The sequence below is a fragment of the Trachurus trachurus genome (genome assembly GCF_905171665.1).
Source record: "Trachurus trachurus genome assembly, chromosome: 21".
NCBI classification, from domain to species: Eukaryota; Metazoa; Chordata; class Actinopteri; order Carangiformes; family Carangidae; genus Trachurus; species Trachurus trachurus.
Window position 1 is genome coordinate 17,718,749 of NC_139899.1, and position 144,179 is coordinate 17,862,927.

At 41.1% G+C, this 144,179-nt stretch overlaps 7 protein-coding genes across 9 annotated transcripts; 2 read left to right on the forward strand and 5 right to left on the reverse strand.

Annotated features, from left to right (window-relative positions):
- Positions 1–2,384: 2,384 nt before the first annotated feature.
- On the reverse strand, positions 2,385–13,847 carry LOC311004662 (protocadherin-17-like; the record flags this gene model as incomplete). Its single annotated transcript, XM_083996832.1, has 4 exons — positions 2,385–2,962; positions 9,823–9,992; positions 10,143–10,201; positions 11,379–13,847. 4 exons carry the CDS (start codon positions 13,845–13,847, stop codon positions 2,385–2,387), a joined length of 3,276 nt encoding a protein of 1,091 aa, XP_083852958.1.
- Positions 13,848–28,870: 15,023 nt separating this feature from the next.
- On the reverse strand, positions 28,871–32,371 carry LOC311004808 (protocadherin 8; the record flags this gene model as incomplete). The annotated part of the gene is made up of 4 exons (XM_083996977.1): positions 28,871–29,250; positions 29,419–29,552; positions 29,807–29,877; positions 30,008–32,371. 4 exons carry the CDS (start codon positions 32,369–32,371, stop codon positions 28,871–28,873), a joined length of 2,949 nt encoding a protein of 982 aa, XP_083853103.1.
- Positions 32,372–64,033: 31,662 nt separating this feature from the next.
- On the forward strand, positions 64,034–67,451 carry LOC311005108 (protocadherin 8; the record flags this gene model as incomplete). Its single annotated transcript, XM_083997437.1, has 3 exons — positions 64,034–66,555; positions 66,647–66,845; positions 67,138–67,451. Exons 1-3 carry the CDS (start codon positions 64,087–64,089, stop codon positions 67,449–67,451), a joined length of 2,982 nt encoding a protein of 993 aa, XP_083853563.1. The 5' UTR covers positions 64,034–64,086.
- A 1,448-nt stretch (positions 67,452–68,899) lies between these two features.
- Positions 68,900–71,933, forward strand: LOC311004809 (leukocyte cell-derived chemotaxin 1-like; the record flags this gene model as incomplete). The annotated part of the gene is made up of 7 exons (XM_083996978.1): positions 68,900–68,971; positions 69,126–69,269; positions 69,819–69,959; positions 70,084–70,197; positions 70,352–70,505; positions 70,930–71,117; positions 71,700–71,933. 7 exons carry the CDS (start codon positions 68,900–68,902, stop codon positions 71,931–71,933), a joined length of 1,047 nt encoding a protein of 348 aa, XP_083853104.1.
- A 7,016-nt stretch (positions 71,934–78,949) lies between these two features.
- On the reverse strand, positions 78,950–81,829 carry LOC311004318 (endothelin receptor type B-like; the record flags this gene model as incomplete). Its single annotated transcript, XM_083996315.1, has 7 exons — positions 78,950–79,123; positions 79,913–80,021; positions 80,129–80,262; positions 80,388–80,522; positions 80,728–80,932; positions 81,127–81,239; positions 81,413–81,829. 7 exons carry the CDS (start codon positions 81,827–81,829, stop codon positions 78,950–78,952), a joined length of 1,287 nt encoding a protein of 428 aa, XP_083852441.1.
- Positions 81,830–96,221: 14,392 nt separating this feature from the next.
- cog3 (component of oligomeric golgi complex 3) lies at positions 96,222–109,087 on the reverse strand. Its single transcript, XM_083996196.1, has 23 exons — positions 108,914–109,087; positions 108,491–108,637; positions 108,338–108,399; positions 107,079–107,244; positions 106,425–106,499; positions 105,936–106,028; positions 105,542–105,667; positions 105,369–105,449; positions 105,234–105,277; positions 104,380–104,506; positions 103,606–103,697; positions 103,161–103,300; positions 102,108–102,268; positions 100,870–100,978; positions 100,649–100,767; positions 100,422–100,511; positions 99,669–99,789; positions 99,290–99,378; positions 99,017–99,151; positions 98,450–98,525; positions 98,202–98,329; positions 97,442–97,540; positions 96,222–97,282 (listed from the first exon to the last, which is right to left on the reverse strand). The coding sequence occupies exons 1-23, from the start codon at positions 109,079–109,081 to the stop codon at positions 97,253–97,255; spliced, it is 2,478 nt and encodes an 825-aa protein (XP_083852322.1). The 5' UTR covers positions 109,082–109,087; the 3' UTR covers positions 96,222–97,252.
- A 1,963-nt stretch (positions 109,088–111,050) lies between these two features.
- Positions 111,051–131,076, reverse strand: mid1 (midline 1). Of its 3 annotated transcripts, none has more exons than XM_083996635.1 (10): positions 130,936–131,076; positions 122,538–123,259; positions 116,717–116,812; positions 115,934–116,041; positions 114,285–114,433; positions 114,071–114,198; positions 113,352–113,495; positions 112,585–112,746; positions 112,285–112,492; positions 111,051–112,074 (listed from the first exon to the last, which is right to left on the reverse strand). In XM_083996635.1, the coding sequence occupies exons 2-10, from the start codon at positions 123,201–123,203 to the stop codon at positions 111,726–111,728; spliced, it is 2,010 nt and encodes a 669-aa protein (XP_083852761.1). In that variant the 5' UTR covers positions 123,204–123,259; positions 130,936–131,076; the 3' UTR covers positions 111,051–111,725. The 3 variants fall into 3 exon arrangements, with proteins under 3 accessions (XP_083852761.1, XP_083852759.1, XP_083852760.1); XM_083996633.1 differs by lacking the exon at positions 130,936–131,076 and adding an exon at positions 129,137–129,354; XM_083996634.1 differs by lacking the exon at positions 130,936–131,076 and adding an exon at positions 124,984–125,161.
- Positions 131,077–144,179: the final 13,103 nt, after the last annotated feature.

Genomic DNA, 144,179 nt, shown 5'->3' on the forward strand with positions numbered 1-144,179 from the left:
AGATAAAATGATGTGATGTTTCTGTCTGTATTTCAATGGGATGAGTTGCTGTGACCCACGCAATCTCCCTCTCAAAGAGTATTTCAACTTATGCAGATGAGCTCATCAGAGCTGCCTGCTGAGATGAGACATCTAGGTCTGGAATTGTGTCAATACCAGCACCAAAACAAATGCAAATCAAAATCCAAATTAATGTGTTTTCCCTGAGGAGAAACTGAGTCGTACTTATAGTCAGCTCTCAGTAGATGACAGGATTCTGTTATCCAGAGCTCATGAAAAACAAGGCATTCTCAAACCGCTCACCGAGCTGGGGTACAGAAGTCAGCGTCTCCAGATGGAGAAACTAAACTTAACCAACTAAAAAGGAAAAGGGCTTTTGTGTGATTGTTTTACAGATGAAATACACAAAACATTTCTACATCGCCAGGATTCCTAAATTTAGTGATCTGTCTTGGCGAACATACGTCCATGTTTATAACACTTAATTGCTCAATGTTGAATACATCAAGCAGATGCAGGTGATATACGGTAGGTTTTCTAAATAGCATTACATAGGCCACAGCAACATTTCTGTCAGTATCTTCTGCTGGAATAAAGGAGCAGAAAACAGGCTTTATGAGGAAAGAAATGACACAGTGGATGGATTTCAGAAATTTAGACTCCTGTAATATGGCTGTGGACCACGGCCTTGTCACTTTACCTTTGCTTTCTCCATTTGATTCAATGGTAAATAGTATAAAATGCACATAAACAAGAATTTTGCACATGCCCTTTTCCAAATACAGCGAAGAAAAGTACATTTTGTACACTCAATTACATGGGTATGAAATTTCAGACATTTCCAATATAACCTTGAAAACTTTTCAGTGAAAGATGCTGTATTTTTTTCATTTGTTGTACAGTATAATTCTCTCTCTCTCTCTCTTTAATATATTTACTTGTGATAACCTTTAATGCACTATGTGTTCAATCTTTTGCTGCTGCAATGACCCACTTTCCCCCACAGGGATCATTAAAATTTCATTTTTATCTAATCAAAGAATTCGTAGCAAAACGTCTTTGCTTGTAACTGCTAGTTGCAGCTGAATGTTGAAGTTTTTTTTTTCCTTTTTTTTTTTATTCATGTCTTGTCATTTTGTCAGACACATTCATATTTAAAGAAAGATGTAATCACAAGTAGACATTAACTGGTAGCAGCACTGAAGACTTTGAATAGTCTGCAGCGCAAGAGAGCAAGAGCACGAGTGTGATTCCTATCTTGACCTAATGCAGTACTTACAGCAGTATAGAACAATATAGGCATTGAGCAGAGGGAGTCAACTCATCTTCTGTTGGGTGCACTAAAAGACAGTGCCTGTTTTTATTTGAGCTTTTTTAAAATAAATAGCTGTGCAAAAATGTTGATTGTGTTTTTTCCTTTGAAGTTCCCCTAACTAGGATCTAGACTACTGCTAGATAACATGTGCTGGTATACAGTATAGAGCTGAAGTTGGCAGATTGGAGGAGTGATTTTTTTTTTTGTCACACATTTAAGCACCTCGTAGACATATATACACCTCTTGCACATAAGAAAAAAAAGAAACAAACAAACAAAAAACAAACAGAAACACGACAGCTTTAGAAGTTGTCACTGTTCAAAAATAACTACCTTCCATGCACACAGTGTATAGAAATTTAATAAAATACACAACAAGTACAGTAGCCCACATTCACGTGTAAGCTCAGCTTATTTTCACATAAACTGCAGAGGACGACAATAAAATTACAAATACATTCTTAAAAAAATGTTTTTTTTTGTAGGAACCTCAAATGGTTTTATGAAAAGGGACATTCCCTGTTGCACCACCATTAACAGTTCATAAGACACTTCACTTTTGTATTTAACGTCACTGATATGTATTTCAGTTGCCTGTGATATTCAAAGAGATGTTCCTTATACACTAAATGGAGACAGAAAGCTTCACTGTACAAAAGCAGACAGGACTCAATAGCTTAACAGTAGCAATTTGTTCAATAGCCTCACAAAATTGGAGCTTGAAATGTGTAAAATACAGACATCTAAATTGACAGGTACAGTACACCATGAAAACACTTGAAGTCAGGTAAGCGCTGATTCCCCCCGCCCCCCACCCCAAAACCTTCACAGCAGTCAAGGACACACATATCACCTTAACACAACAAGTCACAAACTCAAAAAACATACAAAGCAGATGGTTTTTGGTTATACAATGCGTGTCTGGACACCTCTGTAGGTCAAAAAAGAAAAAGAAAAAAGAAAACAAACAAACAAACAATTAAAAAAAATCACCTCTTGCTCATTAATCTGCGGTTTCATCATCCCTCCTCTGGCAGGTGAGAGTGAGAGAGCGAGATCATCTGACCTGTCAGTTGCCAGATTCCCGCGGGTCGAGGACATAATCTGACCCCCCGCATTCCTGGCTGATGACAGAGCTGTGAATGAGACCGCTTGACAGGGACTTAGGCCTGAGCTCACAGGTCAGGTAGGAGGGCTCCTCCAATTCGGTGTGCAGTGGGGAGCACTGGCCATCTGGAGGGCCATAGGCACTGCTGTCTGAACCCCCCTCCCTCTCCTCTTTGGACTCATGGTTGGCCAAGTCCAGGGGCATACTGCTCTTGCTGGGACTACTGGACGCGGATGGACTCTCCTGTAGCGGTGGGCTTAGTGCACGCTGCGATTTTAAGTAAGGTTTGACATTGGCCACAAGGATTGTACTGTCTCGCTGTTCCTTTCCAAACGTGCTGAGGGTTTTTCTGCTGCTGCAGCTGATGGTGCCATAAATCTCTGTCTCCACCATGGCATCCATTCCCACAGGGATGAAAAGGTTGGTGCGATTATCGGCGCTGTCTGCTTGGCTTCCTACCCGTAACTTTGGCATCCAGCATCTGTCAGAATGTCCCAGTGCACGACATTCATCCGTGCAGTGGACTGATTTGTCTTGCTCTGCAAAAACAGTTAAACATTTGTTATTGGACCCTGCTGGGGTAAGAATAAACAACCAAGAAGAAAATGTTGATGGCATTTTGAAGGATGAGCAGCGACAATGAACACTGCAACAAACACAAATTCCAGTAGTATTCTTGAAATCCTACGATATTTACTATGCATCACTAGAATATTGCAGAATAAACATGAACCTGCAGCACATTGCTACAGATACGGTTTAGTTAGATTCAGCAACGTAAACACAATCTTCTTCTTCCTAGACATGACTCACAACGTAATGACACACAACAATATACTACAAAAAAAAGTTAGTTCCTTTGCTTTTCCGCCGGCCAGTGCAGCAAATGAGTCAACCGATTCATGAAACATCTTCCTCATGCTACTCTTAACAACAACATCATGTGTGGGTGTTTCCTGGAGAATATCATCTGGCGCAGATGAAGAGATGTGCTTTTCATGTTTCATTTGCAGCAGAAGGTTTGTGTAAAATAAACACACAACTGTGACATTTGCATGAGCAGCCATATTCACCACTTTGAAAAAAAAAATCTGTTGTCAGGATGTTTTTAGTAAGCATATTGTCAGGGCTCATTATTGTCACTTATAGGTGTTAATTTTATTCCAGAGGACGGGTGAAACTCAGTCAATCAAATCTGGAATAAAGCACCCAAAATGAGACTGGATTTTTTGGAAATGCCATTACATTAGGAGCATAAACACTCATTAGTTTGACCTGTAGTCATTTTTCTAATTACTTTGAGAGACTCTGCTGCATAATCAGCAGCTCATTTGCATTTCCTGCCCATTTTTCATTTCACTCCTTGTTAGTAGAAATGTATTGTGACCTGTCCTTGTCTCCAGAGCACATCGGTGATCTTCTCGATGCATATAACTACTGTTGAATGTGCAACAACAAAGAAGTCAAACCAAAATAATTTTCTATGTAGCTTGGTCTAAGGATAGCAGTGTAGCAGTACACTGCCAGTGCACTTTCTGTATAATTTGAGGCAAAGAAAACACACAGTCTCTCCCACTCTTGACCTTACGTATCGGTGATTGAAGTGGAGCTCTGATTAGACCATGACTATAGGAGCTTCAGCTGCTATCATTGATGCTGTGCACCAAGCCAAACACCTCAGGAATATACCATTTATACGTGAACCTTGGTGTAGTGGTTGGGGGAAAAAAAGAGAGAGAAAAGGCTGTATCGCTGTGCCCTGACTCGGCCTTTTACATTTCATACTACATCTAACCCTGGCAGGCATAAAAGAGCGACACACAGAATGAACCAATTTCCACGGTCTTATGATGTAGAAGGTGTCATTTCTTTCTTTTTTTCCACTCTGTAGCCACTACACTTCGCTATTAAAATTAATTTGACATTGATGCATCGAGGTATTTTGCATGTAGAGGCATGAAGCAAAAATGTCAAACGTGTCTTTGTAAATTGGTGGAAAATGATTGTTTTCCTTCATTTGTTATACATGAAAGCGAAACAGCAATTTCATTCGAAAAAGTATGAAATTAATCTCCAAGTTGTTCTGTTAACTGATTTAACTTTAATAAACGTGTTATCTTTGCTCTGATTGGCATCCCTTTTTGCTAGAGAGGCATGTGTAAGTTGAAAAGATGATCGCTGATTTGATCAGAGTTATGGCTATTTACTTGGGTTTGGCGCGTGTCCCACTATAAGTAATGGATGAGTGATCATGTAACACACATAGAGACAAAATGTACAATCCAAAACAACACCGCCACATCTGTAATATCTAATTTCTTGAGGTTGATGTCTCTCCCGAGTGGTAGATTATGACAGGAAATGCTAATGTCCTCAAGTCTGCCACACACTAACACTTACATCCTTTCTCTTGTCTAATGGAAACCAAAAATTCCAACCAAAGCTTCAAACCTGTTTCTTATTTAACCACAAAATTAGATCCAGTCAAAACCTTACACTACACTGATCCCATCTCATAGCTTTGGTCTATAAATAAGGCTTCTCTATCTCGCTCTTATCCTATTCCATGAAATCAAAGACCACGAGCAAGTGTTTAACTGTGAATGAGAGACTTGATCTCATTGTGAAAACCGGCTCTGGCGAGGATGGTGCCTGGAACAAGGGGAAGCTCTACATGTTGAGGCTCTTCCTTAGAAGAGGTGGGGAGATCCTCGCGTTCAAAGGCAACAGCACCTTCCTTGCACACTAGCCTTGCCCAGTTGGCTGCAGGCTACATCAGAAATCCGAGGAGGAAGTTCAAACAAACAAAAAAAATAAAAGAAAGAAGAAACCATCTTTGTGACACTACCCTCAAGAGATGTGAACACCAGCGCACATACAATGCAAAAGCTCATTCACAAGTCCATGAACACCTACACAAACACACCCACTCATGCACTTGAAGCCATAGGACAAAATTGATCTGTTAATTATGCTGTGACTGGACTGAGATGGAGCAAACTGATTGAGGCTCTTAATCTAACAGGTTCAGAATGTTTTTAAGAATTTATTGAGGAAATAAATGTTGTGTGTGTGTTTTGATGTGTGCAGTAAAATGTTTTTGAATAATGGCTATCATTTTGTGTCATGTGATCTACCCTAATTGTAATTGGAGCTGTCACTTTTTGTCTGTATACAGCTTTTTTGTTCACACAGATGCTTGCCTGACAGAGATGCTGCAGAAATGCTGAATTATCTTTTGTCTTTCTTTTTTGGGGGGGGTATGCGTGTGTGTGTGTGGAGGGGAGCAGCGCAAATTCCGTCATGTGGGAAAACCTCCTTCTCCTTTTTTTTTGTTCTTCTGCAGCTGTAAACAGCTGGGTGAGCACACTATCCACCTTATTTGCTTTACATAAACACCGTTTGCATGAAAACAAATGCAGTTTGCAGTTTGTCCCTCAACAAAATCAATTTAATCCATTCTAGCCAGAAAGACACACAGAGCTGATGCTAATTCTGTATAATACTGACACGTTTTCATTTGTATCCTGTTTCAAAATACAGTGCAAAAATTGATAGGTGGATTGTGTTTATTTTTTCAAATGACAGATGTAAAATATCAACTACACGAGGAAGATAAATAATACATTTCAGCAATCAACTCTAAAATTGTCTGCGCTGATTACTGTGGGGGATTTAGGTCAATTTTAGAATGAACGATTATGGAAAATCATACCTGTTTACGTATCTTAATGGGAAATTGACTGAAGTCTTTTGCTGCATCTAAACTGATGTTTGTTTTTCTCATTGCAGCAAGATTTGTGCACAGCTCTCTTGGACAGTTGTGTCTCGAATAGAAGTTTAAATGAGACATTTAGAGAAATTATATAAATGATAAGAATCTCTTCTATGGATATATGACATGAAGATGGTTTAAAGTTGCAAAACAAGTTAGATTACAGTAGTTATAATAAGGTCTTTTGTATAAAAACTCATACTTGGTGGTAAGATGCTAGCTAAGAAGCAGGTAAAGCCATTAAAGTATGTAATTAGTAAAGTGCATTAATAATTGATCAGTTTTAAGTTAGCAGTGCACCAAGCTGTGACTACATCTTTTACTGTCAGATTTCAGGCTGCACACTGTCATCTTTTTTTCCTGTCATGTTATGTGAACTTAAACATGCACCATTCTTTGCATAAACCATTATTATGCCATCTTTGTCAGGACTAAGATCAAGAGAAAATACTCATTTGAGTTCAAAATGCATTGTACATCAAAAGGGGGGAAACTAAATGATGGCTTTGATTTGGCAAAACCGCAACACAGGTTCTGCATATTACAAGTGCTGCACTTTGAAGCATCCACGTTTCAGATCACAGTTTGCGTCCAGCAACCCCCCACCCCCAACCCCCACCACCACCACCACCCCCATCCACTCGTGCACTGGTGGTTCTTTGGTCTGCGTATCTAGCGCCACAGAGCAAAGTATTTTCTGTGGCACAAACATCCGAGGCTAGGACAATAAGCATAAGCGAGGAGAAGCGGGGAGATGCTGAATTCATTTTCATGGTACCTCTCACTGCAGCAGAGGAGCTAGCAGACGATGCTGATGCAAAGGGATGTATGTGCTTATAAGGTTTGGGTTGTAAGTGTTATTGTATCTCCCTTTATAACCACAAGCATTGAAGGATTGTGTCTGCATGTTTTTATAAAATGCGATACCTAATGCGATGACAGTTTACATCCCCCGTTTAGCATTTATTAGCAGCCTGTGCATACTCAATAAATGGTGAATTTACTACACACTGTAATGCAGCTGTAAAAAGATAACAACATATGCGGCCTATTATTATTGTTTATGATTAATAGTTGACATTAATTATCTGTTTATTGCCTCCACTTATGGGGCCCCACAAGAGGAGTTATAGCTGTTAACAAAAACATAACTTAACACTTATATCTGCTTAACTCCACCAGAGTTAGAAGCCATTTATTTTGTATATATATCAACTGCTACTATTAGTGCTTGCAGGGGATAAAGATTTGTATGCTTTTCTTGTTATGATAACACTTTCATGATCACACACTATAGTTTTTCAAACACACACTGAATGAACAAGCAATTAACTACAAGTTATTCACATAGTAGATGCATAATCTACATTATTTATAACAAAAAAAATGTTAAAGGAATTGAGAATGAAGAAATAACGAGGCTTTCATCTTATGTGTCTGCCATTGGCTTTCCATTTCCATTTTTCCATTTCTTCAGTGAATGGAAATTTGTTAAATAACAGCCTTAAAATGGCAGACTTGTACAGTGTCTTTATGCGGTATAGTCCACTGCATATGGATAAAGGATACGTAAAAAAAAAAAAAAAAAAAAAGTCAAAGTCGCTATGATCCTATGGCTGACTGTGAACAAAACAATGACATGCTCAAAAACAAAGAAAACTGACTGCCCATTATAAATAGAATCAGAGAAAGCCTAGCAACATACCCACTGTGCATCTGGCGTCTGTGAGAGCGAATAAATATTCAGAGTGCATGATAGTGGAAGCTGCACAGGTGCATATATTACCTGTATCAAAGCAGCCAGGAGACTAGAGGGATGGTAAAGGTAAAGACATAAAAGCAATACTACTTAACCCACAAGCCTTTGTGTTGGTGCATTTGGAACTAAAATTCTGTGGTGTCTCCATTTTGGATAATGGCTCTATCTTGTCAAAATCTACAAAACAGTGGCTTTGTTGTTCAATAAATGCACCTGTATGTTTGTGTGAGTGTGAGTGTGTGTGATACAGACAGAAGGAGTGCGTGGGTTGGAGGGTGATGTTTTTGTGTGATCGGGTCTAAGGTGCGATGCATAATGTAGATCTTCCATCTCTCAGTCAGCAGATAGTGACACCATTTAATGTTCAACTGTCCAGTCCCACAAGAGAGAGAGGGCACAATTTAAATCAAGCCATTTGTTTTGCTCTTTAACTAAATTTCTCACATACAGGGACGGCATTAGCAAAATCCATTAATATTAAAAGCACTACCTCACTTCTTTGCATTTCTCTAGTTCTCTTATCTTACAAATGCAGCTCTATAAATTAACTGACATTCCTGTCTGGCAGGCATCAGCGCCGCACATGTAAATATTCAGTCTCGCATGTACAAAACATCTCTTTCAATATCTCTGCATGTGATTGGCCTCAGAACTTGGACTGAATCAGACTCCGAAATGTGCTGCAAAAAAAAAAAAATGTGATTGAATTTACACCTCCCACAGAGTCAAGTTTGGTCCGCCATAATTCCTCATGGCACATGCATATACACACAGACACACACTCACCCGTACACACACGTACGCAAGCACTCTCACACATACACAAAAGTGAGATTGAGAGAGAGACGGGGGAGAGAGAGACTTACACATCTCTCTGGCAGCGGCAAGAGTGTTTCCATCTCTGCCCTCTTGAGCGAGCCACAAACAAACAGTTCATAGCAATGTAAATGGTGTGGAAAGTGCTGCTGCATAAGGACCTGATGACCACAGCCATCCTCCTCTAAGGCTCGCACAAGGAAATGAGAAACATCACCACTTCACACAAGTCCCCACATTATCTTTTATCTCGCCAGTGAGACTTGCTCTCACATTTTCAGTTAATATTCACAATAGCTAAATATATCAGTCACAATCGGGTCAACCAAGGTTGCAACGGACTGACAATCATCTATGATTATACTCCTGGAAATCGGGATCATTTCAGATTTGTAAAATAACATTCAACATTTCTATTTTCAGATAGAAAGTAAAGCTCTTTTCAAAACAGTGTAACCATGGCAAAACTGATAATGACTGAGAAAATCTTCTCAAGCAAAAGGTGGAAACACTCTGTCATGTTGCACCAGAAATACCTGTCATTTTGCACTGCAAGTGTCTATCATACTTTCTCGTCTCTGTCGTGTTGTTCAAGACATGCATGCGGTGAAGCTGTGCTCAAATAATGACATGATCAAAAAAGATACAGACGGAGGCACACTTTACCATGCATATGAGTTTGTTTGATGGCTAAATCAAACACAAGATGTTTGAACATTCTACCTTCAGCCAATGGACTCTTTTATCCTTTTGAACTGCCATCTACCTTCCACTCGGGTGCCTTCATGTCATCTTTGCAACACAGCTCAGGCTGTCTGCAATGTAAAGCGTTACAAACTAACACTACCTGCATCTAATAACAGTCTCGATTTACAGCTTCCACGTTAAACGTTAAATGTCTCCGTCAGCTGTACGCAGGTGCTGGTGGACTCCCATTTAAACACCAGCGAGCTGCGTGCCTGTTCTCCGAGCATATAGTATAATTAATGTCTAGTACAAGAGTCAGTTAGGCATCTTCCAGATGTCAGGAACAGAGTGCGTCCACTCACCCTGCTCAAAAGGCTGGCCATTAACTGCTGTTGCTTTCATCTTGAGGGCCTCCCTGGCAGACGTGTCGCAGTGTGAGCCTTTATTAGTATCCTGGTCACTATCAGCCTGGTCACTATCACCATGGCCACTGTCTCGGAGGCTTGCTCGTTCTGCATCCTTAAATGTTGAGCTGCAGCAGAATGGAAGGAGAGAAAAAAAAACATTACTTGCCATTACCTCTCAATGAGTGTTCCTATTTGATAGCCATAGTCAGCTGCCTTGATACAAAGATGAAGAAGCTAAATGCGATGGCAAGGAAGCCTCTGGATAGACCTCTTACCTTTGAACAAATGGTTGCCTGCTGCCAGCGTAATTGGACTCTGAGGGAAAATTTTCGGTCTAGAAGGGAGAGAAGAATGATATTTTGCATTGATCATGTTAAAAATGTCATGCAATTTTCAACAATAGCCCGAGAAACAGGAGTTTCAGACAGGAAAAGCAACATTCTTGCCTGTTTTTAAAATATTTCCATAGTCTTTTATTATTTATTATGGCACCTGGAAGATGTCAATAAAAGCCAGAGAGCACCTGCCTGTGATGACGGCACGATAAGAGCACATCTCCATTGTGACCATATGTGCTTCCTTGGCAAGGCAAAGAAGTAAAGCATTAGCCACTGTCATCAGCATCCTTTTTTTCCCCTATCTTGAGAATAATGTGTTTGTGTTGATCACACCCACGTACCCTAGTGACTGGTGACAGTGCCAGGCCTTGTCATCTGTGTTATCATCTCCAAATGAGACTGTCTGTGAGACTGTCCTAGATATTTACATCGTTTACAACAGATAATTCTGGTGTGCTACACAGGACTACAAGCCCATGCTGTCAAATTAGCATGTTAGCTGGCTTGTGTGTTCAACCCTGCCATCTCTACAAGGCAAGGCTGCACCCTATTAATGGCCTTATCGTGCCAACTTTGGATGCGGATGGGTGGATCTGGCCCATATTTGTGGGGAGCGAAAAATGCGATTGTAAGGTTATGCTGTGTGCATCTAGCTGCCTGGTGCACATTGGTTCAGTAATGTGATCGGACAAGCTGCTCAAACACCTGTCCAATTCCACATTTCAGGCAGGGTTTTGTTTTCACTCTATACCAGTGGATCTGGCAGGGTCACAGCAGCCTTGTTCAAGACTCACACTGTTTGCATGTCTAACTGAGAAGACTTTCTGATTATGCGGACCACCTGTACCATTTTGCAAAAGAAGACTTGAGATGGAGCTTTTTTTTTTTTTTTTTTTTTTTTTTTCAGAGTGCCCTCTTTACAAAAATGCCATTTTCAACACACAAATATATTCTGACACCAAGGTGCCATATCATGCTTTATATACAGAGAAAGCTTCATACTGTCATAACAGAGGAAGAAAAAAAAGATAATAATGATGTCTGTTCACAGTGACAGAGTTTCTCTTTTTCAGTCGATTACTTTTCTTTTGTCAGATTTGTGTGGTAAAGCAGCAGGTGCAGATAAGCGAGAATAAAGGGCAGATAAAGAGTACGGTGCAGCATCCTCCTTACCTGTATCACTGACATCCTATTCGCTGGAGTGTCTGTGCTAAGCCCGGCAAAGCTGGAGTGGCAACCTGCCCTGGGGACTGTCAGGCTGTTTGGGGTGGTTTTCAGGTACATGACTTCTGACCTGGGCAGTGTGAGCGGCAAAGGACTCTGGTAGTCAAAACATATTGGAGAAGTGATGAGAGACGGGCTGCTCACCACATTCATCCGGCTCGCAGAATCTCTCTCCTCCATCTCACTCTGCACCAGCATGATGTCACTCTTGTTGATCCTTTTCTTTTTGCCCTTCCCCACTGGAGGATTGGAGTACTCAGCCATGCGGCAGTTATAATTCCCAGTCTCCTTATCTTGATGCTTGGACTTGACAGCGATGGCGGTCATGACTGCTAAGAGCATGACAGAGATAATGCAGAGGGTAACTATGAGGGGCAGGGATACGTCCCAGTGCTGCTGTTCCCCACTCGCACTGGAACCCCCACCCGGTGCTGTTTCTGTGTTCGCCCTAATGATCAGCTTAGCCACGGCAGATAAAGGGGGCTTGCCATGGTCAGTTACCTTCACCACCAGCTCAACCACTGGGGCAACCTCTTCCCAAAGAGCATGAGCAGTTCTGACCTCCCCTCCCATCGGATCCATCTCAAACAGGTGGTCCTCATTTCCCTCCGTGATCTCATAGGTCAAATGTCCACTTTCTCCGTGGTCGTGGTCCACAGCTTTCACCGTGGCCACGATGTATCCGATACCTACGTTTCTAGGCACTGGGATTTCAGCAGTATCATTCAGCAGGAGGGGCAGAATAATAACTGGGAGATTGTCGTTGACGTCCAGAACATTGACCCTGACTGTGGAGGTGCTCTCCATGTGAGGAGATCCTCCATCTTTAGCCTGGACCTTGAACTCAAAGGATTTTGTTTGCTCATAGTTGAAAGAGCGTGAGGCATATATGGCTCCATTTGTGGGATTAACAGACACATAGGTGTACACAGAAACATCTCCTATATGTGACGGCAGGATTGAGTACGACACTGTTCCATTGCGACCCACATCTGGGTCGTGGGCCAGAACAGAGCCCAAGTACTCCCCTGGGATGTTGTTCTCAGGCACCTGTAGCAGATACATAGTCTTTGTAAAGCGTGGCGCATTGTCATTCTCATCCAAGATTTTCACAGTAAACGACTTAGTGTAGTTCAAAGAAGGGATCCCATTGTCTCTCGCCACTATTGTTACATTGTATTCATCTTTCATTTCCCTGTCCAGAGGTCTGTCTGTAAGCAGCGTGTAAAAATTGTCATTGTTTTCCTGCAGTCTGAAGGGTACATTTCCCAGCACCCGGCACTGAAGTTGACCATTACGGCCAGAATCTTTATCTGTCACTCTGACCAGCGCTATGACAGATTCTGGAGGTGCTGCCTCGCTGATGGCTCCCTGCCGGACAGAAACAAAACTTATTATTGGCGAGTTGTCGTTCTTGTCAAGCACTTTCACAGTAATTTTACAGTGGCCCGGTATTGGGTTGGGCCCCAGATCCTTGGCCTGGACGTCAAACTCTATGATTGGATTCTCTTCATAGTCAATTTCTCCCTGGACCTTGATGACGCCAGTATTGGGGTCAATGGAGAACAAATCTTGGATTCTCTCAGATGCATATCCAGTGAAGGAATAAACCACCTGTCCGTTGCTGCCCTCATCTTGGTCAGTGGCGTTCAAATCTATGAGCACCTTCCCCTGAGGTGAATTCTCAGGAATCTCAATCACATAGGAGGATTTTTCAAAAACCGGGCTATTGTCATTGGAATCAGTCACTCTGACGTTAATCTGCATGGAGCCTGATCTTGGATACTCCCCACCGTCAATTGCAGTGAGGAGAAGGGTGTGATGACTCTGATCCTCTCTATCCAGAGGTCTCTGGACCACAAGCTCTGGATATATAGTCCCATCTCCCCTCACTTTTAAATCCAAAGAAAATGTATTGTAATCATCTCTCGTGACCTGATAGGTCTTTATTCCATTCTCCCCGGAATCTGAGTCATGTGCAATAGTCAGTGGGAAGCGCGTGCCAGCAGCTGCGTTTTCTGAAATATCAATATTAACGTGGTCTGAGGGAAAACTGGGCGAGTTGTCATTGATGTCCTGTATATCAATCTTGATCATACATATTTCCTTATCGTTGGCAAACACCTCCATGGAGAGCTGGCACTTCGGGTTGCGCCTGCATAACGTTTCCCTGTCAATCCTTTGTTTAGTGAAGATAAGTCCACTCTCCGGGTCAACATCCACCAGATGTGGTGCAGAATTCTCCAGCACTCTGAAGTTAGATTTTTTCCCTCTCTCCATGGTCCCATATCCGGCATCTTTTGCTATATTGCCTATAACAGTGCCAGGTCCTTGCTCCTCTGGGACAGAATAATTGAGATTTTTCAATGTCAGGGCTTTAACCCACAGCAGAAAGAAAATGGGTACAGAGAGACGCATCCCTTCAACTGGATATGCGGTAGTGGCAGACAGAAAGAAAAAAAAATCCTCGTTGACTTTCAACCTGTTGATTACGGCAAACCTAGAGGACTAAACCCAAACCCAGCGTGTGCTTGACGCCGATCTCACACTAATTAGGTATAAAACCAATCTATGAATCGTTATCTCCTTTCAATCGCTATTTTAACCTCTTTCACATGCCGTTCGGCTAGGATGAACTCTTTCTGTAAACAAAGATGACCGCCCGACGACACATAATGCATGAATTAAAGATCAAATCCAACATAGTGTACGATAAATGCTTTGTTTTCCCTCACAGGGGGGACACTAAATGAATAATCGATGACTATAAAGTATTAATATTCCCCACTGCATCCAAGGTTAAAGGGTTTGAATCTCTGTGGTGAAGGTTAGACCATGGCTTACAAAAGCGCATTGCCCTCATGCGACATTTACACCTAGGCTACAGCAAATACTGACATGCCCGTTCAAAATGCAGCATTGCCCGATGTTACCATTCACAATGCATTTACTTTTTTCCTGTGCGGCACACTGTTGCATATGGGTTCTGCTGCCTAGCGTATAGAGCCTGCCCATGACACAAAGTGGAATAAAAGCAGGATATAGAGCTGTCACTCCTGTCCAACCTTTTGTGTTCCCGTCATTCAAGAGCATCTATAGCAGGGCTGCGACTTTTGCCCGATGAATGTCCTATAATCAGTCCAATAATCCCATAATCCAGTCCAATTGGACCCGGTGTTCCTGCATCCTTCATTCGGACAATGCTCATCTGCACTGCCCCCGCGAACGTTGCCAGAGAAGATGGGAGGAAGAGAAGAAAAAAAAAACGTGAAAAGGGTGCTGGAAGATTTCAGATAATCAAAATTAATCGCTTTCCTTGCGCTCAGTTCTCTCCGCGTCAACTGTTGAAACCCGCTCCCTGCACAGTGAGATCTGACCGGAATCCTCTCGACGCCTTCTTTAAAGCAGACTCCACTGTATTTCGTGCTGCATTTAACATAGTTTCTGATCGTCTTCCAGCAAATGAGTGAACAGTGACAGATCTTTGCCTTCGGGGGGGTTCTCCAATAGGTCTGGCAAGATCGCATGAAGAAGGGCTGTTCTAGTGCTACGTGATTCATTTACTGATGTGCGCGCACAGAGTATAGCAGCATCAGAGGGAAAACGTGGCTGGAGGATGTTGCTCCTAATACATGTGGATGTGAAGCAGGGATTATGAATAGATCGATGAAATGTGTTTGGCAGGGATGTAGTAAAGAGCACACAAGTGGTCAGAGAAGTGGATCAGATGGGCACTGTGGTGTGGAGGAAAAAAAAGCTGTTACATTAAAGCTGGCAAAATGTTTCAAGAATTGCCGGGGATCTTCCTCTCAGAGTGATATGCTCTGAGTACCAATGGACCTCTTTGGATATTCAGAACCAAAGATTCTTATCAATAATGAAAACAACACCACCTGTCTTCTGTGTTGTACCTCGTTATCATTAGTCTTGAGAAAGCCATGAGATAAAAGAAAAAGACAGACTGTGGGTGTTTCCGTGATAATCTCTGCACAGGACATAAGAGAATTGCTTATTCTTCTTGAAAAAAAAAAAACAGGCTTATTTCACAGCTCAAATATCACAGCTGTTGGTATAACCTGCCTTCTGTAGCTTTTCACACCTGCCTTCAATAGCCTATTCACGTCAATCTCATATCTCATATTGAAAAGATGGACTGACATTTAGTTCACTCGCTATTTCAACAATATATTTGGCATTTGCATTTTTATTCTCACTTGACCAGATCTCAGAGACGCGTGAGGCTCCTCCTAGCGATGCCAGCACACCCTAGGAGAGAGGAAGCTGTGTCAACATTAGGCCAAGATCAGTGTGGCCTAGTTCCTCATTTAATTTCATGTTGCTCAGGATCTAAATCAACCTTGAGATGTCCCTGAGTTCATTCCCATTGTCTGAAACATGGCTGCTTTCCTCCTCTGGGGAGCATCAACTTTGCCTGGCCAGAGTGCAGCCTGCATAAATTGGCCATTTCTGCAGGTAAGAGATAAGGACAACAAAGGGAAACTAATTATCATTCAGTCTATGTTAAAACCTCAGGAAAGGACTGCTATTGACAATTGTGTCTGTATTGTCACAGTCGTACCATTTAATATGATCTGAACTCTCAATGAGAGGGTGGTTCATATCCATAATAAATAGGCCACGGCATAATGTGTGGCTTTGGCTCCCTTGTTTTTTGTACAAACTGACCACTTTGTCATGGATAACTTTCTCTAATGAGGCCACTGCACCTGCCCCGGAATGAACTGCAATTTCTGCTGCTTTGTTGGCAGCAAAAACACACGGATGCATCAGTTGTTTCATGACGAATTGATTTTTACTTGAAAGCGCATTACTCTGACGGTGTAAAATCATACCTGTTGTAATTCTGCAGAGGCTGAAATGACAAACAGTATCTATGCTCATTTAAGCATACGCACAATATCTTGGCATCTCTTTCATGTGATTCACTTACCACTCTGCACAAGCATGATTAGAAGTGAGATTAAGTTGTTTATCATTCTGTTTTTGCGCCCGTTGCTGGTTGCACCACACCTCAAGCTGCACACTGGAATACTGATGGTGGTGAGTGGGAATGATGATCAACACAAGCGACTGAATTTTGCCGCAGAGTAAAATGCATGAGAGAACACGGTCTGTTTGGAAGAAAGTTCTCCACGACACATTGTGCAGACATGTTAATTACATAGATTAAAAAATGTGTACAGCCAGGGTTGCTACAGGAGTTTATGAACATCTCCCTCATTCGTCACGGTGAAAAAAAAACTTCAAATGAATCACTCAATGCACACAACAATAACCAAACTTTGGATTGACAAAGTAAACACAGATAAGACACTTAATTAAATACCAAACCCACTACTACCATCGCTACTGCAGTAAATCAATATTTCTATACAGTTTCTTAAAGCTTATATTACATGTTTTCCACCCCTTAATAATGATCCATAACTCTGAACAATCCATACATCATGACTCCTCAGCAGAGTTAATCTGTCAGTTCACTCAATTAACACACTCACACATAAAGCCCTGTTTCTATAAAACCATAGTGAGTTTTAGTTTTATGTGTCATGGTTCTGAGAAATTCACCCTTGAAACTGCTGCTGTACAATAGACGTAAATGGAATTTCAGTTTTTTCTGCACAGAGACTTGAAGAAAACACTTCTGAAATCTCATCAACAGTTTTTTTTTTTGTTTTTTTTTCAGAAACAGTTTCCCAGTTGCGGTTACAATCTCTCCCTGCAATCCAGAGAACATCTTGTCCACACTTTTCACGAGGAATATTTCATCAGTAAAAAGTAGTTCGGATGGAAACTGACCACAGAGGTCTATGAATTATCCAGAGCCCCAAGGACATTAGTTTCTAGAAAAAAACATGTTGCTATTATTGTTGTTGTCCTTGCACTTAATGTTCCAATAGTTTAACCATCTCAAAAAAAAAGGAAAAAAAAAACAGTTTTCTTCCATTCTGTTTGGGCAATGCCAGAGAGGGACTTCTTGAAAATGCAGCAGATAAAACTGACACTATCTGCATGACTCAATATCACTCAGGGCAAATGGGAAAGTGGTTATTTTGTGAACTGATCGGTAATGTGTCCGGTAATATCTTATTCTCATTTAGCCAGTATATGCGGTGCAAATTGTGTTTTTTACTTAGATTAAAGGATAAATAGGGTGCTATTTCAAATGTTTCTTAACATCAACAACTTCCTCAAAAAGAGGAAAATCAACAATGAATTGAATATCGACAACATGGTTTATTCCTCTGGGCCTAGACAGAGCTGATGGCTAAAAACTTCTAAAAAAAATAATTGATGAGTTACACTGCCATCTCTCCTAGACAATACATTCATATAGTTGTATAAATTTTCCTCGATGACCTTATTTTGATAAATGGATGGGAGTTACTGAGACAGCAGGAAAGTGATACCAGAGACCGGTTTGCCTCCAGTCTGGGGGTGGCTTAAGTTTTGGCAACAAAAGGTCGGGAGGGAAAAAAACTGCAAATGAACACATTGTCTTTCAAACTGGTGCATTGTGTTAATAGAAAATGAAATAAGGCATTACATTATCGAAGTTGTATATAAACATACATCTAGCAGACAGGGCTGACAGGGTTACATTGTGTGACACTGTCCTTGACTCACACACCAATTATGATTTCATCCACAGATAAAAATATTCCACAACAATTAGTCTATTAAATACTATTTGACATTCTCTAAAAAAGTACAGACTTTTTTTGTTATGGAAGTAATAGGTAAACTGTTCCTTATCAGTATGCTAACATTAAGTGAATAATAATGACTATGAGTACAAAAACAATACAATAACACATCACAGTATCACCTATATTGCTTCATTCGTGTCATTGCCATTTATCATTGGTCACTAATGGTTACCACCTCTCCATTTCAGTGCGTCATTCATATACACATTTCACCTTTACAAGCAGAGCTGCTTGCCAGACTGCAGATGCAACAAAAGGAGCCTCAGACATCTCACAAGCCTTGTTATCATGTTACATGTCGAATAAATTATTTTTGTTGCACAACAGCTGTGGTTGTGCATGTAAATGCAAATCCTAAGGGTCAATGTGCCAATTCTCCAACATTTCTATTCTGAATCGAAACTCACCCAGGCCTTGCTCTCCTCAGTGTACGCTTTACAGAGTTGGTGTTTTTGCATTAGATTTTTTTTTTTTGAGGAACTCTCTGATACACCAGGAGCGGAGACGACCCTCTGCCAAATTTGAAAAAAAAAACTGAAAGTCCAACTTGAAAGCATTTTGGATTCTTTATAGCATCCAGTGGAGTTTCAGTTGGTGGTCGGTAAGATGGGTTTAATAAATTCTGAACCTAATCTGCATTTTGAGGGGAAGGAGCTAAGAGTGTGACTGTCTGCTGAGAATGTGCCTTTTAAAGGGTTTATGCAAATGTGCACCTAAAAACTCACAAATTACCTGCTCATCAATCAGTCTGGAAAACAACCGTGTAATACACTGCTCTGATCCAAACACAAAATACATTAGGATTGTAAAACTAACGGGTATTTGCAGGAGCAGAATTCACATTCACTTCGCATCAAACATTTGAGACTGGAATCATGAATATAATTACGGGAAACAAGAAAACAAACCACATAACTTGCCATGCATTAACAATCCCCTGAGTTTCTGCGCAGGCAAGGATTGAAAGGCAGAGTCTGAGCATATAGTGATGATCAAGGGTCAGAATTACATTAAATCATTTCTGACAAGTTACTAATTGCTTTTAAATGAGCCCAAACGCAAGGCCAAATGTGTTAAATAATTATTATTGGGATGCAAAGTAAGGCTTCAGTTTGTCACGGTTGCTGGTTTCATCTCCTGTTCAACAACAGCACAAACTGCAACCTTTGTTCTTAAGTAGATGTTTAAGTCGGACCCGTGCACACAATACTAAAACACCATCTGTAAATAAATAAAACACACACGCATTATAAATATTTCAGCAAATCCAAGCTACTTACCATTTAATCAAGTACGTTTTATTAAGGAATCTGGAATTTGTATTACAAATTAGTCATGTAATTGTAAACAGCCTGAGCTACTAAGACCTGAGTATTGCAGCCGTAAGGAAGAATCATACCCCTCCTGGAGATGCATTGATTATTCATCTCAGTAATGACCTCATGTCCTAACTGGTTAGACTTCAGAACTCTAAAACTTAGCGTGCAGCTCCAGAGACTCAAGCAACAATTTACTGCTGAAATATCACAAGCTTACAAAACATGTCCACGACTGCTAAAGGCATATTTGTCTGATGATAATAGGAATACTGTCTAATACTTTTAACTCTGGATTTTTGGTTCAGGTTTCCAGCCATTCAGCTGAGGGCATTTTTTTGTGATTTTTTTCCATCTCACACAAGCCTATTATAACATCAGAGCATCTAGCCTCACTCACAAGGAGTCAGCGCTTACCAACCAGCCATTCAACACCTTACCATCTGTGCTGGTTCACCCTAAAGATAGCACCCACCCCGGGGTGAAAAACTGGAATGGTGTATGACATCCCATGTGACAACTGTGGCGGCCATTACTTTGATGAAATGGAAAATACCCTGGGCTGACGACTGGAGCAAAAAGCCCAAAACAGACAATATTGGTTGCTGGTGAACAACAGACCAAAACGAGAGACACAGCATGGACCGGGAAAAGGTCAAAGGTCATCCATCCGAAGGCTGCGGAAAGGTCAAAATCGCCAACTGTATCCTAGACCAGAGAACCTCCAGGATGAAAATACTGCTAATGATAAATACTGTATGTTCTCAAGTATAACACTTTGATGGAGGCAACAAGTTATGAACCTCTTTTAATTTTGGCACCCCACATTTTATGAGTCATCCTGCTTTCCTGCCTTGTCATTGTCTAAGATTGAAAAGAAATAGTCTGACATTTATTCCCTTTCTTTCCTGGAGGTGGCAAAAATGATTGGCTGCACTCTCGAGCCTATGCATTGCGAATGAGGTGATAAGCTTGGCATAAAGACTTTGTAAAATAAACCTTTAAAGCTCACTGGGTCTCTCGTTTGTTTAATTTCACCACAAACAGTCGTGTGTAAAAAATTGCAAACAAATGTGGTCTTATGGAGTTACATGTTTGTTCATCCGTTCGCCCAGCGTTTCTGTGCAGTATCTTCTCGGATTGCCTGGCAACCTCGATGTGACAATAAAGTAGCCAAGAAAAAGTTACAACAAGTAATTCCCTATAATTCCACAAATAGCCATTTTTAATTTGTGTTTGTGTTCAGATCAGAAGGATGTGGATGTATATGCATACTTCTGGACAGACTTACATGTTTATTTATCTCCTGGCGTCAGCTCCATACATGAAGCAAATATCAAACTTGTAAGAAAGGCCCAAAGAAGTTGATCTAGTAAAATCTGATCTGTTTATAACAGGACTGAGGGAGTTGACACATTCACAGTAAACTTAACAAACATTATGAATGATTAAATCAGTTTTCATTTCATTTCATGATCCGCGTATTATCAAGATAAATATAACATGTGTGCCACTTTAATTTTGGGGCCTCTGTCTAAATTTCACTGATCCGAATCCAGAGGAGGTTGTGCCAGATGCCTCGTCTCACTCTCAGCTCAAGTGTCCCACATACAGTGTGAAAGAATTGCTGGTTACACTGCTCTTAGGACTGGCAGAGAAGCAGCAGGTTAGAAAAAACCACCTCCCAGGAGAAATGATTCAGGGTATTGGAGAACCGGAGAGGCGAATAAAGTGAATGCAATTTCAAAGGGGAAATAATGGAGGTCATGGCGTTTGATGTTCCTGTGCTGGCCACGAAAATAACTTGGTTGATGATGGAATCAATCACACCTCCATGGCACTGAATGTTAATGAAGATATGTTTAGTTGTTTTTTATGCATTTTTAATAGCAGTGTTAACATCAAATCTAGCCATCCATTACTCCGAAGAGAGTGAAGTGTGGTTATCTGTGGCGTGCCGTCTGATATCAGCTGACTGAAGCAATAACATTTGAAATGTGACGGCTGCCGTTTTTTTTTCTCTCTTCTCTTTTTGCCGTGCTGTTCTTATGTCTTCGTTGTGATGAGTGAACACAAGGTCAAAATGGAGTTTATCCTCTGATATCACCTGCCAGTCCAGACAAGAGAAATGCTCACTCAAGGTGACATTACTTTGGTGTCTGTACTCAGCATGCCACTACAGCTTTCATTTCCTGTGAGCTAAAATTTACAACTTATCCTCTGACAGGAGGAGTAAACATCTCTAAAATGACCCAGGCTGTGATCTTCAGCTGTAAACAAAAGAAAACCTGCCTCAGCCTCAGCGATCCTTGACAATCCCAGAGAAAACAACAAACAAAGCACTCTCTTTTTGGTTTTTCATACGCGTTATTACACATTAGTCTAAAGCCCTTCAAAAAACGACTTGACAATTTCAGGGTATTAATTGAATAAAACAGCAAAGTGAATTTATTGTAATATTTGTGATGCTGACTAAATTTCTGTCATCTTTGTCGGATTTTCTGAAAGGTGAGAGCCATTCAAAGAACAGCGCTTACATAATCAGATGGAAACAGCGATAACAGATGGTTACAATAGCAGAGTGATTTGGGAGAGCTCGTGAAATTTCCTTATTCATTCTCCAGTGGCACTTTATCACAGGCCCGGAAAGTTATTTAGTATGCAATGGATCAATCACCATGCTCAAAAAGTCATTTGAATTAACTTCTCAGGCAGATATCTATCCGGGAAAATGGCCGTCAGAGGAAAGGGACTATCAGAAAATTAAAAAGAACATAACGGTTTTCTGTGTGAAATTGAAATAGAACAAAACTGAGCAAAGCATCAGCCATGCAAACATTCCAAGATGTTCCCTAACAGACTGGCGTTTTTTTTTGTTGTTGTTTTTTTTTGTCTTTGGATGTTTTTCTTTTCACAGACTCAAAGCATGAGGAGCAGACATTTTCTCACATGCGGGACTCATCAATTCTGCTCTGACAACACATTCAGCCTTTCCAGTGACAATCAGACCAGCAGCCTGCTGGTGATTGTGTCCTATAGCATGCCACAGATACAGCAGTCATCACGACCATGACAGTTAAATTTGTTTTTCAGTGCAACACTGTCTTATGATGCTTAATAAGAACTGAGGCTGAAACCTCTACACCAAGTGCAGCTCAGTCTCTCTTTTTAAATTAGTCCAAAGTGAATGTTTGATTCTCACTAAATAAAAATATCCCAGTGGCCATGCAGTGCATGTCTAATTGCAGATGAAGCATCAAATTAAAATGTCAGGGACTAGTTGCAGAGGCAGTGGCTGCAGAGCTCTGGTGTTTAAATTTATGTTAGAGATTATGCCATTTTCAAGGAAGGTGTAATTTGTGCAGCAGTATTACCGGAGCAACACCATGTTATTAGTTTCGACAATTCTCAGTCATGCTAATGTCGGGAAGGAAGGAAAACAGCATGCCACCTAGTGGGATGTGAATAACCCATATATCTCACCACCAATTAGTATTAGGCTGTACTGTAAAGTGACAGGAAACTAATTCATAAATACTGTAGCAACATGAAAGAGGAGGGAAGCCATCCACAGAAGAAAAATAAACTGTCAGTCCCATACAGATAGGGGAATGACAACCAAGCCTTTCCAATTACTTCAAGGTTAACTGTGAACCACTAATAACTTCAGGGAACCCGAGAAACAAAACATTGTTAGCTAATTACATAAGCAAGTCATTTAGACTGATTGATGCAACATATTATTCACTGCTCCCTCTCTCTCTCTCTCTCCCACTCCCTCTCCCTAATTTTCTCTTCCATATAGCAGAGAGCAGCATAAAGGCTCTGTTTCCTTTGGCAGCTGTCTCCATGACGGCCCGCACTGACACAATGAGACACTCTTCCTGCTCAGCAGTAAACCACAATCAACTGGTGAACAACTGGCAGAGATTTATCATCATCAGCTCAGGACCAAGGCTCTATGTGTGAGCTGACACACTCAGCGGATAGACAACAGCAGGCAGTGCCATTGCTGTTTAAGACAGAGGTCGACCAGGCTGTTAGTGAGGTGGAAAAGCTACACTGACTCCGCGCCTACATTTATTCAGTGATAAACCAAATTAATATTCCTCTGCTTGTCACCCAGATGAGATGAAGCGTTCTGTTTTTTTGAATTTGGTTTATATAGAGGCCATATTGCAAAGAGGCTTAGAAGAAGATCATTTATGTTTATTGTTATTTTTTTGCACCGCCTCTTCTGTCACTGAGGTAACATTAAGAATACTCTGTTCAGTCGTGCATGCAATGATATTTGTTATTTATGAAGATGCATATTAACAAATAAACAGCTCATCCTGAGCAAGCCCAATCAGGATTTGAGGCTTGTTGTACAATATTGCAAATATGCTCAATAGGATCGTGAATAAGTTGTCCCGAGCCTTTTTGATAGAATCGTGTATATGGCAGTAAGATAAAAAAAAAAAAAAGAGTAGAATATTAATTTCTTTCTTCATACTGTGTGGGTCGGGCTTTTGGTTCTATGTAAGATAAAGATAAAAGAGCGAGAGTATAGGATTTATGGCACTGAATTACTCGTAGATGTGCTTCAGATGAAAATAAGCACTTGATGTTCCGATTGTCGGAGCCCATTAGAGTGCACTCATATTTTGTTTGTTCGCCAGACATGAATGCAACATATCCTTTACCCTGCAGATGATGCCACCCTTGACTCAGATGAAATTATGTAAACAGGGACAATGGTGCTGTCTGGTGAACCTGGCCCAGAACGCACTGACCACACAAAGAGGCGACGCGTCTGGAACAGAAGCGAGTATGTAAAAGTACTGAAACATTCCTCCTGTGTTACCTGATGTTTTTTATTGAACACAGGCCTCCCCTGACACCCTGCAGAACTCCATTAAAAAACTGATGTTTTGTAATGGTGTTGGCAAGAGCTCATGAATCACACGTCCTTGCTTTGAAAGAGAAGATTTTCTACTTCTAATGAACCACTCCCAATAGCAATAAACTGAATGTGCCATTTAGTTTGTTAAACCAAACTGTTCAGGCCACATTCTAGTCATCTTGACACGACTGTGTCCCATACGTGTAAATTATGTTTGGATAGCCTGTAATTTTTTTTTTGAGGTTGCATAGAATAATGTTTCCCCCTAGTGGTATGAGAACCAAAATAGAACAGGCATTTTGTGCTGCCATGGGCTGCATACAGTACAGCCCTCTATGATTAATCTGGCTGTAATATTTTCTCAAATACCGGTGTGGTTCTCGGCAGGTTTTCTCCACCTGTATGAAGCTTTGATCGCTGCAGTTTGCAGGCTATTCTGCACAAAAGTATGTATGAATGTTTAAAGGGCCACAGTCATACTGTAACTTTCAACAGGACCAGTTTCTCTATAACTTACTTTGTGTCTAGAGTGTCACTGCACAACCTACCATTTTTCCTCTGCATAGAACATTAACAAATCTGGTAAGAGCCTGTAAAAAAAAAAGAAAAGAAAAAAAACTGTAAAAACAAAACAAAACAAAAAAGTTTTGATAGTTGATAGTTATGTGACCTTTGCATCATATCATCTGTCAACATTTGCTTTGAAACAAACCTTTAGATTCTTTTTTGTTTGTTTTTACCATCCTTGATGTTAGTATCTTAAAATGTAACTATCTGACAGCAGATTACTGAAATATGAAAGAAATCTAACATGTCATTTTTAAAGCACCTCATTTGTTATCTTTACTTAATTTTGTTTGTATGCTTAAAGGCATAATGTTGTTTTTCACTAAGTGGAGAAATTTGTCTCTTACATTTACATTTATATTCATGTTTGTTTGAAAGTGTTGTAATCCATTTTTCTGTTTCTGTATTGTCAAATTGATGTTTTTCTTGAGCTGCTGTGCATTAAGCTCTTGGGGTCACTGTAATTTAAACCTAAAATTGTTTTCACATTTCGTGGGCAGACGTGTTCAATCTTGAAAAGTTGAATTCCACTTGTCTTGCTATAATGGAGTATCAATTAGGCTAACACATTACAGTGTTTGAAAAACCCACCACAGTGGCTAACTAAAAACAAAACACTGAGTTTTGTACTGAAATTAGCACCATGTGACTGCAGACTGAGGCTCTGACAGGTCTAACACAGTGGGCGGCTTGGTGGTTGCAGTCCAAACCCTGGACTTAGATTCCCACTTGAAAATCCTGATAGCTACTTTCCAAGGCAGAAGCATATGGCATCATTTGGCAAAAAGAGAGATTGATGCTCTCAGATCAGATTAGCCTCATTTGAGCGGAAAGAAAAACAGAATAAAGTGTGTCCTTAATAGGTGAATATTAGGTTAATGCAATTGTCCCACATTTTGGGAAAATAAAGTAAACGTATTCTCTAGGACAACTCACCACCTATGCACTTGTCTGGTGAAAGATTGATTAAAGTGAGGTTTCAAAACCCAAATTATAAACCTGTGTTTGTTATTTTTCTCCACATTGTCAAAAAGACTAAAGCACAAATCCAGGCATCTAACAGGGGATTGATTCTTTCCAGAGCACTAAAAATTGTTGCTTTTTTTCTCTTCCACATCTCATGTTTTAACTAAGTATGAGGAATCAATATGGCTGTGAACTTGGTTTCATATAACCTGTAAATGATGCAAACAGCAGCTTAATGGTAAATGAAAAGATTCAACGTCTCCTTCTAGAAAAACTGTCAAGTGGAAACATTGTGTTTTTTGTTGTTGTTGTTGTTGTTCTTTTCTTCTCTGCATCAGCCCCACAATTCAAAGCCTGAAGAAGTCAATATCTACACTTGGCACTTGAGACAAAGATGAAGATGAGGTGCAAGTAGAACAAAACACAGCATTGTGGGATGGGCCTGAAGCGTCAAACGATATCGATTCAGAAAGGCTCCATCTTTTACATGCTGCGTACAATAGGGAATTGTGCCCCAAAGTTGTGATGCTAAGAGGCCATAAAAACATAATCACAGTCATCCAGTTAGCCATTTATCACAAATAAACCCAACACCAACAGGTGCGGAGGATAGAAATGGTGTGTGCTGTTCTGACTCATTTGTCAGTGGACTGCTGAAGAGCTGAAAAAGCTAGCTCTAAAACACTCGCCTGTATTACCTGGGGAGATTTCAAATGTGCTGTGAGAGCTGCTGCAGGACATTAATGTGAAGTCCATTTGGATATGAATGAGCACGGTGTCTATCAGCAATGGCTTCTCAAACAGAAACACAGAGACGGGGCAAATGAATATACCTCGTGGCACAAATTGTCAGGTCATTGCACAACTATTTGACCTACAAGGAGCATATAAAGCAATGATGAAGAGAGCTATATTGTATTGATTGATAAATGTATTTTCCCTCTGTGTACAATTGGCTATCTGTCAGACCAGTGCACATCACTGGGGGGCACGAATATGACCTTCATTCTTATTGCTTGCTTTTTGTACTGCATGGCCCTGAATCCTCAGTGGACCGTCCCTCAAATCAAGTTAATAACTTTACAATTTCGAAACTGCAGTGACTTTGCGAAATAGAAGTATTAAATAAAACTGCTGGTCAGGTCAGAGTAAATATGGAATCAGTTTTGAACATCGTCCTCTGTTCCTGAGGCATATTGTGGCAACGTGTGAGGACTCTATTTAATGCTTTATAGTTATGTAAAAGGAATCTAATCCTCTCAATTTCCTCTTTTATCACTGCTATCAAAAACCACAAAAGCAGGTATTTATGCTTATGCAAATGAGCACAGCTCTTAGCCCCATTCCTGCAGATGAACCAAAAAAACAAAAAAACAAAACAATAATGGCTCATGCTGCCATCAGCTTCCACTGATGGCTCTTCCTTGGCAGCAGATTTGGAAAGTATTTATTTTCTCTTCAGGACTGGCCCTTAGATGACTATTATGTAATTTGTAACAGCCCTTTACTCTTGTCTCATTTACTCGCAACACATCACAGACTCATTTGAATTGACCTTAAAAATAATGAGGACAGGATACTGTGACAAACTTGTATGCAAGCTGATGAAAACCGGCAGATATTGAATATTGTTTAAAACAAGTATTTTTGCTGGCCTTTCAGTCACTGAGCCTGGGAGAAAATTCTAAAATGTTGATGAAACGCAATATTAAAGCAGGCCTGTACATTTGAAGTTGTTGATGAAAACCCCTGCTCTTCCCTATGGACATTGTCCCTTGATTGAGAGATGTATTTAATTGATTTTTTCTTGCATAATTTAGTAACAGACTTTCTGGTTTTCTCACAACTGTGTGTCCTGGATTTACTTTCATCCGGCCCTGTTGCTGGTCTATTTTGGGAGATGTAAGCAAAAAACATGTGTTTTAGGTTTGAAAATAGTGCAGGCGCTGTATAATTTGTATGCCACAACTACACACAAAAGATAAAGAACTGATAACCAGTATTTAGGCTGGTGTTGGGGATGGTTTTAAAACTCATCAATGTCTCATCAATAAATCATTCGCGACTAGAGACAGTTTGCACTTGCCCTACATATTCATGCTTGAATTAAACTCAATAATAATGACCAGCTGTACAAATATGACACGGCTTGGCAAACAAGTTCCTTATCAATGTCAGAGTATTCAGAGGAAGATTTAAACAGTACTTCACCTTGCATATATTTGGTCTCATTTTCTCAGGGTAAGATAGATGGATTTTTATACAAAAGCAGAACATTTCCCCCCTAATAGCAACAAATGACAGTTGGGAATTTGCAAAGCAACATAATATGTGTTGCGTTGTGTTGTGTTGTGTACAGTGTTGTAAATTATGCAGAAGACCTGAAGCAGGTGTGACAGCAGCCAGCATGATTTTGTAGAAATAATGGTTTATACTTTATTTTCCACTTGAGTACCAGCTCTACTCTCTCATTTACATGCAAGAAACTCGACTGAGCAACCAAGGAGTCTTCAAAGCCAGTCTCCCAGGTAACCGTGCAGCTTGAGATTTTACATCTGATCATCACTGACTAGAGTCTTGATCATGTAGACTCAAACTGGGTGAAGAGTTCTACATGTTTACATATTCAGCTCGGGATTTCTGATGGCAAGGGAATAATATTTTATCTTCAAAATCAGATGTTTCTAAATTGAAATGATTCGTTATCTTGTTTCGTTATATTGGCCACGTTATCATATTTGGGAACATCTTGGAATAAATGGCAGTTTGTTTATTTCAATCACCCTTTTTAATGTGAAAAAAGAATCAAAAGAGTGCATCATAACATACATTACACTGAAAGTCAAATAACATAACATGAATAAACATACTCTGCTCATCAGAAAATATATACACCTGTTAATCATATAATGAGAATCAGCTTTACAAATATTTACATCTCTCTAGAACGTTGTAATCAGCTCAATCAACACATTTTTAAAAGATAGTTGCGACCTCTGATGCTGTCGCCACAGTTACAAAATTTGGGGTCTGCTTGAGGATTTCTGGACCACCAACATCAGAGTCGTGCTGCTGCTGCTGCTGCTGCTGCTGCTGCTGCTGCTGCTGAGGAAAGTAGGAAGGGAGGGTCCCGGTCCTGGAGAACGCCTGCATGCTGCTTCTAGACTTTGGCCTGTTTGTGCCATAAGCAGAGTCCTTCCATGAGTGGGGAAAGCCATGAGGATTGTTGAAGACGGGCACGGGGGAGAAGCCTATAGAGTAGGCGTTGTCTCTGGGGGATCTGAAGCTCTGTGATGGTATTGCACAGTAGGTGCCTTGGCAATCCCCAGATAAGCTGTTGGCAGCACTGGATGAACCTGAGATAACAATGAGATAGAGGGAAAATAAGGATGAGAAATTGTTGGCATAGATATTACATGACCACCATTTATCATTGATGTCATTCTGGCGAGTGTTTTGAATGTTTATGCTTTATTCAGCCGTGTGTGACGTCAAAACGTCAAAACACAGAATGGAGAACTCACTTTTTAGTCTCGGTTGGAAGGTGCTGAAGTTTTTCTTTCCTCCGTCGCCACTGATGTCAGAGTCGCTGTCGTTGAAGTCACTGTCCCCTTTGCCGCTGTCCTTCACGCTCAGCTGGTCAGTGTTGCCAATGACACTGCAAATACAATCAACAGATACAGCATGAGCCACCACTGCACCACATTAGCTTGATTATTGATGTTTTCTTTTTTTTTAAAATAGAAAAGCCTGCCAGTCTCTCTGTTACCCATCTAACCTCATTCCACTAGAGTGCCACAAGCAGCAAATTGTATGCATGGCACATGTTAACTACCCTCTCTGTTAAGTGAGATTTGACTGTGAATAAAACATATCCTATCTGAGAAAAGAAATTACATTTAGTTGTCTTACCTCACTTGCAAGCAGTATTTGTCACCTTGCCACACAGACGTTGGTTGGAAATGTTTGGAGGGCAGGAACATCTAAGAGAACGAACAAAATGACAGCAGAGAGCTTAGTTTCCATTTCTGGCACAAAGATCAAGGCAGCACTTGGGAACATCATGTGCATATGAAAATAAAAGATGAAAGAATATTCCTGTAGTTGACTCACCTTTGTCTCCGAGTCCCCACTCCTCTGCTCATACAGGGAGGATTCATCCAAAGATGATGAGGTCCTTTCATGGAAGAAGCCCCGTTGACCCGTGTATATGTTTGGCTCTGTGGAGCCGAGCATGGGCAGGGGCCTGCTGTCAAACAGGCTGTGACACACTTCCCTCTTGGTGCCGCGGCCTCTCCCCCCACGGCTGAGTTTGCATGTGACAACAACAGCCACTATTGCAATCAGCAACAATGCACAACCCCCGCTGAGCATAATAATGATAATTAGTGAGCCATCCAAACCGGAGCCTTCTTCATCACCACTTGACCGCAACACAATGACGACCTGGTCTTCAGAGGGCTCTGTGTCTGAGACAACAAACCTAATAGTGGCACTGCTAGACAGCGGGGACCTGCCATTGTCACTCACTGCGATTTTCATTTCCAGCACGTCTCCCATTTCAGCCGTCAGCCATTGTTTCAAAGCAATCTCTCCGGTGTCTTTGTTCATTGTAAAAAGCTTTGAATCACCTTGTACGATTTGGTAGGAGAGCTCACCGTTCATCCCCTCATCCCCATCTTCAGCTGATACTCGAAGGGCAAGATAGCCAGAAGGTGCATTAAAAGGCAAGGGGATATCAGCAGAGTCATTCAGGAGGGTGGGGAAGGTGAAGTATGGATAGTTGTCATTCTGATCCACCACTCTAATCCTGATTGTTGATGTGCTTGAAAGAGAGGGGGAACCTCGGTCCTCTGCTTGGATTACCAGCTCAATCTGCTGAAGAGTCTCATAATCAAAAGATCTTAAAGTAAACAAAGACCCAGAGAGAGCATCTATGGAAACATAAGTGGACACTGGGGAGCCTGACACCTCTGAATCCATCAGTTTATAAGTCACTTTGGCATTTTTTCCCACATCAGGATCTCGGGCAACAACAGTGGTTATATATGAACCTGGGATGTTATTTTCCAGGACTGAAACTTCATAAAGTGACTTGCTGAAGAGAGGGGGGTTGTCATTCTCATCTGTCACACGGATGGTGTACTGTCTAACAGTTTTAAAGGGGGGGGTTCCGAAGTCTTCTGCGACCACGGTCAAATTATACTCAGGGATCCTCTCTCTGTCTAAAGTGGTCGTGGTAACAATCATAGAAGTGTCCCCATACGCCTGCTGCAGGATGAAATGCTCGTGCCCGAGAAGGCTGATGCGCACGTACCCGTTGGAGCCAGAGTCCCTGTCCGAGGTGCTGATCAGAGCCACGAAGCTGTCCGCGGCTGCAGCCTCGGTGATGTAGGCGACACCGTCACTGCTGGAGGTCATCGGCTTGATGCTGATCTCAGGCGCGTTGTCGTTCACGTCCACGATGTTTATCACAACTTTGCAGCTGGACGGGACGGAGTTGGCGCCCAAATCAGACGCGATGATGTGGAGCTCGTACGACCTCCTCTTCTCAAAATCCACCAGCGCCTTCAAGGTCACGTCACCGGAGTACGGGTCGACGTGGAAGAGGCGCGCAGCCTCGGGGGACAGCCGGTCCGGGAAGGCGTAAATCACCTCGCCGTTGATGCCGTCGTCCGGGTCAAACGCGTGAACTTTGAGAACTCGGTGACCCACGGGAGAGTCCTCGTTCAGCTCAACTTTCAGAGAGTTGTGTTCAAACGTCGGGCTGTTGTCATTAAAGTCCAGCACTTCGATATTAACAGTCATTGACCCGCACATTTCAGGCACTCCCCCGTCACACGCGGTCACTTCGATGGTGTAGGAGTCCTCCACCTCTCTGTCGAGTTCCCTCTCCAGCACCAGTTCTGCAAACTTCACTCCGTCCTCTCTCTCGCGCACCTCAATGGCAAAGTGAGTGGAGGGGGAGATGTTGTAGCTCTGAATGTAGTTTTCACCCACGTCCTGGTCCAGAGCGACGAGCAGCGGGAACCTGGAGTCCAGTGGGACATTCTCCACTATCTCCAGATGTGTCTCGTTGCGCAGAAAGCGGGGAGAGTGGTCGTTGATGTCTTTCACCTCGATCTCGACGTGGATGAGTTGAAACTTTTCTCTCGAGAAGGCCACAATATCGAAGGCGATGAAGCAGCGTGGGGACCTGGGGCAGAGCTGCTCTCGATCAATTGTCTCTGCTACACTCAGAAGTCCGTCGATCTCCCTCATCTGAATCACAGAGGAGTTGTTTTCTTGCATGAAGCGGAACGACGTGTCGGGGTCATCAGCTGGATCAATCTTTAAATCTTGGGACAAATTGCCTATCTCCGTCCCCGGTGCATCCTCTTCATAGGTGAAATACTTTGTAGTTGTGCACTGAACAGTGCATAAAAATAAACCAAACACAATGCACGAAGCAAATCCTCCAATCTTGCAAAATCCCATGATGAGGGGCTAGAAAACAGTGCCCAGCCGAGTCATAAATGGTGCAGTCACTCTTGATGTCAGGTCCAATCAACACTGCTCAACTCTGACTTTGCACTGGGACTATAAGCCCCGGCATTATGCAAATAGGCTGCCCCCTCGACCAATGGCCTTCTAGTGGTTCACCAAAAGGAAGACGTCTGGCTCTGCTGAAAGCTGCTGTTCACACTTTTGGGGTGCAAATGGTTGATTAGATAAAGTGATTGTGGGGCTTTAATCAGGCTGATAACAGTGGTGCTTGAATTAATCTGCACATAGAAATTAATTAACCAGTCACTTAGAGGACTGGATTTAATAAGACTAGAGCCATCAGAGGAAGTTGAAGTCTGCCTGTTGAAAGCATGCAGGATTGATTGTGTAAGTTAGTCTCCCAGTTAGAGGAAATTATGCAGAAGCTGGGCTGGATAGAGCTAAATAATGCACGGGGAAAAATCCACTTCAATGAAATAATAACTAGTGGGAATTGCTGCAAAAGTTAACAAAGGCTCACAACATCAGAAACCAGCAGGAGCCCTACAGTATAGGTAGACTGAATGTACTTTTGACCCTTTGAAAAATGTGATAGTGAAAATAGTGGTGGAAAGAGCAGTGAGATTTTTTGCAGCAGCAACAGGACCAGCAGAATGAAGAAATACCCATCACACATTTCAAGCCCTGTTCAAGTTAATTAAAATAAAACAAAAATAATAAACAGTGAATAAAATTGCACCATCACTGCTTTCACAGTAGTTTAAAATATATATTGTATCATTGATATTTTAATGTGAGCAGCATTTTAATGTGATGGGTCGTCAACATGATGCTAATTTGGACTGTTTTATATCTGCTGGATCTTTTAACAATGCATCATATTTCATAGGATTATCATATTTTCCATGTTGAATCTGAATCTACAAAGTACAGCTGTTAGGTGACTTCAGCTGGGTATAAAGTGCAATAATTCCCCCTGAAATGTGGCAGAGTTGCATAAAACAGAAAGGTACTAAAACTGTACTTAAGGGCTCAAGTTAATGTTCAGAGTTACTTTGCCCCAGTGGATAAAAAAAGATTAAAGGCAAAATAGGGAAGTTGAGAAAACAGGTACTAATGGAGAATGATGGTTTTTATTGTTAGTTGTATGCATATAGCCTATATGATATATAATAGCACTGTGTTCATTCTGACAGGCTTAAAAACACACAAACCATGAATCCACAAATAAGTGTTAATATAACATTTTTTCAGTCCTCCCACTCATATCTACTCATGCAAACATAAATTATAATGAGAGAGCGCTGTTTCCATCGAGGAGGCACTGACACTGTCTCATCCCTTCAAAGAGCGGAGGAGGAATTTGAGTGTAATGTGCTAAAGAAAACCCACAACGTCAGACAAGTGTCATTTGATTAGCGTTGTGTTTTAGACACCCACATTGTTAATTACACTGAGGATATCTCTATGGTGCCGTGGTAGATGATGATAGATAGTATAATCAGGACCATTGGTATTGTAATAAACATGCAATTGCTTTTAACTGACCCTTTTCAACAATGGCTTTAAAATGGGAAGTCAAAAGAATAAACAAGAGTTGGAAAAGAAAAAAAAACAACTAACATTGAATGACTCCCCCCTCCTCCCTGCTCACACACAAACACACACGCTACCAACAGCTCCCATAGTGATAACAAAAGAGCATGAGTCAACCAGACCTTTGTCAACCATATGGGTGATTAGCCTCTGCTGATTAAAAGGCGTCTATGGCCCTTCAAAGGGCTCTTGACACCTCACAAAAGTTGGGGTTGAATTTGTCTGAGCCTGCCCAAAGGGCACACACAGTAAGGTGTTAAAAACCACACAATAAAGAGCCATGTCAGAGATACTTGTGATGCAGTGCAGTGAGAGGGGATAAGGAGCTCTCTGCTGCCATTTTCTAAGAGTTATACAAGCCCAGTTTTTGCTTATATGCCAAATGTGAAAATTCATTTTCCTCTGAAAAATAATGGTCCCTGCTATTTTTGGCAGGAACACCAGGCAGCGTTAAGAACAACAGTAGCAAACTGTTAAAACACTTGGTTGCAAAGTTAGCCCATGTGTAATGTATGCTATTGAAAAGCTGCAGTATTTACATATTGGACTTGGAACGTGCTTCAGTCAGATTACATTACAGCAGAAGTAAATGTTTAGAGTTTGCTCTCAAATCCAAAATGCGCTACAGTCAACAAGTGGCTTTCACCAACGCTGAAGCCTGCACCACACCATCAATCATTAATTTAAGTGGTATCTTGGGCTCCACGCTAAGGCAGACCGACGCAAAACTTAACTTAAATCTTTAATCTTAGAGGCGCGACAGCATCAGGTTATCACTTTGCAGCGCTCACCACCGAGCAGGAAATATTCTGACGTCAAGTTGAGTGCAAACCTGATGCATGAGCGTCTGTCTCTCATAATCTACTCCTTTTTGGTTATGTTTATTCGCTCACTATCTCTGTTTTCACCCTTTATTAAAAACAAGATCATGCTGAACATATGAACGCCAAGCCAGAGGGGGATCAAACATAAGATACTTTTCTGCCATTACCAGACGCACAAAGCCCTCAGCACAATAGTCCCATGCTGGCTGGGTGTTGAAATCCAGGATTTTATGGGTATGAGGAGTCAGAAGGTAATGCAGAATTATTAGCCAAATTAGTTGTTTGCCACTAAGAGGATTACGCTTTAATCTTATCAAATGTCTCACGCACTTACCACTTTGTGTTGCAACGGTTTCAAGGTAACAACTGAGCAGCTGTAGATGAAAATATTTCTGTCTAAAATTAAAGCACAGACATAATGATGAAACCAGCAGCTGGAGAGGCAGCGATAAGTAGTTGGTTTTGCTATTTTATTCACGCAACCACGGCTTTGTTGGGAGCTGAATGTCTCAATATAAAACATCACCTATACTCATGTCCAAACTATTTCTCTAATCAATACATCACTACAAGGTCACCAGAGGTCCCACCACAACAGAGCCAGGCTAACACAGGAGTGATACTTGTTTGTCACTTAAGTAAGGTGATTAATGCAGATCACGACTTGATTAAGACGTGTGTGGTGACAGTAAGAGCATTACAGCAGATTAATGGCTTTGGCCATCTGTTCCCTCACCAAGATGATTTTAATTACTGGTAAGAATATTGTTAATCTTGCTTTTGGCAGTCAACACCACACTGATCACAATGATGGTCAGAAATCAGCCTTTGACATCATCTGAGGGCCATTTGAAGATTGTTTTCTCCACCTCACACGCCACCAGGTAGGGAGGCAGGCAGAGCATTTGCTGACACCGGGAGCAGTAATTCTGGCATATGCCACTGGGAACAAATGTCTCAGAGGCCCACCTTTTGGATAACAGCCACCATGTCAGCCACTGCTTGGAAATTGTCAACCAGTTTTTTTATTTTATTTTCCAGGTTCCTATATATCTCAGTGCAATACCTCCAAGAAATCTATTTTTATATGTTTATTGTTTTCCCCTCTGTATGTACCACAGTCTAATTTTGTCAAGCTCGCTGAGGTTACACTGTCAACATATACAGTCACGGCAATCAACAGGTGGACTGTGAAGGTTATGGTTTTATGCATCAGTTGTGATTCGACTGGTTTGATTCCATCATAAAAAATTGAACACTAAAAAACTGAACAAATTAACACAGAAACAGTGAAGCACCACAAAAACAGAGGTAGACAAAACACAAACCGGACAAACAGTACATAAAAAAAACATGCAATAAAAATTTGATGCACAAATGAAAATCACCAATCCATTTTGTTTTCATTGCTCTAGCTGGAGTTTACAACAACCACAGACTGTTGTGCTGTTTGCTACACCATTGAGTTTAAACGACAATGATGATATGCAGATGCAGTAACAGTAGCAGGTGTTGCATGTTGCCATAGACAATGCATGTGCTTTATTATTAATCTTATGCAATGACACTTTCTTTTTAAGAAACTTTTGGAATCTGAATATAATCATTCAAAATCCTATGCATATTAATAGTGAGAGAATTCAGATGTTAACTAGTAGATCTCTGTGTTTGCTTATAGCAGCATGCTGGTCTCTAATGACCTGTTGCTAATACCTAAATAGCTTTGTCTGAAAATGATGCAGCCTTGAAAAAGGAGATAGACTTGTATTTCTGACACACAATATGAACTTGTTACATTAGATGGGCACAAGCTTTTTTATTTTCTTTTTTTTTTCACTGAGGCTAGAAACTCGAGCAGCCATTTCCAGGCCAGGCCCCTTATCAGTTTCCTCATCTCACTTTAACCTTAGGTGCTCTAATAAACTGGGGGTATACATGTCAGCGCTCTGGCCGTGAGGGTCATGTGGAGGGTTTAATCTGGGCCATTTGGGCTGTCTGAAAGGCAGATAAAACAAGATTATCCTGTGCTTGGTGCTGGCCCTTGGTGTAGACGAGAGGGTGGAAGCATGTGAGCAGCAGCTGTGGAGGTGCCAAATAGTCAGACTGACTGGTGGTCTCTGTTGCTTTTGGCACCTCCTGCGGCGTTACAGGCACGGATACCCCCCCAACCACAGCTCATCCTCACAGCTTTCCAAATGATTACAACTGGCCAAATGTTTAACATACTGTCCCTAATCGCACTTAACATTCTGTCACAATATGTTCCTAAATAGCTTTTAGGGCCATATAAATCACATAGGTACTTGTAGCCTTGATGTTATTAGGTTTAATTGTCTTCTCTTCCTGTTGGTTTCTTGTTTTCGCCTCAGCTCTGTAACTAATGCATTCAGATCATTTCAGGAAGGATGAAATCCCCTTTTGCACAGCTACTCAATGTAGGACATGTGAGGGGAAACTTAAAAAGATATATTTGTAAAACAAAGATCAATTATGGAAATAAATGCATAACATAAGAAAATCATAAAAATGCCTTACTATTTTATGATAAATTAATTAGTCTATTAGGGCCAAGCATGAATAATACAGGGTTTCCCTGTAATTAGATCTCAGTGGACTCCACATGTTTTAAACAAATCCAGTATATTAATATGGATGCCGTGTAAACATGTATCTAGGATTTCTTCACGTTGGCCACAAAAGGCTGAGTCTATTAAGAAATTTGGAAAGACAGATTTTGTTGTTTAAATCTCCTAAAAGCCGAGGCAGATCAAAAGAGGAATTAGTATTCAGAGACAAATCATGTTTGGCTGAGGTTCCTCTACCCCCACTCAACTCCAACCATTCCCCACTGTGTAACTAATGCTCGCTGCCTGAAAACGATTGGAACAACAGTTGCTAGCTGCTCTTCATTATGCATAAGCATTTTTTGAATAAGCTTTGACCATATGTACAAACAGGTATGCCACTGCTGCATAGAATATTTGTCATTACGATTTAAGCAAGCAGTGAGTGAAAAAAGAACATACATACGCATGCACACACAAAACCCTGTCTCCCCTCCTCTAACAATATGCCTGCCAAAGAATCATAATGACAAACAAAGCAAAACAGGTTTCGGAACCCAGGCCAGTCGTTTCAAAATGGGGAGTCGACCTTAAAGGTTTGGATTAAAACCAGGGATGAGAGTGCCATCTACAGGTTGAAACTCAGCCATGTTAACACCGGATGACTTGCAAGCAATAACAAATCCTGAAAGCATAAGCACGTTTCCACATGAGTACCAGAAACAGATCTTTAGCTCTATCATTAATAGATGATAAATCAATATTTGAAGCACCTCTTTGAGGAAACATGGAGTTCTGACAAGGCTAATTAGAGCAGAGACTCCCAAGCTCACAACTTCACTATACAACTGGATTCCACTTGAAATCAGTTCATGATGTACCTGTAGTGTTGACTTGGTGCATGCTTTATACTTTTCTATTGGTAAAGGATCCAGTATACTAATTATGGTGACTTGTCCATATTTCATGCTTCTTATTGAATTTCGCTGCCTTAAGCTGCGTGGATGAGGGCCCCAAAAGATCAGCAGGCCTGCACATTAACCTCCGGTGATATTCTGTCTGTGACGATCGCAGGAGCATATTTGACTTGACATATCCCTATTTGACTTTCACTTTGATTTTCATTTTCCACGTCACCGCTGAACTGGTCACTGCAGATACTACAACACTGAAAATCTCTTTGTTTCAGTACGTTTGCGGGCGAGGATGTATAATCCATATTCCCATAGCTTCTTGGCTGTTACTAAATCAGGTGAGGTAAATACAAATTTGCTTGCTAGTGCAGGCTGTGAATAAATTTGATTCTCTCTAGGACGGTTATATTATTCAAAGCAGGGAAGATTAAGTATAGCCTCCTTTTGCGTGTGTGCGTGCAAATATAAAAATGTGTGCACATAAGTGTATTTATATGTGCCTCAATGTGTGTGTGAGTGAGTGCATGTGTATGTCAATGCTAATTTGTGCCTTTTCAAGGACCAGGTCTCCCTCCTCCTCCTCCTCCTGCTTGAATATATTTCACATCTCCATATTGCCATCCTAGAATGTCGCCTCCTTGAAGCAATTTCCTCTCAGCCATTATCTGATGGGTAAGAACTGTTTCCCATTGGCAGGTGCAGATGACACTTGGGCTGGGCAGGAGCTGGCTGTTAAACGTAGGACTGGCTCCTTACCAAGCTCCAGTCTGCCTGGTCTTGACAGCCCCACAGGGCTGGGCACTGGGGGCGGACTGTTGGGCCAACTGGCCACTCAGGGGTGTAATCACTCCCTCTGACATATTTGGCGCATGATATCCATTTGCTCCTCAACAGAAAGGCCCGTGTGAGTGTCTTGTTTAATCCTGTTAGGCCAGGAGATGGCAACATTGAGGTGGGAGATACAAATTTGAAACACTTCAACCTTGTAATGCTTCCTATCATGTAAGGGGCTAAAGAAATCAAATAAAGATTAAAGAGTCATGATGATTTATAATGCCCTTATGAAATAATCCACTTTAATAAAACTTAACAGTCAAGTATTTCCGCTAAAGGGCCTTCTATGATAGTGTATCATATCATATTGTGTTCACAAGGAGAACAAAACAAAAGGATGTACATTATAACATAAAATATGATACAATAACACCTGAAGATATGGCTGAATAGGGAAACATGTTCCTATATAAACATAAGAAATATAGTATATACCCTGTATAGCAGGGCTATTACATTTAATTGCATTATATGTGACAGTGCGTTGGCACATACATTGTTTATACTGACTACTTAAGTTACTATTCAAGAGCTTGGTCCAAGAGAAGTTAAAATTCTCTATAGAGACAACACTCCCTTCCTCTTCTGCCTTTAAGAGTTTACAATTAGGAATGCAAAATTGCAACAAAGGCACTGGAGAGGATGCCTGCAGTGTATGGCTTGTGCGCATATGTGTGTGTGTGCACGCATGTACGTGCAAGTGCATGAGTGGAGCAGGGAGATAGATTTATGTTGAGGGGCATCAGCTTAGAGGATGTTTTGTTTCCCCACTGTGTGCCGAGTGCAGAGGGGAGTTAAGGGATTCCAATCTGGTCGTCGAGTCCTGCGGTGCGAGGAATGTTTGGAGTGTGCTTGGTGATAGCGGACTCCATTACGGGGCTGAGTCTCAGGGTAGCCTGCAATTGTGCCGGCAAGCGAGGAGGTTAATCAGATCCCAGCTCCATTATGAATGCTTGCTATTTCTAAAGGGCTCTATGAATAGAATACTGTAAGCTCTCATAAAAATGAATCTGGGCACTGTGCTTTTACAGAACAAGGCCTGATAAAGAATAGTGTTGGTGTACATTTGAAGAGATTTGCATCCTCCAGAGCAAAACCAAATGAGTGTTTTATGCGGGCCTAGTTATTAATTATCTGAGATTAAGAAATTCTCTTTCCGGCTCTGCAGCCATGTTTCCCATGTCGGCTTTGTTGTTTTTTTTTTCTTTCTTTTTTTTAAAGGGCAGATTAGCCTAATTGATTTTTTAAGTATTAAATTCACTTCATATTGTGAGTCAATGACATCTGCTTGCACAAATTGGTTAGTATGTTATCAGTTTCTCCTCATTAAACATAGGCACTCCTTTGTTTTAGCCAAGGACTAGGCTATGCTGTATTTGACATAACAGGGATTCGCCAATTCATGTTCCCTTCTTCCCCTCACACACAAATGTGGCTGGTAGAGGTTTAGTAGGGTCATTAGACATGGTTGTGTTTGGTTCCAGGATGCTGGAAAGCTCAGTCTGCTTTTCTAAGGAGTCGTGTGAGCCAAACTCAACAAAACATCAGGAGAGAGGAGGCACCTACATGATAACACCATTGACATGCTTCTACTCACACATTCAGCTGTAAATCTTTTAGATCAGGAGGCTGCTGAATGGTGCTGCTTGTCTGATGGCCCTGCAGATTTATGACAGTGTGCCTGACATCCTGCATGCTTAAAATTTCAGGGTTCAAATCACTGATGGATGATTCCTTCTTTATTAATTTTGTTTTTGTCAATTTTTTATGTCCTCAATTGTCTTTTTGTTTTCCCATTTATCGAGTGAAGCGTTTTAAAATGCAATTTGAAAAGTGCACTATACATAAAAGGGCATTATGAAGGCTATAATCGCGTAATGTGCTGTTGGGATTGGAAATATTTACCATGAATCACAATCCTACTCATGATGTAGCATGTCTGACTAGAGAAGTGAATGAATAAGACACGGCTTTGGGGATAATACAAACAGGAAATTCAGTAGTCCTCCTATCAAACCCGCATGCACAAACTGTGATTTAGAGAGCAATAAAAGTGTGCCTAATAGGACAGTTCACATTTCACACAATTTGTAGGAAATCTAATTTCTCTGTGAAGGCACAGAAGCTAAGATTCAACTAAGCTTTGCAGAACAACACAACACTTATAGGGGAGGAAAATTGTTAACAGCCTAGACAGTCCTATTCTCAGAAAAGAGGTATTTAAGTACTGAAGATGAAGTGAGATGGAAAATCTCATTTCCATAACAGAACAGGGAAAACAGTCTGTCAGAAGGTGTTTCCTTTTTTTCTGTTGAATTGTCAGAGCAATCATGGTCGAGCCACAGCCAGGGCAGCAAACTAAAGAGGAGGAGATGGGGGTTGGCAGAGGGGGGGTGGGGGTTGGGGTGGGGGTGGGAGGTTCAGCACTCTTTTCCCAAAATATGTAGAAATGAACTTGAACAATCTCATGCTTGCACACACACGCATATACACACACACACACGCACACACACGCACACACATATACTCACAGCAGTAGATACACATAGATGCAGGGATGCACAAACAGTGCTTAGTCTCAGAGGAGCAGACAGTGAGCACATTATGCAAACAGAGGCTTTGTGTGTATGGCGCTGAACGTGCCTGTGTGTTGGAGAGAGAAATTAGACTGATTAAAAATCAGGATAGAAATCACAAACTGTTAGATGGATCTCCTAGGGGCTAATTAGTATGTTGAATTTTGTGCCAGAAACACACTGTTAGACAAATCTGAAAATGTAGGTAGGCTTGGTTGTTGTTTTCCACAACCTATTTTAAACATCAGGCGTGTTTACGTTGGAAATGCAAACCGTTCCTGTGCAAAAGCAATAGAAATGTGCTCTGCATTTCGGTGGTATCACTTTTTTTTCTCTTTCCTTCCACATAATCAATTTGTTTGCAATAGCAAAGCTGAATGCGTAATGTGGTTCTCCTGTGTACCTTTGGGGTATGAGTTAAAGCCGTTGCTGTAGCATGGAGTGAAGTGGAGGGTGTGGACAGCAGGCAGGGGTCAGTCAGTCTGCAAGAATGAGATCAACCCTCATGTAGAAACCCAGGTAACAGCGGAGAACATTTTGGCGCTTTAGGAGCAGGAAATGAACTATTGTTAGCTTTTCCATTGTGAGTTACGCAATAGAAACACTAAAAGAGTCTGCAAGAGCAAAATGAAATGACCCTGCTCGAAAAACAGAATAAATATTTAATTGAAGAAGAATAGACTATCGCAGGATGTTTTGTCCTTGACCATAAGCTGAGCCCTGTAGACATTAGTTCTATGGAGAGAACAATAATCAGCGCACAAGCCAATTTTCTTCACCTTACAAAAGGAAAATATGAAGAGTTCCCTTCTCTTCAATCCATCATTTATAAAGTTAAACATTTTTTCATGCACCTGCTATCAGCACAGTCACCCAGCCCATATGAATATATTCAACACACACAGAGGCAGCGAACAGAAGGAGATCTGTTTTATGTTTTGAGTACAGGCAGATTTCTACTTTAATATTTAAACTGTCTTTCTTCAGTCTGAGGCTTTCAGTTTCCTACTACTGAGACTTGTCAATTCTTTCTTGAAGTTAACAGAACAATAGGTGTTCAAAGGTTGAATGGCCGTGACACAGCAATCAATTGCACAGACATAAAGTGCAGATGAGAACGGTTATTGACTTCCATATATAATGCATTCAAATTCTGTTGCAATTATCCGGCATTTCAGACTAGAAATTGAATAGATGTTATAACATTTGTTTCCTCTGGCTTCACTGCCACAGACAATGGTAGATTTTCCCCCCAATGATCCCAGCTAGAGCTATAGATTAGTCCACAGCAGCCTGCGTGACAGTGTGAAAGCACACACCATATCATTTTATTTTAGAACGCCATTAATTCCCCGGATCTGTGATGTTTGCTTTGCTTTGTGTTTCTGGAGAAAAGCTGATGTTTGCACGGAGCGATTTCATTGGCTGCCGCAGTCTTTGCTCGGAGCATGTGAGCTCAATGTGTTAGAGCTGTATGGCCGGCAGGGCTCACGCTGAGCTTTCCCAAAGAGCCACGAGCAACCCAGCAGGTCTGCGACACACACCTGTGCCTAATTAACCTTTGTGTGTCTGCGTCTGGGGTGTGTGAATTGGCGAAGGAGAGGAGGCTCAGGACCAAGCCAGGGGCATGAGGCAGTAGCTCGCTACACAAAGCGGCTCCACAGATGTTGAACATTTAACCCAACAAGAAACACATTTATAGTCAAAAACTATTCAGTCAACAAGGAAAGATATTAGACATTAATAGCTTGTATACAGTAAACTGCGGCACCACAACCTGGGCTTAATATCCCTTAACCCAGTACATTTATTCAGTAACGAATACACCAATCAAATGGTTCACTGACTGCTACAAGCAGTTTTATTGATTAGACAAAAAGGATAAATCGGCAGGTTCTTCAAGAAAATGGAGTGAAATAAGAGGAGACAGACACCGACAGGAGGTGTGCCACAACAAATCAAAACACTCCACCCACCACAGCACTCGTCTTCTCCACACTTAGGTAAAAACCATTCCCGACGTACCCGCAGTCTGCCACCAGGAAAGCCAATGCAAGGAAACCGGCTTTAAAATATTAAAAGCCCACAGTGCTAAAAAACAATCTAGCAGATAATAATCTGCGCTTGACTGGAAATAAAAGACACTGACAGTTAGACAGGACTACAGCATAAAAGTAAATTATTTCACATGCCCTCTGGCTAGTACATACTGCCTGTTTCACAGATATTCATCTAGCCCGGGCAGCTACAGGTCTGCAGTCTTCACAAATCACTACACAAGAACCAAAACAATAAGCCAGCCAATGCTTCATATTTACAACACAGTAGACATATATCCACATCTAATCCACAATGGAGCTCTACACCTGTTCATCTTATTTTTTTTAAATATATTCTTTATATTGAAATTGTCACAATTTCTTCCTCACAGCCTCTCCACTTCAGTTTAACACCAGTAGTTATCAGTGTTGAGGAACATCCAATAAAGCATTTTTTAAGTTTCGGCCATGCACTTGGTCTATTGTGGAGACAGAGTTTCTTCGGGGAATACAAAGGTATGAGGTTTGACTATTCAAACTTTGCATTTCACATTCATGTAACATCCTGCAGCATTTACCTTCACACAGTGAGCGTCCTTCACCTTTCCTTCAGAACCTTTGGGAAAGGAGACCAAATCTCTCTGCATGAGTGGAATCGCTAAAGGTTAAAGAATAAGTCGGGTGATAATACATATCTTTTATTTTCAAAAGACTGAAATCTTCGGTGAATTGACAAAACGTTATGTCCGTTGTGGCCAAAAGCCAGTTCCAGTTTGTTCCTGTCTGCCGTATTCCTCCGTTTACGTCCGTAAAGTTATTAAAAACACATGAGCGAGTGACACTGTTAAACCGGATGACATGTTCCTTCATCACACTGAACATGGACACTGTAGTTTATTATGAGTCAATCTGACAAACACTGTCCTAGTGACATAAATATTTACTAGTGCACTGCAGCCATGGATGAAAATAGTTCCTGGCAAATACATTATTGACTCTGGTTTGAATAATTGCTAAAAAAAAAAAAAAAAAAAAGAGTACAACTGTTTTAGGAGATAGTTCAGTATTTATTACAAAATTAGACAATGTGCAGTGTGTGTTGATGTTTACCAAGAGTCTTGGCTTGAACAGGAATAAAAGGGCCGAAAAGCTACTGGAGAGAGTTTGCAAAATTATCATTAGCCTTCTTCTTTGACAACAAAAACCTAATATTTTGTCGGAATAAGAACTCACCCCTTCAAGTGTCGCACAATCCTCTCAGTTTATGTTTGGCTTAGCAAAAGTAGCTCTTTGTTCCAATACTCAAAGCAAATTTCTCCACTGTTGTTTCCTACCTGTACACTCTGAGAACTGTCACAGCCTGTCACCACAAAAATCAAGCAGATAACTCTCTTGTCAGCCTAAATCACTTCCCATGATGCTCCCTCATGTTCACCGTCTCTCTCTCTCTCTCTGTTGGTTGCATGTTTCCATACAAACTGCTGTGCAGCTAGATACCATGGAGTCTGTGTGGTTGGATGTGGACACACTGTCAGGAGTGATTTGCTGAATCAATCTGACAGTTCAGACATCTCCACCCCTCCCAAAAAAACAAACAAATATACCACGAGATTTTGTGGATAAAAGGGCTGATCATCTTCAATACTAGTTGGTGCAAATGTTGATAAAGTACTCAAAACCAGGCTGGGGGAGCAGTTGTATAAACTATCTGGGTGCCCTCCGATGTTTTACGCTCGTAGCTTTTTGAAGAGCACGCAAATCTCCTCAACACCACAAGACATTTCAAATAAATTCTTCATTGGGCTGTCAAAATGCCTTTCCTCTCCCTTCAACACCAGCAAGAGACTACCGTGATCTACTATGAAATGGCCTCATTGTGCAGGGCATCAAGGATTCTACGGCTCCATCTCCGGGTGTGCTCTGAACTGTGAATTTCAGATTCAGACAGCCCAAGGCCCAAGGCCATGAGCCGCTAGCGCTGCTGAAGCACTCTGTTGCTTCACACATCTGAAATTGGCTGACATGTTTAAGTTTGCCGTACCTTTGCTCGATCTTTGTGCGATTGCTCTGTGGAAACCATGCAAAGCAAGTGACTCAAGACCTACATGTGTCAGGGCAATGACGTCTCCCCCTTCTCTAATTTTAGTCTGCATTTCCAGAACTGCCATGTACACACATTTTGATGAGATTTATGGTATATACGGAAAGGCAGTTAGACGCATCAGCATGTAACATGGTAATCTGAGAGAGGATACTTGACAGATAGTTTTCCACTCTGTCTTGGTATCCCAGGGTGCTGTAATCCCTTAATATCTTACCAATAACTATTAAGGATTTAATGTCACTCGTGCTCTGTCGGTGCTCGACTTGATTCTCTCACAGTTTTCCTGAACCCAGGACACAGCTGAGACAGACTGAGCCCATAAAATCTTTAAAGACTCCTTTCACAGGTCACAGAATCAGCCGCGCAGAGACAGGATGTTCGGAAGCTGTGTACCAGAAAAGTCAAGGTGACCATTTCGTGTCAGAATATCCATGTCAAGTTAACCTCTATTGACTTGCTTTTTTGCACAATATGAGAATAAGACGATGAGGTAATAGTCTACGATTCACACGTCAAATGAAAAAAGACGAACAAAAGGATATTGACTTAAATTAAGGGTTTTTAGTTTCACTTCATTTGCTGTAACACTCAATGAAGCTTTGTCAGCCAAATTGTTTGTATTCAGGCTCAGAGTTAAGTCGGTCACAGTGTGAAAAAATGTAGATCACACCAGCTGAGAGATGGAAAGAAAAAAAAATCCACATTTTAAGTCTCCTCAAAAATCCTCCAGTTAATTTTTCATGGCGGTACCTTTTAAGAGACATGTCAGTTTGATTTAACGTTGGGCTGACAGTTATTGGTTTTTGGTGTTTACCTCTTATCACTTCAGAAAACTGGGGAGGCCAATTTATACTCTGGATGCACATAACGCGGCATCAAAAATTAAGATCTTGACGCCCTGGAAACATTATAAAAGCTTTCTATAATGCCGCTCTGTGTGTAATTGGTTATGCTCTTTGTGTGCTTGTGTGTCTGTGTGTGTGTGTGTGTCTGTGTGTGTGTGTGCGTAAGAGGATGGCAGGCGCTTTAAAATTTATCAGTATTTTCCCTATTCTGTGTTTAGACTGACACAGCACAGAGCCATTTCTAATGCCCCTCTTTTTCTTCCTACAGCCTCATCTGCAGCTTCACTCACTCACTCACTCACTCACTCACTGGACCACAGACACTTTGCATCTGAATGATGGAAGCGCAGCCTTGATGTTTGTTTTTAAACTCCCATTACTGATGCCTCGAGTTCGCTTTTGTCGAGTTGGAGTTTTACACAATAAACAATCAAGCTGCAATAAGTGTTCATTGACACAAACGCTGGCACATTTGATAAAGAAAATCTTTTCTAAGGAGGCTTTACAGTGAAGAAATTGTCTCAAGTGGTTCAAAGGATTTGAAGTGGAAGAGGAGAGGATTGATGTTTGCGCTGCAAGCCCCTGAGTAGAACTGGCCCAGGGTCTAATCAGAGACCAACAACGCAGCCCTCCACAACTCCCCCGTCCCTCCACACAGCCATAGGATTTTCTCTCACTATTCAGGGGCTGATAGATGAGCCTCTCTTTGTATTTCAGCCATGTACTTTCTTAAATCTGAAAAGCCAATTCATCTTGGGCAAATGCAAGAGGAGGAGGGAGTCAGAGAAAAACTTCAAAATTCTTTTATTTTTTATTTTCAGTCCTCCTCGCCGACGCTCAGGTGTCGTTCGCTATACCACTTTGTCTCTCCTTCATTAATTGTCTTGGTGATTCACCCACATCACGATCCTGTCTACAATCGAAGCTGGCGAAATCGTGACTGGGCTATAGGCTAACCCCTCTGTCTTGTTCTCCATGTTGTTAAGTTCACAGTAGATAAGGAACAGTCTGCACAGACGGTTTCATTGAGGAAAGATATTACACAAAAAAAGGGGAGGAATGTGTTTCTGTTTCCTGATGGACTGGATTAATCTTTGCTTTTCAGGTACAGTGCTTTTCTGACATTCAGGCAAAGTAGTTTATCTATGCTTGCTGTCAAATACAATTCAAGCATTTAGTGAGCCAGACAAATAACCAGTGTAATAAATCATCCCTTTTTTGTGTAGAGGGGCATCAGAGAGGCTACTGTGTGGACAGCCTGTTTGAAGTTTAGGCACTTTCATTACACACATGTCAACAACCTGTACAAAGTTTAATGGTAGTGAACTCAGATTTTTTTTTTTTTCCACTTCCAGCGGCAAAATGAAAGCCTATTTTTCCAAGAAGATTATTTTTCAGCCAGAAATACAATATATACGAGAGTGTTTTTTTTTTTTTTTTTTTTTTTTTAAATCCCCCAGTGTCTCACCGTGCCCATGTGTTGGGAGAGAAACGGTGTCATGTTTAATTAGCAAATTCTCGCAGTGAATGCGGACACCTTGTTGACACATCCATTCCACATGAGCTATTGCTGATTCCTTTGAATGCAATTTACATAATTATACCTCATCCAGTCCTGTGAAGCACATGCCTCAAACATCATGTTGCTCGCAGCAAAACAGCATGAGGAGAAACAGCCATATTAATGCTTGTGGCAAGAAAACATTAAATGTTGAAGCTGCTTCCTCCATCTGCATTGTATGAGACATGATGGTCTCGCTGCATTACGAATATGACCCCCAACCCCCTCATATGAGCACACACACACACACACACACACACACACACACACACAAAAATAACACTGACTCCTCTTAAAACATACACACAAAGAGAGGAAATCTCACCGCCTGAGAAAGATGACCTAAATTTCTACAATGCTTAGCACTTACTGTACATACTTAAGTTGATCCGCCCTCACTATGCAAAACCTACAGTGTGCACCACCTCATTCCAAAACATAAACTCTCATTTACATATGCAATATTGCAAAACGAGGCTTACCAACGGTGTGTCTATAAGCTCTAAGGTAACATTCAAGTCAAACAACACCCATTTCCCCCAAAGAACAATGACACATGACAATCTGAATTGCCTGAGCATACTGTCAAGAGGGCTCCTCCGAAGCTCCCAGCATTGAATTTCACTCTGAATCCTGTCTTGCTCATCTAATAACTTTGTTTATGTCAGCCATGGGACATGCCTGGTGAGACACCTTGAATGTTGGGATACAGCTCTCGGTCCAAACATAAAGAGAGAAATGAAATATTCTGCTGTCTTATTGTCTCCAAACTCCAGGAGAAGAATCAATAAAGCATAACACTGGCTTCTCTCTGAGTTTAAGACTTCCGATGGGGTTTGAAACCCCCATGTGACGTCGGAGGCTTTACTCTCGCATATGAAAACACCAGAGTTTTATTTTGATGTTTGAATTAATCAGCGGAGAGCATCTTCAGAACAAAAAGATCTGATGTTGCCTGTGGGATCGGCGGCCATCTGAGATTTCGCAGCCTGTATTTAAAAGCATGTTTTGAAGAATGTATTTCAACAGCCCATAATAAGCTAAGACGATCCAGAGTGCCTCTCATATCTTGTCCATAAAACATAGCTAGCTAATCTTTTTTTTTTTTTAATATGCCACATGCTTTTAATGTCCTGATCTATCACTTTGGTGAGTAAAATTGACATCAAAGACTTGCGTTAAAAATACACTGATAGCATGGTATGTTAAAACACAACTTTCAAGTGAAGGCTCCAGCCTTGTGAAGTGTGTCACTTCTACCAATACAATGGGGCAATTAAGCAGGTCAACATATGTAGATACCAAAGGAGAACAAAGGACACAGTTCAACATTAGGGGACTGTGACCCCATTACCATGTAGCTCAGATGTAAAAGAAATTATTTAAGCCTCAGCTCTAAACAGAAGCTAACAGTACTCTGACTTTATTGTGCGTACATCACACTTTTATTGTGAAACGTCCATTCTGTGAAAGTGTTGATTTTGCCATTTTGGGAAATATGCTTATTAGCGTTCTAGCAGAGAATAAGATGTGAACATTGACACCACTGTCGCTTCTGTCCATTAATTATGAAGCTACTGCCAGCCGACAGTATGCTTGTCTTAGCATAAAGACTGGAATCATAAAAAACAGCTAGTGTGGTTCTCTATAATAAAAAAAAAAAAAAAAAAAAAAAAGGTAATCAACCGCTGAGTCGTACTACTTGACAAGTCCCAATCTGTTTGTTTAATTTGACCATAAGCCCTATGACAAATTGTGGTTTCAGACGACATGAAACGAAAGACTGTTTCCAGGCAACATGTCATTTTCGATTCAATGTGTGGATAAAGAAGAAAAGTATTGCTACTGAGCCTTCGATGTGTTGAAATAGTCTGGCTAGCTGCTCCTATAGTCTTTGTGTGCTAAGTTAACCGGCTCCTGGCAGCAGCTCTTATTTACATACAGACATGAAGATGGTATATTCTTCTCAACCTCTTCGCAAAGAAGTAGCCATAAGTGCAATAATAGCCTTTGAGGTGTCAGAGGGGCCCACTTACTAAAATGTAACTCAAATGTCACATAATGCCAAGTTGAACATGAGCAGAATAACTGACAAGAAAAGAGAAGTGTTGACGAGAGAGCAAGAGACAGACTCACAGAAGGAGAAGACTGACAAAAAAAAGAGAGTCTGCCCTCTCAAGAGTTCTTTAAGGCGAGCGATCTCCCACTAGAGCAATATTCAGTTGAGCTGAGCTCCACCACACTGTAATTTGCCTCTGATTTCTAATCTTCGTAAAAGAATGCGAAGCTAAGTGCCTTCCACAAATGCAGACGATCATGGCATTTCTTCAGGCACATTATGGACCAAAGTGATTAGAGAACTTAAAATGCAAAGGCATCCCTTGAAACTGAATGCATTTACAATCCCATTAAATATGGAATTGTGTCTGTGGGCCAACAGTAAATTCAAAATATCTTTCCCTGCAACCGTTTCTTTCTTTTTTCTTTTTTTTCTCATACATTTTCCGTTTGGCACTTGCTTCCTTCACTCTCTTGGTGGATCTGTTTGAGGCTGTGAATAATTTGCCCGTAACTTTAATGGAAATAGCTACACTTGACACAATCATAATTGCAAAAATACTATATCACGCTTTTCCATCAGCATCATGACGACATTTTTATGACTTATGATTGTGACAGGTGGTTGCGCCCCTGTAAATGAAAAGCAGTTTTATAAATTGGCATAAAGATATACAATTAAATATTAATATAAATGTAGCTTTAATTCAGAGCTTCGGATGCAGCGCTAAGTCTTCCTGGAAAAGTGACCTTGAGCTCATTTGTTAGAAAATAGTTTTTTCTAGTTCAAATTCTGTACTCTGTGTTATTATCATCTCTTACTGCAGTGATATGTGAAACTGAGTAGCTAGAAACTCCAGCAGGTCATAATGAGCAGGAAAATCATCCCCGCTAAAAAGCATCCAATATATTACATTTTGGACAATCAAAGATACAATTATGTGTAATGTGTAAATGAAGCCACCACAAACTGTGGAATTTGCACAACACAACGAAAACAACCATCTGGTAAATAACCTTTCTCAACCATAAACAACCATTTACTTATCATAAGTTTACATAAACGCCTCCATGTCCCAGTTCAAACTAATGCTGTATTGTTGGGTAATAATCCATCTATCACAACAGCCATTTGACCTAGTTTATTGTAATCCAAAGAGAATCGCCCACACGGAATCTAAGATCACCTTTGTTCTCATACGGGTAAAAAAAACTGTCTACGCATAATGTGGCTCTAAACTGAGATCATCTCAGTGAGATGAAAGAAGACACACCTGAACCACTATGAATAGTTTTAACTAATTTGTTGTGTGCAAAACTAATAACATTCTCATCCTCAGCTATGTTTTGTGCTTAAGACAAATTAACAATGGCTGGCATATTGAAACACAAAGTTTACATGTGGTAAACATTATACCTGCTAAACTTAACATTGCCACTTTTAACTTGTTAGCATGCTGAAGTATTTCAGCTAGAAGAGAATAGTCGTAAGTGTTTGGTGGTAGTTGATTGTTTGGCCTCTCCTAGGCAGCAGTGCAACATGATGTAAAATTGTAAATGATGTGCTGTCTATGTGGGTTAAACCCGTGATATACTTGCTGTAAACTACGCGTACGCGAGCTGCCGCGCGTATCCTGCGTCGCGTCACCTCGCGTCGATATGTGCGTTCGGTCGCAGGATACGCATCAAACGGACGCAGGATACGCGCGGCAGCTCGCGTACGCGTACTTAACAGCAAGTATATCGAGGCCCTTAGCCTAGGTGGCACATGTAACATTCGTGCTGACCAGATGTGTGTTATCCTGGAACTACCCAGCATTCACCTATCATCATATCACCAGTAAAATACCATTACACCAAAGTAAACACAACAATGACGTATTATCATCTTGCAAAGGTATGGCTAAAATGTTAGAGTTAGCAAACACTCTGTTAGTTATCCAGTGCTGATAATATGGAGTAGCATTTAGGCCTACTGTAATTTGGAGTCAATCTGATGTCCTCTGTTTTTGGTCTCCACCCAAAGTGTCAGAGGTTTTAGCTGTTACAGGATCCATGACGTTCATCAGTAATCTTCCATTTGGTGCTGGACAGGTAAAGTGCTGTGCCTTTATTCTGAGCCCTTTCATTAAAAAAAAAAAAACAGTGTTGGTTGTGTCTGGAAATGAGAGAAGTGAGAGTCAAGGACGTTTCAGAGACGTGGCTGATGCTACCCAGACAAGTCCAGTTGCAAAAAAGATACAGATACTAAAGGTAGTTACTTTACAAACATTACACATAGCTACACTCTTTCTACAGGTGGCTGCTGAGCTCGCACATGCAACCACTGGTAACATTGGTCTGTTGATGATTCTGTGTGTAAACAAACATCACCTCTGGCAATTAATGTATTTTTTTACTCTGCAGTTTGATACATCTTCATTAAAACCTGCTAAAAACAAAAGTCCCCTATGACTTGAAGAAATGCAACAATCACAGAGCCACCACTGCACTAATTATGAAAAATAACTAGTCATATTATGTCAAATTAAACAGCAGAAGCTGGCCCACAGCCTAAAACCCATGTTTTTATGACCAAAACACTACTCAAATAAACAACTAAACATCAAGCACCTCTGTGTGGACCATAGGACCCAGACGCCACATTTCTGGTTCGTATCGGCTACTACTGTAGCCTAGCTACATTATGCAAAACACATCAGCAACCTCATATGAAAGAGTGGCTACAAAGATTGGAACGATCCATAGCACCCGCGGCTACACAGAAGCTACACAGAAGCATGGCGGCAGAGAGAGAAGCCAAAAACGAGCAAAGTCGAGCAAACACAGACACTGCTTGGCCAAAACATGGTTGTAAATTTCCTCTTACCTTTGCTGTTTTGCCGTGAAAAGTTTGTTTTATGGGTAAATCCACAATGTTTCCAGTTGAACTTTGACCGGTGTTACATCTAAATCGGTCCGGACGGAGCCGGGGGAACCTTTGCTAGAGCACTGGAATAAGAGAGTAAGGACCATTACGGGCATTGGTCCAATGGAAGCGCCTCCTGATGGCGGAATATGAGTATTGCTGAAGTGCCCAAGAGCTGACATCTCTGCATTGTTGGTGAATGAGCAAGTGCGGTATTTTCAATAATTTAAGGACATTTCTAGATCACCCACGTTAATAGCATCATTGAGGACCCCTTATAGTCTAGATGGAAACAGGGGTCTACGAGCACGTCTTGATTTTTTTTCCCCACCTGTTTTTTCTTAATCTTTAAAGTGTCTATTTTAAGATTCTGACAGGTACCAGGATGAAAAAATGTCCCATGGTGTTTATTTTTAACCCTTTACTGCCCCTATCCCAAATTCGAGGCTGAAAAAACTGAAAATTGAATTGGCATAGCTCTTTAAGTAAACAACTCACAGAGACAAATTAACACATTTTTCTACACAATTTGGGGCCAAGGAATTCAATAGAATAGTTATTTTTAAGTTTTTAACACATCCTGACTTGATTTTGGGGCAAAAATATCAAAAATTAGCTGAAAATTCTAAAATCGTATGTATATTTTCCCCTTTACCAAAATCCTTTGCACTGAATGAAAACATTTAGAGATTTTTCTCAATCTTTAAAGTGTCTACTTTAAGACTCTGACAGGTACCAGGGTGAAAAAATGCCCCATGGTGTTTATTTTTAACCCTTTACTACACCTATCCCAAATTCGAGGCTGAAAAAACTGAAAATTAAATTGGCATAGCTCTTTCAGTAAACAACTCACAGGGACAAATTAACAAATTTTCTACACAATTTGGGGCCAAGGAATTCAATAGAATAGTTATTTTTACGTTTTTAACACATCCTGACTTGATTTTGGGACAAAAATATCAAAAATTAGCTGAAAATTCTAAAATCGTATGTATATTTTCCCCTATACCAAAATCCTTTGCACTGAATGAAAACATTTTGAGATCTTTCTTAATCTTTAAAGTGTCTACTTTAAGACTGACAGGTACCAGGATGAAAAGATGTCCCATGGTGTTTATTTTGAACACTTTACTGCCCCTATCCCAAATCAAACCTGAAAACACTGAAAAAGAAATCAGCATATCTCTTGAAGTAAACAACAGAGAGAGACAAATTAACACATTTTTCTACACAATTTTGAAACTGGGAATTCAACAAATTAGTTATTTTTAAGTTTTTAAACACATCTTGACTTGATTTTGGGACAAAAAGTAGCTGAAAATTCTAAAATCGTATGTATATTTTCCCCTATACCAAAATCCTTTGCACTGAATGAAAACATTTTGAGATTTTTCTTAATCTTTTAAGTGTCTACTTTAAGACTCTGACAGGTACCAGGATGAAGAAATGTCCCATGGGGTTTATTTTTAACACTTTACTGCACCTATCCCAAATCAAACCTGAAAACACTGAAAAAGAAATTACGGTAGCAAAGCTCTTGAGGTTAAGGGTTGCCATAGGTTAGCTCCCAATAGTGGGAGGGAGCTGGCACTGCTCGTGTACAGGTCCCGCCCACCCCTGGCTACGAAGAATTCAAGGAAGAAAACACCCCCAGAGTAGAGAATGGGAGACCTGATATACAACTATGGTGCTGACCGCTTCGGAACTACAGACAAGAAGAAGAAAACATCAACCACCCTGATGAAGTCCAGGAGACAGGAGGAGATTGAACGGCTTATCAAGGAGAGGAGGCAGCTGAAAAAACAATGAAGGGTCCAGAGGAGGAGAAGGAGGGAATTAACCTGCTACAAGCAGAAATCAATAACCGACTGTCATCGTTGAGGAGAGCTGAGAACTTGAGAAGGAGGTGTAAAGCGAAGGAGCAGGGAAGATCAAACTTCTTCAAGGACCCCTTCAAGTTTGTAAAGAGTCTTTTCACAAAGAACAAAAGTGGCAAACTCAAAACAGCGATGGAAGATCTCGAAGCTTACCTAAATACCACACGGACAGCCAGCGGTCTAGTCAGACAACTCTTTCACTCGATATGCCACCAATACATCCCCCTGAACATCAGCTGGACATCAGCCCTCCCAAGTGGAAGTGGAGAGGATTGTACATTGGGCAAGAGCTGCATCCTCTCCTGGGCCCAATGGAGTCCCGTACCGGCTTTATAAGAACGCACCAGAGGTACTACACTTTCTCTGGAGGTTGATGACGGTGGTTTGGGAGAAACAAGCTATCACAACTGCGTGGTGGAGGGCAGGAGGCATCCTAATCCCCAAGGAAAAGGACTCTGCGGATATCAGCCAGTTTCGCCAAATCAGCCTCTTCAATGACCACGAAAAAATCTTCTTCAGCATAGTGGCTCATAGGCTGACTGTCTACCTGGACAGGAACCACTACATCAATACCTCAGTGCAGAAGGCAGGCATCCCAGGCTTCTCAGGTTGCTTGGAGCACACAAACATGAGACACCAAATCCAAGCCGCCAGAAAGGATGAAAAAGATATCAATGTTGTGTCCTTGGACCTCGCCAATGCCTTTGAATCTGTTCCTCACAGTCTCCTCTGGGCAGAATTTCACTTTCACAGCGTCTCAGAAGCAATCACCAGCCTCATCAAATCCTACTTCCAACACGTGCAGCTATATGGCTTACAACAGACGAGTACACTACAGCAGTGGTTCCCAACCTTTTTCTTAAGGGACCCATATTTTTACCATTGAAAACTTTGGTGACCCCCCCCCCCCCCCCCCCCCCCCCCCCCCCCCCCGATGAAAAATAAAACAAGATAAGGAACATCATAACTTCTTTTACATGAAATACTTTATTATATTTGAGTAATGTAATAACAGCATGGAACAAACAATCAGGAGAACCTGTGTATGATTACAACACATTTCTTCAGAACTTGTACTTTTAAAAACATAATTGTGTTTTTAAAAGTACAAGTTCTGAAGAATATGTTGTAATTGTACACAGGTTTTTTCTCATTGTTCCATGCTGTTTTTCAAATTCATTGTGACTGATATTGCCCTGCTGTATATTATGTATTTAATGTTTTAAAACTGTTGATATTCAATCATCTATTGATATAGGCCTATAATTTATTTGTTTATCTATTTAAATACACAAATAAATGTTTAATGTGGCCCTTGATTGAGTTGATTTTGTCACATATATGAATTAAATGTTTAGCCTACTCATTTATTTAGCATTTTAATTACATTAAAATTATTAAACCCCTTAAAATCAAGAGGGCTTCGCGACCCCCCCTGGATCTTTGGCGCCCCCCTTGGGGGGTCCCGCCCCCCAGGTTGGGAACCACTGCACTACAGCATGGCAACGTCTGGAAAGAGGGCTAATGGCAATGCACCATCTCGCCTCTGGCCTTCACGATGGCAGTGGAGGTCATCATTCGAGACTCCCGGTGGGTAGTAGGTGGGCTCAAGCTCAAAACTGGTCTTCGTCTCCCTCCGATCAGAGCGTATATGGATGATATGACCATACTCACCACAACCAAGGCACACGGTTGCTGAACAAGCTGCAGAAGAACATCCAGTGGGCCCGGATGGAAATAAAGTCGAGCAAATCCAGGAGCATTTCAGTTGTCAAGGGAAAGCTGTCAGACACAGGTTTTACGTTGACAAAGAGCCTAAACCAACAATGCCAGAGAAGCCAGTAAAGAGTCTTGGACGTTGGTAATTGGTATGATGCCACCCTCAAGGACACAGAGCAAGTGGACCAGCTTAGGCAGGAAACCATAAGTGGCCTTGAGCGTATCAACAAGACCATGCTCCCAGGTAGGATGAAGGGCTACTACCCAGGCTGATGTGGCCTCTGACCATCTACGAGGTCCCAATCTCAGCGGTCGAAAAGCTAGAGAGGTTGATTAGCTCATTCTCCAAAAGTGGGTGGGACTCCCAAGATCATCGGGCTGTATCGAAGAGGCATACTCAATCTTCCTGTGTCCAGTCTCGCAGAGGAGTTCAAGTGCTCCAAAGTAAGGTTGGAATGACACTTAGGGAATCCCATGACCCTTGCGTAGCCCAAACAGCTCCTTCTCTTGCAACTGGAAGGAAATGGACCCCGAAGTCAGATCTCAGTGCACATCGTTGGCCTTGTGCAACAGGGGAGGGGAGGCCTTGACCTTGGACAGAGCAGACCATCCTGGCACAAGGAAGCTCCAGCTCAATACGGTGCTCTGGTTGCTGAGGAGGTGTGGTGACAAGAGCAGACGTAAAGATAATAATAAGGGATTACATTACATTGAGTTGAGGAGGAAATTCTCCTGGAGGGAGCTGCTGGGCACGGAAGCATTTCACACCAGTTTCATCTTACGAGGACCGTATGATGTCCTTCCTTCCCCCTCTAACCTAAACCAGTGGTACAGAGAAGACCCCACCTGCCCCCTCTGTCCATCCCCTGCAAACCTTAAGCATATTTTGGTTGGCTGCAAAAAAAGGTGAACGAGACTGGAAGTTGGTCGCAGATCTTGCTTCCCATCTGAGATTGTCACAACAAACCACAGACTAGATCTCGTCCTCTGGTCTTCCTAAGTACACAGAACTGGTAGCCGATGTGGAACGGCTCAGCTGCCCTGTGGAAGTCGGCTGCAGAGGCTTCGTGGGCAAGTCAACCATCAGGCTACTTAAGGACCTTGGGATTCGAGGCCAAGCCCAATGCCAGACCATCAAAGCCCTCTAAGGAGCAGCAGAGCATGGAAGCCCATGAGTAACACCAGTGGCCTAGAAGCGTTGAAAGCAGAGGGGGCCACACCTGGGACATCGTTACCACTCAAACCTCAGGATGACAAGCTTAATCTAGGGATAGTTTCATCTAGTCCTAAAACAGAACTCATCTGTGTGGGTTGTTAACTTCAAGATGTTACCGTGATTTCTTTTTCAGTTTTTTCAGGTTTGATTTGGGATAGGTGTAGTAATGGGTTAAAAATAAACCCCACAGGACGTTTTTTCATCCTTGTACCAAAATCTTAAAGTAGACACTTTAAAGATTGAGAAAAATCTCAATGTTTTCATCGAGTGTAAAGGATTTTGGTATTGTGGAAAATATACATGCGATTTTAGAATTTTCAGCTAATTATTCATATTTTTGTCCCAAAATCAAGTCAAGATGTGTTTAAAAACTTAAAAATAACTATTTAGTTGAATTCTCTGTTTCAAAATTGTGTAGAAAAATGTGTTAATTTGTCTCTCTCTGTTGTTTACTTCAAGAGATATGCTGATTTCTTTTTCAGTGTTTTCAGGTTTGATTTGGGATAGGGGCAGTAAAGTGTTCAAAATAAACACCATGGGACATCTTTTCATCCTGGTACCTGTCAGTCTTAAAGTAGACACTTTAAAGATTAAGAAAAATCTCTAAATGTTTTCATTCAGTGCAAAGGATTTTGGTAAAGGGGAAAATATACATACGATTTTAGAATTTTCAGCTAATTTTTGATATTTTTGCCCCAAAATCAAGTCAGGATGTGTTAAAAACGTAAAAATAACTATTCTATTGAATTCCTTGGCCCCAAATTGTGTAGAAAAACGTGTTAATTTGTCTCTGTGAGTTGTTTACTTACGGAGCTATGCCAATTTAATTTTCAGTTTTTTCAGCCTCGAATTTGGGATAGGTGTAGTAAAGGGTTAAAAATAAACACCATGGAGCATTTTTTCACCCTGGTACCTGTCAGAGTCTTAAAGTAGACACTTTAAAGATTGAGAAAAATCTCTAAATGTTTTCATTCAGTGCAAAGGATTTTGGTATAGGGGAAAATATACATACGATTTTAGAATTTTCAGCTAATTTTTTATATTTTTGCCCCAAAATCAAGTCAGGATGTGTTAAAAACGTAACAATAACTATTCTATTGAATTCCTTGGCCCCAAATTGTGTAGAAAAATGTGTTAATTTGTCTCTGTGAGTTGTTTACTTAAAGAGCTATGCCAATTCAATTTTCAGTTTTTTCAGCCTCGAATTTGGGATAGGGGCAGTAAAGGGTTAAAAATAAACACCATGGGACATTTTTTCATCCTGGTACCTGTCAGAATCTTAAAATAGACACTTTAAAGATTAAGAAAAAACAGGTGGGGAAAAAAAATCAAGACGTGCTCGTAGACCCCTGTTTCCATCTAGACTATTACATATAGGAACATTAACACACAGGCTAGTAAAAAACAAAAAACACAGTTTTCTACATGAATTTTTCAATCTACATTTTATAGTAATAAACAAATTATAAGTGTAATTTGATATGACCAAGACACCTAAAAACAAAAACACTGCCGTTTTCATCAATTTAGAAGCAAGTGGGCAACACACATACATTGGAGTGAATGGGTTTTCTGGGCACTTTGGCAGTACCCATATCCTGCCTACTAGGTGGTTCCAAGTTGTGCCAAAAATGGACATTTTGGAAAGCTTGCCTGAATATTTTGTAGTAAAATCTCAATACTTTTGTACTGCTTCACTTTATCAGAATCAACCACTGCAGACACAATGTTCACACATTGTACAATCATTTGATAGAGGTTTTGAGCTTCAGCAGCATCGTTCTGAAGGACACTCATCCAAAATATATATATATTTTTTTAGGCGAACATTAAATTTATTTAATGTTTGCTGTGTGTCATCTTCATTTACTCTTCACCAGTAACACATGTACTGAAATTTACACATCTCAGCAATTTCTAATTTTTTTCCTTTTACTATGACACCAAATAGACCTTGTGGTTGCAGAGATATACTCATTTTATTATGGATATGCAATTTTCGAGAATAGGCCTAGAAAATAGGCTTGGTTTTTAACAGTAAACACTTCAGTCAGTTCATATATTCCCACCAAATCCCCCTGAGTTTGCAGGTAACTTCAGCATTTAATCCAACCACAGCTTTGTGTGTTCCCCCACTTTTCCCCAAATGTTCCTTCCTGTGTATGTGACTGGGGAACAAAGAACCCTTTTTTAGAAAAAGGGTCCTATATGTTCCCTGCATTTCCCCAAAAGGACCCGAGAACATGCAATTTTTGGTCCATACCTAGAAGTGGAGTTGTGACTTTGCAGATTTTTTGGCTTTTTTGGAGTGAGAAGTTGAGTTGTGACTCTGAGTGAGAAGTGGAATTGTAAAAATAGAAAAAGCATGCACATCCCAAAACCTGAACGCTGGGTGCCGGACAAAAGAAGTCAATGATATGAAAAAGGAAAAGTCCGCACACCACCCATAGTCTGAGGAAGGGTCTTGAGCCCGAAACGTTACACTCCCCCCTTGGGTGATAATAAATTATTGCTCTGGAGCTTGCTGGTGTGCGGACTTTTCCTTTAGAAGTGGAATTGTCCCATTGGTTGGGTTTAGGCAATGAAGAAAGGAGTTGGTTAAGCTTAGTAAAAAGACCAAGTAGAGGCTAGACAGGCCAGATATATAGAGTCCAGATAAGTAGAGAGAGTCCATCGTCCAGCAACAGCGAGGAACATAGGATTCTTTTTCAGAAAAAAGGTCCTATGTTCCCGGGTCACAATACTGGGGAACATAGGACTCTTTTTGGGAAAAATGGGGAACATAGGACTCGAGGAACATAGGTACACTCCCGTGATAACAACATTTAACAGCAAGTTAGCTGGCATTATCATATGTAGCCAGTTATTAAACAACTATATAACATAGCATGAAGTTACTTACATTGAAAAAAAGAAAATCCAATGCTGAGTCAAGCTGGAGCTTGTGGGTGTCTCCATCTCTGTAAAGACAAACTAGAATTGGCTTCAGGATTGGACTGCGAAAGAGAGTCTTCCTTGGACTTCTCCACTGGGACTGTGGTCACAGGAATGATGACACTCAGAGAGCTGGAAGAACTGACAGAGCTAATAAAGACACTGAGGGAGCAGGTCGTCTAAGCACTCCATGGATGAAAGTCACAGATAATTTGATGTTTTACTGGGTGACCACCAGGGTTTGAACTAAGTCAGCACGGTCAGTGTCTGTGCCATGGACTGAGATCTGTCTGTCTGTCTGTCTGTCTGTCTGTCTGTCTGTCTGTCTGTCTGTCTACACGACACATAGACATAGAGATTTGACTCCAAACTCTTTCTCTGCTAAAGACTCATTGACTACATATTGAAAATAGTAAATTGTAGGTATATTGTTGTTATATCATTAACATAACCTTTAACAACAGCTTAAGGTAAACATGATCTCAGAGAATCAAGCAGACCTAAATGTGAGTGTGACCTTCACATATACAGTAGCTAAAGAAACTCAGTGACAGGGAAAATACGTGTTTTTATTTATGTATTTTACCTTATAGTGATTGTATGATACAATGGAAGCAATGTATTATGCAGCATGAAAGAAATTAATTTCAGGATGAGACAGACACAGGTGACAACAAATTGAATTTAATGCATTTCAGTCAGCAGCCAGCATGAATGTTGCACTGCAACATATCTCAACCTGTATATTTCCAAAACATAATCAAAACACAGTTGAATCCCCAATGCAATAACCTCTGATTTTCAAAATAAGAACATTCTGTCACAGCTGTACTCTTATTTGGAGGTATGTACTGTAAAATATCCCACCTACCTTTGTTGTGTATGCAGCCTCCACTATTTCGGTGTGCCTTTGTGGGCTTTTCACAATATTTCAGATCATTATTGTTTCAGTTGTTGTTTCTGTTACAACAACAGCATGCTGTGGACTAATGAATTCTTGAGAGTAGTATACACACTGCTGTCATCACCAACAACTCCCCCCTCCCCCTCTATAAGTTGATGGAGAAGTTAAGTAAATATTAGGAAATAAATTGTGTGCAGGCTTTTGTCTATGCACTGTGGTAGAGCTGTTAGACACTATGTTTTTCAGGGACTCCAGCAGAACAAAGAAGTGCACAAGTATAATTATTCTGGGGAAAAATGCACTCAAATCTAATAAGCTCCACTAGGTTTAACAAAATATCCAAAAATAGGGAACGTGCATGCACACATGTGGAAACTAAATCAAATTAAGATCTATTTATTTTCAAGAACAATGTTTAAATGTAGTTTATACAGCCAATTCCAGCTATCACATTTGAAAAATCTGGGAAATTAGCTTAACAAATATTGAAACTGTTAACGCTGTGCCAACGCCTAACAAGTAGGCTACAACAAAACAGCAGCATGCATGTGTGTGCAATCCAGTACAGTGCTCAAGTACATATTTGACTAGACACTGACTGTGTGGCAATTGTAATGTTGTCGTATTGTGCCCATCTTTGATACACACACAGACGTCACTGCATGGCCAAATGTGTATGGATGCCAGAGCAAAGTATGTGAACATCACATCAATAATTGGTTGTTGAAAATGTAATTCTAAAACCTTGGGCATTAATATTCTGTCTTCAAGACCATGAGCTCCTTCTGGGGGGGATTTAAACAAGACTGGATCCTGTCTGCAGAGATTTTCTCGTGCAGAGATTTTTGAGATCAGGCACTGATGTTGGGTGATAAGATCTGTCTCACAGTCAATATTTCAGATCCAGCCCAAAGGTGCTGCATGAGGTCTCCTTTCAAAAACCTTCAAAAGACCTTCTCTATGAACTTTGATGTGTTTTTTTTCTCAGGTTGAAAGAGGAAAATTGCATCCATGCTGCCAGAGCTATTATCTAATTAGCTTGCCCTTTATTGTCAGAGATATATTTGCATGCCATATAGCGGTAAGATGTTCCTGCACTCAGGAGCGTGGCATAAACTATTGAAAATTGCCCCGAAACCACACTTAACATGTTAATATGTGCATTCAAAGGTGCAGGAAACAAATGGCTCATCCAGCATCACAGACCACTGAGTGTAAATTGAACTTAATATAATTTGAAATTAATACCATGGGGGGAGTTGTATTAAAAAGCTATAAGAGATAAGTCAACAACTTGTTTCCCATAAATCCGGAGGGAGACTAGATACAATTCAAATTGAATTTATTCATAGAGCACATTTAAAAAAAGAAGCAAACAGCTGACCCAAGTGCTGCAGTCTAGACTCTAATTTGGACAGATAAAGAGGACTGGGAAAATAAACAATCTCTTTATCTGAAATTTGAGGGAATTTTCTCAAAGAAACTCTTGAATAAATCCCTTATCTGTTGTTGTCTAATTGGGTGGTGAAAATAGACAGCACTGATTACTTTTTTCTTTTCTGAAGCCTACACAACAGATAACCAGAGAATGAAAACTCTCCTATTGTTATATCAAGAGATCGATCTAGCATCAGTGCTTCTTTAGAGAGGCTGTGGATGATAATTAAGCTGTTCTCAAATGAGCTGAGCGCTCAACAAAACCAAAAAAACAACTAATATGCCCTTGAAAGCGCGTGGACACACACACAGAGAGAGGGAGAGAAAGAACAGGCGCTCAATAGACAATAAACTAAACATCAAAAGAAGAGGAAATAGGCTTTCGCTAAATAAAAACCATCACTCGGTAAAGGCTGTGGTAAGACGATAAACAGTGCAGGGACTATCTTCAAGCAGTGCCATATCTTCCTGTCCCTTTTTTCTATTTTGCAACTTTCTTCAGTGTGCACTCTCAAAACTGGCTTAGAGATTTTTTTTTTTTTTTTCCATAAGGGGGTATTTTTAATTCTAAAGCAAGGGATTGGTCACACTTGGTCTCATTAGCATGAGGAGCTGTATAAACCCCGCCACGGCAGGATTTTGAGCTGTGTTGAAGGCGAGGCAACAAGCGTATCTGACTGGCTGCGCGCAAGGAGCAAGTAACTTTCACTTTCAGCACATTTCAGTTTATAAAGGCGGGCGCTGCATGGAGAGCTCGCGCCAGAGGTGAACTGGTCCCATCTGTTCAGTACGCACAATGAGGCTGCCTACCGAGGGGAAGATTACTACGAAGATGACGCACGGCAAATTTATAACTTACTGGTACCGCTGGATTTTTATATCCTCAATCCATCAATTTTTATTTGCCTCAGTGGCTCAATCGGAAGGAAATACTATACGATATCAGACCAGTGAGGAGGACGCACCAGGTACAGTCATCGGAAACCTTGCCAAGGACATGTCCTTGAGTCTGTCTCATTCCTCCAAGAGCAATTTTAGGATGATGAAACAATTCAATGATTCATTCATCAGGGTGAGAGAAAGCGACGGGGAACTGGCTGTCGGGGAACGAATTGACAGGGAAAGAATCTGCAGACACACTCCACAGTGTCTCATTACTTTTGACGTGGTAAATTTCTCCAAAGATCGCTACAAATTGATTCACGTTGAGGTGGAAGTAAAGGATATCAATGACAACTCTCCGGAGTTTCCAAACAAGGAATCTGTTGTGGAGATCTCAGAGAATGCAGCGGTGGGGTCCCGTATCCCTCTAGACCCAGCTGTGGATGCTGATGTCGGGTCAAACTACATCCAAAGCTACCAGATTTCTGTCAACAGTCACTTCACCATTGATGTGCTCCTGAGAGCGGATGGGGTTAAATATGCGGAATTGGTGCTAATGAAAGAGCTAGACAGGGAGACTCAGTCATCATACACTGTGGAGCTGGTCGCCACAGACGGAGGGAACCCGTACAGATCAGGGTCAACAAAGATAACTATCAAAGTGACTGACTTTAATGACAATAGTCCCGTTTTTGACCAGAATAGTTTCTCTGTCAGTTTGCCAGAGGACGCGCCGGTTGGCACCGTCATCCTGGACTTAAACGCAGTTGATGCAGATGAGGGTTTAAACGGAGAAGTGGTCTACGGGTTCGGGAAACAGGTTTCTCACGAGATCCGAGAACTTTTCCAAGTGGATAATAAATCGGGTCGCCTGACGCTCAGGAGCCCGGTGGATTTTGAGGACAAAAGCACCTACGAGCTAGACGCGCAGGCGACTGATCTGGGACCTAACCCGACCCCCTCCGTGTGCAAAATCATAATTCATGTCACAGACGTTAATGACAATGCCCCAGAAATCAGCATCACCCCGATGACCTCCATCACGACGGGTATCGCCTACATCAGCGAGGCGGCAGACAAGGACAGTCTGGTGGCGCTGATCAGCACCTTGGACAGAGACTCGGGTGTTAACAGCCAGGTCCACTGCACGCTGTACGGCCACGACCATTTCAAACTCCGGCAGGCGTACGAGGACAGCTACATGATAGTTACAGCGGCAACGCTAGACAGGGAGAGGATTAGTGAGTATAACTTGACGGTCATGGCTGAGGATTTTGGGTCACCCCCGTTGAGAAAGATCACCCAGTACACCATCAGACTGAGCGACGAGAACGACAACGCCCCTCACTTCACTAAGGCTGTCTATGAAGTTTCAGTGGTGGAAAACAACGCCCCGGGGGCTTACATCACCACAGTTGAGGCCAGCGACGCGGATCTGGGCAACAATGGCAAAATTACTTACAGACTAGTGGACAGTGTTATCATGGGGTCCCCAGTGAACACCTTTGTGTCGCTTAATTCAGTGTCTGGCTCCATATACGCACTGAGAAGTTTTAACTATGAAGTAATGAAGCATTTAGACGTACACATCCAAGCCAGCGATGGGGGGTCACCACAGCTGCAGAGCACAGCTGTCATCAGGCTGAAAATAGTTGATCAGAATGACAACCAACCATCTATCATAGAGCCACCCCTCTACAAAGGATCTGCTGAGGTTTTCCTGCCCAGAGATGCACCTGCGGGTTATGTGGTAACCCAGATAAAGGCCACAGACGCTGATGAAGGCATTAATGCACAGCTGTCCTATAAAATCACAGAGGGGGGACACCTGGGTTTTTCCATCAACAAAGAAACGGGGAAGGTGCACGTGAGCAGACAGCTGACATATGATCTCACAGACAATGTCAAAGTCACAGTGTCGGTCAGTGACAATGGGTCCCCTGCGCTCACCTCCACAGCCATTATACACTTGAGTTTCATAGAGGGAACTCTCCCCAGTTTGCCTTCCTTTGCTCAAAATGGCAGCGAGGAGCTCTTTGAATGGGACATGTCCATAGCCATAATCATTGTACTGGCAGGGAGCTGCTCTCTCCTCCTGCTGGCAATCATTCTCATCACAACCATTTGCAGCCACCGGAGAAAAGAGACGAGGGAGAGGGGGTGTGATGAAAAAGAAGACATACCAAATGTGGAGAAAGTGGAAAGTGGTCATATTGATTCAGTGATTGCCAGCCACAAAGGGAAAGTGTTTGATGCCCATCCATTTCCAGAGAAACCACCGTTGGCCAGCAGCAACACCACGGCAGAGCCAGGCTGTGAGGATGGAAGGCAGACAGCAGGTATCTTTGAGCCGAACAGCAGAGTGATGGAAGGTAAATTAAAGGTAAGTTGTGGAGATTTTGAGTTTGTCACACACTGACTATGTTGTTGACTTTGGCGTTTTGACTCAAAGTGTGTTGCAACTGTCTTTGCAGGGTTATTCTACACTTCCAGGATATGGGAAAGAAACTGTCAGACCAATAACTATATGGAAGGGCAATTCCTTCACAACCATATCAGCAAGAGACCCCCACATCAGTGGCAAGGACAGTGGAAAAGGGGACAGTGACTTCAATGACAGTGATTCTGACATAAGTGGAGATGTGCACAAAAAAGAGTCGCCACCAATGAACAGTGAGTGTCAGTCAACAATAAAATATGATCAAATAGAAATTCAGCTGGAGGCAAATGAGAGCATGTTATAGTGAAATCTGTGCAGTGTTATAAGTGATCTTGTATTGTGTCTCATGGTGTAATTTGAATATAGAAGAAAAAAATATGCCATATACCTAACAGATTGCATCCAGTTACAAAAAGAAAGAAAAAGAAAACATGTTCCAGTCCACTGGACACATTATGATTGATTTAACTTGGGCTCAACTGGGGTTTTCATATTACATCCTGACAGCACTGCTGTTTTCCACAGGTCTCTGGGCTTGTACAAGTGAGTGCAAAGTGTTGGGACACTCGGACCGATGCTGGAGCCCTTCAGCTACAAGGCCCAACACGAGCCTGGCCTGTGGACCGCATCTGTCAACGTTCTCCAAGACAGCTTCACTTCCCCGGGACACCAGGAGGGAAAACTACTACCCAGCTCACATACCCAAAACCAACGGTCTGCAAAGCGTGTACGAACAAGTTCAACACCAGGAACTTGATTATATTCTGGTTGGTCCTCCCACACCGGCCAGAATACAGGAAACGGATGAGATATCAATTCCAGAGTATACAAACTCTTAAACGAGAGCTCGTACACTGGTGGAAAAGCATCTTTATACTGTACAGTACTTTTATCTTAACTGACTCTATGTTGGATTGTTGCAGTGTTTTGTAGTCTGTCATGTGTCTCTTGGCTCATATAAGACTGTTCATTGTACCATGTGTAATATGCAAGATTTTGTACATTAATAATATATTTTTCATACTGATTCAATGTAAAGAAGAATTTTATTATGAACTTTCAAGAGCATGTGTTATTATTTAAAGGGCATGACCAATGGACATTTACGCTGAAAGGGGCCTTTCTGCTGTGGAAAACAATCAGTATGAAAGATTACCATGTTTGTTGGTAGATTTTGTCACATTGTTGCACAAATAAATGGCTAAAATCAAATTGTTTTTGCTGTTGAGCGACAGTTTAAACGTTCAGACATGGGCTTGCAGGATTCAAATGCAATCTTATTGACAGAGCCCAACCTATTGTCTTGAGGAAATAGTCATAAAAAACACAGAATGACCTCAATTAGCCGGCTGAATGCATTCCATTTGCCGTAAAGGCTTATAAACCACAATAAATCAAATGCTCCTCCGCAGCTAAATTGATAGAAAGCTTATGTCAATGTCATATTCTTTTCATGGTACACAATGTGGTTACTGTGCAGCCAGTTTGCTACATTTCTGATCAAATGCTCTTACAATTACATATTTTCAAAGGTCAAAGAATCCCCTCAACTTTCCTGATTGCCTCCCAGCTTACCAATTATCCAAAAAATGTGGCTCAGTCTGTTTCCAAGCAACAGCAGCACAGCATATTAGAATCTCTTTTTCTGTCTGTGCTTTTTTTTCTTTTTAAGTTATGATAAGGATCAAGTATAACCTTGACCACAAATCCACCGTTCTCACGTTGCCAAATCAGGGAATTCGTTATTAAGCAAAGGTTATTTCTGTGTCTGTGTGTGTGTGTGTCTGCGACTGTGTATGGTGTTGCAATTCAGCGTTCTCTTAGTAGCAGATTGCAGGAACATGAAGATCAAAGGAGATCTGCTGCTGCACATAAGTTTGACTATAAGTAGTGCAATCTGGTCATTCTTGCTGACACCTGTAACTGGAAGAAAACAAGTCATTATAATTGCCGTTACATTATTACAGGTTATCTTTGAGACAGAATAACACAGGCAAGCTGTGATTATCTATAGGGGCTTATACTTAAGTATATTTTCCTCCAACCAGTCCATCACTGCTTGTCCCTGATGAGCCTCAGAAGTCTAGTTTTAGTTTGGTACCACAGGATGGCCACCTTGCCTTAGGCAATCTGGGCCTACAGGTAACATTCAGACGAAGAATTTAGCCCACAGAATTTATATCAACTCCACGTCATTCACACTCAAGTGTCAAATAGACCTTCTGGTGGATACCCTGATTCTGGTATCTGAGGCAACAGTACTAGAGAAGGAATTATAGAAGACATCATGAAAGAGACTGTGGAAAAAGTCCAAAATACCACTCATGGATATGGCTTTTTTGAACACAGCATGCCTCTGGTAAGACAGCTTTAATACATTTTTGATTAGAAATATAAATGACATCCATGACATATTAGTCTTGTAAGTTGTTTTTTTATAGGAATGTTATTCTGGTCCTGGGCGGTGTTCAGTGTGTGTCATTTCTTTCCTTTGCTCACTCTGAACTTTTAAGGGACAAAGCGCATCCAGCTCACCCACCTCTGCTACACTCAGTCGCCTCCTGAGATTCGGAGCTGTGGTTCTTATTGTCGGTGCTGTGCTAACGTTGTGTGCATCCATGGCCGCTCTGTTCCTGTGGAAAGTCAGTGAAAAAAATGTAAGCAGAAACACATCCAAAGACGACACAAAATTTGACTATGGGCCTGATTGTTTGTCATTTTTTAAATGCTGTTTAAATGCTGTTTTAAAACCTGTCATAAGAGGCTCTAAGAGGAATATTGGAAATTGAATAACCAAGAGCCTCCATAAATAACTATCACTATTCAAAATGTGAAAATGCATTTTCGAATCTGTCTACAGTACATACATCAGTTGTTTCTGTAAGCTTTCTCTATCTCATAAGGAAGAGTGTTGTTTATTTGTGTCCTAATGAGCTCACCTGTAGGGCAAACATCCCCATCAAGGTTTGCAATAGCATCTCCTGTGGTGCTTTGTTCGAGTTTTCAGCATGCTGCAAGTACCCAGGATTTCTATAAGACAAGCAACAACAAAAACACAGTGCAGGGGAATTGTACAAGTAGTATAGAGCTTGTTTTTTTTTTTTTTTTTTTTTTTGCTGTATCCAACTTCTTCTGTGTTTGCCACAGTTTAGTTTACATAACTCAACTAATCAGTCACTTTAACTTCCCCCTTTGATTGCTGTCAGGTTTACAATCTTCGGTACAGTATGAACATCAATGGGGAGGTGAGGAAGGGCTCCGTGGAAATTGATTCTGACAACAACCTGGAGAGGTTTAAAACTGGGAGTGGAGCTGAAGAAGCTGTGGAGATTCATGACTTTCAAATTGTAAGTGAGTTTGTCCTTGTTCTCTCTTCCTGAGGTAGTTCAGCTGAGACTCCTTTTTTTCTGTGTGTTTAGCAAAGTAGCAGAGCTATGAGTGTAAACATGGCATCTCTGTGATTTGGTGCAGGGAATAACTGGAATCCGCTTCTTTGGAGGAGACAAGTGCTATATAAAATCCCAAATCAAAGCCAACCTTCCACACATGGGAGCTAACAACAAAGAGGCACTGATGTTTGACCTGGTATGCATGCTACTCGATGCAGAATGTTGCAAATTGGGGAGAGAGAAAACAAAATTACAGTATTAAAAAGCATAATACATTCCTCACTCCTGCTGTTACTTAATTTCTCTTCTTCTATTTGAGTGATTAAAAAAATATTGTTTTTTCTTGTCAGACAGATGAATTAATGCCAGTGAGGTTTGATGAGGAGTTCCTCATTTGGGTCGCAGGAGAGCAGCCACTGACGGACACTAGTTTTCTGAGTGAAAAAATTCTGGGTCTATGTGGGGATCTTCCTATTTACTGGCTCCAACCTACCTACCCTAAAGGTGTTGCTTGTCTCTTCTTTCTTTTTATCATATATATATATATTCATTCACTCCATCCTACAGATTCCACAACATAGATTCCAAGCAAATTACCAAAGCAAATTATGTTTCTTTACATTATATTCAGATCTTGGTTCGACTGCCCTGCTTATTGCTGACACACTTGTTACAGACTTGTCTAAGAAGTTGGTTGAACATCTTGAACATACACTACATTTTGAGTCATACACCAAAAAAGGCTGCAGTCTTGTATTAAAAAAGAATGATGTTGAAATATGCAAGACTTCCTGATATCACTGCTGCTAATTTAATTATTCAGAGCATCTGAGACGGGCCCAGCTATGTAGGATTGAGCTCTGAGGATGTGTATGGCGTCTTGTGGATGTTGACCCAATACTCTCGCCCCTTGTGGCCGCTGTAACAGATGGGGAAAGGGGAAAGAGAGACGCAGAGCGAGCCAAACGCCAGTTTAACATGGAGGAGTTGGAGGCAGCTGCTGAGGAGAAGGGCTCAGTGAGTCACGGAGAGGACGACACCCCCAGAGTCACGGAGGAAGAGGAGGGGACACAGTCAACCGCGGGGTCAGCATACAATCCTGAGAACCCCTACCATGTGAGTACCGACTTCATCAACAGCACTGCGTACGATAAACAAGACTCCAGAGCTGGTGAATTTTTGATTAACTATCAAGAGGCATAAAGCGAGGCCTGAAGCAACCCTCAAAGTAACATTATGATGCAAAGTTTCTCTGTTTTGTCAACAGTTTTACAGATGACTACATAACATCATCCTTAGGACGCCAGCCTTGTTTAAAAATGTATTCTCACGGAAACAGAAGTACATGGTGTGGAAATGTGTTAACCTGGATTTGGTCTTTCTGTCAGCTGTGGGCGGTATATACTGCTGCTGCTGCTGCTGCTGCTGCTGCTGCTGCTGCTGTTGGGGAGGTGTCATATTAGTAGCTATAATTACAGGTCACTGGGGTAACAGCTGCCATTCCAAGTTGATGAACTTATGAACCAAAGGGAAAATTCCCACTGGTTATAAAAATTCATGTTGCCTAAGAGAACTGGAGTCACGTGTTTGAGAGGGGAGGGGTGAGGGGGTATGAGAAGTTTTTTGAAAACATTTGAATTGCAAATGTGGGATTTTTTTTTTAAAGACTTCAAAATTAACATTGCCTCCAAACTGCAGCGCAGCGGAGGAGCAGGAGCCAGGGAAGAAGATGCCGTGACCTTTGACACCATGTTGGACCACCAAGGGATCTGCTGCTCAGAATGCCAACGCAGCTACACTCACTGTCAGAGGATCTGCGAGCCTCTGCGTGGCTACTGGCCTTGGCCTTACAACTACAGAGGGTGCCAGGTAGCTTGCCGAGTCATTATGCCTTGTCGCTGGTGGGTGGCACGCATTTTAGGTGTTGTGTAAGTAAGCACGCACCATTTGTAAGGGAACACTTTCTTTATTTTATTTTAATTTTTTTCTCCAAAAGACCAAAAGAAAAGGTCTCTAAAATCACAGCTTCTGTTCAGATATGCATACAAACATTCATTCTCTGGCTTTGACTGTAAATAGTCAGATCTGCACATATTATCTGTATGATTATCTGTATAATAATACCTATGCTACCTGACTTGACATTTGCATATTTAAGATATAAACAGGTGCTTTCTCTTTCTTGGCATGCACTGCTTCTTTACATACAGTAGAATCAGTAGAGCTGGAATACATAAATGGCATATTCCTATTTGCAGCAACAGACTCACAAATGAGCACATTCATTTTTGCATCATGTAATACCGAGGCTTAATGCACTGTACTGTGTTTAATGGAGGGTATGGGACTGAATCCAAAGGCTCAGCAGATCATGTACTTTTTCTGACTGAATAGGCTTCAATAAATTCTAATTACAGTATATACTGGCTTTGATGTAGCCAGGGGTTTTTTGTGCGTGTGTGTCACATGTTGTTTCCATGGTTCCACCGGGTGCTTTTCTGATAAAACTGAAGTGACAGCAATGGTTGCCATAACTTCCATTCACAGCTCAGAATCAGTTTGAGGGCAATGCAATTTGTGCACACTGACATCTGCATTGATGTGATGTAATGTGAGATGAGTGTCATGGCGATGATGGAAAATATTTCCATAAAAGTGACATTTTTATTAAATAAATAAATCAGTATTTTTTTTTTCCAGGGAAAGAGGAGGAGTGTTGATGCTATAAGCTACCAAATAATATGATCACAGAGACAGGCTTTTCTTTTCATTTTTACGCACGGCTGTTAGTGGGACTTGTGGCGTAGGGCATTCTTAAAACCTCAAAATCAAAAGAAATCAGATTACTATCTCCAAAGCCATATGCCAACTTTCTAAATAACTGAAAGGAGCCATGTTGCGATCAAGACGATTTCACAGAGGGTGATCCCGGCACATCAAATTACAACAGATGTGAAATTGCACCGTGTCTGCCACTAAAACCACATTGAAACTCTGAAGCAGTGTGAGGAAACAACACAAAGAGATGCTTGTCTCTTTGCTTGGAGATCTTTCCTGGTTTTCATGGGGGTAGAGGTGCTTATCACATCTGCAGTGCTGATAAGACGGCCTCTGTGCTTCCGTAGGCTATATAATATTAATCCCTCTCCCACGTCTGCAGATGCACTTAAAGGAAGGTGACAAGCATGACATATCCAGGACCTCCTGATGGCTCATGCTCTGGAGTGCAGCCGCTAAAAGAGCCCCAAGTACCCTCAAGTGATGTAAATTTGCAGGGGGAGTCCAATTTCCATCACAGCGCTGTCACTGCCATGGTCATTAAACTAAATCATCCCGCTGTGTGTCACACAGCTCCCATTTTAAAGTCCCCTCAATAATGGAGTTATACTTGGACTGCAGATTGTAGCACAACAGTGAATGTCTGACCTGACAGCAGCTGTAAGAGTCTCCTGCACATTATTTCATCTTTAAAAATCACAGCCAGACAGCGTGCATGGGCGAAAGAGATACCTTGAAATAATTCATTATTTGAGAGACGTTTTGGTGTCTTAGCCGCACCGGTTGCAGTTCAACGGGATCAGCTCTAAAGTTAGAAACCGCAGCTGGAATTTAAATATGATGTGTTGTGTGCCTGTTGCTGTTGGCGGTTTCCTTGGGTTTCACTTAGAATATGTTGATACAGCAGCACAAGACAAAGAGCTCTGAGTCTATGCTAGAAAAAAGGGAGATGAGAAACACAAAGCAAAAGGGGAAAAAAACACATCACCACAAGCAACAACTCAAAATGGCATTTAAACTGAGAAAAAAATACATAGCTCGGTACAACAGCAGTTTTGTTATCCCGAGGCCCTGTTTCTAAAAAACTTGTTTCCTTTTACCATTCCTCTCCTAAGAAGAGAAATGTGCCCCCGTCGAGTAGAAAAGACGAATGTGTTGGAGAGCAGCGTCAGTGTGTGAGACAGTGGTGCCTTTTTGTTTGTCTCCCCTCTGGAGCCAAGCTTACCCTGGGAGCCCTGCAGGCCAGGGAACAAACAGAGCTTTGTGAGCACTGACCCACTGTTCCCAGCAGCCAGACTGCAAACCTCCACTCCTGTGCTAATAGGAAACCACAGATGAGAAGTCCGCAGCAGGGGGAGCTTTCTCGCATCCACCTGTGCTTTCATCATTGCCCATCAAAACAAGCATAGGAAGGCAGGGTGCTGTGGTACTCTGGTGACCGCTGAATCAAAAGCTTTTTCACCAACATCCTCTTGGCACAAACACTTTAGCGGAATACATTTGGGATACCGTAGCCGGTGATTTATTTGGTGGCACAGATTTGAGCTAATCAAGCCCATGCACTCACTAGAGCTCCCTATAAATACGTCAATAGCTTGTCATAAATTCGCCTGTAGTTGCCCAAGAGGCATTAGGAGTGTGAATAGAAGTGTGAAGTGAACCACTCTAGTAAACGTGTCCTACATTTGATTGCATGTTTTCCATTACATCCAGACATGAATGAAATAAACAGTAGTGACAGTCCATTTTGCACCTTAACCAGAACACAGAAACCCTTTTAGGCTAGCTCATTATGTTTTTCTGCAAGAAAGCACCGCAATATGTTTATACATGCTGGCGTTGGGGGAAAAACCTGTAACCCAACTGCTCTGTGCTGGCAATGACTGCCCATGCAGGCACAGAATATTTGTCTTTTCTTTTCTTCCTGAATGGTCAGAAATAACATGGCTGGACGAAAAAGGCAAGTGAGGGGTGGGGGTGGGGGGTGAGAGGGTTGGAGGGTGGTCAAGAGAGGGGGAGAGGGGAGGGGGGGTGAGTTTGCTACATGGCTTAAATGCTTTTTAATCCCATGGTTGAGTGACCACTTGCAGCTCTGCCCAGTAGTCTGACTCTGCCTGCCATTTGCAGGTCTCTCTGAAGTTTCTTTGCCATTGGCTGGAGTGTCCGCCTCACTCGCTCTCTCTCTCTCTCTCTCTCTCTCTCTCGCTCTCTCTCTCTCTTTGTTATTTCCCTCTCCCTCTCTCCCAAACGCCTATTTAGTATGCAAGCCCCAAATGGCCATTAATTAAATACCTGCTGATACTGTATAAAGATCTCTATTCCACCAAGTTAAAACTGTAAATATTGTCTGTAGACCCGCCTGCATTCAGTGAATTACACTTTCTATGTAATGAAACAATAGTAATTTTCCTGGGTGACTCAATTAATCAGCACACACTACAGGGATTTTTTCCCCCTTTCTTTCTGTCTATTGCACTTGGTTGCATAGTGTCCTTGCCACACTCTAATAGAAAACCTGTAGTGTGGTGTAGGTCTAAATTGGACACAGAGCTGGAATTTGCACCATTGTTTTCCTTGAGACACGCTGCATATGTGACAGTGGTTGAGGCATTCAGCCTGCAGCGGATGTCGAGAGTTCCTCACCAGAGGTGGGCAGTTATCTCTATAACTCTGTGGGAGGAGGACACTGTATAATCAGCAGCATAACTCAGCCACATCATCAGTTTATTTACCCTGTCAGTGGAAATTTAGTTTGAAAAGCCAGTGCCAATGGGATCAATATAAAACATTTTTTTTTTAAATACAGATTTCCCATAAAAATATGGTATTTGTCAAAACATCAGTTATCCTAGGATGTACCCCAGAAGGTACACATCCTCTAGTGGTGGGGGAGCTATAGATAGCTCAAAGCAGAATCAAATCAAGACTTCACATCTACAAACTGTAAAAAAAAAAAAAAAAAAAAAAAAGGAGAAGGAGAAGAAAAAAATCAGCTCCTCCACAAAGCAATGTCAAGAGGCTTGCCACATGAAAGCAGAAGTTGTCCAAAGAGAAGCGGAAAGTACTGACAAAGTTTATGAAGAAAAAAGTAAATGTGTTTTTAATCCTCAGCAGCACAGGCAACAATGAGGGAGCCTGAGTGCTTAGATATGCCACCCCGGGGGCAGGCTCTATACTTAAGGCTTACAACAGCCTCATTATCTCCCTCAACTCACATCAGATCCTAGCAGCAGTTTGTCACAGGCAGGCTCCTCTCTGCCAGTAGGCATCAGACCAATCCTCCTGCAACACTACTGTACATAATTGCCATATGGACAGCATTTTGAGCCAGACTGAAGACTAAAAAGCCCTCCAGACAGATTCCCCAGATAACTAAATGAATATTTTATCTCATTTCCATCTAATTTGCACCACATTATTATACAGAACTGAAATTTTTAATTAATTGATAGAACAGATCAAACACAGGTTTATACTTTGATTTTCGGGAGCTGTTATTTTGATAATTTGCATGACTTTTTTCGCATGCCAAGCTTTTTAATCTCCCAGAATTTTAGCATCTCTATATAGAAACACCATAATAAAACATACAGCAAATTAATAACTGTCGCTGCACATGAAATGCTTGTCTTGGTTGCATGAGCAGTTCCAGAGAGAAGTCCTTTTACCTGCCACCCCACTGATTAATTAATTTCACACTGTTTAATTAAATCCACAGTCTGGGGAGTCTGGGCAGCACCGTGGGGAGCCCTATCTGAGCCTTGTGTGTACAGAGATTACCGGTGAAGGTCTCAGGCACCCCCCTCTCTCGCTGATGTTGACACTGACGTCACCCTTCTCTGGATAACAGAGCATGATTGTGTCAATGTCATCAGGCAGTTGTGAGCCTTTACTGGCGGGGACATGATAGCACTGTACCATTTGTTGATTATCTGCTGGCATTTACATGCACAAAGGACACTGTAGCATTTCACGGTGTTTGACACAAATTAGCATTTGACAGAAGTGTCTTATGAAGTGTGTTGCCTCAGTATGTAAACCTTGGATTTCCATACAGTTACATAGCTATACAAATACAAATTAAAGCCATTTGAAATAGCCATGAAAGCCAATGGCTTTGGAGTAAATGAGCAAATTGAACTTGCGCATCCTGTCCAACACTGTTGTGGGCTATCCAACTGTCAAAGCTTCAGAGACACAGAGACACTGTTTCTCTTATGTCAGAACTGAGAGGTGCACAAATGCAAAACACGGCAGGCAGTATAAACTGTGTGGGCAGGGAGGCACGCATTTTACTTTCTCTGTTCTCATGAAACATATTTTTGGCATCTCTAATCACAAACAAACATATTTTGAGTCAGATGTCTCAAATTTGTCTTCACTGTACAACTTCAAAATAAGATGACATTTAAAATGTGACACAATTTATGAGTTTTGAGGACTGTGATATATGCACAAACAAAAATTTAAAAGGATTATACGGATTCTCGCCCCTTGATCTGTCATAATAACAAATCTAAACCTACTCTTCGCTGTCATTCGCTCCATCTAGTGTTTATACATTAAGGGAGGCAAAGATAATCGATTAGGTACATGAAGATGGCAGCCTGCTGGTTTGATGTGATGTGATGTGGAACCAGCATTTCCTTGTGCTCTCTGCTCCATGTGCCAAGAGCTATTAGAGCAACAAACACTTTGCACAAAGGCAATGATACAAAAAAGTCAAGATATGAACTTTTTACACATGGATATATTTCAAATGAAAAACTTAAGCTGCTTCTATTCATCTGTTTCCTTAATTGAAAAATAAAGTGTCAAAACTGAAGGATTCCAGTTAACAACGGATTAAATAAGACATTTTATCTGCATGTGTGCTCATACTGTACTTGCTTGATGATACATTATGTTAACCGCCATAAGATGAAACCTCAGAGTAAGAAATGTACAATATTTTCCCAGGGAAACTTTAATCAGCTTTGGTAAATATCATTAAGTCATGGCTTCATCATTACGCCTCTCGCTCTCTCTCCCTGCTGTATCAGCGTCACAAACATCACAGGCATCCACGAGCTTTTATTCAAACGAACTCCTGAACCTTTACAAACAGTTGAGAGTTGTGTTCTTTGCTGCGACGAGACAAACTTTTAATAGGCATCCCAGCACACAGCGCACGCAGCATCAAGACAGTTTTGTCGACTGATACAGCATTAGCTGGAGGAACAGCCTTCTATTTGTGCTTGCCTTGTCCTGTGACAAGAAGACCTATCAGGTGCTCATCTCACCCCCCCACCACCCTACCTCACCCCTCTCCCCCCATTCCACCTCCACTACCACCACCACCACCACCGCCACCCCTCCTCCTCCTCCTCCCCCCCATCCCTCTCTCCTCCTGACCTCATTCTGTCATCTTCGTTTTCCTTCTTCCCCACTCTCAGGTCTTTTATAAAGTGTCTCCATGCATTACACATTTAACAATGCATTAAAAATAGGCCACCATCAATCAGTCATTCAGTAGTGGAGACAGAATCTACTTGTGGCACCAATTTGGTATGTTTCTCATGGTTCAAGAACGAAAGGAACGCTATAAACTCCTGGGCTTCTGTGTATGGGAAACTTAACAGAGATGAAAGTGCACGTTTATGTGCTAATAATACACCGTACCCCTTAAAACCCACCGCAATAATTTTGAATTCCCATTTGCTTGATTTCCTGAGGCAGAGTTGTCTTTCCAGAATCCAGAAACAGAATCAAAATAATATATATACATGCAGGCGGTAAGCTGTGACAAGATTTCTGTTGATGGGTGCCAGGTTAACATCATGCCCAAAACAGTGATTTGTGAACTGTGATGCATGATACAGGATAGGTACTAGGTAAAATCTGATGTAATGGTTGGGAGTGAGTCAAGCCCTGGGGGCAAATAGTCTGAACACTCTGACTCCAGGTTGCTCATGCCAAAGCAGATGTTGAACTGACGACAGCAGTACAAAAGACAGCGCCTGTGTGTTATTCACAAGGTAAGGTTTATATTATTAGGACGGCACATGAAGGTTGCCAAGCTACAGATGGAGGTGCTGCCTTGGTATAGTGCTTTGATAGCCCTATATATATTTAATAAAGAAATACTGAAGAACTCACAAAGTATTTTCCACAGTTCCACATGAGTTTTGTTAACACAGTAAAGTGTTCTCCTGCTCAGGCAGAGGTGTGGAAGTCTGCTTGTGAGCTTTGATGTTGCTGCTGCTCTGCTCTGAGGCTTGATCCTGCATTCTGGATTTCGAAACAGACTGCACTTCTTCATGGGTAACAGCTTGAAGAGGTAGACACCAACAGCCCAGACACGCCTGAAGGACCACACACACACAAACAGAGAAGACATTCGGTCAGCAGGCAAAAAAACATTTACCATTGGATCCATGTGGAGAAAAGGGGCTCATTAGAAGATCTATTTATGCGTGGATTATTTGTAGAATAATGGAAGTGGAAGGCAGTCTTGATTGTACTCTATTAATAATGATCCAACCAATAAAACCTTCATTAATTCAGAGAAAGCATAAAAGAAAACATTTTCTCAATGCAGACGCATTGAACGCAAGACTTAAGTTGTCCTTTAAATGTAGTAGAAAGGATAGCTTAAAGAACAAGTATATGATTTTATACATAACAATTTGTCAAGACCATTATTGCAGAAGAACAGTATCTTTATGTTCTACACTGTGCAAAAACCTGATGATAGCCAAAAGAAATCAAAGCATGCTTTAGATATCTTCCTCTGAGCTGGTAATACAATAAAGGCTTTTAAATTTCTTCCCTTGAAAATTGCCTTGAAGCTATGTTTTTTTCTCCCCCATAACACATCACTCTGATTCAGTGACAGACTGTCTCGTACATTGCCAAGTGGGTGTTTTTTTTCCCTGCTACTGTTTTTCCAGACCATTTTCACTTATTACCCCCTCAGGTCATCACTTGGCCCAGTCTGGCCATTTTACAGACATGACTCCATATGTCCGTGATGACACATGATAGCTCATCCAATGTGGATGAGATTGTTTTCAACCCCCCACCAGCTTTGTCTAAAATTGAATAGTGCCACACACAGGTACAACAAACATGAGAAAGACCATATGTCTCACCTTGAAACATTTCTTGAATCTTTTGCTGACCATGTACAATGCAATAGGGTTGATGCAAGAGTTGAGCGACGCCATGGTGATGCCAAAATAGTCCAGGACAAGAAAGGCACTGGGAAAGAAGCGTGAGAATAAAGTAAATCACACAAAAGAGCGGAAATCAGGTAATGCACAATTTTTTTTTTAAAAAGGGTGTGGTAGAACATTTTTAATGCATACCTCAGTAGTTTACATCTATTAGGATCTTTTTGATCATATATGGTCGATTTCAAGATTCTGCTGAGGTACAGAGGAAACCAACAAAGTGCAAATACGATCACCAAGCTGAAGACAGTTTTTGCCACCTCTCGTCTCTTTAAGAACAAAAAAAAAAAAAAGAAAAAGATAATCAATATTCAAATTAAGGTGAAACTGAAAAATGTGAAATGTGGTGAAAATGTTGTCAAATTTCTTTGAAGGGAGAAGGTTTATTTATAACCTGCTTGGTAAGGTCGCTTAACGTAGTCTTTCTCAGCATATTCCTGGTCATGAGTGTGTAGAAGACGAGGGTCCATGCCAGTGGCATGCAAAAGTAGAAGCCGAAGAGCCACCAGTCCTTCACTGATTTATAAAACTGTTGATTAAACATGACAGAAGCCCACAGTCAGTCAAAGCCACAGATGACACGATGATCAGTGGTTGCTATGTTAGAGCATGCATGAAAGCATATTTGAGGCGGTGATAAATATTACTGTATGTTGTATATGAAAATACTGTCAAATCAAACACATGTTGATGTGCGTGTTGCATCCTGTTGCTGCATCCTGTTGTTACATTACCTGCATGAACTGTGTGGTTTGCATGGGATGAAGCAGACATATTCTCAGATGCTTGTCTTTATAGTTCATTGTTATCATATCAAAGCCGACAACTTCAGGCACAGCCAGCAGGATAGAAATAACCCATATCAGAGTTATTTCGATTGCTGTCCATACTGAAACCCCACTGCCTTTGATTCGATTCCAGGATACTACAGCTCGGTATCTGGAAAAATCAGTGGGAAACTGTTTTGACTTTTTGTTTGTAACAATCATATTTTTTTTCTTTTTTCTTTTCAGTTAAAGAGCATTTCAAGGGCTAATGCTCTAAACAAATCTGTCTCCTTGATGAAATACAGATACTAGCCTGCAAACACTATTTTCTTGTAGGGCACTGTAGAGCAGAGCTTATCTCTTTACCTGTCAACACTCAAAGCACATAGGCTGAGCACAGTAATTCCAACAGATGTCTTCTGTATGAAGGGGACAAGTTTGCACAGCGCTAAACCGAATGGCCAGTCCTCTGCTATGAGCTGAAACAAAAACAAAGGACATTTTCAGTATATATATATATATATATATATATAACACATACACACAAACACAATCAATTCAAGCCAAGATTAAGGTTTGAAAATGGGGAGAAAGTGCAGAGACAGGGTAAGGTGTGACACTGTAATTGCTCACTATGAGGTTAGTAACTCACCCTGTATGCGTTGATTGGAATGTCTATCACGACGTGGATTAGATCGCCCAAAGCAAGACTCGCAATGAGTATGTTGGGTTTGCTTCTCATGCATTTGTTTGCATAGATGATTTTCAGCAGCGCTGCATTCCCCACTGTTCCGACCACAAACACAAGTAGAGAGACCATAGTATTGACATATTTGAAGGTGTCTCTGGTTCCAGCTGACTCCAAGCACATAGGAGGGGGTGGTGTTTTCGGTCCGGCTACTTGGGGTGGATGGATTGAGCTGTTGGATTTCTGTTTTTCTAGTATTAAAAAACCAGGTGAGGTCGTTTCAGAGGGTTCAGTCACAGGCAGTGGTTCTGAATGCTGATGGCTGGCCTCTCCTCTGATGAGAATATTTCCCAAACAAAGAGCAAGAGCTAGAGTCCACATTGTTGATGACTTCCTCAAACAGCCTTGAAATATTCTTGATTTATTTTTTTCTTTTCTTGCTTCACCACTGGATTGAAAATGAGAGTGAAAATAATTAGCAGAACACCTCAGCTTGAGATTTACAGCAAAGCATAAGCATGATACGAAAGGTTTAATCTAATTAATCAAAATTCAGTTAACAGCACAGATACTGTGATACAGTGAATTATGCTGTCTTACCTTTAGATGTGCACATACAGATGAATGCATGAAATGAATTTCTGTAATACCTACAGAATAAGCTGTAGGTTTTACACAAAGGACAACTCTTTGTTACCGTGCCTGCTCTAAAAGTTAGAACCCAGCAGAGGGAAATCAGGGCTTTATAGACTGAGGTACTGCTGTCAGCATTAGTCATCGATCTGTCAGTGGTGACTATAATTACTGCCCTTGATGCATCACCCTGAATAAAAGGATGGTGTTGAGGGGTATTGTCTGTTATCACAGAGTGAGATCATTGTATAAGCTTCAATAGGGATATTATGTTACAGTTGTTTTCCCTTCTTTCATCAGAAAACTTGGTCATTTTCTTTGATGCGAAGACTCCAGAGAACATCCGAATGGTGCAAAGTGTCTATTCTAGCAAAGTGAGAGATTTATTTCGCCTATAGCCACAAAGGCTCTATCACTAGTCATCATTAGTGAATGTAATGGAAAATGGAAGACTGTCCTCTGTAACTAGCTGTATGACATTTTGGATACATGAGCCTCCTGGGGCTGTATTCCAGTACCACTTAGCTCATTTGCTTAATTCATATGCTCTTTTATTGCGTTTACATAACCAATGAAATATCAAAAGGAGGAATTTCTTCACTGAGTGGGTCATGGTAGATCCTAATGATTAGCTGTAGTTTGAAGACAAAATTCACATAAGTAGCAACTGGCTACCCCGGGCCTGTGATCCTGCAACCATGACCAGATGCAGACCTAGCATTTTGGGTCGCTTCCAGCCATGGTGCACCTGGAAATTGTATTTTATTTTTGTGGTGGGGCATTTTATGAGAAATCTAATTGGCTACACAAATACCTGTATAAGAGAGAGGACCAAGTGAGATAACATACGATTCCTATAGTTAGTCAGGATACTGCTGTAATACAAAACTGGGTACAATCCTACCTCTCCTTTTCTCCTTATACCTTCACTTAAGACGGGAAGTTTCTGTAATATGGAAGGCACAACCACTGCCGGGCAACTGCACTTGAACAATAACAAAAATGATACAAATGGAACTGTGCATTATTCAGTGAGTGCCCTCTGGAGATTTCGCATTGGTTGTCATGTCACTTTTTTTCCCCCCTCTTAAAACATGAGTCAGTCTCCATCCTACCAGAGAGACACTGCCTCTGCATCTCCTGAGAGTCCTACAGAAGGTGACTTCTCTCCTCGACAGATTTATGACAACCTGAAGAGCCTGGAGGAGCAGGAGACATGTGACGACTGGAAAGATCCCATTGTTAATATCGTACCTGACAACTACTCCAGCTCTTCTTTGAACGCTCAAATCTGTGTTCCGCTGGCGACAAATGACCTTGGAAAACTATTTGCTGGCATGCTTCCACAAGAACAAGTGATAAAGAGAAGTAAGTTAGTTGAGTGGGATATGAAAAAACAAAGCATGACAACTGTTCACAGTAAGGATACATTAATATAACATATTCTCTTTTCTATCTAGGCCAGTGGACAGAATCCAGTTGTTCAAGTACACCATCTACAGAACAGAAAATGTAAGAATCTGTGATTTACAGTATAGCCTTATTGATATATAATAATTTTCATGTAACATAATTCAGTGAATCTGTTTAATAGCCATGCCATCCACCTATTGCAGTATAATATATACTTGTAGTTGTTTGTAGTTACTTGAAACAGTAGTATATAGGATTTATTGGCATCTGCAGTGAGATTGAAGATTGCAAGCAACTGAACAACACTCCCCTCGCCCCTCCCTTCCTGTCCAGGTGTGCAGGAGAACTAACAATGGCCTTGAGGCAACATAAAAAAGCCTGTAAAAACAAATCTAGAGCCAGTCATTGGTTTGTCCAATCTTGGCTATACACTTGACGTATGATGGTGCATCATGACATGCTCCTCGAAAGAGGACATGCCCTCAGTGTAGATATCAAGGGTGATCATACAAACATTATCATGAGCAGTTTATTCTATTTCTGCCTATACACTCCTCCTAAACCCTATACACTGCTCCTTTAACATGCTGTAAAATTTGTCAGAAACAAGTTTGCAATGCTTGGCACTTTGGCCCACGCTGGTCTTTGACCATTTAATGACACTGCTGGTCAAGGTGGTCAAAGTGGTTAAAAAGCTTTATATCCTGCAAAAAAAAGCCATTAAAACACTGCCACTGCGTCTGATTTATGTGGAGCGCTCAGTATAGCCACTATTCGGCGCTGGCATAGTGGTAATGAATGCAGTTTCATTTGAAAACATGGATGGCTGGGTTTAATACAGTTGGCAGTCACCACCTCGAGTCTGAAGGGGAAAAAAGGTGGCTGAAAATGTGAATGTTATTCAGTCTCAAAGAACTGAGGAGAAAAATAACAGTAAACTCAGCTTGGAGTGTAAATATTCTGTAATCTGAGCAATGGCCATTACCTTTTAAGACAATTTGGTTTGTTTATGGCTATATCAATAACCACTTAACAATATTCTTTATATAAATATTGCAATTACTGACCATATTAGCTTCCTAACAACTTAAGGGGTTTACTGTACAGTATCAGCTTTGGTCTTGTTAACTTTTCAAGTAGAAGTTTATTCATAACCCTATAATAATGATAATTAAGCAACAAGCTAGTCAACTATTATAATGGAGAGAAAAATATATTACCGTATGAGGAGTTAAAGGACAGCAAAAAAAGAGTGACTAGATGCTCCATGTCTGCAAGCATATTATCCAAAACAACTTTACGAGGCAGTAATATGTCAGAGTTATGTCTTCTTTTTCTTTTTTTTTAGCTTGTTAAGGGGTTCCTCTGTCCCCAAGAGACCAAACAGTCAATTAATACGAACACTAAGATGAATAGAGTTGTTCTGGCAAAGCTGTAATAGCTGTAATTCTTTGTCTCCTGTCTCTGTGTCCCGAGCAGTCCAGTCGCACCAGAGTTCATGGAGGTTCACGAGCTGGTTGGAAGATTCATTACTTTGGTGAGCTCTCAGACCCAGACAGATTGCGAGTGGGTGGAGCGTAGCCCCTTTTTCAGCTGTCAAAGTAAGCTATGTTATCAGTTTGAGTGCAAAAGGGTCACCTGTTCCTGCCCCCGTCTTGCCTCTCGTGACTTAGACATCTGTCAAACTCCTAATTATTTGACTCTTGTGCAGTTCAAAAGGAAATTGAAGATCCCCAGTTCCTGCAGGCAGAGGTAGGTGAGCATGGACACAGCCTCTGATTGTTCAGCAGGATCCTGCATGAGACAGAAAAAAAGATACATGGTTATGTCAAGTCCTTTTCATTTCTATAACCAAACCCAGTAGAATCAGTATGCTGCAGAGCAGTAAAGCCTTTTGTCAAAGAAGTTATACATATACAGTAGGTTATACATTATGTATCTTACACCCACAAAAAAGAGTGCAAATTTTGGATTCCTGTATTCACATCAGGAGACAGAGGAAGAAAAGATGCCAGAGAAGAAGTATGATATACCCCGTGTGTCTCTTCCTCGTCTCATAGCATACAGGCCAGAGCCAAAACAAACCCCTTGTGATCAAAAGGTACCATCAATTTAGTGCAGTATCTCTTTATTACCCATAGTGCCTGGAAATGGCAGTGGTGGCCTATTTCATTTTCACACAGTAATAGCAGCGTGTGGAGGCTATAATATCAGAGGTGGCGAGGTGATTGTGAATCTGTTCTTTGCTGCACGGCAGGTTCCAGAGGTTGAATCTGAACCGTTTGTGCGTCAAGCTCGCTGTGACTACTGCCTGCAGCTCTCTCAGCTCTCTCAGTTCTTCACATACGTTGAACTGCTGGAAAATGGAACCAACTTTGAGGTGAGCGCAGCTCGTTTACCTCCGACAAGAAAATTGAAAACAAATTTATTAGCAATAATGGCTGTTCAGATAACCTTTCCAAGAAGACAGAAATGTCTCCACTTTAGGGGGGTTGAGAGGAGAAACAGAAAACAGAACAGAAATGCATAATGTGTTGAGATTTTTCTGTTATTCAGCTCTTTTGTTGCGAGCGAGCAAAACAAATGAGAGAGCTTATCCTGGGAGAGGTAAGAAATCTGGCACAGAGGGAGCCTGAAAGAAAAATTGATGTCAACCCTCCTGCACCCTTCATGAGTGGAAAGAGGAAGAAAGCTGCTGGAGAGCAAGCGAGGAGAAGGTGAGCAAGATGCTTTCCTTCTCGCAAAACTTTCAAAAAACTTCATATGCATTGATTTTCACATGTTGGTAAGACAGCTCAGGCAATATACACACAACTGATTGCACTGTAATGAAACCAGCACCATTTCTTTTCATGTTGTGAAAATATAAGGTGGCACCAGGGTCTGATTCTCAACATGCCCTTCAAGTTTTTGGCACATATTGCAATTTTTTGAGAAAATAACAATGTGTTTTGAAATGTAGGGTGAGGACGAGAACAGACAGCAGTAAGTAAGGCCCTAGGCTAGCACAATTAATACAAATGAAGATATAAAGTGCACTGTCTTTCATGTTTCTCATTGATAAAATGTCAGTAAACTCTCCTCTGTCTGCTCAGACCATATTGGGATCAAGCAAAACCCCAGCCTGACAGAAAATATTCCCTTCATCAGCAATACGCCTATTATCCCTATGGGCATGTTTACATCTGGTGAGCTAAAGGTAAGTTCTCGGCTGTTAGGGCTACGTATAGGACAAAAATGGCATCAGTATAAATAAATAGATGCCAAAAAATAAATAAAAAATTAAAGACATACAAACAAAATAAAAACAACAGGGAAAACTACTTCACGGTTTGTTCAGAGTTACATGGCAACAGTGGAAAAGGCAATGCTCCTGTGTACCAGTCAAGGCGGTAGTAGTGGATCCAATCTGGATATAGACCAAAGAAAGATCACCTACCTAATTAACATATGGAGACAGAATAAATGAAGAAATACATTGATGAATCTTGAAATGCACAAATAAGTACAGAAATCAATCAATCAATCAATGTTAAAATACAGAAATAGCATTTTTCTTATCACCATTTTGCATTCATTTATGTATTTAATTATCCATTTAAGTCTACATTTATTTTTATATTATATGTCATTCTTTGTGCTTCAAAATAACTTTGAACTATTTTGTGTCACAGATTAAGGAAGTCCACATGAAGTTCTACAAAAATGGGAAATGTTTTCTCACCTTGTACCCAGATGGAACGGGCACCGTCTTGTATCCTTTTAAGCTGCGCACAGAGCGGAGGATCAAGGACTGGGTCATAGCACTAATGAGAGGGTCCGCATTTGTTCCCTTTGATGAAAGGTTTGCACAGTGTTAATTATACTTAATAGAAAAAGTTATCCTTCTGGGAATGCAGCCATTATATCCTCTGCAGAAGCTGCTGACTTTACTTACATCATCTTGGAGGACAAGGACACAGAAGCCGGCATCAAAGCCATCCTAACAAATAAAGGCCACTCAACATGCCACCATCCCACTGGAGAGATATGGTAATTGTTCCTCTATAGTAACCATTATAACTACAACGGTTAATAAATGTTATAACAAATTTAACAAGTTTCATTTAAACAAGGCCTTAAAGGAATAGTCCAGGGGAATATGTTTACTGAGTATCTGAGATAGGTTACAAGCTTGATACAACTCTCATGCCTTAATGTATTGGTAAATATAATAGGCAGTTAGCTTAGCTTAGCATAAAAACTGAACACAAGGGGAAGCGACTAGCCTACCAGTGTTTCAAGGTAGCAAAATGTATCCTCATTAGTGTCTCTGTAGTTTACTAACTAACCAATAAATATGAGAATGCATTTAATTCTTCATTAAAAATTGAATAAGCCCATTTGCCGCAAATGTCTATTACATAGCCTTCCATGCTTTAATTAAATGGGTCAATTAGAAATATAGATGTTATTAGATTTCAGAACCCTTTTTTTCCTTTTTTGTATTAAATGGTTAAGAACTTTGAAGGTTCCTAGAATACATTTAACCAGTTGCATCCACAATCTTTGTGTGTCTGAAGGTTCAATAAGACCCCTAGTGGAGGTCTGCTCTTCGATGAGACAGGAGATGTGAGGAGGCACTGGAAATGGTTTTATTTTGACCCACATCTTCGTAGCCTTCCCTTCAAGCCTCTCACCCTTGCCCTGGGCCCACACATCAGTGTCCGCGTGCACTCACTGGAGAACATGCACATTGTCTTTTCACATCAGGAAAACCATGTGCGCTTCAATGTGGGGTCAAAGGTTAAGGTAGGAAATAATAACTGCGCTATAAATTGTGCACGCAGTGATTTACTGTTAAGTGTTTCTCGTTGTCTTCTTTACCTGTGCATACAGGAGTGTACATGTAGAGTACATGCAATAAATTTTACATGCAGGGAAAAAAGAACAGATTTGAAACGGGACGTGTTTTTCTTTTAATGCAGCCCATTTGTCCAGAGAGCCATGACAAGCCTGGGCAAGACGATCTGCAGCAATATATCCAAATGAAGAGCTCAGAGATTTACTCTCTGCTTGGCCAGATGCAGACCTGCATGTCTCACCCATCTGCAAATCTACACAACATTAAGCCACATAACCGTTTCATTGCCCAGACTCAGCAGCTTAGCAGGGTAATGAAAAGGGAGAAATCACCCAAAAAAGATAGAGGCCCATGTAAATTAAGAGAGAAATAAAGAATTGGTAAATGCTGATATCATTTATGGCAGTGTTAATGCTTATTGTTTTAAATCCCCCGTCTGGGAATTATTCACAGTTTGCCTGTAAAAGGGCTGTTTTTTTTTGTTTGTTTTTTACAGGAAAAGATGGAATAGTGAGTCAATTGAAATCCAGCAGGAGATAGTAAAGGGGGGAAAAAACCTAGGAATAAAACCCAGCTTGTTTGGATTTTGTTTTGTTTTTTTGGAAAAGGGCAGCACACCGTAGTCTTGGATGTTGACTGAAACACATGCGAAATGCAATTAATACTTGTCCTCTCGCTGGGAACAAGACCTTCAACATTTTCAGAGACTAAGATAGATAATATTTCCAGCTGATTATATTTTGCAGCAAGTTATTGTCCCTAATAGAAAAGCTTGCACAGATATAAATTGTGTTTTATAAGATAACAAAAAGGCAACAGTCAACAGGAAAACACAAAGATTTCAATATATACAGTAAACCCCATTCCCTCTCTCCATTATCCATCATATCCCTTCTCTCATCCTCCAATAACATCACGTGCCTTTATCTTCCCAGTGGAAACCAGTTTCCCCATCCTACCTAACAAGGGATTACCTGGCATATATATGAAATCCAGTAGCTGATAAACACCAAACAGTAGCAATATAACTGCTCCTCTGTTGTCAAATCCTTTCCCTGAACTTACTATTGGCAAAAAGCAAAGCTTAATTTGGGTCCCTTGAGAAAAATGGCAGAAGATCAAGTTGGATTTCTTACTTGGATGCTCAGATCCAGAATATCATTTCTAATTTATGTGGGAAGCAAATGTGTCTTTGCAAAGGCTAAATAGCATGCATTAGAGGCACAAAGCTTACCAACAAGCAAATGTAGATAACGGGTTGTTCATGCCAAAATTCTGAATGCTCAACTTTGCTTAAAAGTATTTCTTTTTCAATATGTTTCTTCAATGACACAATCATCCCATGACCTTTTCAGTCTGGCAAAGGCTTAGAGCTTTTATCTCATTATTTAATAGACATGGCAGAAGAAGTCAATGCTGTAAAAGAACTAAAAGCTGCAAAGCTTATACAAACATTTTTGTGGGAAACACTATAAGCAGAATGAGTTGCCAGGACTTTTTTGATAAAATAAGCACATTAGCAACATCCCTTATAAAGCAGATCCCATGGGCTCATTCACCATGTTGCAAAAGTTATTCACAGTACATACAGTTGAAGAGAAAGCTAGAAGATTTAGAAGGATCAATCCTGATCTTCATTTCAATTTATTTCTAATTTACTTGTAGCTGATGGCCACATTTTTATAATCTTCTATGCAGTTTAGTCTTCTACTGTAATAATGTATTCCCATTATCCAGTAACTATATATGGCACACTGGAAGAGTCTTAATTAGTGTTATTCCCAGACCTCTAAATTATTGAGCGCATACGGTCAATGACTGTGGGTATAGTTGATTTACACGTACATACATGTACACTTGAGATTACAGTATTTGAAGATGGTAGGGACACGCTACTGAGATAAGAATCTCACACTTCTCTAATAAGCGTAATTAAGGACAGTATTAGCAGAGAAAATTGCACAAGGTTTTTGGTATGCACATTACTACCTAATATACCATCACAATTTCATTTTGCGATGTGACACAACAAAGCCAAATTAGGGGCAGGTGATATACTGAATATAATCAATGTATTTCAGCTCGTTCCATATCGCACACCGGTAATTGCTTAAAGATGTTGATCTCCTTCTCACAATCAAAGACACAGGATGTTGCTTATTTCTTCCCAACCTCACATGAAGCAGTAAAGAAGCTGTTCTGACCATATAGATACAGATATCTATGGTTCTGACTGTGCATTTATGAAGATTTCAATACGTTGGTATATTGAATAAAAATATCAAAATATGACTTACAGATTATGTAGTCAGAGTCATAAAGACCCAACATGGGTCCCTGCAACAGATTGTCAGGCTGACACAAAGCAATGATCTCAACATCATGGAGCCAGTCTGGTATCAGAGATGAGCTAAATCCACATTACTGTGGCAAGTTGAAAACCTATTGAAAACCTATACTGTGAGGGCGTTTGTGATTAGATCAGACGTCCCGGTGGTCGACCAGGAAGGATGCATGGAAAGGACAGAATAATTCATGTTCTGTTTTTTTTATAATAAGTAAATTACAACAATTAACTGATATGTTGTTAGGGCTGCAATAATTAGTTACTGTGCAGGCAATCACTATTTTCTGTTTATCATTTTTGGTCACATTGCCACTCTGTCCTCTGCTCCATGGGAGGTGGAGGCTGCACTCGGTACACAATGACATACACACATTTAGACACATGGAGCAAACAGCAGTGCAAAGAGGCTGCAGTGGGCATGGAACCAGGTGAAGTAAAGATAAGTGAGGATTACTTGAGTGCAGCCTTAATGGCTTGAACAACCAAAGTGAATGGCAGCGGTGAGAAGAAAAGCAACCGAATAAAAGGAGGTGGACACTGAAGAACCTCAGCACAGTTTCTTTCTCCCATTCCTGTCAATGTGTCTACCATAGAAACTGTTGCTTGTTCTGCGGTTGCTATGATACACTAGCATCGAAAAAACATGCTGTTTTTATTCAACCATTGTGTATCCGCATACAAAATTGTTTTCCTTTTCATTTGCGGTTTCTCAGCTCACCTCTTGTTTGACAATTGAGTCACCAGGCGAATCAACCGAGATGGACTCGAAAATCCAGAACTTGCAAACAAACATACAGTAGGTTAGAAAATAAATGACAGAGACTTTAGTCACAGGATTAGGGAGTCTAAACACTGCAAATAAGACAGCCAAGACAGACAATAACCATTTACCAAATTTACTCACTTTTAAAAGAGGGAAACAAAAACACAAGAATGGTATTTATGCATCTGTATCTTGCAATAAACATGTCTGTTAAATCATCAAATTAAATCTGCACGTCATAGGTAGCAGACACTGCATATGTGTGAGCTCAATAAACTAATAATGAATAATTGCTTCCAGTGTAATCTCAAATGAATACCTGACACTCCATGCATTTGACAGGTGGGTTGAGTCAGCGCTGGTACATAGTCTGACCTGAGACATGAGGAGCAGTGGAGTCAAAGTACAGCCTCTTCATGTTTCCTGCTAATTATGAATCTCCAACCTTGACTGGGAGATGATTGTGAATGCCTGTGATAATTAATATCCTTATTATTTTCATTTGGGCACCATGAATACCCAAGCCAAGAAGTGCCAAGAGGCAAAAGACATAAAGAAAGAATTGGGGTTGACATCAGAGCAGGTGAGCATCTTGAGTCTGAGTGTATACAATGGAGGTTTACAGCAATAAACTGATAATAAGGTATTCAAGCTTCTTTATAAATTGGATTGAGGAAATGTTTTTGGCAAAGCAAAACAGACACTAAAAGCAGGAGAGGTTTCTCTGACTGGATGTTTTATGTTAATAAACTAAGATTTGAAATGCACTTTGTAGCAAAACCTTAGAGAAACGGTGAATGGATGCAGTTAAATACTGCGCATCAGGTCATTCTGTGTGTTTTAGAGATAATTTTACCGTTGCAAAGAGAAAAACCGAATGCGACTTTTCGTAGCCTTGTCTATCCTTGTCACACTGTAAGTTTTATCATGTGAAAGATGATATGACATGGTATCCAGAGACGTGAAGTTCCAAGGTTTTGATTTATTCATGAAGCACTAGCTAAAGACCTCAAAGAATTTAATAAATTATGAAGTGTCTTTGTTTTTTTCCCCCCCTCAGAGCGTTCCTAAAAACATGAAGTCTGACTTGGAGATATCCCCTAGATATTGAAGTGTTGGAATTGCTCACCAAGGTAACTCCCTAAACTCCTGCCGCCTGCCAAGGAGAAACTGACGAGTCTTTATAACTAATCAGGACAAGCTATGGAGGAAAATGACACTTTTTAACTGCTCCTATTCCACATCCTGTATGAATACAAATTTATGAAGGGAGCATGCAATTAGTGTACGTTTGGGTATTATCAAAACCTGTCCATCAACGCTGCCTGCTTGTTTTCATGTAGCTACGTTGGTCCAACAAATAATGGCCTTGCTTGACACAGATGTATTTTGAAGGTTTATTTTCTCCTCCTCTCTTTCTCTCTTTAGATCCCAAAATCAAAAGACACTGTGAAAAATACCAGAAAATGAAAATATAACGCTTAAAATGTCTCTCTGTCATGTGTGTCAAATCCATCACCTGCCCATATAAGCAAGCTCAACATCATAAGTTTGTGTGCATCAAGAATCAGGCCCGACCATATTAGCAAAACAAATTAAATCAGATACAACTGCAGAAAACAAATAAATATAGCAAATATGACAAGTCAAATATAATTGTGTATAATTGTGTTTGCCTCTCAAACCATTTTTGGAGCCATATATCTTTCCACTGCATAGTGGTTCTGCTCCATTGCTCTGAACGACAATGCTGCAGTCATAACCTCAATTTACGTAACTCCTGTCATGTGACTTGTTACTTTCCAAAATAAAACAAAGCCTCACGAGTGACATTTAATATTCCAACCAAACTTCAATCATTATTATATATTTATCATTACACAATATGAAATACACATCTTAATGAAACCCATGAACAGCTACAGACAGTGCTTTGTAATACCTCACCTTAGTGTTTCTTTTTGAAAAAGAATAAGAACTAAAAGAAGGAAAGGAAGAGGACAGACATAAAATGTCTATTCGATAACATTACAGTGCACTCAAACAAGTGACGTGCTCAGTTTAAATCAGAACTGAAAAAAAAACTAAAGTGTGATTTTGGTCATTCTCTGTGTCAGCGTGTGCAGTTTGGAGCTGGGGTGATAATGAAAGCATAGGAGGAAGGACTAGTGAAATGTGAGCATATGTGGATATTTAATATGGAAATTGAAATGCCACCAAATTTATAGCATTTAAATATTTTACAACAAAGGGCATCTAGCTGAATTCATGTGGTCTGAATTTCCCTGTCTGACATTTCCAGGTGATAATTTCTACAAGGGCAATTTTAGTCACAGTAGCAGTGAGGCTCAGGGAGCAGCAGGGCTGGTTGAGTGTCCAGACTGAACGGACATTCATGGTCCCAAGAGGATCAGTCTGATCGACTCTGACTTTTCCTCTAATGCCACCATGAGGTTGACATTTGTGGCTCAGGGTGAAATATCTTGACAACTATTGAATGGCTTGTCATTAAATGTGTGTGGAGTAGGCAAATCATTATGACTTTGCAGATGTCCTCACTCACCTATTCATTTGTCCCATATTTTCGTTCAAGACCAAATATCAACAAAACCAATGGCATTCCCATCAGCCCCAGCTGTATATTATGTGCTGTGCTGATTAGCTCAGCTGATCTGACTCAGTGTTAGCATTGTCACCCAATTACTTTCACTGATATGAACATTTATTTGTACTATGTGAATACTCTGATTGTATTTGATCTATGTAAAGTAAAATGTTCCAATGTTATCAATTCATGTTTAAAGCATTTTACAGCAAGGCAATTGTTTGCTTCTGTTTTAAAATATGAATATATAATAAACTGAAAATGTACCTACAATCCAAATTCTTAATGTTATAGTTTCTACATTTTTACTAGACCTGTTTTCTCTCTTTTTGAGGCAGGTTGTTCTGCTGCGAGAGGGCATGGAAGGGTGCAGCGGCTTCCACTATAAAAAGAATGACTGACAGGGACCCGGCGGTGAAAAAAAAAGAAAAGATCAAAGGTCAGGATTGCTCTTGTCCATTGCTGGCTTCAGGAATCAGAAAAAAGCTCAAAACGTCAGATCGCTAAAGCAGGTTATACACACACAGCACTGACTGATGTCTCATGCAGATTATACTGCATTGCACTTATCTCTCCATTTGTTTCATTCATGTCATGATGACACCTCTAACTACACTAACAACAGAGCACCTGTTTGCTACGCATTGTAACACACTCTTAAATAATGCCTGATAGCCAAGGGAGGAAGCTTAGTGCTACAGAAACCGTGGATTCTCAAAACACACTCTCTTTCAGTGGGAAAAATAAAAATGCTGGACTGAAGGTTTTGTCATTACGTTCAAAACACAACTGCTTTTCACAGTCAAGGCTGAGGAATCCACAATCATACGTCCATTGGATGTCCTTCATTCAACAAAGGGTGAAGCCACTTGTCAAACATTACGACACTGGTCAAATATTTAACGTGATTTTCCCAGTTGGAACAGGAGCGTGTGTCATGTACTTGACAGTGAATCTAACTGGCATTTTACTGACCTGATAGCATAAATACTTAATGCTTGATTGTTCTGTTTAAAAACTGTCCATCAGGAAGGGTTCGCTATTCTTGTCTCTGCTGAGTCAGCTGATCGGTCTTGTGTGGTCTTCATGGGAAGACAAAAGGCAGATTTTCCTTCAAGCAGTTTCCCCCAACCAGGACAGACTACCTGTTATCACAACACAATAGCAGCAATTTGGTATGACTGAGTGTTTAATCATTCCTAATATTTCAATTTTGCAGTGTAAATGTAACTGACATAAAATCAGCATATTAATTAAATCATTAAATCAGCGGCTCTCTGTAGAAGCATTTAGAGTTTGGTTTATTTTAATTATTCAGATAAATGGCAGCAGACAAAAACTGTCTGGTGAGAGACAATGAAAAGCCCCGAGGGAGCTGCTGCTGAAAAGCTGTTTCTCTTTATTAGGGTGAATGTGACTCTGTGGGGAGGCGCCCACTGCAGTGACACAGGAGATTTGAGGAAGCAGCGGAGCTGGCTGGACAATAAGGATCATGTCTATGCTCGGCCCTGCCGTCCACTCTGCCTGACACCGAGCCTTAACCTCAACATCCGCATCAAATCCCGAGAGAATATGTGCATCACTTTCACCTCTGGCAATCACGCGTCACAGCTTAATGTCAGGGCAAGAGCGAAAGTGAGTTAATGTGGCTTGGCAATAGTACAAATACAAAAGAAATGAAGAGAAGATCCAGTTTAAGGCCAAATCACAGATTCTCGCTTAACTGTCATAGCTAAATCAAGGCAAAGGTCTAACGCTGCCGGGGCCTGACGCGTTACAGCCGCATCTGCAGCAGAGGAGTGCAGAGATCAATGTCCTGCTCCAGAACATCCAGTCCCTCATCACCTATCAAAAGACTGTCAGTCCACAGAAGGTCAAGCCCCAGCAAAGCCTCATCTCACAGATGGAAAAGATGGCGGTTGCCAATGAAACAGCAACAGTCTGCCAAGAAGACCCCCTAAAGCTGATGATGTCCTTGAATGGCAGTTTCTCATTTATGTGAAATGACTTCTAATCACTGAATTTGAATTCAATGACAAATGTGGTGTTGTTGTTTTTCTTTTTTTTTTAAACAAAACCAAAGAAGATCATTAACCTTTTTTTAATCAGAATGTTCATAAATAGTTCAACTGTACAGACCATTTTACATGGGACACACCAAAGCAAATGTTACATGACAGGTGCCCTGTTACCTTTGTTATTCTGTGAGGACCGCGGGGAAAGATATCACTCAATCTTATATAGTGCAAAATTGCCAAGGTCAATGGCCCATGGTCCATTTTGCCGGAGTAAAAGCACATTAGTTCGTATCAACCTAGTTATAAAAAGGAAAAAGTATAAAACATAAGATTTTGTCGTCTTTTGTACATATTTGCAAGGGAATAACAAAAACATTCACACAGAGAAGATGGGAGAATTTTTAGGAAAACATCTGGCAGAGATAGAACAGCTGTAGGGATTTTTGCTATGATCAGAGGGGAAAACCTGTTGGACCTGTCAGACCATCCTGTAGCACTTCAGGTCATTTGTGTAACTGTGTTACAAAGACTGTTACTATTTAAAATAAATGAATAAAATATTTTGCAGCATTTTAATCTTGTTATCCTTCCAAAGCCATCAAGGGAATCCAGGCATCTGAATGCAAGCCCCTCTTTACTGGCCATTAGCTACCTGGCTAATGAGAACCCCTTTAGTGCTTTTTATTTTTCCCTAAACCAAAGCGTCCTTGTCTGAACACTTGGATAATTTGACCCGTCCCACCCTCGCGTAGTGTGCAAATTATGTTCATTCACAATAATTTGGTGTTAAAAAGATATGCAACTGTGATCCAAACCCACCCGACGTGAAAACAGCCCTGACCACGACGCCTTTAACTTCAGTCAAACAAAGTGATTAGCTCGGTACCAAAAACAACACCCTCCACTTCCCAGTGTGTTACAGACTTCAAGATGAATACCTGAACCTCTCAATAGCTGCAGCTGTTCCAGCCTCTGTCTGAGAATCTTTGGCCTTGTGCAGGATTTTTGTTTCCTTTTCTTTCGTTTTCATTTATTTTAATTTTGCCGTCAGTCCAGCGTTCCTGTTCCGGCTTGCAGCTCAGGTGCACTTCCCTGGTTCTGACTCCTGGTCATGGCTGGACTTGAAGCATCCCATCGCTATCCGGGGGGTGTTCACCAGCGTTGCCGCTCCAAACCGGCACATTACTTATTCACAGACAGCAGTAGATTAATCTGAAAGAGAGGGCATGAAAAGTGCTCACTGAGACTTAGCTGGCATACATTATCTATCATTTCTCCACTGAAGTTGGTCTCAGCAGTTTTGGATGTTGCCGCAGTATTACTGAAACCATCGGGTTGCTTTCGGGCTGTGCTAATCCCACAGTAACATACCTGCTCCATAGACGGACATGCGATGATTTGAAGGTCCTCTCCACTGTATTCCTCCTGAAGCAAGGCGAGCAGTCTTTGGAATACCTGCTGGATGTTATTCTGTAGGAAAAAAAAAACATCCTATTACTGAGTGCTGGAGGGAAATTAATACTACATTTCCATCTGGCCTACATCCCCCCCCCCACTTTCTACTTTCCATTTCAACAGCAAAATTTTGTTTCCATCCCTAATTCAACTTCACCTGGCACCTTGATGATCGGTACACATGGAGGACTAAGATTTGTCAATTAGGGCTCCATCATGCTGACAAATTTGTAGCTAAAGGCACAATCTTTGAGCAAGAGCTTTACCCCAGGAGGAGAATTCACAAACAGAATTATTGTCTATATTTTTTTCCCCCAAAAAAACTGACTGACAGGCTTTTTACTACACAGACTTAACACTCACTAATGAATAAATGCATGTCATGAATGATTTCTGATGCTGCGAGAAGTTTGTTTACATGGTACAATCAACAAACACCCCAGTGTAAGAAAAGCTTTCATTTCAATGTCTATAAGGACAGAAGCATAAATTGCTTTTCTATCATTGAGTTCAGCTCTTCAGTGAAATGAATGACTTCTAATTCTTTTTTTTTTTTTTATTACTGGTGGACCTTTGAGTGAGACAAAGGGATACCTGCTTGGCAAATACTGTATGAAACTTGCAAAGAAACTGACTCATGCAACACATGCTACACCCTAGCGTCTCTGCCACCCACCCGGACAGGCTTGAAAAGGATGAACTCCGTGTCTCTATTGGCTAAGTACAAGGACATGCTCTGTAAAGTGCTTGGCAGCTTGCTCTTCATCACACGGTAGGTAGCCATCACTATATCGTTGATCTTTGCTGAGAAGAGGGGAAAAAAACAGTACTAGGTTAAAAAAAACACTGGCCTCTAGCACACGCTTTATAAGTTTTGATGAATTACAGTGTGATGCTTGTGGCGTTTCCTGAGACAAATCTTACCTGGCTGAGCCCAAGGTTGCTGAGACAGGCTGTAGGAGGGACCACCTTGAATTGCCATAGTTTTAAGAGCTGCTACCTGAGTGCAGACACAGTCAAAACAAAACATTACAATTTGAGAAAAAGACTTCATTTGTGCTAGTTGTTATATTCACTGCAAAAAAAGCACAAGATACTGTGATGCCACCTGAGCCAATTCCATTCACTATTAGACTGCACAAAGAGCAGAGCTGACATGAACAGTGGTAGCAGACTGCGAGAGGTGGGTAGAAAAAAAAGACACACGATACAATCTTTCAGCAGGATCACTGTACACAGAGCCCGGAACAATATAAACCATCAAAACCCATACAGATGTATACAGACACAAATGGATAGCAGCAGAAGTAGATATCCTGGATGACAGTCAGCCATTCTGCCCTCAGTTAAAGACTGAGACCTTTACTGATCAGTAAACAAGCAAATTGCTTTTTAAAGTTTAAAGGGTTTCAAAGGTATAACTGAAAAAGCAAAAGTAAGGACAAACCATCACTGCCTGGGGCTAAGTCTGCCTTCACTCTTAACAGTTACCTTGGTGAGAAACTCCTCAAGGTTCCCCACAAAGATCTGAGTCTGCTGCTGGATGAACTGTTCACAGCTGAACTTCAGGTGCCTGTCCACATCCTTCTTCGAGTCAATGTAGTGCTCCTTTATCTCTGGTGTTCCCTGAGGGCCGGAGAGAAAAGGCAGTTTGGCACTATCAAATGGCGTTTCCCTTAGGCAGGGTGCTATCAAAGTATATAAAGTGTATGGTCTGTTCAATAAAAAAAATAAAAAATAAAAAAAAAGGAGAAAAAACACTACCTCCAACAGGAATTCAAGTATGGCGTTGTGACTGTTAAGTCGGAAGAATTTGGGAACAGCCTTAGGGTTCAGGATTTTGAAGGCAGCATCTGAACACAAAGCAGAGAGATTAAATCTGGGCTGATGTAGAATTAGAGTGCCCTCTAGTGCTGCAAATTTAAAATGACCTTGACTGAGACGGGGGTGATAGGCGGAGTGAATCTGCCCTGTGAGCCGTCGGTTAATGTACATTATGGTGTTGGATTACACTGTAATTTCCACATTAATTGTTGCCACTGGTGCATGTTATAGGCACAAGTTGCTTAATGAGCATGAGAATGTAATGACTGGCTTTGTGGAGCTGAACACCAATGTTCCCCTCCACCTCTAATTATCTTACCTCGCGTTTTCTTCAGGTCCAGTGAGATTTCCTTGATGGCGAAGTCGGTGTGAAATGGGGCAATCTGTTCACGCATTATCAGCAGGTGCTTGATCAGGAAAAGTTGCCCATCTATTTGTGTCTACAGAAAGTGATAGCACACTGTTAAATCCACACTGCAGGCTGCCAAAACAAAAGGGCATCTGCTGACTATCCGGGCTACAGAGAGTATAAAAAGCACAGGCTCAGGGATGATAAGAGAATATGTCTAATTAATAACTGCTGATTATCCATAGCTGGAAAGGGACATATTACGGTGACACGGAATAAAAGGCTGCTGAAACCATTTACTGCTCAGCTAGTGACTAAAACATTGGAAAAAGACATCATCAACATGGGGTGGGAACATCTCCTCTGAGATTGATGCTGCTGCTTTAATTTGAAGTGTTAGGTTGAAACGCGCCAGTTAGCACAGATATTGACAGCAAATTTGAAGGCGAGAGAAGCCGATAAATAAAGGATGGTCTGCTGAACACTCTGTAGGGCATAATAAAGCACCTATTAAAATAAACTTTCAATGACATCCCAGCTGGTTTAGTTAAGGATCCTGTAGCCTGAAGGAATTTGAATAAAACAGTACACATTTTATCTAGGCGGGAATTGATCTTATTTACTATGTAAAAAGAAATGTACTCAACCGGCTATTTTGATCATAATGACAATGGAAATGTTCAGTGAAGTAACCCCCCAGAAAACACACACACACACACCAACCTTGTTTTTAAGGATGATATCAGAAGCTTTAAGAAGGGACTGGATGCAGGCAGATAAGGCTTCTTGAGATAAACCCTGGAAGACTGCTCTCTGGAAAAAGACCAAGTCACAGTGAGAAACGCATGAATAAGAAATGCAAAAGTTGGAAAGAATATATACACAACACTCCCCGCTAGGTTTTAGAGTAGAGGGACTAAAGCAGTGATTAATAGAAATTGAAGACTTACATCTATACATCTATAGAGCTTGGACAGACAAACCAGCGTTCGTCTGACAGTAGGGTACCACATGCCGTGCAGATCAGCAGGAGAGATAGATGTCTGGAGGCGTGATGCTTCGACATTCCCTGTATTCATTGTACAAAAGAAAGAGAAGCCATAAGGCAAACGACAACAACACCAAAAGTTGCACAAAAAAGAAGCAAGTGTCACAATCTGGAAACACAGACCAGCAGTACTGTTTCTTCTACCATCAGGATCCTCAAGCTGTACATCTGAAAACATTGACTCTTGTGACATCTGCTTCATCTGCTCCTCCTTCAAGCTCTGAGCAATTCTCTATTGATGACAGGACAGCGAAGGCAAGAGAAGGTAGACAGAAAGTGTTAGATACTAGATACTAGGCTACGTTGCTCCATTTTGCTTTAGCAGGGAGCCTTCAGGTAATTTGTAAATAAACAGAGGATAAAATTCAAGTCTCAGAATGAGTCTGTAGACAGGCAGATAGGGAGATAAACATCTGAAGAAATATAAAATGAATCAGGGCAGATGTAACACAGATGAGCTGTCAAATATAGGTTAAGATTCAAAAGGCATATTTAACATGTGCAGATATCCTCAAGTCAAAATAGCTTCCTTAAATTTGCATAACTCAACTTCAAATATACAGACTGTTCAGGCAGCTGTAGATAGACAGAATTTAATTAAACTAGCTGAAAAATAGTTTGATGATAGACAAAAAGACAGATAAACATCTAAGGAACTGTCAGAGCATATGTCTGCACTATCAGGTAGATTTGATACTGAGAAAATAGTTTACGTCAGTTCATTTCAGTTCATTTTTTTAACATAGGCCGAGACTCAAAGATAAATTTAACATGTGCAGACATTTGCAAAGCCAAAGACCTTCAAAGTTTGGACTTGTACATAATTCTAATTACGGTAACACATTACGACTTTTCAAGGAGCAGGAGAAAAATACAACACAGGTATATCACAGGTGGGGGAACACACTACTTCACTTTCCCTTTGCCACATTTAGCAACAAAAAAAAACATATTTTAATGGGATGTGATGGCAATGAACACAAGAAAAGAATTAATCAAATTCTTGGAAATAAATATAGTCATTTATCCAGCAGAGAAGCCAATCAATAACTGTTTGCAGCTTCTATGGGGTGATGATTTGTTGTTGTCTTCTGCTGTATTTAAATTGCTGGTCAGGCATTACCGGTATTCTGAAAACCATTACTCGATCCAAACATTTCTCAACATAAAACAAACTAAAGAATTGATCAATAAATGAATAAATATGACCAATGCATTAATAACAAATGATGAAAAGACTTGCTTTCATGCATGTTTTGTGAGGCTGTTGGAGAAGCAGCTGAAGGGACAACAACTACTGGGTGTTTTGTTTCTGGAGATATCAAGGAGAGCCGATATCGCTTTGAGCATGCGGGACCCACCTCCATCATCTCCAATTTCTCCGGATAGGCCAGATCCCCCGGAGCGGGGTTGTACCCCATGATATCAGTCTGGATGTAAATGTGAGTCCTGTAGACCAGCCTCTCCTGGACATCCTCCAGCATCTGCTTTACAACTGCATCAAAGGCTCCCAGCTGAGCAGCTGCACGAAGGCAAACAGAGGTCAACTCACAGTTCAACTTTCAGTTCAAGCTTTGCTTTCGACTCCAAGACTTTGTTGTGAATAGATTTTTTTTTGTCCTGTAGGGTCTGTATAAACCTGAACAGTATGTGGGATACATACAATTTGTTGGATATGATGGACTTCAAATCAGTGTGGGTGACTGAGGACTGAATGCAAATATATTGTAGCATGAAACCATCCAAACTTCCAAGTTTTAACAGCTATCATGTTCCCTTGTTTCTTTTGTGTATATTTTCACTGGGGGTTGTCTTTTCAGACACAAACAAATCAAAGTGGGCTCAACTTCAATAAATAGACTGTAATTTTAGATTAACTTCAGGATCATAACAATGTGTTTTTCATTTAATTACATCTAGTACTAATTTCACTTATGAGAGAATAAGTCCATGTTTTGTTGGATTAGAAAAGTTATGTTTTTGTTGGCGAATTAAGGCAGAAATTTGAATAGTAATTGGTCATTTTTGCTTAAAGCCTGCAGCTACAATATCATTAAATACACTATTTCTCGCTTGGCAGAATTAAGCATTGAGGAGGACACAAGGGATGTCGTTTTCAGTATTCTGTTTTTCAGTTATTTGCAGATCATTAAATTTGGAAAGTATTTGGTCTTTCTCTAGTTTTGTAAAATAATGCCAATTTCAGGCAAAACACTCACAACAAATTCCATTTCAAACATAATTTTGTTGCACAACAGAAGCGGGAAAAAACAAGAAGGTTATCCAAAATTATACGTGGTTACAGCTGTGGCGAGTCCCAACAACTCCAGCACAGCTGCACCCTGGTGACTCAATTCTAACCCCCCCCATGTGGCATATGAGAAGCCTTCAGGAAAACAAAAACTGTAACCTACCATTGTTATGAACATGGTCTTCCAGCATCTCATTCTTGAGAATGCTGCAGAGCTCGGACAGAGTCTCCAGGTGGATGATGTGGATGATTAAAGGCCGGAGGACATCATACAGGGACAGACATAACTTCTCTAGCAGTTCGCTGGTGAGAGATTTAAAAAAAGCTTTTCATTGCTGAGAAAAGGTTAAATCTACACTTTCTGTTCAGGTTTTGTCAAGTTCGGGGGGAAAAGGTCATGGCAAAAAAAGGCTGAAATATTTTTTGCTCTTTAATAATAAAACGCATTTCCTTCCCAAACTGTGCAAATGAGTAGTTCCATGGCTAAACAGATCAAGCTGAAATGGCTATTATGTGCCGAGATCGCCGCGCCTTAGTCAAACACATACAAGACAAAAGCTCTGTGTGTGCTCAGGGATCATGTTACCAATAAGGAAGGTGCTACTCACTCGAGTTTTGGAGTAGGTTTAGAGAAGAACTCGTTGTACAGCTGGTGTTCATCCTGGCAAACGTGAACCATAAAGGCACAGCCACTGCGAACCTGTACAAACACACATCATAATCACCCACCGCAGTGCCTCCAAATACTTTGCCTCCGCTTCAAACGGGCAAACATTTCCCCTTCGCATAAATGATGCAGGCACCCATTACAGCAACCTCACAACCTTTCAAGTTACATTAAAAGAGAGAAGAGAGAAAGTGAGAGAGAGAGAAAAAAATGCCGCACAGGTAGTGTGGCTGTTTTGACATTTCATTGCGTAAAATTCCTCCCTTTATTTATAGCACCCCCATCAAGCCAATTAGTGAAGTGTTAGAAATGTCACAGCAGCGACAGACATAGTCCATCCAGGTGCCATAATCTGACCTGCTTTGTCTGAAGTATCACATCAGAATAACCATTTTGACATTAATTAGGTCACTTAAATGTTCTGACATGCAGCACAATAACTCACAGCTTTACAGATGAGCTATGACTGAGGGTGGACTAACAACACCAAGCCCCTACGCGGCAATACACATGTGAACAAAACAACGGCAAGCTTCAGATGCCTGCTGTGTGCAATCTCAGGGTTATGCTCATTTATCATGTGCACAGCTTTGTGCCTGCACCAAACACTCCAATAAATTTCCCAGAGGGTCCATACTGGGCATTCTTTGCAAACCCAAATGTCATTTTACAATTTCTAAAGGCCAGTCCCGGCTTTGAAGCACTCATAACCTACCAGAGCACAGTGGTCTTTGCTGTTCTGGTTGGTGAGGTCAGTAATGGTGGATGTGATGCTGGGACTCAGGAGTTGCTCTCTCTGCTCAAGGTAGCACTGGTGGATTTCATCCAGGAGCTGGTGGTATCTGCACGCATCAATAGAAGGCAGGATGAGTTAAAGGGATAGTTCACCCAAAATTCAAATTTCACTCATTATCTACTCACCCTCATGTCGACTAAGGGCTGGGAGAATTTTCAGAGTCCTCCGTGCCTTCTCTGAGTTACGCGCAGCAGTATTTGTCCATAATGGTTGTGAATGGTGCTCACTTTTCTTAGTCCAAAAAGACACACCAAAAAACATCCAAATACCCCCATACTGCTGGTCTGTAATGTCCCTCTTGTATTGAAGCCCTGACATGAAAAAGTGTTCCGCCGGTCAGTGCAAATCTGGAAGAGCAGTGAACTGAGACACTGGGAGCTTCCGCTACAAACAAGCTTAAAATATAGACTTATTCAATTTTTTTCCGAAACAATTTCTCATGTCGGGGCTTCAATAAAAGAGGGACATTACAGACGAGCAGTATGGAGGTATTTGGATGTTTTTTGGTGTGTCTTTTTGGACAAAGAAAAGTGAGCACCATTCACAACCGTCATATGGACAAATACTGCGGCGCGGACCCCCCCTGTAACTCCGAGAAGGCACAGAGGACTCTGAAAATTCTCCCAGCCCTTAGTCGACATGAGGGTGAGTAGATAATGAGTGAAATATGAATTTTGGGTGAACTATCCCTTTAATTTGGCACCAAGAACGGCAGGGAAAAAAGAAATTGAGCGAGAACGCTATACTGTGTTAGTTGAAATGCCAATACTCACTCAGGTATCTTTTCTGCTCGTTGTTCAATCTGTTCAATCAGGGACTGAAAGAAAAAAAAAATCAATAAAAATGTACTTTTTATTACAGAAAATGATGTGCTGCATAAAATCAGCCTGTTGTAGATATATACTCACTCTAACTTTAGGTGCAGCCGCCCTAAACTTTACATAATAGAGTGTGAAGGCATTGTCGACGTTGGTCAAGCCCATTGGATCCTGTGGTTGCAAGAAGAAAAAGAAATTAAGTACCGTACTGATAATAAACAAGGCACTTACAGTGTCAATGGAAACGAGTGACTTTTCCTTACCCTTTTTGTTAACTGGCTGGTAAGATTCTGCATAGTGTTTACAATGTGGATCTTCATGAAGTGCATAGCTTTGGAAAGACATTGCTTAAACTTGGCCAGATAAACTGGATAGTCCTTGAAATTTGGCTGTAATCAACAGAAATACACAAAACATACAGGTTTACTGTAAGTGTGATCACATGAAATTTTCTAACATTTCTGACGTTGTAACAGATCGACATTATATTGTCAAGATCTTGATATTTTCACATTGGATAGAAATGTGTGTATAAAACACAATAATTAAAAAAAGAATGTGTGCTAATCCTGACAACACTTGGTCTAACGTCAAATTATTATCTACTCTGGTAATAAAATAAGATTTGCACAGCCAAGTGCAGCAAAAGCTACTTACATGTGAAGAGACATATTCAATGCAATCATCCAATTTCGACAGCATTGGTATAAACCCTTCACTATTTACAGACAAGGTTGGGGAGTTCAGTTTCTGCAAAACCAAGGAGAAAAGGTTAAGTTGAAGTAACTCATGACAAAAACACCTCGGATTTTCCAAATCGTGGTCTTTCTGATGAAAATATTTCTTCTTTTTGTTTCAAATCACCACTGCCACAGAGGGTGCAGTCCAGATTTTGCGACTATATTTCAAATATTTGTAAAGTGAAATCAATTCTATGTCATATTCAAAGCATACAATGTGATTAGACTCTTTAGAATAGACATATAGCAGACATCCAAGTCCTTTAGAATAAACCCTATAATCTGGGACATAGCAGCTGATTACTAAAGATAACTGGACTTATACATAATTAAGCAATTAACTGACACATCATTTACAGCGTATGCATTTAGTTAATAAATGCTGACAAAAAGAAATCCAGCCTACCGTGTTGATGTTTTCTAACTCATTAAAATATGACAGTTTCTGCTGTATGCTCTCTGCCAGGTCAACAAGCTCCGACTGCAAAGAGAGAGAACAACAAACCACAGCTGACATAATAAGGCATGGCAGTTTAATTCAGTGCAGTTCAACTTCCTCGGATTGGTAAAGTCTACAGACATCTGTGAGCATGAGCAGCTACCTGCAGGAGCAGGCAAAATTCAAGAAAAAAAGGTTATGTCAATAAAAGGGAGAATAAATAAATGAGAAATACGGATAAATACACCACAGAGAGAATGAAGAGCAGCCTGCAGAGTGCTTGGTAGACATTTCATTTTCAGACATGCTTTTATCTGCATCATGATGTTCTGAACTAGAAAGTGCAGTTTTTCCAGTCATGTCCAATAATTCCTGCAGGTCTTACCACAGTCATTTTTAGACAATTTCCAGACTCAGAACAGTTTAGACCGTGCAGGTATTAAAGCTTAGACTACAGTTTCTGTGTTTGGATGCAGTCATGTTTGAAAATACTAAATATTCTGTCTTTTCCTGGACTGGGAAATACATTATATTACAAATCAAAGATTTTCCACTCCAAGTCTTAGCAATATCAATAAAGCTGGGTGGGTGTAAAGACCAAAACAGCAGCAGTGTTCTTACCTGTTCTTTTAGGAGCTGTTCACAGGCTTCATGCAGGGTTCCAGTCTTATTGGAGACAAACAGGTACTGTTTCTGAAGGGAGTCTAAGTGCTCCAGAGCCTCGCTGACATCTTTCAGAATAGCATCGCACTGTTCTTGGTAACAGTTCAGATCATCTCTGGTTTTCCTGAAGGGAAAGCAGACATATCATCTGTCTGGTTTGACAAAACCATGCAGTGAAGTTACGTGGGAGAATGCTTAGCAGTTTCATTACAATTTCACACTGAACACAGTGTTCCCTATGGGCTGAAACTTTAAGCAGCTGTCAATGGCAGAACACCTGCTGTGATATCATTACTACTCTCTAAAGGGGTATGTTACCATGTTGTTACCATGTCTGTTAAAGTACTGAACTGATTAACACTGAATTTGGCGGAGGGATGGGACATTAAATAATAATAATAATAATGATAATAACGTTTATATAGCACCTTACAACATCCGGAATGATGAACAAAGTGCTTTACTAACAGATACAAAGAGAAAAAGAACACAGAAATGATAAAATACACGACAAATGATGACAAATGACAAGTGTCACTGGATATTAAAAGCCTTTCTAAATAAGTGAGTTATAAGATTAGACTTGAAGAGTGCCAGGTCATTAATAAAATGTAATTCGGGGGGTAAGGAGTTCCACAATTTCGGGGCCGCTATCGAAAAAGCACTGTTTAAAATTTCAGAAAGGCACCAGGAAACATTGGATGGGGAAATATACTGGTAACGATCTGGTTTAACAGGGAGCTCCAGAAATCTTTTTCAATCACTTCAATCAATCTCAATTTCATTATCAAGAAGCAATGTATAGATCATGGTGTAAAAATGAATGACATTAATGATCTACTCCTGCATGTGACAGACTGTCACCAGTCTACTGGGAGCTATTTTAATTCTGCCGTAAATTCAAGAGGTAAAGTTTATCATTTACAGAACAAGATAGCAACATATTTCTGCTTTACACTTAGCCTAATGCTAGAGTCCCAACTTGAAGAAACAACTTCTAAGATTAGTTTAGATCCATCCCATCTGCAATGACCTATTGTTTCAGGCACATGGCTGTTGTGTGTTTGTGTCTAAAGTTTATTATGTCCAGACTCTACCTGACAATTCACAAAACAAATCTGAGATGTGGGCAGTGATTCAGATGATAGAACCGGAGGTGTCACTATTGCATATAATAACATCATAATCTAGGATGAAGCACTTTAAAATGTATGTACCTGTATTTTGAACTCTCATCCTGGTCCATGTTTGATTGTAACTTGGCAAACCAGGAAAAAAACTGCAACACAGAACACATGCAGATTGTTGTGGTGGTACAGCAAACCTCACTAGCTAGTAGCTACAGCTGTGTTTATTTATCACAAAGTCACCTGCTGTGCAGTCTCTATCCTGTCATTCTCCATATCAAGCATCTGGAAGCCCTTGAGCAGCACGTCCTCTGTTGAGGCGGGGACCGTCGCTGTGAAAGGGGACTGCAAAGACCGGGACGAGAGGCTGCACAAGTCCTCAATGGGAAGCTGCAAAACAAAACAGAGCTGCTGGTTCCTGAACACACTCACCAAGCTTGAACGTACAGCTAGCATGGTAGTAGCTTGACGTGACGGAGCAAGAGTGCAAGCCCACTGGTTTGCCTTCAAATTATCATTCCGACGTAAATATCTTGTTGGCATGAGAAACAGGTGAATAAAGTCCACGCAGGGGCAGTTTGGTGGTTTAGTTTACCTCCCTTGCGTACGGAATTTAAAATTAGCAACCCTGTTAGCTTGCTAGCTGGCTCGGGAGTCACAGCTCACCTCTGAGGGCACAGACAGCGTTTCTGCTGCGGCTCGGATGTCCAGCACAGAGTCCATTTGTTTCTCCGTGAGAGGGGCCATGGCATCGGTGCGGCGATCCCATAACGACAGTTTCTCCCGGGTGTCTTTATCCGTCAAGTCCAGGAGAGACTGCTCTGTGGACGCCATCGTTGCTTTGGACAGCGGCAACGTCAGCAGCAACGCGCAGGTACTTCCTGTCCCGGGGAGTAGGGGCGGGGCTTCGTGAGGAGGCAGGCTGAGGCTGACCCTGGTTCAGTTTGACACCACAGTGCAAAAACAACTGACTTCACTGCAGTATAAAACTATAAAAATGAGGAATAAACATTTTGTTCCCTTAAACAAAATGTAATAATGTTCAAGGTAAATTTTTGCATTCAAAATCCTATAAAAGTGCATAATAAAATATACTCAGTCAAAAGGAAAAGCCCTCTTACATATAGCAAAGTGGCCCCTATGGCTGATATACATCCATGTAATTAATGAGATTGCTAATGCTGATGCAACAGCATGTAAGCAGCACTTTACTGCTCTAGCTGCTCCTAGTGGAGCTATTTCTCCTACTTCACGCACTGGTTGTTAGTTTAGCTCAGTGGTGTCAGGTATCAGGGCCCTCTAGAGGGTCACGGGATAAATTTGTAAATCTGAAGGGTTGAGAGATGATTGATGAGAGGAATATTTTAGCAAAATGTTGGTGAGGTTTATATTGAATTTCTATCCATACAAGGAAATTGGTATGTCGCATGTAGGCTATGTTAGTTATGACAGAATCATATTAAATCAGGTCCTTCACTGTAATATTTCTGTGAATGTACCTTGAACTGCTATAAATTCAGCTCAGGTTTCACCTGGATGACAGCTGAAGTCCATAACACTATCATTATAATGCTAACACCACAAGACAAACAGTCCAATGTGATAGATGGGATTCCTGGGTGGGACTGACTGTGGCGCCCAGCAGCAAATTAATCTGTCACATGAAATACCGATCCAGCAGGTGGAGCCCTGGGGTGCATTTTTTTTAATACTCCAAATTGAGATTTTCACTTCTTTTTCATTATGCTGGCAAATTGGTTTCTTTTTCTCCAAATAATCAGTTGCATTTTTCTTTTCTTTTCCCCATCACATGTGCGGAATCTCCACTAGGGCTCTGCCAACTCCACCATCTCCACCATGTCTGTCTTATTTTATCATGGAAAGGATTAAATAGTGTTTGAAAGTGTTTTTGCACATTGGAAAAGCAAACGATGGACAAAAATATTTTCTATTTTGTCTTGGTATTCATAAATTATGAAATTATGGGACACACCTCACAAATCAAACATGATTCTCACATATTTTCTTAACCATGCTCTTTGTAGAATATGACACAGAAATGCTATTTCATTTTGTGCTATGCTTTAGTTGTCCCTAGCCATTTTTATCAAATTATATATTGACTAATGACTTACATACAGTAACAAAACATTGTTTTAGTGCAATATAATGGAAAAAAGTACCTTCATTTCAGTGCTTTAATATAATATTATCTTTTTAATCTTTTAGAATTTTACAGTGAAATCTAAAATCATGTGTAGGAAATTATTCATATAAACAGCTTCCAGGGTGTCTTTTATTCACATAAATACACACATTTCAAATCCGACAAAATCTGGTGGCCTTGCATGGAACGGAGGTGGTGGTGTTCAGTGTCTGCAAGGTGTCTCACAGGGAGGTCACAGAGAGTTCAATGTTTCCTTTTTTTCTTTTCTTTTTGTGCTCGTCTGTCTCCTTTAGCTGAAAGGAGACGCTGCAGAATTCAAGCCACGTTACTCCAGCACAAAAAGAGATGTCAGAGCGAATCTTGTCAGAAGTTGTATTTTGGCTCCGAGAGTGGGTCAGAGTGAGTCCTGTAAAGCAAGACTGACACTTTTCTCCACGGTGGTGGTGTTTTCTTTTCACCGTGGCGTTGAGAGCTTGTTCAAGCTTTTAATGAGACAGCAACTATAAATGAGTGTAAACAAGTGTAGAGTGTAATGAATTATCATCTTACTGAGGCCTATTTTTAGCATGCAGCGAGTCTTTAAAGGAGAAGGACAAGTCACACAGTTGATCAAATGAAGTCACCTTTATTGCATCTTGTCAGAGAGAAACTAAATGTAGAAGCTGCGATGATGAGTTCATTTGAAATGGCTACAATGAGAAGATGAATGTTCTCTTCACGCTGAACTGTGCTCGAGCGTTTGCAGCTAATAAATGACTCGACTGATTTCAAATTAAAATTTCTAAGTGAAATTGTTATCTGATCTATTTAAGTGCCTCCTCCTTACAAAACAATGACAAGTAAACATTTGCATTATGGTGCATGTGGCTTAGAAATGGATTTTATAGTGACAACAACTTTTCTTCGGAAAGTGAAGATGAATTAAAAAAAGAAAAGTCTTAAAACCCTTACATTTACCTTACAATACAGCCTTTCAAAAACATTAGAGTCAAAGAGTTGGCTTGTCACTTGCCTTTAACAACACAGGTATGGAAAAGCGTGCAATATGAATTGGAAAATAGCTCCATGAATTTAAAATCGTAAGCAAACCCTTTACACCATCCAGCTAAGGAATGTACATAAATGTGCAAAGCAAAGAAATACATTTACAGATACTTGTAAATAATTTCTTAAATAATTCAAATTATAATTTCAACATAGGCTTGATTAGGAATGTACACCAGGGCAATTAATTAAGTCTGGTCTTTTTTTTTGTTCTTTTTCTTCTTTTTTTTGGAGTACACAAAAGAAAATCCAGCAGGACCTGTTTTGTCAGTTGTTGTAGTCGGTCCCCTCTAAGTGGTCAGGGATGGGCAGTCCCGTGAGGATAGTTAAACACCTGTTCCACACATTGAACACGGGGCAAACCGGCTGAGCGAAGGCGATGTCATAAGTATACAAGTGCTGAGAGCCGACGGCATCGTAAAAAGACAGGGATCCAGAGTCGTAGTCCAACAGTATGCCCAGACGCCGCAGGTGGGGCGATGGCTCGATAGGTATCTCCTTGCTGTTGTGACGCACCACCCACGAGTTGTTGCAGCGAGACAGTACCCAAGAGGCCGAGTTTTTGCCGATCCACTCGTGTTTCGGTGCCGACTTGTAGGCAATGCCCACTGCGAACCTGGAAACCAAAGAAAAGTCAAATGGAAGATTTCATAAATACTAGCATGCTTGTAAATATGAAACATTATTCATGATGAAATGAGCACGAGTAAAAGTCTACAACTATGCCAGAGATTTAGTGTAATCTCACTGAATCTAGCCAACAATAGTTGATACAGGTGAACCGACCCACAGTAACAGCCTTAGATCCAGATAAAATGATTTTTACCATGTGCTTCCTCCTATCAGAGCCTCCCAGTAATGGCGGCCACTGTCGATGTAGACATTTCCCGTGACGCCGTAGCTGCTGTGACTGGAGAAGCGGTCCTGACTGTGGCTCTTCTTGGATGATGTCTCGTCCCTCTCCACTGTCAGGTTGTCATGAGACACTCTCAACTTCCGATGTGCAGACTTTGGATCTAATTTGAATGGCTGACCTTAAAAAAAAAAAAAAATACAGTCCAGTAATTCAGCTTTTTCATCATTAATAATAACATGAAATTCTGTATAGGTACTGAATTTGATGTACTGTTTGTCTTGAGTTTCCCTGGTTCACTGCTGCGGTTTCCAGCCTGGTTTATGGCCTTCACTATGAAGATGTACTTTGTGCCACACTGGAGCCCGTGCACTGTGTAGTGATTCTGCTTGATGTTCGGTACAATCATCCAGCTATCAGCAGAGTTACATAAACCTGTAGTCCAGACAGAGACAGAGTGTGTCACAGACAAAGAACAAAACCAAGCTATTATCAAAACTTAGTGCCTCCTTCAGTGCTTTGAATCAAGATAGCACAGTGTAATTGTTTGCAATGTTTTAATCTACAGCTTCTATTTTGACTCATCAAATATATTCACATTACCCAGTCATCCACGCGTGCGCTAGAGCACTGAGCTGGATGAGAATAAATTGCTTGATCAAGCATGTTGTGACCTTGTTAGAGCAATCAATTCAAACAGGCTGCTGCTCATTTCAACCCTGAGATAATGTTGAACTTATGATGCGCATCTGGATGTAAATCTAGTCTGACTGAGCTGCTATTTTCTTTTCCATACAGACACTGCAAAAAAAAAAAGAAAAAAGAAAAAGAAATGCAGTGTATTTCTGTAACATCTCATTAAACATACAAGCCAGGAGGGCAGAGCTCTTTTCTCCTGCAGCTTCAATGCGATGTTATGTTTGGATATTGTTTAAAGCCTGCAAACAGTTTAAAGCCATTCTGTTGAAATCCGTTTCACATCCCTGCATCATATCCATGTTTTTTCACCACAAACATTATACAGCAGAGCAGAGACTTACTGACAACATTGGATTGGCTGGTAAAGATGGCGTACTGGAGTTCATATGATACAACAGCGAACTCGTCATCCGATGTCCAGTGGACTGTGATGGTGTCATATGAAGCCGTACACAATTCCTCGCGGATCACTGGTGGATTTGGCGCTACAGTGGGGAAAACAAAAGACAAATCTTCTTCAAAGAAATTCATGAAAGCTGTGTGGATGCTAGTTCCCCCACAACAACATAAGAAAAAAAAGATGAAAACTCACAACATGTAGTGGAGAACAGTGGTGGTAAACTCCACCATCCATTTGTGTTTTTTAATCCTGACAAGTGTAATTAAGCTCAGTAGAGGTTCCTCTAGCTATTATAGCTGCAGCTCCCATGCAGAGTTAACTTCACGCTGCACAACAGGCGCTAAGCATAAACAATCAAACCTGTTTCTTTCAGCTGAAAATAAATCTTAATTGCGCTCTTGCTTTGTTTGGCTTTTTAGGTTCTCATCACTCGCTAACAAGCACAGTTATGGCTGAAATATAAACTCCCTGTTGCTATCCATGCAAAAACCTTATACCTGTATGAATCCATAATCACAGGATAATGTGAGGAGACAGGTTCCAGGTGCACTGTTTGGATAAAGGAACCATACAACTAATCTGAAATAGTTATGATAAATCATTTGTAGTTTTCCTGCTAACTATTGAATATCATGTGTTTGATTCTCTACCATCACTCACCTGTGAGATAATCCAAACTTTCTAGCATTTTCTTCTCCCTCGTGAAGTCCAAGGCAAAACTATCAAACGTGTCATTCAGATTAATTTCTGGTAACAGGATTTGAGAGGACGCCGTTGCCATTGACACTCTGTAATAAACAAAAAGACACAAGATATGTGTGAGACTCTTATAGACGATGGGCTGTTTATCTTCGGCCTGTCAATGTTGCCTCACCTCTCACAGATATTTTTAGCCGTCTGAAGGAAGCGAGTGTGGTCCGTCTCCTTGAGGGTTTGGTCGGCCTGAGAGATGAGGGACGAGGACCTTTCGATGCACTGTTTACAGCTGGCTATCTGCTGGGCTAGCTTCCTCAGGCGTATAGACTGGGCACAAAATAGGACATGTTGATAGATGAAAAGCTCAGTAAATAAACCAACCAACGTATGACCTTCTGTATGAGGCGCCAACCTGCCAGATGGGTGATTTGATTTTACCCCACAAATTGCAAAATCCTTCTGGGGGAAAAAAAAAATCTGATTTACACCTTTGACAATTTGATCTTTGGGCTGTGTAACAATGTTGTAAAAGCTACGCTGGCACACGCGGTGTGTTTATGAAACATCGCTCGTAACTCTGTCACAGTAACCAGAGCCTCCCATCCCCCCACTGTGCTTCACTGGCTTAGAGCAACCTCGCAAGTTGACATGAGGCACGGGGTGAGGAAGGAAAGCGTCCCCCTCCAGAGACGATCATCACAGGAAGCAAGGCTGATCTTAACACTGACACTGAACGCAGCACAGCATGCCACTGCCTGTCTAATGGCATCTAACAGGGCGGAAAGGAAGCTAAAACAATTTATTGCACATTGGTATTGAATGTACATATTATATGACACTGTGCTGGACCTGCTCCAGAGCTGAAACAAGGGATGTGGTACTATAAAACAAAGGAATAACCCCTGCATACTAGGCAGACGCTCTGAGGTTTATCACAAACTGTGGAGCTCTAACTCATCACTGTGTCTTAAATACTAAAGTAAATTGGCCATCTTTATGTGTGCTGGTTGTTTAATGTAACCATGTGTTGAAACTGTTTGACCTTAACTTTATGTGCTGCCATTCTTGGCCAGTTCTCTCTTGCAAAAGAGATCTTGGATCTCAATGGGACAAACCTGGTTAAATAAAGGTTATAATAATAATAAACATACAAAGGATTTTTTTCACTGTTAGATGCAGCTTCAACATGTTTTTACATTTTAAAATGGAAAGACAATAAGTAATTCATCATTTTCAGGGTGTCACCTTCAATTTAGGCAATTGCATGCTGTAATTTAGTTTAATTTAATTTAATTTAAAATAATTTATTGCTCCTTCCTGGGTTATAAAATTGAAAAAACACTAAGATCTGTGAAGCACATTCACAACAAATTAGAAGAACTCAAATTAAAAACTTGTCAGTGAGCCTGGTAAACTCCATGACACAAGTGTGATGCTAATACTGTATATGAGAAGTATAAACTGGGGCTAATGTGTGATATGTTAAAATGCAAAAAACTGTGGTACAAAAAAAATCTGTCTTCAAATAATACAACCATGTGTTTCATCGCTCATGAATTCAGCTCCTCATCTGTAGGAATATCTATGTGTTTTATTTATAAGATCAAAAATTCAATGCCCTTGTTTTGAAGAGCAACAGGCTGTAGATGCATTTTCCCCCAACAACGCTGTATAATAAATGTGTTAAAGCTGACGTTGTGTAAGGACACCGCGTTCAGCCGCTGAGCTGTGAGCTCACTTGTCAGCTGTGCGGGGAGGCAATTATCAAGACATGCAAGGTGATAAACAAACAAAGGTTATCAGGACACAAAAGGTGATAAACAGTACCTTCCCCTCCTTTATCTTGGTGCCGATGATTTGTCTTCGCTGCTGTATGATATTAATCAGCAACTCGCACTCCTCAAGCAGCTTGTTTTCCTGCCGTGATGCATTTACCTAGACATGACACACAGTAAGTGCAGATAAGACACAGTCAATACAGGAACTCTCATTAATTCCCTTCCATTGCACAAAGCAAAGTTTGAGATCATTATAGCATGTGTAACTCGCATTGCAATCAATTTTATTCAAACCTGATGTGGTAAGAAAAACACATTAGAGTCTAATTCATGTCAGTTCATCTCACATTGGGCTTTTTTTTTATCCCACACACGTTTAATTAGAGCCACTGTAGAGAACATGTAATGACTTTGCAAAATTAGCATGTTTGATGCGATAGGGTAAAACCATTTAAGGTTACATGGTTTAGTATCACTAGAGCCATATATCATGACCATTGTGTATTTGATAAGCCATCTGTTTTCTATGTCTTTATGTGTAAATATTTGGCTCACACTTGATGTGAATATACTAAAAATGCACAGACACTGCAGATATTCTTGATCTATAGACTAACGAACACTTAATCTTGTTGACATGATGAAAAGCCACTCTGAGATACAGCGATTCATCATGGTGTTGATAATTTAATGAGTTGTTACACATGAAATGCCACAGAAGCTAAGAGACCCCCCCTGCCCCTCTCCGCCCCGCCTTCTCCTTCACACACACACACACACACACACACACACACACACACACACCTGAAAGGGAACAGATAAACAACCTCACCTCCACGTGTTGACAGGTTTGGATAAGTTTGCCCATCAGACTTTCCAACTCACTGGTCCTCTTGATGAGACTGCTGAGGTTGGAATCCAGGGCTTGCTGCAAAACAAAATTGAAAAGGAATATTTCATTACGCATGGATCCCCTCACCCCCATCACCCCCCCTCATACATGCACACACACACACACACACACACACACACACACACACACAAACACACACACACATGCGCGCCCAAAACATCAAACTGTAAACAGCTGAATAAATCTCAGAGGAGAGTTAGGTGAATGGGAACATAAGGACCATATCTGTAACGAGCACAGCAGAGGACACACAATGCTGCCGCTGGATGTGACTGGCCATGTTTGTGTGAAGCACCATCCCACACACACACACACAAAAACACACAAACACACACACACACCTCTCACCGCCATCCCCAATCCCAGTCCTCCCGGTGTGCCAAAGATCCCATCATACTGCCTGCTGAGGCCATGGAGCTTAGCAGAGCATCTGCCAGTGATTTGGACAACTAAACCCCGCCTGTGTTAATCACTGACTCAGATCAAAGGCTTATGTTTCAAACTTAATCCCTCTCTGTAATTGGGCAGTATGATGACTGTGTACTACGGTGGTGCAAAATGTCTTTTGATATTTTGAGCATTATTCCTTTCACAATAAAAGATGAAAGCACAATGATATTATGGGGTCAATCAATGATTGAATATTAGAATAAAACTTTAGTCGCACCTGAAGTGGAAACAGAGACGCAGAACACTGAAAGTAATTTGACAGATGTTTTAATTCAAACACTACAACATAAAAATAAATTAAAAATCTATTAGTATTTTGTGCTGCCTTAAAGCAGATATCAGCTTCACGGCCGTTTCGGCTAATGCTGCGTTCAAGGCAGGCTTTTGAAACCGTAAGTTACAGCTTCAAGTCACAACTACGACTTGGTAGCGTTCCAGGTAACCCGTAGCTCGTGTTTTTACCATCCTGTTGTCTGTGAAAGTTCCCTATAACGGCCACTCGTAACTTCCGACCCGTGAACTCGTACCAGATCGAACTGGTATGACTTCACAGGAAGGAAAAACACAAAGTACGAGTTTCTTTGAACGCACCATGAGTTAGCAGCCCCCGCCCTTGTCAGGCATCAATTGGTCCTCGTGCTACGTCACCACATTCACGCGCATCCCTTGGCTGCACACACAGCCCTTCATGCCGTTCTCTCTCCTCATTGGATAACACTTGTATCCCACAAGGAAAATTTTCTCCTCGGGTTACAGCAGAGCAGAGTGACGGAGAGACTCGTGTTTAGGCTGAAATACTTCATGTAAGTGATTGCTGACGGAAAATAGGACTATTTAGGACTTATATTAACAAAAACATTCCACTGATATCTGCTTTAAGAATCCTAGATTTTCTAGACTGGAGCAGATAAAAGCAGAAAAATACTCATTTTAATCTATTATTGAAAGTCTTAAATAATATATGTGAATTGATTTGCGACTTTAAAGGATTAATGTCAGAGAGGGATTTTAGATTCACTTCATCTCCATATGTTGAAAGTGCAAACATTATAAAACTTTTTTTCCCTTCAAAAGAAAACATCTCAAAAATCCCATAAAACTGATGCAATTTTTAGTTCAGCTAATGTAATTTTGAACATCGTCCAAGTTGTTTTCCTTTTCTCAGAAAGGAAAAACTGCAAATAGTCAAAGAACAAACAGGTAAGAGAGACCTGCAAAGCTTTAAAGACCATTTTCAGCTTCAATGTTTCGCATTGTGATTTTATAAGGTGTGTGCGTCACTGTCTACTGAAAATAGCAGAGATCTTATTTTACTGCTCTCAAAAATATTCATTATTTATACGGAGGAGAAGGCGATGAAAGCCATCTCAGATCCTGAGCTGCAGGTAAAGGTGAGGCAGGTTCAAAAACTTCCACAATGGACACATGAAACACAACGGTGATAAAACTGAGGTTGAATGTGGACAAAGGTATGCACATCAAAGTCTCATTGTTTTTCTGTTGTTTGATGATGAGTATCAAATGAACAAAAGGAGAGACAACAGAGAGCGGGAGAGACAAATGTTAAAGACAAAAGAGCGTGAGAGACAGAGTGTGTTCACCTCTCTCATTCTGCTACACTGGTTTTCTCAGAGCGCCTAAAAATCTGGCTTCTCCTGCAACTTTAATACTCCTCATGTGTTTGGACAGCTCTCCCTAATGGAAGTCTCTTTCCTAAAATCATTTAAAGCTGATGAGAGGAAAGAATAGCTGCTTCCTTTTGTATGCGAATGCTTCTGGTCCCATACCTTTGCTTTGGCCAGTCTCTCTTCCTTCCTCCCACAGTCCTGACAGGTCACTGTCAGGACCTGGGAGTTTTATCCTGTGTCAACATTTGAAATTGTATCCATTGTGAGTGGTTGTCGCTTTATCCTGTGAACACCACAGGTCCTGAGACACATGAGCGTTTAAGCTTTCAGTGAATTTCACAAACACATCACAGTGTAGACGGACCAGCAGCCCTATTCTGCTGCATTACAGTCCAGTATCCGGTAACTATAAGGTCAACAAACTGTGCATTAAAGGCCCAATCACTTTTTTTTACATTCATACAGAGAAGTCTGTTTGAGATCTTTTCTCATTAACATTTTAAATACAAGAGTTTTGTATACATATTGCATTGTACTGTATATGAGCTACAAAAGACTGAGCTGTGCCTACTGTACATAATAATAATACATAATACAACTTAAATATACTGTATATTGCTGTACATGCTGATTTTTATTCAACATTAATATAATATCATAGTGAATGTGAGTGTTTTGTGCTTAGATGTATAAACAGGGAAACCACACTTGCGAGTCATGGTGACCTGGTTTTTCTTCTCCCGAACACTCAGTGGGCAAAAAGATTCCTCCCTTTTGCCCAGTGCATGATGGGATATGCTACAGTGACTCCTCTGACCCCAAGTGGGAATACATTTAAATAATATAAATAATGGATGATGGATAGATAATAACAGATAGAAGACCAGACCAGGGGTCATGTCATATAACACCACAAACCAGAGTGAAGAAATGATTGCATTATACATGCACAGACACACACAGACACACACTCGTGCCTTTACACTGCCACAGTATCCCTTTGTGAGAGGTTTTTGAGAGAGATGTGAGGAACTGTGGCTGTAAACATATGTTTGGAGAAACCAACAACTATGAACAAGCTCAGCTGCGTGCCACCTGGGTCCTGCCCATGAGAGAAAAACAATTTCTCTCCAAGATGGGAACGGTGCGGTTTCCTCTGTCACTCGAGGCCTCTAACAATGCAGCTATCGAACAATAATGTAATATGTGGTCAACGAAACACAAAAACAAAATCAAAGCAGGAATTAGTAGTATAATATCCCTCTATAAAGATTATATCAAGCAGCTGAGGATATTATAGAGCAGAGGAAGAAGATCACAGCTTGAAAGTCTATCAGAAGATAAGATAAAAGGACTCTAGTCATCTCAAACTGTCTTTTACCACTGGGACAATGTGCTTATTAAAAAGGGACTGTACATTAAGTGCTACATCAAACAATGGTGACACAAAGCGGAATATTGCAGCTGTCACCTTGGTAACCACCAAGGCTACATTTTCATCTCCTATTACTTTGTTGCATTAAGTGCCAGATGTATTTCACTAATTCAGTTTTTCTATGGAGGAACTAAATGTGGTATGACCCCTTTAAAGAAGAAAGTAGCAATCAGGTTGAGGTTGTTCCATAGCATTTATATCTGTCCCTGAATGTGTAATTAAAAGAAATGATGCTGATCACCTGGTCTGCCTCCTGGTGTGAATGATCACGCCCCACACAGAGAAAGCGGCCAGAAGATTTCTGCACAATGACAGCATGGTCAGACAAAGCAGACATGTTAAGACCGGTCCACTGAACTATCTCAGCAAAATGTTGTAAAAAAAAAAAAAAAAGAAAGAAAGAAAGAAAGAAAATAAAATCCCAGTCCCACCTTGACCAAGCATTGTGAAACAGAGGAACAGGCACAAAAGGGGGGTTTTGGAGTGTTACTTGTGATACAGTAAACATTCCCGCTGTGAGTCATGCTGTGAGTGGTTGTGAAGAAAAAGGAGGACCATCGTTTTTTATTCTTATTTCATGCAGTCTATGCCGTGCACAGTTCTACAGATAAACTTTCACTTGAAAAGCTCAATCCAGCTGAGTTGAAGACTTGCTCCCAAATTAAAACAGCAGATATTTTGCTTGTGTACAGCTAAATTGCTATTTCATGTTTTCAGGCTTGAAAGTAAAGCTTCACCGCATGATTGCCTTAGTTAGTGGCTATATAAAATGATCCCATGAGGCTGCAGGAGCCACAGTACAGACTGAGTGTGTTGGCAAAACACTAACCTAATACTGTAAGTCAGATTCTCTTATACGAGAAGCTCATTCTACTCTGTAATGGAAGGAATGCCGCCGAGCCACCTTTATATGCTCTAGCAAACAGCATCTTCTCATGTCTTATTGATGTCAGCCCATCTGCTGAAAGTGAACAGCTTCACTTAACCTAAAACTGTGAAAGCAGTCTCTTGCATTGGGGTGTCATTACATTTCAGACTGGTACAGAGAAAGAGAGAGTTTCCAGCTCACTTGACTGTGTGTTCTATTCATGCAATGTATATTTAATACAAAGGCATTTCTTATGATAAAGTTGGTCTCAAAGAATAAGTTGGGGAAAATATTCATTATTCATATTATGGTCAACGTGATCTTGTGAATAGACCATGACTGAAGCCCATCAATTTATATTTCTATTGACAACACACATCTTTAACAAGTCATGATTATCTTGTTTCCTGTATTAAAAGAGGGAAACAGCGTGTTAAAACAGCTGGACAATGTGCTGTGGGTAAATGTAACTTAAAACGGGAGTATATCGTGCATTTGTTTGGGGACTATTTTCAGTCACGGGTTTGGCATGCTGATGAGTATTTATGGTAGAAAGACGGTTTATGTGGGATTGACTGAAAATAAACTACACTCTCCATTTTCATTGTAATGAAGGAACATGTCACCCAGTGCAATGGTGTGACTCATTTATGTGGGTTTCACACAACAATGGAAGTCTATGGAACACAGAGGAATCAGCTATATCAGGCTCAAGCTAGATTAACTATCGGTTTTGGCCTTTTCATGGGAAATTTCTTTGACAATAGGAAAAATATAGAACATCACCAGACACAAACACTGATGTAAAATACAACTGAGTTAGTGAGGAAGTCATTTTGCTGTGTTCATAATATGTTCTATTTGGATTTGCTCAAATTCAAGCCATGCTTCACATTTGAATTGCAACAGTAAAGAGCGTTTGAGAGAGATGAAGCTAATTTTCTGTGATATTATTCAGTACAAAGTTGTTCTATGTTTCAAGTTTGCATTATTTGCTTTTCACTTCCATGTAATTACATCAAATATTTCTTATAAATCTGATTCAGTACCACAGTTCTACAGTGAAAAGCATTACGAAAATATATATTGCGAATCACAGTCGAAACCAAACACATAGAGTTTTTGTTTACCTTGGTGTCTGCACTAGCCTGTGCAATATTAAGATCCAGCAGCTTACAAGCACTTACATCTTTTATAAAATGGGAATTCAACACTTTTGCTTGCAGGTGCGAGTCTGTCATGCTGTGATTCTGTATGAGCAGAAAATAGGTACTGTGCAAATGTATCTGAGGGTAAATATGGCAAGAACGGTGAGTCAAAGATCCCAGAGCATTCCTCAAACTACACATCATTTCTTACCTTGAGTTTGTCATATCGGTCACTGAGGGCTGCCACTTGGTGGTCTCGGTGTCGGCCAACCAGCTTACACAACGCACAGATCAACTGCTCATCTGTCACACAGTACATGTTGACCTTCTCGTCCTCGTGCTCCAGACACATTAGCCCTCGCAGATGGGAGTCCAGCAAGGGTTCGATTAGTCTGTGGCCCGTGAAGGGCTTCTTGTTGGGGTGGGTGGCCTTCAGACATTCGTCGCAGTATGACACCTCGCAGGTGACGCAGGTCTTCACGGCATCCTGGGGAGGGTCCTGCTCGCAGAACTGACACTGCACCCGCTCGCCGGGAGATGTCATGGCTTTGCTGTTGGGGACGGCTCGCTCGCGGCGGGTCTCGTTGGGGGAGTTGGGTCCGCTCAGTGAAGCTTTCTGATAGCGGTCGATGATGTTCTGCAATGTGACGTTGCGTTTGAGTCCCTCTAGGCCCCTCTGGTTGAGGGTGATGACATAGCGACAGGTCGGGCACTGAAAGGCACTGATGGACTGAATTGGCTCGCTGGGGGTGCAGTGGGAGACCAGGATGCGATGAGCACAGTTGAAACAAAGGCTGTGAGCGCAGGGCAAGAGCAGCGGGTCCTCAAAGAGCTCCAGACAGATTGGGCAGGTCAGCTCAGACTCCAGTGTTTCCATTTTCAGGCAAAACAAAGAGGGGACGTCTGCGAAATCCAGGGAAGCTGATCAGCTATCTGTGAAAATTATTTAAAAAAAAATGAATGAGAAAACAGTGAAAACACTCTAAACGTTGGCCTTGCATCCCGACCAGAAGAGCTGAAGTGATTTCCTGATTAACAGTCCATACACAGAGTATGAATCTGCAAACTAATATACTAATAATCAAATTTTACATTTGTTTCAGCTTCACAAAAGTCATCACTTCACTCATGAAAGTTATTGTTATTCCAGCTCTGATGTCCAGGTTTAGATAAGAGGCTTCCGTGAGAAAACATAAATAAAACAGACATCATGCATATTCTGTCTGTGTTATCAACTGCTTTGGAAAATAAAAACAAAATCAAAATTATTCATCTCTATCTTGAGTCATTGGATTTCCATTGCAAACCAAATGTGAAATATGAATATAAATGTTATGTAAATACTTGTTACACATATCTGATTATGGAAATGAAGCAAATTGGAGAAATAAAAACGAACAAGCAGGAGAATGCTAAAAAAAAACCCCGACAACAAAGCAACAACAACAACAAAAAAAACACGTGTTTGCATATAATGCATACATCAGAAGTGAGCGTGTATAGTCGATTTAGCTGAACTTACAACTTCAAGAATGCAGCGGCAGCTCATTTTAATTTGGCACAGGAATAGTCTAGCCTGTCCCCATGTGTTCCTCTCTATACTGTAGCCCGCAGGCCAGCAGGCCAGCGAGGACTGACAGCTCAGCCAAGCAGAAGTCTATTGGCCTGCTTGCTGATGGCTGGGGCTCCACACTATCACAGACACTAAGCCTTTGTTCCCGGCCAGTCAGACACCCCAGCTGCGAGTGGACACACTGTGCTCACAGCGTCTCTCGATGTGAACTCTCTACCTCCACTCATTATGTGTGAAGAAGGCAAAAGCTCATTATCAGGACAGTCGGACACAAGTAGCCTTTTGAAGTTGTGAGGATACAGCAATTACCTCGGAGCTACAGACCTGGGTTTGTTCTTTCCATTCTATTCAAATCCTCACAGGCACCCAGCTATCCCACTGTACAGTAGAAAACAAGAGGCGATTGTTGCACTTGTCTCCAGTGACTGTGATGCATCTGTGGGCCTTTGTGCTTCTGCTATTTGGTTCTTTAAACACAAAGTGGAGAATGCAAGTGTCTAGAAGTTATTATAGAGGATCAAAGACAACCTCCTAACTGTTCAGTACCCTCACTCTTGGACAAAACATGTTGAAAATCAAGCTTTTGGTATTTTATTATTAATTAACTCTTTAACATTTCAGTTTAATTTTACTGTAACACTGTAACTACTGTACTGTAAGTCTGTGGTGAATGATGAAGAATAAGTCTTGACTTGTGTGTTTAAGCAGCCTGAAATCAAACGGAATAACTTGTTCAGCATGTTGTAATTTTCTGTAACAAGATGTTACTCAAAAACACGAGGCAGCATCACATCACTCCTAGCAGAGCTAAAACACAGTGGCTCCTGCATTTGCACAAGTCTCAGGGAAAGTTCACTCAGGCCGTCCTGAGCACAAAGTGAAAAAAATAGCTTTGTATGACAAACACAATGCAAAGACGATACCCTCTGATGTCATCACCTGTGATATAACATATCCTCAACGTTACAAAAAGCTTGTAAAATAACACTGTCCCACAAAGAGCCACCGCGAGCAGCGAAACAGCCCCGAGTATGTTACGCACTCCTGAAAGCTCTCCCATTCATACACGGTTTACTTTACCCACCGATGGATTTCGCCCCACTTTGCACAGCCGAGACATTTCTGCTGAAGGAAAACTTCTGACCTGAATCATGAAAATATATTTATGACAACAAATGCACAGGCCGTAAACCCCTGCATGCTTGTGGAGAGCAGGGCATCCGGACGGCACGAGTCAGTCTTCGCAGCCCCAGTAATCCTGCAGCAGAGCTGTCATTAAGGCAAGAGATTGAGCAAGAGGTAGCAGCAAGCACAACAGGAAAAGTTGCCCGACAATTCCAGGAAAGCCAGCTCCACCTACAGCTGGAGCGCTGGCCAGTATACTGGAAGAAGAGAGAGAGAGAGCGGACAACAGTGTGAGAGAGAGCAAGAGAGAGAGCAAGAGAGAGAGGGAGAGGGAGAGGCTGAGAACTGTGCAGAGCCCCAGCCAATGTCCTCACAGGCAGGTTAGTGTCCTCTCAGCCCGGGCCATTCAGAAATTCAACGCGTCAAGATCAGTTTCAGGTTTCCTTGTGTGGCCATCCCTTCTGATTCTAGCAGCACAATGGAGGGGAATGAGACTTCTCTTGGCTGGGCCATTGGGGGATTCAAGGAAAGAAAAGGCTGAAGACACAAGCACAGATGAGAGACAGCCTGAGAGGCAGCAGGAGTCATCTGGAACGTGAGACAGAGGTCTGCAACCCCCCCTCAGCATCCAAGGGGTGAATTACATCACGGTCTTGTTGTTGTCTGTCCCTCAAGAGGCTTATGGAGTGCAGTACACACCATGAGCGCTACGGTTCAACCTCCACTAAAGCGTCCACTTAGACAGATAAGACTACAAATAAAGACAGGGGGCTACATAACATCATCTGCTACACACAACTCTGTCCCAGTCGGCCCTCACGTGGAAATCTCCGAGGTGCCATCTGCCTACCATGTGCCTCCGCTTCCAGACACACCCCCACTGTGCACCATTTGAATTCTCCTGTCATTCAAAGGAGTCCCCAGAGTGACCGTCCTCTCCGAGAGGCAGATACACACTGTAAACATTAAAGGCACGCTAAGTTCAAACAAAGCGATGGGTGTGAGCTACATTGCTCGGGAGATGCTCATGGGAATGCGACTGGCATTCCCCAGGTTTCTTCTATATTCCCTCCAACTGGGACAAAATGTGGTATAATGAGATCAGCGGGGAGGATGTTTTCATTCAATTAAGGGGAAACAGTAAGAGAGAGATTTCCAAATAGCATATAACAGCAGCTTATTCTTTATCTCCTCTGCTCACTTCTGTTTTTTGTACTTAAAAGTATTTACAAGACAAGACTACAGCGAGATTTGACATTTGGTGAAGCTGTTTGATGAGACAGAAAGCTGTGGTGCATATGTCCATGTAATACTAAAGTTTAAAAGTAAGGCATAGTTTTTTTTTTCTTATTAGTTGCATATTTTACATACAGTACCTCAGAACTGGTAGTCATGCACTCTTAGTATCACTATTCTTGAATATAGCTTCAGTTACAAAGGTTAAGATGAATGACCAGACAGATTAACAATTCATTTCACTCGGCTACACCGGCCATAAAGATGAGAAAATGACAAAAGCTATGGAATGATATATAATAATACTAACCATAACTTTGAATTTAGAGCAAAGCTGAGAATATCCATGATTTACTTTAACAGCTCTGTTTGCTATGGGCAAAGAGTTTGAGGAATTTAATGCAGAGTTGAATGCAGACAGGTGTGTGACAGATGTGAGGCACTTCACTGCGAGGCCTTTTGTCAACTGACGAACTTGAGCACTAACTTCACGTTTGGGGTTTTATTTGATTAGGAAATAATGGGTCATTTAGAGATGAAACAATTACATGTCTCAGATAGGAGGACAATTTCCTGCTCAAGCACTTTCTAATCCTTTTGGTTATGGTCTTTTATCACCCTTAATGATGGCTCTGAACCATGTATTCAGCAACTGAAAGACTGTGATTGCTCTTTGTCTTCTTTCCTGGGGCAGACACCTAACATATTTATCTGTAATCCTGTCTTTGCAGCGTAACTGTGACCAATGTGTGGCCTGTTGCTGCTCCCTAAAGCAGCCGGCTCAGCATCAGCAGCACACTCAGGCCTTAATGTGATTTACAGCTGTAGCAGCACAAGCCAGCTGATTAGACTGACAAATCTACCTGATCTGCAGCTGCACACATTACCGAGATTAGCCTCATGCAGCCTCGCCCCAGACTTACATCCATTATTGTTGTTATTCAAATGATTATGGAGGGGGAAGTTAATTTCAAATCAAAAGATTTGGGTTAGTGGATGTAGTTAGTTATGTAAGTTATCTGTCAGAAAGGATTACACTGGGAAGAATGGCAGTGTCAGAAGTTGTTGCTGCTGCTGTGCACTCATTTGGCAAACTGGTGCTAACTCACATTAAACTGTAATGAAAGCAAGAAATCGAGGCTTGAGCTTTCCTTCCCCCAGTGGACACCATGTTTTATAATGAAGCTCCACATAAAGACTAACAGAGGGCCAAAAATCTGTAGCTACTGTCTAATTTAGGGTCTAATGACTGTCAGACTAAGAGTTGGAAATAGAGGTCTAACAGGTCAAGCTCAACTTTCTTTTTGTTGCCTTTCTTTCCTCTGTCCGCTCACTGTCTGTGCTGTAGGCCTGCAGGTCATCGTGGTCGGCATCAGAAGTTGCACCAAAGTCTCATTTCCTCTCCGCGGCTTGGCAGGTGGCATCATCGGGAAAACACTGTATCCTTTCCACGACCACAGGAACTGCACACAAAGTGACTTTCCAAGCATGTGGCTGCCGCCTACTGTTCAGCAGTCCACTCTCTCTCCCACACACACACTAGGAGTGTCTGTCTCACACACACACAGACTGTGTAAAAACTACCGAGGAGGAGCTGTTTGTGTTTGTCTCAACGCATAGCCAACATTAGTTAGTTTTCCAGCCTGTTTTCTCTGCGCCTCTTCGTGTGGATAAACAAGTTAGACGTCACACAACAACAACGACGCCTAATGTGAAGCGACAGTCAAAGCGCGACACCGTGTGGCCGGTGTATGAACTGCAGCCAACATGTTTATCCATGCAGAGAGGTGATCCTTCTTATCCATGAAAAATGCCTCTATTAAACTGTGACATTTTACACTTGTAATTGAAAAATTATCTACAGTCAACAACTTTAATCTAATTATATATTTTCTCCATATTCATCTCAATTCTACAGGTAAACAAATGACCACAACAAGAGTGATAATAATATGCCATTATTACTCATAAATTTGCCCTCTGATTAATCTCACCTCACCCAAAACCAATGCCATGGTTCTTTATGAAAGACCACATTATGTTGCCATGGTGACAGCTCAATATCTAGAAGTGATCAAAGGCTGCGCACTCGGGTGGGAAGATGTCTAACATTCCTGCTCGCAGGAACAAGATAAGTTACTAATTAATAAGGGGAGCCATGGAGCCAACTGCAATGTTCCACTTTTACTCTTCATTACCTCCACGTAAACAAGACACCTATGTGCTTTAATGTACGAGGTCCTGTCACAAACTGTGTCCAGAAGTGTTGCCAGAGCATGTGTGGATGTAGCAGGGTGAGAACATGTCTTTATCTTCTTTATCTTATCAGTGAATGAAATAGTGGGTTTTTTTTCTTTCTGCTGTCGAGTTACACACGAAGGGCTGGGTTTTATCTCCCCCAGTGCTGCAGTGGATCTCAGAAGAAAGTTTGAGTAAAGGTAATAAAAAAAAGTTTTACGATCAAACAAGGGAAAGTGAAGCTTATTGTAACTGTACATCCAGGAATAATACTGCAAGGTCCACTCCTGTGATTGCTCTAACAAATTATATTATATTCCTTTAGTCAGAGCCCAAAGCATACACTGAGCGGCTGCTTTCATACTGGATAACTACTCCTACTCCCTCTGATGCTTTTTTTAAAATCACATAACTCCCCCTCGGCCCTCTCACTTAGTCATCTTATCCCTCCAGTATTATCCACAGCTAAAAACACTGAGGATTCTGTGAGCACAACAAGGCCAAACAACATCAGCTCTCGCACAGAGCGCTACCTGGAGGCTTTGGAAATATATGATGACTCACTGTTTTGACAGCAAAACACAGAGGCACAGTAACATAAAAATGCAGACTGAATCAAGAATGACCCTCTGACTTACCCGCCACATGATTACATCCATATACAGGCAAGAGAGGAAAGAGCCACCCTTTTAAAGTAAATCAGTGCTGATGTTTGGGGCTCTGCACAGTTAATCCACTGCAGTGGTCAGAACTTTGAGAGAAGTGACTCCTCTCTCCCACTCTCTGTGAGTTTCTGACCCTCTAACCCTGTTCTCTAAGTCCAATGAAAATCAGCAGGCGGATCGAAACTTTCCACCCTTCTCTCTTCTCTCGCTGAGAACTGTACAGGTCCCATCCAGACAGTGGGCTGCAAATTGTTGCATTAGCCAATCGTACGTGAGGGGGCAGGACTTTGTGTGCTGGTTTGGTCTATCACTCAGGGCTATCAGAGCATGGAGTGTTGCCCATTACTTTCAACAAAGCTTTTTTTGTCATCCTCTAAACAGACATCTTCCAAAGAGCTGGGCTGCACACCACAAAAACAATCAGTGCATTAAAAACACATTCTCTTCCCTTGCTATTTGCATAATTGGTAAAGATGACAATCACAAGAAATATCAAACATATTCAGGCCAAGTCTGAACTGTTTTGCATTTCCCATCAACAAAAGTAGGTTAGATTATTGTAGTTGGAAACGTGTTTCATGCTCAAGGCAAAATTCAATAGAGCCAAATGAAGTAGTGCATAAGCAAACACAGGAATCAATGATGATTAATATTCCCAACAAAGGACAAGAGAGATGCTTTGTCAGTGGCCCAGTGGAGGTACGTTCACAGAGAAGCCTATGTTTGACCAACACAGCAGCGTCTGTATGGACAGTTGGCACGTTCGTTAACACAACTGTTGATGTGATAAAACTCAAGTTACCCTCTTATCAAATGCTACAGCAACAGTAGTCTTCAAAATGGTCGCACTCTTCTTGTTTTTTCCACGTGAACACAGTCACTGAAATGGAAACACACAGGAATGCACTGTGGTTGCCACAGCTGACTTAGATAGTGTTGAAAGTTGTCTCGGACAGTTGGCATCTGTTCGCCAGTCTTTTGGCTGCGTGGAAAATGTTCTCAAACCTTGACTGGCTGACACAGTTGGCATTTAAACGATGATGCTGATTGATCATGTAAAAATGAGATGTATTTTCACAGCTGTGGGTCTTGGATCTGCATGCAGCACTGTTTATCTGTGGGGGCTGAGGTTTGTAGTTCAGCTACCTGAGACGACCTTATCAGCCGCGTCAAGTCAGTGTTTTTGATCTGGTATCTCCGTGCGAGGCAGGTGTTTATGTTTCTTGGTAAAACCACAGGATACAAGGCACAGATTGATTTAAATTAGTGGAAACTCAGAGCCCCTGCCAGGAGACCTGCAGGGCTCAATAAGGTATGAAAAGAAAGGTGAGAGACAATGACAATAATTTATACGTTGAGGTTGATCAGATAATGGCTTGACAAGTAACATTAAAACATTAACATCTTTGTAATTGCATGAGAATCAGTGTAAAATTCAATTATACCAGCAGTACTGTAAGTAGCCTACATGATGTGCAGTGTGAAAACACAACACAACACAATTAAGCTGAAAACAATAAATCAATTTGTTTGCAAAGCAACTGCAACTGAAATTCTGAATTGTTTTTTCATTGTGATCTCCTCTTCTCTGTAAATCCAGGAATATTTGACTAAATTTCAAACTTGTAGACATAAAAGAATGCAGAATCCTGCAAAAGCACGTTTATTTCAGTGCCCCCCAAAAACTTTCTCAAAGCTCAACTTTACACTCCAAAAGAGACTTAAAGGAAGCTTTAACGTGTCGCCCCCTGGAAAAGCATACCATCCCTTACCTCACAGTCTGTTAGTCAGTCAACCAGACAGTCCATAGTCCAGGTGACAGATGTATATAGAAATAAAGCCCAGGAAGAGATTTTTCTCAAAACACAGCTTTCCTCTGAAGCCTCCCTTTAGCTCCCACTCTCTGGGCTGTGCTGCTCCGTCTGTCTCACCGCTATCTCTGAAATTCTCTTCACACAGCTTCTTCTTCTCTAATCCTCTCTTAAGGAAGCCAAAACTGCTCCAAATGGTTCAACCAGGCGCCCGACTTCTCAGGCTTTTCCCTCTTTGTATTATTTTGTTGGCTGGGATCATTAACTTAGTCCCATGAGAACATAAGGAGGTAAATAACCCCCCCACCCCCCCACCCCACCCCCACACCCCTCCCTCCTCTTTCCTGTGGGAGGCTGTCAATCACATCTGATGATGAGGTGGCGAGGGTGGCGAGGGGCGGAGGGCTTTTATCCGCCAAGGAGGGGCTTCTGATTGGCCACTGGGGAACAGAGGTGCGCTGCATGACAAATGGGAGCACCAGGATGGATGGGCCTGAAGAGATGCTCAGCTGAGGTTATGTGCACATTTATAATAGACCTTTATGCAGCTCGCTCATTTGCATGATGCTCAAAAGAAAATAAAGTGACGGACGTGAATGAGTAATCAAAGCCAATATGGAAAGAGTCCTATTTTACACAGCTGGATTCAAGGACATGTCATTTATGCCCTACATGACTAACTAGGTAAATGTGAGGGTCAGTCATGAGAATAATCACATGGCTCTTTAAAAGTCTCTTTGGTACAGTCTGGACACTCAGTGGGGGGACTGGGAGGAAAGCATAAAGCTTCCGTTGCCATGACAGTGTGGCAGAAGCAACGATGAATCTTGGCAGTTGAGCCAGATGCCACTCTAATCTTTTCACTGGCAAACCTTCAGCTCTCTCTTCACAGCTTGTTTGTTTCTCAGTCAAGCCTACTGCTGTCTGTCAGTCTCCAGTTCCTTCCAACATCCCATGCCAATCTAAAGTCTGCCGCGTTTAGTAAGGAAAAGAAATGTGGAAAGACATTGTAAGCGGGACCTGGGAGGAGGGGGGGTCACACGGCTCCCAGTGACCACGACTAAACTCTTCGGCTTGAAAAGTAAAAGGGAGAGACAATGGACAAATTAAGCACGACTTCCACTGTGATTCCTTTGCTTGGCTCGCTCTGCACACATTAGCAGCACGCTAATGGATTTGTAAACAGCCCAGCACAAATCAGCTTCGCATGTAAAACACACAGACGGGCAATGCTACATTATTCTAACATCACTCCTTGGATGCATGGCACCGCTCACAACAGCAAAGAGAAATCTACAAGAAAGTGTTACCGCTGCTGCCCAAGGGCCACACACTGCTCTACAGATATCCATGAATTCTCTGTGAAATAATGATTTCACAATGAGATTCATTTCACAACAACAAAATGTCATAAAACTCATGACATTTGCATGGATCATGGAGTCGTGCTGACATTTGAGACCAGTGCTACTCCAGGATCAAGTCAAACTCTTGAAGTACAATAAATATGAAGAGGAAAAATGTCTTGTTTAGCATCTTTTTTAGCCATTCCACAAAAGAAAATTTGTCTGGGCTGTGGTTTTAGCAAATGTCCCCACCTAACCCACTGGAAATCCAACCTGATCCTTCATCCAAGCTCACACACACAGAGAAAGACAAATACAGACACATGCACACAAAGTTTCTGTGGCTTTTGTTCCAGAAAATGGACGAAATAACAATTTAACTTCCAGCAATCTAAACAAAAAGTGACGCATTGTTTACATCCAAATATTTGACATCCACTGTGTCATACATACAGACAATGACTGTTCCATCGCAGCAACTTGATAAAATAGGGCCCAAAGCCACAATTTAATCCAGTCAAGACGCTGGGTGGCTGACAATAGGAATTCAATTTTATGTTTATGTATTTGTATAAATGACAATCAAGATGTTGATGTTCTTGGTGTGAGCTAAAATTACTTCCAGAAAATATCTTGCATTTATTCTGCAACTATATTCCCTTATCATGTAACAGCACTGTCAAAATAATTATTCAAAACAAATGAATATTCATCCCAGCTAAATAAGGCCATTTGCAGCCTGAGGCAGTTCTCTTGGTGGTGGTTGGCACATCAAGCTGTATTAATTGGAAAAAGACCCGAAAGGGGCCAGAAAAGCCCTCCTGAAGCAGAAGATAAGAAGTTGGAACAAAATAGGCTGTGAAATATGATGTTACATAAACTTTGATGGGGTAAAAAGAAACAGGATTTCTCTCAGGGACCAGACTTGCAGACATTTGTTAGCTACATCCTCATGTTCCAAGGTTATGCTTCACCTTGGTGCTCAGCTATTAGCAATTGTAAAGTCATTTTTGCACTGAACAAAGAACCCGGGAATCTCTATGTAATCTCAGTTGTACAAATCTGCATTATACAGAAAAGAAAGAATAAGAGAAACACTTGATCTGAGGCAGGACAGACTGGATATGGTGGGGGGAAAAAAGAAAAGAAAACTTCTTCAGAATTTCTCCCTAAAGCAAATCATCATCACAACTTTTCCACTGGAAACTAGCAGCCAAAAAAGGAAGCAGAGTGAGCCTGACTTACATGCTTTTACCCACGGTGATCCTCCAAAACACAGCACAGAAGATACAACTCCCACTGATGTGTCAGCTCTCTATTTCAGAAGCACATGGATGAGAGACTAAACAAAACATACAGTAGCATCCCGGCTAGTCTCCTTCCACGCTCCCTCCCTCGTTGCTAGATCTCCCCACCCTGCACCCAACCCCAGCCAGCCATATGCTCATGCAAGCGTAAAACATGCCCAGGAAGCGTCACTTCCACTGGGTCATTTCATGGATATTCTCTCCATTAATGCTCGGGGTCCATCAACCCCCCCTCTTCCTCTCTGGGCTTGTGCTCTTGCCCCTGGCTCCCCACCCTCTCAGCAATAAGACAAAGAGGTAACAAATGGAGTCAAAGAGAGAGAGGGGTGGGGGGTGGAGGGGGGGTTGCATAAACCTTGGGGACCACATTTTTGATGAGTTTCTGGCTAAACAAGCAGGCCCCAACCAGATGGGACTAGTCTCTGGGGCTGTGCTGCATCGCTGCATTTAATACACAACTCCATACATCCTGACAATAAATGTATTCTGCTGCTCACTAAACAGCGCTCACCACATCACGGACCGCATGCAAGTGCAAGGCAGCGCAGGACAGCACAGAATTTCTTCATCATGTTCTTTTTGTTATTAAGCTCTCAGAAATGACAGTAATTAGAGCCTGAGTGCAGATGCCTAATTGAGTTAACGCATGCTTCGGTGTCAAAATTGTCTTTTCGAGGGCAAACCCTGATCTAAGCAGCAATAATTGTTTTCCCAACTAGGACAGTCCAAAAACAGCCACTCCTCATTTTTTTTTGCCAATAAACAATAAGATGAAAGCAGAGCCAACTCCCAGCATGGCAAAGGTTCAAGATTTTAATTGCTTTCATCCCCAAGCTATGCCGCCCATAACTAAGCAACACACAGACAATCCAAATAGCAACTGGAACACCTTAGTATAGCGAGCCAATCAACGCTCGCTGCTATTGATCTTTGAGACGCTACTTGGTGCAACTCAAGGCAGAATTTTATCCTTGTATCTTCTCATCGCAAAAGCCATTTGTGTGCAAAACAGTTTCTGAACACATCACATCACATCACCCACAGTCCACATGCATTTCGAGTGCTTTATGATTAGCTGGCAGAACATATAGGAATGTTGTGTGCATTGACCTGGAATTGATTCTCTTCCTCTGAGCACGCTCCACTTTTGTTGGCGTCGGATCAATTCTAGGCCTCGTTCTCTAATAACATTAAGACACTCTGGCAACGTTTAAAGTGATGTACCACTTTCCAATACATGTGTAAAGTGGTTTTCTATCAGCTCTCACTGAATGGTTAACTGGAAGGTACCATGTGTATACATTTTCTTTTATCGAATGATAAAAATAAAGGCCAAACAAAACTTTCAAACAGCACTCACCATGAAAACCAGTTATACTTTGTGGTTGAAAGCGACACAATGAATGATTGTACTGGCTGGGGTTTGCTCATTGAAATGAAACAGTGAGGGAGAGCTGGGAATGTAAGGTCATGCGTTATGTTGAGTCCATGCTGCATTCTCATAGCCTGAAAGTCTTGGGGTTTTATTTTATTTTTTTACATTTTTTTCCTGAAAAAAATGTATCCTTTTGAAAAGGGTGCGGTGAAAGCTTGCCTGCTGCATTCTTTGCTGCTTGGAAAAGTCTGTAATTGCTTCCAGCTTCTGAGGGATCTAACTCAGGGAAACTAGTGTCACATCTTTATCAAGAATCTCCCATCAACAACAGCACTTCAGATATGGTGCCAGTGAAGCACTCAGCCACCCTGGCATCTGCTGACTCCACCCAAAAACCAAACCTCCTTTCTTCTTTCCAGCAGCTGGTGCGTTCAAATTCGCTATCTATTCGACGCAGGCAGGTATAAAAGTCACACATTAGGTTTAAGACCTACGCTGTTCCATTATCCTCCAGTGAGAGAGAACGAGACACTACACCGCTAAGCTCCAGCCTCCCACAACCAAGAAATGCTGGAGGAGGTCTGAACATCTGTTGTGGTGTGCTGCGTTCATGTGTCCAAGGAGACTGCCAGAGCTAAAGGCAGGAGCCCAGCTGTTGGGATCTGGGTCGGCTGCATCCGGGGTTGAGGGATGTTTTCAAAACACTCGCTGTTCAGGATGAGCCGCCTCTGACGGTGCTGTCACCTCTGCAGTTAGCATTGTCTGTGATAACCACCCATGTTTAAAGTCTGTACACGTAAAGAGGCCTGTCTCTGCTGCTGTGTTGTTGCAGATGCTCTTAGAGGTTAAAAGACAGTCAGACTGATCAGTTTTCCGCCTGGCTCAGTGTGGCTTTACAAAAGTATCCTCACTTTACACTCCATCTACATGTCAACAGAGCATTCCTTCAAGACAGTGTAGGACACATTCCTCAATCTTGGCCTGCGAGGTGCATTCTCCAGAGTTTAAAATGGATTACACATTTGCTTTTCCCGCAGAGGTATCACTGATGAGAGAATATTCCTCACTTGCTGCACACACCCACACATATACACAAGACACCCCATTTCCGTGTAGTTACAGGCTCTAACAATCACACTGAACCAGCGTTAGCTAACGCCCTGTCACAACAACCGAGGCCCCGAGATTTCACAGCTGTTGATGGAGCTGGCACCGCTGACCCGGTGGAGACACTTTTGTTTATCAGTTGGAACAAGGAACGAAGAATCAGAGCTTCATGATGAGAGAAAGAGTGAAATATTTTACTAAATAGATCAAAGAAAAATGACCAGGGAGTCGAAGCACACAGGGAACTAATAATAATGCTACATCCAAATGAACCATCTTCCCTGGCCATATATTATAATACATTATGATATAAGAAAAACATTAGTCCGATGAATAGAGATTGATACCAAGACAGAAAACTTCGGTTTCAGTCTCTTGAAACTGAGAGAATGAGGGCATTTCAGAGCAATAGCAGAACCAGATGCTTGCATGAAGGAAAGTAGTGAAAACCCAAAATGAATTCGCCAGAGCTCCCTATCCACAGTTATTTGGCACAATTACACATTCTGTCCTCCCTTAGAACAACATAACATTGGTTTTGCTCTCACCAAAACAAACGTTCGAAGGAGAGCAACGCAGCTCATTGAAAATCATAAGCTATCCCCGAAAATCTTGGAAGTATCACAACAAATTGTTCCCAGCATGCTCAGGAAATGTTACATTTTTTGCCAGTCAAATAATTTGCTGTTGTTTTACGAGGAAGCTGATATCTCAAAAGTGCATTCAGCTGTCAGCAGATGTGTTGCAAGTGCAAGCAAGACCGAACACGTTGTTAAGACAACTCTCCCTCTGAATTAACATTAAAAACACCAAACAACTATCACACTCTTACTGCATTGCTCATCAAATACAGTGTTAGGTACCTGGTTGTGTACTGCTGTGCTTCCAGGCCTGTGCACGTTAAGCATTTTCCTGACTGTACTGTACAGCAGAGTGTAGATTCACATAAGAGAACTCAGCATCCAAAGTATTGTATATAATGTGAAGTTAATGATCTGTATTTCAATAGATCTATTAACAATTTGATTCAAGAAGACTTCGACTTTGGCAGGAATTCTTTGCAGGCTCAATTCAGACACATTATTCAGACTTAACATAAAAGTGCAGGGCAGAACTGCCAAGTACTAATGGTTCCTGCTGCCAAAATTTAAGACACTGATTAAACTCCTTCTGCCCAATGCCACTAAATGTGTTTTAATCAGATCTTACCTGCTTCCCCATGGCTGCTGTGTTAAGTGTCTCTCCTGGGTGAATAAATACTAGGCTATCACAGAGTATGACTGTTAAGCAGCTGGTACTTTCCCTGGGGTGAAACAGACAGGAGACAGGAGGTTGAAGGTGTTCTGTCTGCATGTACACTCCCTTCATCGGGGGTGTGTACACACACATACCTCACTGACACTCACTCTGCTTCTCATCTGCTCTACAGGTTTACACAGGAGCATGGAAAGCTCCTGAGTAGACTACTTAACCCTTTTAGTGAACTGGCATCGAATGAAGACGTTCATTAAAACCACATTACCATGAAAACCAGTCAAAAGTTGTAGCTTATCTTATCACTGGCAGAGGCTATGGAGGTGTTAATGAGTGAGGTTTCCACTTTTTCTCTCTTTTTTACAGGTAAAAAGAGAAAGAAATGTGTGAAAAGGTGTATGTAATAAGGCTGGACCTGGTGCTGATATGTTGTAAGTCAGCATCAGATAATGGGGATAAAGGGCTTTTCTTCGTCGCCACAGGCAGCTCCATTGAGTTACCAGGCACAGAAAAATAAAGCTCAAGCTTTAGGATCCACAGAAGCCAGCAGGCAGAAAGCAGTGAAGAAGAAAAAAACTTGTTATTAAGCAAGACAGAATTGGTTTTCTCCACCCTAATGAGAATTCATCCTGTGAGATAGATGAGTCAGTCTGAAAACACAATTCCATACTTGCAATAATGAGATCATATTTGAGGGATGCTTGTTCATCTCTCAGATGGAACAAAGGCTCAAGGTTACTGAGAATTTCAGCAAAATTGAACCTTATCTTGAGAGTTTCTCCACCCATCCCCTTCTCAACTCCTTAAAAAAATGCAGTCCCTATTAGTATTCATAGTACAAGCGCGTCAGCCAAGGTGTTTTAAAGCAGTAATGGTCACCAAATCAGAAAAAGAAAAACTGCACGGGTGCCAGATTTTTCCTTTTTATATCTTTATTTCTACCGAGGAACAAAATTTAAACCTTGTGTGTCCAGGGTCTTTCCAAGGAATAACTGCACCACACACTTAAAAGGAAAAAATAAACTGAAAAATGGATTGGAAAGATCTGGAGGTTGAAAAAGCCACTTGGGGGGAAATCAGAAACCCGGGACTCTAAAGGCTTACGCAGGTTCCCTTGGATAAGATACAGCAGAGTTTCAAACCACGCAGGAGCTCACATTAATAAAGTTCATACCACTTTATTACACAAACAGTAGAATAGTAAGGGACACGCACGATTACCTTGTGTATCACTACCCCCATAAAAGGATGCTGCCAATTACCCTCGACAAACACCCATTAACGTAACCAGATGTGCTGTTTAAATGTGATTTTTGGAAACATTGTGACAGGGTAAGAACTGGGAATAGCTACATGAAAAGAGGCAGTTATACTTTGTGGTAATACGATCAAGAAGAGGATCCAGGAAAAAAAAAAAAGATGATGAAGGTGTGAGAACAGAGCCTGAAATGCTTTCATGGGTTGACGCCACCACAGAAAATTTCAGGTACATGTGAGTTATGCTGACAACTAAGGGATGGCAGTGCTGCCTTGTGGTTGCGGTGATGTTTTTTTGGACACTGTTAATCTTAAACGAGTCGAAATTTACAAAGCAGATGGGAGAGTGGAAATGGAAGTCGAAGATATATTTAGTTTAGTTTTCTCCTGTTTTCCTCCACAGTTTTTGCACTAAGTTTAGATTTATCCTCTTAATTTGATCTACATCTTCTTCCAATGCTGCCATCTTCTGAAAAAAAAAACCCTCTGGCTCTTCCTGTGACAAAGCGGCACCTCTGAAAGATGGGAAAGTTGCATTCATGGAGTTCAATCTCCTGCAGCTCAAAACTTGTTTTTGCAAGAGAAGAATAAGTCTTTCTTGTTGTGGGTCTCAACGTTGAAGTGAAGTCATATGTGTTTCACAAGAAGGTATTAGAAATGGAGTTCAGAGTCCATCTGTCGAATTGATCTGATCTGGCTTGGAAGACTAATGGAATATTAGATCACCCATAGGCGCTACAGGCTCCAATAAAAACAATGGGCTTGTCTGTGAGGAAAGATCAGCACGGACCAAAAGGAGCAGCTCATTAATTCAGGAGTTCATCCTACAATTCAAGTCTAAGCTACAGTCCTTCTTTGAGCGTTCAGACAGTAATGTATTGAAGAGAAAAGGTGGCGTCCACATGCAGCCTTTTTTGTTGTTTGTTTGCAACAGGTTTCAGGTTTCAGGTCTCTGCCTGCATATGACGAAACCAGGGAGGGGGGAGTTGGTGGATTAGAGGGACTTTTTACACTTGGTGAGGAGGGATGATTACAGCTTTATCATTCCTTTGAACAAAATGCAGTTTGATGACTTCAGCAAATGTTTTAACTCCCACTATACCCCACGCCCACCTGGTCAACCAGACCCACTGAAATGCACACTGCACACATTTGTGCATCTCTACTTTGTGAGTGAGATTTGTTGTTTTGTTTTTTGAAATTTTGTTTCATAATGCTGACACTGATGTAAAAATGGAGCATCTTCAGATTAGGTGATCACTCAGCAGACTGTTGGCACGTTGGCCTTGTGGGAACAGCATCACAGGAAGGAAGCCACAGAAAGGCCACTTACTTACATGTTTGTGGTGCCAGTTATGTAAATTATGATGGAACAAATTTTAAATTATAATAAATATATAAACATATAATATAAATATAATAAACCATTTTAAACAAAGTCATCGCTGCTGTGTTTGAAGGTCTTCCTCCTATGAGGTATCTGTGTTTTTTTTAATTATTAATAAGCTGCCTTCATACTTTGTAACCCTGTTCCACAGGGAAGTCAATACTCATTAAAGTTTACTCAATAACAGCTTGCACTTGATAAAAAAGTCAGGTTCACTCAAACCAAGGAAAGACAGCTTTTAAATTGCATGTTCCTTCCACCTGGAATTAACTTCTAAAGATTTTTAAATTGGGCTCGGTCTCATTACATATGGATGTTTTAAACACTTGGTCTTTTTTTCTTCCTTTCAAAGTTACCATTTAATCACCTGCAATGTAACTATAGTATTTTGATCGATCCACATTGTACGACTGACAACTGACCATTCTTGTTAGTGTTGTGTGTATCTTTTGTGATCTCAGTGTATTTTCTGGGTGAGAAATCTGCACACTTCAAGATCAAAACTAGAAAAAGGTTTGGAAATTACAAATGCCAGCTGACAGAGTTGAAATTGTTTGCATTTTGGTGGTTTATATCTTTTGGGAACCTTTGAGGGAAACCTTGGTTGTTGTTGGGTGATTGTTATGGTGATCATGGTTGCTGCAGTGTCTTTATACATTTACAACAACTCACTGCAAAGAATATAATGACAGGTTTTTTTTCCCTCAGCGGCCTGGAAATCAGTGCAACGCATGTCTGTGTGGAAGCTGTGGGGGGGGGGGGGGGGGACAGCAGGACCAAAGAAAAGATGGACTGACAAGTATGAGATGGCATATTATTAGATTCTGCTATATCAGCACGTTTCTGAAATCATATCTGAAAATTAATACCAAAGGGACTAAAGATGAAACCAAGACAGAGGAAGAAATGTGCCGGCAGGAAACTAGAGGACGCAGTGGGAAGAGGGTTCAGAGAGAGAGCTCCTGCTGCTGCTTGCTCGTCTTCTTTGGGACTAAAGTGTGGAAATTTAAAGGTGTTGATAAAACATGCAGCCCTGTTCCCAAGTGTTTGTGTGTTTGCATTGTAACTCTTGGTACGGATTCATATTTTTTGAAGTCGCTTCTTTGATAATTACCCAGGTCGATCCTCTGCTTAATTATTAACTGCTGGCATTTTCTTTGATGCATAAAAAGGCTTGATTATATGTTTGAAGCTCGATTTAATGCTATGTGTCTGAGCAGCAGCTTCTCTCGCAATCAGAGTACATGGGAGGATTATGGAATTTTAACAAACATTACAGCCTGCTGAGAACTGTTTCTCTCAGCAGATTGATTTTTTTTTTCTGGTAATGATCACTTTTATTTCCCAGCAAAAATATATAAACAAAAGTGTTGAGAGTATTATTGTTTCCATCACCTTTTTGCACGATTTCTGAATGTGGAACTCATTTCACATGATAGCTCTGTGGCTTATGAGTTGCAAAATGCACATTGGAAGTCAGGTTGAGATATTATCTTATATCTCTCTCTCTCACCCACACACATGCTTTAGCTACAGCTTTGCAATGTGCCAGCTAAATGACAGACAGTCAGAAAAAAACAAATAAATAACAATATAAAAAAAAGTAATATGATATGAAACCAGATTGGATCAGTATGTGTGCAAGGCTGTCTCATAAAACAAGCTTGATAAGCATAAGCTTTACAGGAGAACATCTGGACGGTTTAATTCCTGATGTTGCACTGTTGAGTCACGGTTTCAGCCACATAATTTTCTGTTTGTTGCGCAACTGACAAGAAAAAAACTGCCTGTTGCAAGCTGCATTTTGGTGGTTGTCCTGGATGCATGCTGTTAACACGACTTAAATGGTGAATCATTCCCTGGCCAGCCTGCCAAAGATCTGACATATTGAGGTTGACCCAACTTGATCCCATGTCCCACCCGATACACAGCCTGCATCCCAGCTGAGCAGCTGCCTTGTATCATGTGAACTCAAGGAGAGTAGAGGAAAACATCGTTGGCAATGTGTGCACTAAAAGCCATGGGGCGCATGGGGACAGCGCGGCCACATGGGCACGCTACTGACATGTTGTATTATAGCCTGTGCCACATGTACATAGATCGTTTGAACACAAACAACAAAATGGAAAGAAACATGTTTTCTACCAATTTTCCGGGGCGAAATTTGATCCTTGTTTCAAAAAAAAGAAGGAGAAATATTAATCAAATGTGTCCCAACAGGAGCATGAGGCAGAGCAGATGAGGTGAATTAAATGAGATTTGGTGGGCTGCATAAACACAGGCTGGTATTGCTCCACTGAGATGGCAGAAAAACAGGAGAGAGGAGAAAATGTTTCTTGTAGATATAAACAGATGAATCGATTGAATCGATTTGGAAAGCCCTGAAATTAAATTAAATTAATAACAAAAGAAATCTAAACACTACTTCAAACCCCAGGACTACAAACCACTAGCACCACCACCCACCACACCAAACAAGAGTGAAGAGTCACTCTGAATCTAAAGCGAGTTGAAAATTGCACCAAATTGGTTAAACTTGTCTTATCAGTGAAACACTTGGTATCTAAAACTTCACATTTCGTTCATGAAGTGTTGAACTGCACTAAGCTGAGAGGCTTAATGCAATCACTGCTAATCCTTTAATCTTGAACATTTTTTTTTCTTGAAATAAACTTCATTACCCAGTCATGACCATGACTCCCATAAGCCACTCTTATTGACATCTGGGCCCTGTGTCACTCTTGCACTCATTAATAGTCTGCTGACTATTGTATTTCACATTTTTCCATTACTGAAATGATGGACATCGTGTTCATTCATTATTGTCATATACGTTATTGCTGTATAGTATTCGTCCCCCTCAACAAAGGCTGCAGAAATACATTTCAGATACAATGGAGGGGGAGTGGAATCATAAATCAGCAAGAAATAGCTTCTTGTCTCAACTTTTCAAAATGCAAATGCAGCATATAAACTTAATGCAACAGTGACAGACAGTACATTTATTTGCCTTAAAGGTAAAATCCACTCCCCCACCCCCTTTTTTCCTCGCAAGATTAAATTTCAAAACATCAACAGTAAGCCAGGAGAAAATTTTGGGATTTAGGTCCACTCTTGGATGCTGTAGCAAAGTCAGAGAGTGTTGAAAAGCAGTCTTTATATATGAGGCATTCAGGGTTTGGTATCTGTGATGGCAGAAAATGCACTGAGGCTTTGTAGCTTTTGCTTTGAATGTGTTTTGTGCTTGCAACACCTTAATGAGCTCCACTGCGCTCTATTTCAGTTCAGCAGAGATTTGTATATCAATGTCGACCTTGAAACCCCAGGGCCAAGGCTCTCTCTTGCTTCTTGACATTCAGCCTCATCTCAGCTGTGACCTTCCTCTGTCCTCCCTGCAGCTGCTCCTGATGCCAGTGAGCGGACCCAGACAGGATGGACCCCCTGTTGGGAACAGTTGCAGCTCTCTGCCAAAGGATCATTTTACATCCATCAGTGCTGCACAGATAAGATACGAAATTGAATATTTGATCTTGATTCTTTGCTTTCAGGAGGCTGGTCACAAATGAAGAATAAAAAAGAAAAGCATCTCCAGGCTGCCCCTCCCCCCTCCCCCCTCCAACATCTTTTGCCTGTTAATAGATTGGACATTTGATGGGATATTGGGAAGGCAAACCAGTCCATTTGTGGTGCAGATACAAAAGTGCATCCAGACATCCTGTTCTGTGTCTTTGGTCTCGTCGGAACGGGACTGAGTGGTGGCCAGATACGACTTGGCTCAAACAGCTGTGGAGCCAGATAGGGGCCCTGGAAGTTGAACCACAAAATTGCGGTGAGGAGGAAATCCCCTGGCTTTGTTTAACATGGGAAGAGTTTAATATCAGGGTGAGAAGGTTTACTGTCAAAACATAGTCAGATTACTTATGACTTTGCTATCAGAACAAGACTGTCTCTGTCTCAAAGGAACTCTTGAAGACTCAGCTCCTCCAAAAGCACCTCCTCTCCTAACACCTTTAACACCCTAATCATACATGTCTACATTACTCTGACTGTGCACTTCTTTACCTAGTCTTCTTGCCCTTTGTCCTGTTGAAAAGATTCAGTACTTCGTGCTTACTGCAAGGTCTTCTCTCTACAGAAGGTTGAGTGTTGTTCATCACTTGTAAGTCATTTCA

Excerpts from the sequence above, each read along its gene's own strand:
- cog3 (XM_083996196.1), bottom strand. The coding sequence starts at position 109,081 with ATGGCGTCCACAGAGCAGTCTCTCCTGGACTTGACGGATAAAGACACC. Across the intron at positions 99,152-99,289 it reads TACTTGAATTCCTGTTGGAG|GGAACACCAGAGATAAAGGA; the intron begins GTAGTGTTTTTT and ends TCCGGCCCTCAG. Across the intron at positions 97,283-97,441 it reads CATGTCCGTCTATGGAGCAG|ATTAATCTACTGCTGTCTGT; the intron begins GTATGTTACTGT and ends CCTCTCTTTCAG.
- mid1 (XM_083996635.1), bottom strand. The coding sequence starts at position 123,203 with ATGGAAACACTGGAGTCTGAGCTGACCTGCCCAATCTGTCTGGAGCTC. Across the intron at positions 116,042-116,716 it reads AAACCTGTCAACACGTGGAG|GTAAATGCATCACGGCAGGA; the intron begins GTGAGGTTGTTT and ends TGTCATGTCTAG. Across the intron at positions 114,199-114,284 it reads GCTAAAAATATCTGTGAGAG|AGTGTCAATGGCAACGGCGT; the intron begins GTGAGGCAACAT and ends TGTTTATTACAG.